This window comes from Neolamprologus multifasciatus, chromosome 13, assembly GCF_963576455.1.
Source record: "Neolamprologus multifasciatus chromosome 13, fNeoMul1.2, whole genome shotgun sequence".
Taxonomy (NCBI): domain Eukaryota; kingdom Metazoa; phylum Chordata; class Actinopteri; order Cichliformes; family Cichlidae; genus Neolamprologus; species Neolamprologus multifasciatus.
In genome coordinates this window covers 27338912-27483090 of record NC_140451.1, presented here as the reverse complement: position 1 = coordinate 27483090, position 144179 = coordinate 27338912, and the positions used below count along the sequence as shown (strand labels likewise).

The following is a 144179-nucleotide window of genomic DNA, read 5'->3' as shown; positions in this document are numbered from 1 at the left end:
TGGACCTCATAATACATGCGAACATGACAAAACATTCAGGCAGACATAACAAGTGTTTGATCCGAGCATGCCCCTGTGTGTTCATCAGAGAATCCATACAGGAGAGAAACTGCACTGTTGCCTCACTTGATGCAAATGTTTCAGCAGCAGAACAGCAGCAATTCAAGATATTACCTGAGATATTGTAGAGATAAAAAAGTAAACAGCTCATTTACGGTCCACTGTGCAAAGGTCAGAGAGAGATCATGTCTTCAGCTCGGTGTGCCAGGGAGCCAAGGGTGCCTGCTTCTTCTGACAACCGACCTTATTGTGCTCAGTTTTTTAAACTAATGCTAATAGAGAATATTTCTTCCTAGCTACTGCATGTTTTTCAGTTATGATAAAACAGCTCAACAGTTCAGATTCTTTCCTTTGCGACTATCTACAGTGACCAGCAGAGGTTTAGCAGTCTTTCAGTCACTAAGTCCCCAGGGCTGAGGGCACAAATTAAAAAAAGGTCTGGACCACCACCATGGTTCAGCACCTCAGTAATGTATGGAGGGGAAAAGAGCTCCAACTAGAAAGAGCCATTTGTGGTTGTGCACTCAGAGTCTATTCCTGAAGCCTGCAGAGCTCAGCATTTTTCTGAATCCTGTTTTCTGCCTCACACGTCCATCGCCTCCCTCCTTTTCTGCACCTTGCACATTTTTTAGCAGTTTTGCTCAGAGCTGAGGGTGAAGTTGCACTGTGATGATAACTGCCCCAAGTTAGAGGAAGAGACAACAGTGTTTCTAGATTGCAGCACCCTTAGCTAGCAGACTTTGTGATATTCATATCACTGATGCACAACTTGTGCATTCTTTCCATTAATGATTAAAAAAATTTCACCCACTTTTCAGTGAAGCACTTTTGATGTTGTTGGATATTTTTAGGCTGCTTTGCAGAAGATGCAGCATTTTTAATATCCACCTGCAGAGTTTTCAAGGCAGGTCACTCCAAAATATCCTGCTTGTGTTCCTTAAAGTAGATCATGGTGCATTTTTTTTAAATTTGCAAAATCACACACAACGTGTGTGATTTTGTGTGACACAACTGATACAGTTTTGTGTTTTGTTTAAATCACAGATGCTACATTAGACACGGTTATTTGTTCTGTCTCTTAACTATTTTAAAAAATTACGGGACATATTTTTCCAACAGAATTGAGAAGATGGCATTGTGAATTTTGATTCCTGTGCATGTAGCAGCTGTCTTTGGAGAAACTGTTAATTCACTTCACTGGATTGTGTTGATATGGTTTTAAGGAAATGCTTGAGACTTGAGATAAAAATGGATGCATATATTTAAGAGATGCTGTTCAAGTTTTTAAGACCTAAAGTGCACTGGTTAAAGTATTTTTTCATGTTTCTTCATGACATAATTATGTCAGAAGGACATCTACTCATCCATTGCTGCTTATCTGGGTTTGGGTTGCAGGGACAGAAGGTCCAAGCAGAAACATAAAGACCTTACTCGCATCTCCTTCTTCCAGCTGTGTGTAAATGAAGTGGAAAATATAATTACCCAGAGGAGATGGAGAGATTCACCCACAGGTTACAGAGAAGCAGGTGGATCATAACATCAGTCCATACATGGGAGCCTGTACTTTAAACATCTCAAATTACATCACTGACAACACGGCTGATGTATTGAAGTGATGCTTCTTTTTCTTCATTATAACACTGAAGCCTTTGTGAAGCTGAAACAGTAACCAAGGTGAGAAAAGTCTCATTTGTGTAAAAATTTAGAAATTAACTCTTTACAAAAGCTCAAACAAGTTATTTCATTACATGTGCCTTAGCATGTCTGACACTCAGCACTGCATAACTGAACTGTATTGAAAGTGAACATTCCCACGGGATTTAACATATTTTGCATAAAATACAAGCTGCATCAGAAAAACAATGCAATTTTAAATGTATCCAGTTTAAAGTTCAATAATTTTCCGCTTCATTGCCAGGACATAAAATATCCCAAATGACCTCACCTAATGACATTACTCACCCACTCCATCCTCCCCTCTTTTTTCTCTCAATTACCTCCTATATGGTCTGTGTGTAAGGAAAATAGGGAATACTGTGGCAGTGAAGTTGTAATATGTACTCATGCCAGTAGCAGTTTATGAAGAAATAAAATGAATACTGATTAGAACTGAGTTCAGCTTATTAGTTTGAGCCTCCACACCAGTCTCAGTTTTTCATGTGACCCACTGGGAAAATGAATAGTCCACCCTGGTATGGTTTGCAGACAGTGAATATTTGTTATTAATCGTGTACACCGTATAAATGCCTCACATTTTAATCAGGCTTCCTGTAGAAACAAGATGCTGCTGCGTCTCTGCTCACATGGAGAGGCAGAAGTTGAGGTTGTGTGTGAGAAATATATTACTATGAATTACTAGGCTAACAATTACACCAAACTGCCAGGCTTGACACCATCTGAAAAGTAAAATGAGCATAAAATGAGCAGCTTACCCAACCAACCCAAGTTAAATGGTACCACACAAGTAGCTCATTTTACTTTTGCTCCCCCACCTTATTTAATCAACCAGCCACAGTGTGGAGCTGACATTCCAATCAAGCTTAATCAAACAATTAAGCTCTCTCTTTCATAGATATAAATAATTGCTACTAGCTATGATGTTTAAGCTAATAGTGGAGAATGAACTTCTTTTAATGGTGTGTTTTATTAATTTTATTTAATAACTTGTGACCTTTGAGTCCCTTCCTTGCAAGAATTATGGCCAATGACGGAAATGTATGTATTACATTTTTAAGATTGGAAAACAATGTCAATGCCACAAACGTGAGTTGTCATATACATCTGTGAGTTAATCTGCACAACCGTGTGCACATGTGCTCTGTGCATGTACACACACAAAGAATTGACCTTCGTTCCTTAAATTTGTAGCATTGCCTCTGTGCTGACTGATGGTGCTCAGTGGCTTTTGCTCCTTGCTTTTAAATCAGATGTCACTCTCAACATAAACACAAGCTACAGCAGCCAAGCAGTCTTAGCTGAGGAAACAAAGATACATTTCCTCATTTAATGTAAAATATTGTGGTGATGTTATGTTATATTAGGCAGGCTGTCACGATCCTGGGTCTTATGACCCAGCATTTTGAGTTTTAGTTCATTTTGATGTTTATAGTTTATGTTTAAGCTCATTAGATTTCTATGTTCATTTGCTTATTATATTCCCCTTGTGTTTTCAACCCTTGTGTTAAGTCTCCTTTATCCTTCATGTGTTTCATGTCTGTTTCTTATGTTGTCAAGTTCATGTAGTCATGTCAGTGTTTCATTGTTTCCTATTTTATTTTGAAAGAGGTCCTGTGTTTCGGTGCTCTGTTTTGCTCTTTCCCTGTGGGCGTCGTTATGTTCATGTTGTGTCTACTTTGCCTTTCTGTCCCATGTTTCAGCTCCCTATGTTCTGTCTCAGTTGCTGTTAAGTTTACATGTTTTGAGTTCAGTCAGTATGTTTCCTGTTTTACTTCGAAGGTCCACGTCTCATGTGAGTGTTTCTAGTTTTGCTTCCCTTGTCTCGTCCAGCCTGATTACTCCCAGCTGTGCTCTCCTTCTGTGTCTCATTCCCTCGTTATCCCTCTGTGTATTTAAGCCCGGTGTTTCTCTTTGTCAGTGTCGTAGTCTCCCTCATGGCTGTGTTTCCTTGTGTGTCAGGTTATCCATGCCCCAGTTTAGTTTTGTTATATTTTTGTGCCCTTCTGCAATAAAGCAGCTTTTTGAGTTTAATTTCGTTGTCGTGAGTTTTGCGTTTGGGTCCTTCTCCTGCCTGTACACAGCCGAAACATGACACAGGCAGCTGCTCAAATTACACTGTGACAATCAAAAGTGTATCTATTTTGAACACCACAGCTGGAAAAAATTAAAAATGGTTCATAAAGTTGGCCACAGGTCTGTATGTAAATTGGAGTTAAAACATTGCTTCATATTTGGATATGTATGATGTTAGTGTTTCTAAAATACTAAAAAATGTCTTTATTAACAAAGTAAACTAAAAATAGACATTATTAAATTTTATACTTTTAACTACTGACTTGAACATAATATAAAATAATGTGTTTCCACTGTGGGACTGATGGATCAATGACAAATAACTTTCAGATTAGTAAAGCTATATTTTTTATTTTTTCTAGTTTTCCGTTTCTATTTAGAAAGGCCAATGCATGGTTTATTTTCTGATGTCTATCCTTTTCTACCTGTACTGATGCTAGAATAACTAAAGCTATCCAAGCATCAGTAACTATGTGAAGCAAGGAAGAAGGAGATACTCGTAAAATGAACAGGATCATAACAAAATAACACCACTGCAAGTGTAACAAAAATATGTTGAAATCAAATGGTATGTTATTTGAAATCAATATGAAACAATGACACATGCATTTTATCCAATTTTTTTTATTTATTTAATTTTTCCCAATTGTCCAAATTAGTCTGTGATTGGACTTATTGTCCAATAAATCATATTTATATACAAATATATGTGACTCTCAAATATGATTTAAATGGATTATTCCTCACATGATGATGAATATTCCATTTAAATATTTGCAGAGTCCTAAACTTGATGCCAGTGAACTTATCAGCGGTTGGTTTTAAAAAAAATCCCCAAAAATCCCCTATGAGCAAGCACTTGGCGACGGTGGGGAGGAAAAACTCCCTTTTAACGGGGAGAAACCTCCGACAGAACCAGGCTCAGGAAGGGGTGGCCATCTGTCGCTGCCGAGTGGGGTTCAACTGTTCACTGTCCATCCTCCTTCTGACAGGAACTTCCTACAGACCAGGTATGAATGATGCCTGAGTGGACATACAAAACTCACAAGTTCCTGGCTCTCACGGCTCCTCTGCAGAGGGTTAGTCGAATTGAAGGAGGGGCATCGCGAGGGGCGTCGAGGGACGGGGGACTGTGCCTCACTGCCCTCCCCTTCTCCAAGAAACCCGTCTTCAACTGAGTCAAGAGAGCCGGGAACTTGTGAGGTGTGCATGTCCTGGTGAGCCTCCACCTTTTATAGGTGGGTGCAGCCTCGACTGTACAGAGACAGACCAGACCAGCTGCACCACACAGACACTTCAAACCTCATCTGAGGACAAAAAATATACATACATACATACATATATATATATCTTACTATTAAAAAAATAATAAAGTTAGGGTTCCTTTACAATGTCAGAAGGAGGGAGGCACTAAGGCACCGCCTTCCGCCCCTCGACGCCCTCGCAGTGCCCCTCTCCTTCTGACAGGAACTTCCTACAGACCAGGTATGAATGATGCCTGAGTGGACATACAAAACTCACAAGTTCCTGGCTCTCACGGCTCCTCTGCAGAGGGTTAGTCGAAGAAGGAGGGGCATCGCGAGGGGCGTCGAGGGACGGGGGACTGTGCCTCACTGCCCTCGCCTTCTCCAAGAAACCCGTCTGCAACCGAGTCGAGAGAGCCGGGAACTTGTGAGGTGTGCATGTCCTGGTGAGCCTCCACCTTTTATAGGTGGGTGCAGCCTCGACTGTACAGAGACAGACCAGACCAGCTGCACCACACAGACACTTCAAACCTCATCTGAGGAACAAAAAACATATACATACATACATACATACATATATATATATCTTACTATTAAAAAAATAATAAAGTTAGGGTTCCTTTACAATGTCAGAAGGAGGGAGGCACTAAGGCACCGCCTTCCGCCCCTCGACGCCCTCGCAGTGCCCCTCTCCTTCTGACAGGAACTTCCTACAGACCAGGTATGAATGATGCCTGAGTGGACATACAAAACTCACAAGTTCCTGGCTCTCACGGCTCCTCTGCACAGGGTTAGTCGAAGGAGGGGCATCGCGAGGGGCGTCGAGGGACGGGGGACTGTGCCTCACTGCCCTCCCCTTCTCCAAGAAACCCGTCTGCAACCGAGTCGAGAGAGCCGGGAACTTGTGAGGTGTGCATGTCCTGGTGAGCCTCCACCTTTTATAGGTGGGTGCAGCCTCGACTGTACAGAGACAGACCAGACCAGCTGCACCACACAGACACTTCAAACCTCATCTGAGGACAAAAAATATATACATACATACATATATATATATATCTTACTATTAAAAAAATAATAAAGTTAGGGTTCCTTTACAATGTCAGAAGGAGGGAGGCACTAAGGCACCGCCTTCCGCCCCTCGACGCCCTCGCAGTGCCCCTCTCCTTCTGACAGGAACTTCCTACAGACCAGGTATGAATGATGCCTGAGTGGACATACAAAACTCACAAGTTCCTGGCTCTCACGGCTCCTCTGCAGAGGGTTAGTCGAAGAAGGAGGGGCATCGCGAGGGGCGTCGAGGGACGGGGGACTGTGCCTCACTGCCCTCGCCTTCTCCAAGAAACCCGTCTGCAACCGAGTCGAGAGAGCCGGGAACTTGTGAGGTGTGCATGTCCTGGTGAGCCTCCACCTTTTATAGGTGGGTGCAGCCTCGACTGTACAGAGACAGACCAGACCAGCTGCACCACACAGACACTTCAAACCTCATCTGAGGAAAAAAAAACATATACATACATACATACATATATATATATATCTTACTATTAAAAAAATAATAAAGTTAGGGTTCCTTTACAATGTCAGAAGGAGGGAGGCACTAAGGCACCGCCTTCCGCCCCTCGACGCCCTCGCAGTGCCCCTCTCCTTCTGACAGGAACTTCCTACAGACCAGGTATGAATGATGCCTGAGTGGACATACAAAACTCACAAGTTCCTGGCTCTCACGGCTCCTCTGCAGAGGGTTAGTCGAAGGAGGGGCATCGCGAGGGGCGTCGAGGGACGGGGGACTGTGCCTCACTGCCCTCGCCTTCTCCAAGAAACCCGTCTGCAACCGAGTCGAGAGAGCCGGGAACTTGTGAGGTGTGCATGTCCTGGTGAGCCTCCACCTTTTATAGGTGGGTGCAGCCTCGACTGTACAGAGACAGACCAGACCAGCTGCACCACACAGACACTTCAAACCTCATCTGAGGAAAAAAATATATACATACATACATATATATATATATCTTACTATTAAAAAAATAATAAAGTTAGGGTTCCTTTACAATGTCAGAAGGAGGGAGGCACTAAGGCACCGCCTTCCGCCCCTCGACGCCCTCGCAGTGCCCCTCTCCTTCTGACAGGAACTTCCTACAGACCAGGTATGAATGATGCCTGAGTGGACATACAAAACTCACAAGTTCCTGGCTCTCACGGCTCCTCTGCACAGGGTTAGTCGAATTGAAGGAGGGGCATCGCGAGGGGCGTCGAGGGACGGGGGACTGTGCCTCACTGCCCTCCCCTTCTCCAAGAAACCCGTCTGCAACCGAGTCGAGAGAGCCGGGAACTTGTGAGGTGTGCATGTCCTGGTGAGCCTCCACCTTTTATAGGTGGGTGCAGCCTCGACTGTACAGAGACAGACCAGACCAGCTGCACCACACAGACACTTCAAACCTCATCTGAGGACAAAAAATATATACATACATATATATATATATATATCTTACTATTAAAAAAATAATAAAGTTAGGGTTCCTTTACAATGTCAGAAGGAGGGAGGCACTAAGGCACCGCCTTCCGCCCCTCGACGCCCTCGCAGTGCCCCTCTCCTTCTGACAGGAACTTCCTACAGACCAGGTATGAATGATGCCTGAGTGGACATACAAAACTCACAAGTTCCTGGCTCTCACGGCTCCTCTGCAGAGGGTTAGTCGAAGGAGGGGCATCGCGAGGGGCGTCGAGGGACGGGGGACTGTGCCTCACTGCCCTCCCCTTCTCCAAGAAACCCGTCTGCAACCGAGTCGAGAGAGCCGGAAAGTCGTGAGGTGTGCATGTCCTGGTGAGCCTCCACCTTTTATAGGTGGGTGCAGCCTCGACTGTACAGAGACAGACCAGACCAGCTGCACCACACAGACACTTCAAACCTCATCTGAGGACAAAAAACATATACATACATACATACATACATATATATATATATATATCTTACTATTAAAAAAATAATAAAGTTAGGGTTCCTTTACAATGTCAGAAGGAGGGAGGCACTAAGGCACCGCCTTCCGCCCCTCGACGCCCTCGCAGTGCCCCTCTCCTTCTGACAGGAACTTCCTACAGACCAGGTATGAATGATGCCTGAGTGGACATACAAAACTCACAAGTTCCTGGCTCTCACGGCTCCTCTGCACAGGGTTAGTCGAATTGAAGGAGGGGCATCGCGAGGGGCGTCGAGGGACGGGGGACTGTGCCTCACTGCCCTCGCCTTCTCCAAGAAACCCGTCTGCAACCGAGTCGAGAGAGCCGGGAACTTGTGAGGTGTGCATGTCCTGGTGAGCCTCCACCTTTTATAGGTGGGTGCAGCCTCGACTGTACAGAGACAGACCAGACCAGCTGCACCACACAGACACTTCAAACCTCATCTGAGGACAAAAAACATATACATACATACATATATATATATCTTACTATTAAAAAAATAATAAAGTTAGGGTTCCTTTACAATGTCAGAAGGAGGGAGGCACTAAGGCACCGCCTTCCGCCCCTCGACGCCCTCGCAGTGCCCCTCTCCTTCTGACAGGAACTTCCTACAGACCAGGTATGAATGATGCCTGAGTGGACATACAAAACTCACAAGTTCCTGGCTCTCACGGCTCCTCTGCAGAGGGTTAGTCGAAGAAGGAGGGGCATCGCGAGGGGCGTCGAGGGACGGGGGACTGTGCCTCACTGCCCTCGCCTTCTCCAAGAAACCCGTCTGCAACCGAGTCGAGAGAGCCGGGAACTTGTGAGGTGTGCATGTCCTGGTGAGCCTCCACCTTTTATAGGTGGGTGCAGCCTCGACTGTACAGAGACAGACCAGACCAGCTGCACCACACAGACACTTCAAACCTCATCTGAGGACAAAAAATATATACATACATACATATATATATATCTTACTATTAAAAAAATAATAAAGTTAGGGTTCCTTTACAATGTCAGAAGGAGGGAGGCACTAAGGCACCGCCTTCCGCCCCTCGACGCCCTCGCAGTGCCCCTCTCCTTCTGACAGGAACTTCCTACAGACCAGGTATGAATGATGCCTGAGTGGACATACAAAACTCACAAGTTCCTGGCTCTCACGGCTCCTCTGCAGAGGGTTAGTCGAAGAAGGAGGGGCATCGCGAGGGGCGTCGAGGGACGGGGGACTGTGCCTCACTGCCCTCGCCTTCTCCAAGAAACCCGTCTGCAACCGAGTCGAGAGAGCCGGGAACTTGTGAGGTGTGCATGTCCTGGTGAGCCTCCACCTTTTATAGGTGGGTGCAGCCTCGACTGTACAGAGACAGACCAGACCAGCTGCACCACACAGACACTTCAAACCTCATCTGAGGACAAAAAACATACATACATACATACATATATATATATATATATCTTACTATTAAAAAAATAATAAAGTTAGGGTTCCTTTACAATGTCAGAAGGAGGGAGGCACTAAGGCACCGCCTTCCGCCCCTCGACGCCCTCGCAGTGCCCCTCTCCTTCTGACAGGAACTTCCTACAGACCAGGTATGAATGATGCCTGAGTGGACATACAAAACTCACAAGTTCCTGGCTCTCACGGCTCCTCTGCAGAGGGTTAGTCGAAGAAGGAGGGGCATCGCGAGGGGCGTCGAGGGACGGGGGACTGTGCCTCACTGCCCTCGCCTTCTCCAAGAAACCCGTCTGCAACCGAGTCGAGAGAGCCGGGAACTTGTGAGGTGTGCATGTCCTGGTGAGCCTCCACCTTTTATAGGTGGGTGCAGCCTCGACTGTACAGAGACAGACCAGACCAGCTGCACCACACAGACACTTCAAACCTCATCTGAGGACAAAAAATATATACATACATACATATATATATATCTTACTATTAAAAAAATAATAAAGTTAGGGTTCCTTTACAATGTCAGAAGGAGGGAGGCACTAAGGCACCGCCTTCCGCCCCTCGACGCCCTCGCAGTGCCCCTCTCCTTCTGACAGGAACTTCCTACAGACCAGGTATGAATGATGCCTGAGTGGACATACAAAACTCACAAGTTCCTGGCTCTCACGGCTCCTCTGCAGAGGGTTAGTCGAATTGAAGGAGGGGCATCGCGAGGGGCGTCGAGGGACGGGGGACTGTGCCTCACTGCCCTCCCCTTCTCCAAGAAACCCGTCTGCAACCGAGTCGAGAGAGCCGGGAACTTGTGAGGTGTGCATGTCCTGGTGAGCCTCCACCTTTTATAGGTGGGTGCAGCCTCGACTGTACAGAGACAGACCAGACCAGCTGCACCACACAGACACTTCAAACCTCATCTGAGGACAAAAAACATATACATACATACATACATACATATATATATATATATCTTACTATTAAAAAAATAATAAAGTTAGGGTTCCTTTACAATGTCAGAAGGAGGGAGGCACTAAGGCACCGCCTTCCGCCCCTCGACGCCCTCGCAGTGCCCCTCTCCTTCTGACAGGAACTTCCTACAGACCAGGTATGAATGATGCCTGAGTGGACATACAAAACTCACAAGTTCCTGGCTCTCACGGCTCCTCTGCACGAGGGTTAGTCGAATTGAAGGAGGGGCATCGCGAGGGGCGTCGAGGGACGGGGGACTGTGCCTCACTGCCCTCGCCTTCTCCAAGAAACCCGTCTGCAACCGAGTCGAGAGAGCCGGGAACTTGTGAGGTGTGCATGTCCTGGTGAGCCTCCACCTTTTATAGGTGGGTGCAGCCTCGAATGTACAGAGACAGACCAGACCAGCTGCACCACACAGACACTTCAAACCTCATCTGAGGACAAAAAACATATACATACATACATATATATATATATCTTACTATTAAAAAAATAATAAAGTTAGGGTTCCTTTACAATGTCAGAAGGAGGGAGGCACTAAGGCACCGCCTTCCGCCCCTCGACGCCCTCGCAGTGCCCCTCTCCTTCTGACAGGAACTTCCTACAGACCAGGTATGAATGATGCCTGAGTGGACATACAAAACTCACAAGTTCCTGGCTCTCACGGCTCCTCTGCAGAGGGTTAGTCGAAGAAGGAGGGGCATCGCAAGGGGCGTCGAGGGACGGGGGACTGTGCCTCACTGCCCTCGCCTTCTCCAAGAAACCCGTCTGCAACCGAGTCGAGAGAGCCGGGAACTTGTGAGGTGTGCATGTCCTGGTGAGCCTCCACCTTTTATAGGTGGGTGCAGCCTCGACTGTACAGAGACAGACCAGACCAGCTGCACCACACAGACACTTCAAACCTCATCTGAGGACAAAAAATATATACACACATACATATATATATATCTTACTATTAAAAAAATAATAAAGTTAGGGTTCCTTTACAATGTCAGAAGGAGGGAGGCACTAAGGCACCGCCTTCCGCCCCTCGACGCCCTCGCAGTGCCCCTCTCCTTCTGACAGGAACTTCCTACAGACCAGGTATGAATGATGCCTGAGTGGACATACAAAACTCACAAGTTCCTGGCTCTCACGGCTCCTCTGCAGAGGGTTAGTCGAAGAAGGAGGGGCATCGCGAGGGGCGTCGAGGGACGGGGGACTGTGCCTCACTGCCCTCGCCTTCTCCAAGAAACCCGTCTGCAACCGAGTCGAGAGAGCCGGGAACTTGTGAGGTGTGCATGTCCTGGTGAGCCTCCACCTTTTATAGGTGGGTGCAGCCTCGACTGTACAGAGACAGACCAGACCAGCTGCACCACACAGACACTTCAAACCTCATCTGAGGACAAAAAACATACATACATATATACATATATATATATATATATATATTACTATTAAAAAAATAATAAAGTTAGGGTTCCTTTACAATGTCAGAAGGAGGGAGGCACTAAGGCACCGCCTTCCGCCCCTCGACGCCCTCGCAGTGCCCCTCTCCTTCTGACAGGAACTTCCTACAGACCAGGTATGAATGATGCCTGAGTGGACATACAAAACTCACAAGTTCCTGGCTCTCACGGCTCCTCTGCAGAGGGTTAGTCGAAGAAGGAGGGGCATCGCGAGGGGCGTCGAGGGACGGGGGACTGTGCCTCACTGCCCTCGCCTTCTCCAAGAAACCCGTCTGCAACCGAGTCGAGAGAGCCGGGAACTTGTGAGGTGTGCATGTCCTGGTGAGCCTCCACCTTTTATAGGTGGGTGCAGCCTCGACTGTACAGAGACAGACCAGACCAGCTGCACCACACAGACACTTCAAACCTCATCTGAGGACAAAAAACATATACATACATATATATATATATATCTTACTATTAAAAAAATAATAAAGTTAGGGTTCCTTTACAATGTCAGAAGGAGGGAGGCACTAAGGCACCGCCTTCCGCCCCTCGACGCCCTCGCAGTGCCCCTCTCCTTCTGACAGGAACTTCCTACAGACCAGGTATGAATGATGCCTGAGTGGACATACAAAACTCACAAGTTCCTGGCTCTCACGGCTCCTCTGCAGAGGGTTAGTCGAAGAAGGAGGGGCATCGCGAGGGGCGTCGAGGGACGGGGGACTGTGCCTCACTGCCCTCCCCTTCTCCAAGAAACCCGTCTGCAACCGAGTCGAGAGAGCCGGGAACTTGTGAGGTGTGCATGTCCTGGTGAGCCTCCACCTTTTATAGGTGGGTGCAGCCTCGACTGTACAGAGACAGACCAGACCAGCTGCACCACACAGACACTTCAAACCTCATCTGAGGACAAAAAACATATACATACATACATATATATATATATATCTTACTATTAAAAAAATAATAAAGTTAGGGTTCCTTTACAATGTCAGAAGGAGGGAGGCACTAAGGCACCGCCTTCCGCCCCTCGACGCCCTCGCAGTGCCCCTCTCCTTCTGACAGGAACTTCCTACAGACCAGGTATGAATGATGCCTGAGTGGACATACAAAACTCACAAGTTCCTGGCTCTCACGGCTCCTCTGCAGAGGGTTAGTCGAAGGAGGGGCATCGCGAGGGGCGTCGAGGGACGGGGGACTGTGCCTCACTGCCCTCCCCTTCTCCAAGAAACCCGTCTGCAACCGAGTCGAGAGAGCCGGGAACTTGTGAGGTGTGCATGTCCTGGTGAGCCTCCACCTTTTATAGGTGGGTGCAGCCTCGACTGTACAGAGACAGACCAGACCAGCTGCACCACACAGACACTTCAAACCTAATCTGAGGACAAAAAATATACATACATACATACATATATATATATATATCTTACTATTAAAAAAATAATAAAGTTAGGGTTCCTTTACAATGTCAGAAGGAGGGAGGCACTAAGGCACCGCCTTCCGCCCCTCGACGCCCTCGCAGTGCCCCTCTCCTTCTGACAGGAACTTCCTACAGACCAGGTATGAATGATGCCTGAGTGGACATACAAAACTCACAAGTTCCTGGCTCTCACGGCTCCTCTGCAGAGGGTTAGTCGAAGAAGGAGGGGCATCGCGAGGGGCGTCGAGGGACGGGGGACTGTGCCTCACTGCCCTCCCCTTCTCCAAGAAACCCGTCTGCAACCGAGTCGAGAGAGCCGGGAACTTGTGAGGTGTGCATGTCCTGGTGAGCCTCCACCTTTTATAGGTGGGTGCAGCCTCGACTGTACAGAGACAGACCAGACCAGCTGCACCACACAGACACTTCAAACCTCATCTGAGGACAAAAAACATATACATACATACATATATATATATATATATATATATCTTACTATTAAAAAAATAATAAAGTTAGGGTTCCTTTACAATGTCAGAAGGAGGGAGGCACTAAGGCACCGCCTTCCGCCCCTCGACGCCCTCGCAGTGCCCCTCTCCTTCTGACAGGAACTTCCTACAGACCAGGTATGAATGATGCCTGAGTGGACATACAAAACTCACAAGTTCCTGGCTCTCACGGCTCCTCTGCAGAGGGTTAGTCGAAGAAGGAGGGGCATCGCGAGGGGCGTCGAGGGACGGGGGACTGTGCCTCACTGCCCTCGCCTTCTCCAAGAAACCCGTCTGCAACCGAGTCGAGAGAGCCGGGAACTTGTGAGGTGTGCATGTCCTGGTGAGCCTCCACCTTTTATAGGTGGGTGCAGCCTCGACTGTACAGAGACAGACCAGACCAGCTGCACCACACAGACACTTCAAACCTCATCTGAGGACAAAAAACATATACATACATATATATATATATATATCTTACTATTAAAAAAATAATAAAGTTAGGGTTCCTTTACAATGTCAGAAGGAGGGAGGCACTAAGGCACCGCCTTCCGCCCCTCGACGCCCTCGCAGTGCCCCTCTCCTTCTGACAGGAACTTCCTACAGACCAGGTATGAATGATGCCTGAGTGGACATACAAAACTCACAAGTTCCTGGCTCTCACGGCTCCTCTGCAGAGGGTTAGTCGAATTGAAGGAGGGGCATCGCGAGGGGCGTCGAGGGACGGGGGACTGTGCCTCACTGCCCTCGCCTTCTCCAAGAAACCCGTCTGCAACCGAGTCGAGAGAGCCGGGAACTTGTGAGGTGTGCATGTCCTGGTGAGCCTCCACCTTTTATAGGTGGGTGCAGCCTCGACTGTACAGAGACAGACCAGACCAGCTGCACCACACAGACACTTCAAACCTCATCTGAGGACAAAAAAATACATACATACATATATATATATATCTTACTATTAAAAAAATAATAAAGTTAGGGTTCCTTTACAATGTCAGAAGGAGGGAGGCACTAAGGCACCGCCTTCCGCCCCTCGACGCCCTCGCAGTGCCCCTCTCCTTCTGACAGGAACTTCCTACAGACCAGGTATGAATGATGCCTGAGTGGACATACAAAACTCACAAGTTCCTGGCTCTCACGGCTCCTCTGCAGAGGGTTAGTCGAATGAAGGAGGGGCATCGCGAGGGGCGTCGAGGGACGGGGGACTGTGCCTCACTGCCCTCCCCTTCTCCAAGAAACCCGTCTGCAACCGAGTCGAGAGAGCCGGGAACTTGTGAGGTGTGCATGTCCTGGTGAGCCTCCACCTTTTATAGGTGGGTGCAGCCTCGACTGTACAGAGACAGACCAGACCAGCTGCACCACACAGACACTTCAAACCTCATCTGAGGACAAAAAAATACATAATACATATATATATATCTTACTATTAAAAAAATAATAAAGTTAGGGTTCCTTTACAATGTCAGAAGGAGGGAGGCACTAAGGCACCGCCTTCCGCCCCTCGACGCCCTCGCAGTGCCCCTCTCCTTCTGACAGGAACTTCCTACAGACCAGGTATGAATGATGCCTGAGTGGACATACAAAACTCACAAGTTCCTGGCTCTCACGGCTCCTCTGCAGAGGGTTAGTCGAAGAAGGAGGGGCATCGCGAGGGGCGTCGAGGGACGGGGGACTGTGCCTCACTGCCCTCCCCTTCTCCAAGAAACCCGTCTTCAACTGAGTCAAGAGAGCCGGGAACTTGTGAGGTGTGCATGTCCTGGTGAGCCTCCACCTTTTATAGGTGGGTGCAGCCTCGACTGTACAGAGACAGACCAGACCAGCTGCACCACACAGACACTTCAAACCTCATCTGAGGACAAAAAAATATACATACATATATATATATATCTTACTATTAAAAAAATAATAAAGTTAGGGTTCCTTTACAATGTCAGAAGGAGGGAGGCACTAAGGCACCGCCTTCCGCCCCTCGACGCCCTCGCAGTGCCCCTCTCCTTCTGACAGGAACTTCCTACAGACCAGGTATGAATGATGCCTGAGTGGACATACAAAACTCACAAGTTCCTGGCTCTCACGGCTCCTCTGCAGAGGGTTAGTCGAAGAAGGAGGGGCATCGCGAGGGGCGTCGAGGGACGGGGGACTGTGCCTCACTGCCCTCGCCTTCTCCAAGAAACCCGTCTGCAACCGAGTCGAGAGAGCCGGGAACTTGTGAGGTGTGCATGTCCTGGTGAGCCTCCACCTTTTATAGGTGGGTGCAGCCTCGACTGTACAGAGACAGACCAGACCAGCTGCACCACACAGACACTTCAAACCTCATCTGAGGACAAAAAACATACATACATACATACATATATATATATATCTTACTATTAAAAAAATAATAAAGTTAGGGTTCCTTTACAATGTCAGAAGGAGGGAGGCACTAAGGCACCGCCTTCCGCCCCTCGACGCCCTCGCAGTGCCCCTCTCCTTCTGACAGAAAATTACAACAGACCAGGTATGAACGATGCCTGAGTGGACATACAAAACTCACAAGTTCCTGGCTCTCACGGCTCCTCTGCAGAGGGTTAGTCGAATTGAAGGAGGGGCATCGCGAGGGGCGTCGAGGGACGGGGGACTGTGCCTCACTGCCCTCCCCTTCTCCAAGAAACCCGTCTGCAACCGAGTCGAGAGAGCCGGGAACTTGTGAGGTGTGCATGTCCTGGTGAGCCTCCACCTTTTATAGGTGGGTGCAGCCTCGACTGTACAGAGACAGACCAGACCAGCTGCACCACACAGACACTTCAAACCTCATCTGAGGACAAAAAATATACATACATACATATATATATATATATCTTACTATTAAAAAAATAATAAAGTTAGGGTTCCTTTACAATGTCAGAAGGAGGGAGGCACTAAGGCACCGCCTTCCGCCCCTCGACGCCCTCGCAGTGCCCCTCTCCTTCTGACAGGAACTTCCTACAGACCAGGTATGAATGATGCCTGAGTGGACATACAAAACTCACAAGTTCCTGGCTCTCACGGCTCCTCTGCAGAGGGTTAGTCGAATGAAGGAGGGGCATCGCGAGGGGCGTCGAGGGACGGGGGACTGTGCCTCACTGCCCTCGCCTTCTCCAAGAAACCCGTCTGCAACCGAGTCGAGAGAGCCGGGAACTTGTGAGGTGTGCATGTCCTGGTGAGCCTCCACCTTTTATAGGTGGGTGCAGCCTCGACTGTACAGAGACAGACCAGACCAGCTGCACCACACAGACACTTCAAACCTCATCTGAGGACAAAAAACATATACATACAGAGGTGTGCATGTCCTGGTGAGCCTCCACCTTTTATAGGTGGGTGCAGCCTCGACTGTACAGAGACAGACCAGACCAGGTGCACCACACAGACACTTCAAACCTCATCTGAGAACAAAAAATATATATATATATATCTTACTATTAAAAAAATAATAAAGTTAGGGTTCCTTTACAATGTCAGAAGGAGGGAGGCACTAAGGCACCGCCTTCCGCCCCTCGACACCCTCGCAGTGCCCCTCTCCTTCTGACAGGAACTTCCTACAGACCAGATATGAATGATGCCTGAGTGGACATACAAAACTCACAAGTTCCTGGCTCTCACGGCTCCTCTGCAGAGGGTTAGTCGAAGAAGGAGGGGCATCGCGAGGGGCGTCGAGGGACTGTGCCTCACTGCCCTCCCCTTCTCCAAGAAACCCGTCTGCAACCGAGTCGAGAGAGCCGGGAACTTGTGAGGTGTGCATGTCCTGGTGAGCCTCCACCTTTTATAGGTGGATGCAGCCTCGACTGTACAGAGACAGACCAGACCAGCTGCACCACACAGACACTTCAAACCTCATCTGAGGACAAAAAACATATACATACATACATACATACATATATATATATCTTACTATTAAAAAAATAATAAAGTTAGGGTTCCTTTACAATGTCAGAAGGAGGGAGGCACTAAGGCACCGCCTTCCGCCCCTCGACGCCCTCGCAGTGCCCCTCTCCTTCTGACAGGAAACTTCCTAACAGACCAGGTATGAATGATGCCTGAGTGGACATACAAAACTCACAAGTTCCTGGCTCTCACGGCTCCTCTGCAGAGGGTTAGTCGAATTGAAGGAGGGGCATCGCGAGGGGCGTCGAGGGACGGGGGACTGTGCCTCACTGCCCTCCCCTTCTCCAAGAAACCCGTCTGCAACCGAGTCGAGAGAGCCGGGAACTCGTGAGGTGTGCATGTCCTGGTGAGCCTCCACCTTTTATAGGTGGGTGCAGCCTCGACTGTACAGAGACAGACCAGACCAGCTGCACCACACAGACACTTCAAACCTAATCTGAGGAAAAAAAACATATACATACATACATACATACATACATATATATATATATATATCTTACTATTAAAAAAATAATAAAGTTAGGGTTCCTTTACAATGTCAGAAGGAGGGAGGCACTAAGGCACCGCCTTCCGCCCCTCGACGCCCTCGCAGTGCCCCTCTCCTTCTGACAGGAACTTCCTACAGACCAGGTATGAATGATGCCTGAGTGGACATACAAAACTCACAAGTTCCTGGCTCTCACGGCTCCTCTGCAGAGGGTTAGTCGAAGAATGAGGGGCATCGCGAGGGGCGTCGAGGGACGGGGGACTGTGCCTCACTGCCCTCGCCTTCTCCAAGAAACCCGTCTGCAACCGAGTCGAGAGAGCCGGGAACTTGTGAGGTGTGCATGTCCTGGTGAGCCTCCACCTTTTATAGGTGGGTGCAGCCTCGACTGTACAGAGACAGACCAGACCAGCTGCACCACACAGACACTTCAAACCTCATCTGAGGACAAAAAATATATGCATACATACATATATATATATATCTTACTATTAAAAAAATAATAAAGTTAGGGTTCCTTTACAATGTCAGAAGGAGGGAGGCACTAAGGCACCGCCTTCCGCCCCTCGACGCCCTCGCAGTGCCCCTCTCCTTCTGACAGGAACTTCCTACAGACCAGGTATGAATGATGCCTGAGTGGACATACAAAACTCACAAGTTCCTGGCTCTCACGGCTCCTCTGCAGAGGGTTAGTCGAATTGAAGGAGGGGCATCGCGAGGGGCGTCGAGGGACGGGGGACTGTGCCTCACTGCCCTCCCCTTCTCCAAGAAACCCGTCTGCAACCGAGTCGAGAGAGCCGGGAACTCGTGAGGTGTGCATGTCCTGGTGAGCCTCCACCTTTTATAGGTGGGTGCAGCCTCGACTGTACAGAGACAGACCAGACCAGCTGCACCACACAGACACTTCAAACCTCACTTGAGGACAAAAAATATATACATATATATCTTACTATTAAAAAAATAATAAAGTTAGGGTTCCTTTACAATGTCAGAAGGAGGGAGGCACTAAGGCACCGCCTTCCGCCCCTCGACGCCCTCGCAGTGCCCCTCTCCTTCTGACAGGAAATTCCAACAGACCAGGTATGAATGATGCCTGAGTGGACATACAAAACTCACAAGTTCCTGGCTCTCACGGCTCCTCTGCAGAGGGTTAGTCGAATTGAAGGAGGGGCATCGCGAGGGGCGTCGAGGGACGGGGGACTGTGCCTCACTGCCCTCCCCTTCTCCAAGAAACCCGTCTGCAACCGAGTCGAGAGAGCCGGGAACTCGTGAGGTGTGCATGTCCTGGTGAGCCTCCACCTTTTATAGGTGGGTGCAGCCTCGACTGTACAGAGACAGACCAGACCAGCTGCACCACACAGACACTTCAAACCTCATCTGAGGACAAAAAACATATACATATATATCTTACTATTAAAAAAATAATAAAGTTAGGGTTCCTTTACAATGTCAGAAGGAGGGAGGCACTAAGGCACCGCCTTCCGCCCCTCGACGCCCTCGCAGTGCCCCTCTCCTTCTGACAGGAACTTCCTACAGACCAGGTATGAATGATGCCTGAGTGGACATACAAAACTCACAAGTTCCTGGCTCTCACGGCTCCTCTGCACAGAGTTAGTCGAAGAAGGAGGGGCATCGCGAGGGGCGTCGAGGGACGGGGGACTGTGCCTCACTGCCCTCGCCTTCTCCAAGAAACCCGTCTGCAACCGAGTCGAGAGAGCCGGGAACTTGTGAGGTGTGCATGTCCTGGTGAGCCTCCACCTTTTATAGGTGGGTGCAGCCTCGAATGTACAGAGACAGACCAGACCAGCTGCACCACACAGACACTTCAAACCTCATCTGAGGACAAAAAATATATACATACATACATATATATATATATCTTACTATTAAAAAAATAATAAAGTTAGGGTTCCTTTACAATGTCAGAAGGAGGGAGGCACTAAGGCACCGCCTTCCGCCCCTCGACGCCCTCGCAGTGCCCCTCTCCTTCTGACAGGAACTTCCTACAGACCAGATATGAATGATGCCTGAGTGGAGATACAAAACTCACAAGTTCCTGGCTCTCACGGCTCCTCTGCACAGGGTTAGTCGAAGAAGGAGGGGCATCGCGAGGGGCGTCGAGGGACGGGGGACTGTGCCTCACTGCCCTCCCCTTCTCCAAGAAACCCGTCTTCAACTGAGTCAAGAGAGCCGGGAACTTGTGAGGTGTGCATGTCCTGGTGAGCCTCCACCTTTTATAGGCAGGTGCAGCCTTGACTGTACAGAGACAGACCAGACCAGCTACACCACACAGACACTTCAAACCTAATCTGAGGACAAAAAACATATACATACATACATACATACATATATATATATCTTACTATTAAAAAAATAATAAAGTTAGGGTTCCTTTACAATGTCAGAAGGAGGGAGGCACTAAGGCACCGCCTTCCGCCCCTCGACGCCCTCGCAGTGCCCCTCTCCTTCTGACAGGAACTTCCTACAGACCAGGTATGAATGATGCCTGAGTGGACATACAAAACTCACAAGTTCCTGGCTCTCACGGCTCCTCTGCAGAGGGTTAGTCGAATTGAAGGAGGGGCATCGCGAGGGGCGTCGAGGGACGGGGGACTGTGCCTCACTGCCCTCCCCTTCTCCAAGAAACCCGTCTGCAACCGAGTCGAGAGAGCAGGGAACTTGTGAGGTGTGCATGTCCTGGTGAGCCTCCACCTTTTATAGGTGGGTGCAGCCTCGACTGTACAGAGACAGACCAGACCAGCTGCACCACACAGACACTTCAAACCTCATCTGAGGACAAAAAATATATACATACATACATACATATATATATATCTTACTATTAAAAAAATAATAAAGTTAGGGTTCCTTTACAATGTCAGAAGGAGGGAGGCACTAAGGCACCGCCTTCCGCCCCTCGACGCCCTCGCAGTGCCCCTCTCCTTCTGACAGGAACTTCCTACAGACCAGGTATGAATGATGCCTGAGTGGACATACAAAACTCACAAGTTCCTGGCTCTCACGGCTCCTGTGCAGAGAGTTAGTCGAAGAAGGAGGGGCATCGCGAGGGGCGTCGAGGGACGGGGGACTGTGCCTCACTGCCCTCCCCTTCTCCAAGAAACCCGTCTTCAACCGAGTCGAGAGAGCCGGGAACTTGTGAGGTGTGCATGTCCTGGTGAGCCTCCACCTTTTATAGGTGGGTGCAGCCTAGACTGTACAGAGACAGACCAGACCAGCTGCACCACACAGACACTTCAAACCTCATCTGAGGACAAAAAATATATACACATATATCTTAATATTAAAAAAATAATAAAGTTAGGGTTCCTTTACAATGTCAGAAGGAGGGAGGCACTAAGGCACCGCCTTCCGCCCCTCGACGCCCTCGCAGTGCCCCTCTCCTTCTGACAGGAACTTCCTACAGACCAGGTATGAATGATGCCTGAGTGGACATACAAAACTCACAAGTTCCTGGCTCTCACGGCTCCTCTGCAGAGGGTTAGTCGAATTGAAGGAGGGGCATCGCGACGGGCGTCGAGGGACGGGGGACTGTGCCTCACTGCCCTCGCCTTCTCCAAGAAACCCGTCTGCAACCGAGTCGAAAGAGCCGGGAACTTGTGAGGTGTGCATGTCCTGGTGAGCCTCCACCTTTTATAGGTGGGTGCAGCCTCGACTGAACAGAGACAGACCAGACCAGCTGCACCACACAGACACTTCAAACCTAATCTGAGGACAAAAAACATATACATACATACATATATATATATATCTTACTATTAAAAAAATAATAAAGTTAGGGTTCCTTTACAATGTCAGAAGGAGGGAGGCACTAAGGCACCGCCTTCCGCCCCTCGACGCCCTCGCAGTGCCCCTCTCCTTCTGACAGGAACTTCCTACAGACCAGGTATGAATGATGCCTGAGTGGACATACAAAACTCACAAGTTCCTGGCTCTCACGGCTCCTCTGCAGAGAGTTAGTCGAAGAAGGAGGGGCATCGCGAGGGGCGTCGAGGGACGGGGGACTGTGCCTCACTGCCCTCCCCTTCTCCAAGAAACCCGTCTGCAACCAAGTCGAGAGAGCCGGGAACTTGTGAGGTGTGCATGTCCTGGTGAGCCTCCACCTTTTATAGGTGGGTGCAGCCTTGACTGTACAGAGACAGACCAGACCAGCTGCACCACACAGACACTTCAAACCTCATCTGAGGACAAAAAACATATACATACATACATACATACATATATATATATCTTACTATTAAAAAAATAATAAAGTTAGGGTTCCTTTACAATGTCAGAAGGAGGGAGGCACTAAGGCACCGCCTTCCGCCCCTCGACGCCCTCGCAGTGCCCCTCTCCTTCTGACAGGAACTTCCTACAGACCAGGTATGAATGATGCCTGAGTGGACATACAAAACTCACAAGTTCCTGGCTCTCACGGCTCCTCTGCAGAGGGTTAGTCGAATTGAAGGAAGGGCATCGCGAGGGGCGTCGAGGGACGGGGGACTGTGCCTCACTGCCTTCCCCTTCTCCAAGAAACCCGTCTGCAACCGAGTCGAGAGAGCCGGGAACTTGTGAGGTGTGCATGTCCTGGTGAGCCTCCACCTTTTATAGGTGGGTGCAGCCTCGACTGTACAGAGACAGACCAGACCAGCTGCACCACACAGACACTTCAAACCTCATCTGAGGACAAAAAATATATACATATATATCTTACTATTAAAAAAAGTAATAAAGTTAGGGTTCCTTTACAATGTCAGAAGGAGGGAGGCACTAAGGCACCGCCTTCCGCCCCTCGACGCCCTCGCAGTGCCCCTCTCCTTCTGACAGGAACTTCCTACAGACCAGGTATGAATGATGCCTGAGTGGACATACAAAACTCACAAGCTCCTGGCTCTCACGGCTCCTCTGCAGAGAGTTAGTCGAAGAAGGAGGGGCATTGCGAGGGGCGTCGAGGGACGGGGGACTGTGCCTCACTGCCCTCACCTTCTCCAAGAAACCCGTCTGCAACCGAGTCGAAAGAGCCGGGAACTTGTGAGGTGTGCATGTCCTGGTGAGCCTCCACCTTTTATAGGTGGGTGCAGCCTCGACTGAACAGAGACAGACCAGACCAGCTGCACCACACAGACACTTCAAACCTAATCTGAGGACAAAAAACATATACATACATACATATATATATATCTTACTATTAAAAAAATAATAAAGTTAGGGTTCCTTTACAATGTCAGAAGGAGGGAGGCACTAAGGCACCGCCTTCCGCCCCTCGACGCCCTCGCAGTGCCCCTCTCCTTCTGACAGGAACTTCCAACAGACCAGGTATGAATGATGCCTGAGTGGACATACAAAACTCACAAGCTCCTGGCTCTCACGGCTCCTCTGCAGAGAGTTAGTCGAAGAAGGAGGGGCATCGCGAGGGGCGTCGAGGGACGGGGGACTGTGCCTCACTGCCCTCCCCTTCTCCAAGAAACCCGTCTTCAACCGAGTCGAGAGAGTCGGGAACTTGTGAGGTGTGCATGTCCTGGTGAGCCTCCACCTTTTATAGGTGGGTGCAGCCTCGACTGTACAGAGACAGACCAGACCAGCTGCACCACACAGACACTTCAAACCTCATCTGAGGACAAAAAATATATACATACATACATACATACATACATATATATATATATATCTTACTATTAAAAAAATAATAAAGTTAGGGTTCCTTTACAATGTCAGAAGGAGGGAGGCACTAAGGCACCGCCTTCCGCCCCTCGACGCCCTCGCAGTGCCCCTCTCCTTCTGACAGGAACTTCCTACAGACCAGGTATGAATGATGCCTGAGTGGACATACAAAACTCACAAGTTCCTGGCTCTCACGGCTCCTCTGCAGAGGGTTAGTCGAATTGAAGGAGGGGCATCGCGAGGGGCGTCGAGGGACGGGGGACTGTGCCTCACTGCCCTCGCCTTCTCCAAGAAACCCGTCTGCAACCGAGTCGAGAGAGCCGGGAACTTGTGAGGTGTGCATGTCCTGGTGAGCCTCCACCTTTTATAGGTGGGTGCAGCCTCGACTGTACAGAGACAGACCAGACCAGCTGCACCAGACAGACACTTCAAACCTCATCTGAGGACAAAAAATATATACATACATACATATATATATATCTTACTATTAAAAAAATAATAAAGTTAGGGTTCCTTTACAATGTCAGAAGGAGGGAGGCACTAAGGCACCGCCTTCCGCCCCTCGACGCCCTCGCAGTGCCCCTCTCCTTCTGACAGGAACTTCCTACAGACCAGGTATGAATGATGCCTGAGTGGACATACAAAACTCACAAGTTCCTGGCTCTCACGGCTCCTCTGCAGAGGGTTAGTCGAAGAAGGAGGGGCATCGCGAGGGGCGTCGAGGGACGGGGGACTGTGCCTCACTGCCCTCGCCTTCTCCAAGAAACCCGTCTGCAACCGAGTCGAGAGAGCCGGGAACTTGTGAGGTGTGCATGTCCTGGTGAGCCTCCACCTTTTATAGGTGGGTGCAGCCTCGACTGTACAGAGACAGACCAGACCAGCTGCACCACACAGACACTTCAAACCTAATCTGAGGACAAAAAACATATACATACATATATATATATATATATATATATATATATCTTACTATTAAAAAAATAATAAAGTTAGGGTTCCTTTACAATGTCAGAAGGAGGGAGGCACTAAGGCACCGCCTTCCGCCCCTCGACGCCCTCGCAGTGCCCCTCTCCTTCTGACAGGAACTTCCTACAGACCAGGGCCCGTATCCCTAAAGAATCTTTGTGCAAAAAGTGGCTCCTAGCAGCCAAATTCTAAGAAAATTCTCAGAGTCATGACGTTTTCTTAGAATTTCCCCTAAAAGTGACACGACAATCCCAGTTAATATAAAAGCTATTCCTCAAGATTCCTAGCGCTTAAAAGGGCTCCTAAGGCGAGATCTGCTAAGAGCAGGGAAGAGGACTTTTAGTGGCTTAGGAGTTCCCCTAAGTAGCTGCACAAAATGGCCAACAGAAGAGGCAGGAGAGAAGTCCTGCAAACACTGGATGACAGGGAATTATTGAGACGCTACAGATTGGATCGTGCAGGAATCATGTTTGTGGTGGATCTCCTTAGAGATGCAATTACTTCACCAACTCGACGCCACAACGCTATTACACCGGAGACGAAAGTAATCACAACCCTGAGGTATTTGGCAACCGGGAAAATGCAACAACGCAGCAGTGACTACTTGGGTCTGTCCCAAGTCATCAATGAATTTCTTGAATGTGAAATATTATTTACAATTACAGTCAGCATAAGATTAGAGTGTATAATTATGTTTATTGATTTGAGGGTACATCCTTTGCTCATTATCACCAAAAGCTCATTTCCATCAAACTTGTAGGATCAACCAATCACGGCTTTTGAAATGATGACTCATACCTAGCAACGGGGTCAACCACACCTCCTCACAAAGATAGGATTTTCCATCCATTCCTTGCTCAGAGTTCACTGAAAATGTTCTGGAATCAATTCTAAGCTAAAACTGGTGGCAAGGAATTTTTAGGTTAAATTAGGAGCTCTCTGAGAGGATTCTCAGAATCTTTAGGGATACGGGCCCAGATATGAACGATGCCTGAGTGGACATACAAAACTCACAAGTTCCTGGCTCTCACGGCTCCTCTGCAGAGAGTTAGTCGAAGAAGGAGGGGCATCGCGAGGGGCGTCGAGGGACGGGGGACTGTGCCTCACTGCCCTCCCCTTCTCCAAGAAACCCGTCTGCAACCGAGTCGAGAGAGCCGGGAGCTTGTGAGGTGTGCATGTATTGGTGAGCCTCCACCTTTTATAGGTGGGTGCAGCCTCGAATGTACAGAGACAGACCAGACCAGCTGCACCACACAGACACTTCAAACCTCATCTGAGAAGAAAAAATATATACATACATAGATATATATATATATATCTCACTATTAAAAAAATAATAAAGTTAGGGTTCCTTTACAATGTCAGAAGGAGGGAGGCACTAAGGCACCGCCTTCCGCCCCTCGACGCCCTTGCAGTGCCCCTCTCCTTCTGACAGGAACTTCCTACAGACCAGGTATGAATGATGCCTGAGTGGACATACAAAACTCACAAGTTCCTGGCTCTCACGGCTCCTCTGCACAGGGTTAGTCGAATTGAAGGAGGGGCATCGCGAGGGGCGTCGAGGGACGGGGGACTGTGCCTCACTGCCCTCGCCTTCTCCAAGAAACCCGTCTGCAACCGAGTCGAGAGAGCCGGGAACTTGTGAGGTGTGCATGTCCTGGTGAGCCTCCACCTTTTATAGGTGGGTGCAGCCTCGACTGTACAGAGACAGACCAGACCAGCTGCACCACACAGACACTTCAAACCTCATCTGAGGACAAAAAACATATACATACATACATACATATATATCTTACTATTAAAAAAATAATAAAGTTAGGGTTCCTTTAGAATGTCAGAAGGAGGGAGGCACTAAGGCACCGCCTTCCGCCCCTCGACGCCCTCGCAGTGCCCCTCTCCTTCTGACAGGAACTTCCTACAGACCAGGTATGAATGATGCCTGAGTGGACATACAAAACTCACAAGTTCCTGGCTCTCACGGCTCCTCTGCACAGGGTTAGTCGAAGAAGGAGGGGCATCGCGAGGGGCGTCGAGGGACGGGGGACTGTGCCTCACTGCCCTCCCCTTCTCCAAGAAACCCGTCTGCAACCGAATCGAGAGAGCCGGGAACTTGTGAGGTGTGCATGTCCTGGTGAGCCTCCACCTTTTATAGGTGGGTGCAGCCTCGACTGAACAGAGACAGACCAGACCAGCTGCACCACACAGACACTTCAAACCTCATCTGAGAACAAAAAACATATACATACATACATACATACATACATATATATATATATCTTACTATTAAAAAAATAATAAAGTTAGGGTTCCTTTACAATGTCAGAAGGAGGGAGGCACTAAGGCACCGCCTTCCGCCCCTCGACGCCCTCGCAGTGCCCCTCTCCTTCTGACAGGAACTTCCTACAGACCAGGTATGAATGATGCCTGAGTGGACATACAAAACTCACAAGTTCCTGGCTCTCACGGCTCCTCTGCAGAGGGTTAGTCGAATTGAAGGAGGGGCATCGCGAGGGGCGTCGAGGGACGGGGGACTGTACCTCACTGCCCTCGCCTTCTCCAAGAAACCCGTCTGCAACCGAGTCGAGAGAGCCGGGAACTTGTGAGGTGTGCATGTCCTGGTGAGCCTCCACCTTTTATAGGTGGGTGCAGCCTCGACTGAACAGAGACAGACCAGACCAGCTGCACCACACAGACACTTCAAACCTAATCTGAGGACAAAAAACATATACATACATACATATATATATATCTTACTATTAAAAAAATAATAAAATTAGGGTTCCTTTACAATGTCGGAAGGAGGGAGGCACTAAGGCACCGCCTTCCGCCCCTCGACGTCCTCGCAGTGCCCCTCTCCTTCTGACAGGAACTTCCTACAGATCAGGTATGAATGATGCCTGAGTTGACATACAAAACTCACAAGTTCCTGGCTCTCACGGCTCCTCTGCAGAGGGTTAGTCGAATTGAAGGAGGGGCATCGCGAGGGGCATCGCGAGGGGCGTCGAGGGACGGGGGACTGTGCCTCACTGCCCTCACCTTCTCCAAGAAACCCGTCTGCAACCGAGTCGAGAGAGCCGGGAACTTGTGAGGTGTGCATGTCCTGGTGAGCCTCCACCTTTTATAGGTGGGTGCAGCCTCGACTGTACAGAGACAGACCAGACCAGCTGCACCACACAGACACTTCAAACCTCATCTGAGAACAAAAAACATATACATACATACATATATACATATATATCTTACTATTAAAAAAATAATAAAGTTAGGGTTCCTTTACAATGTCAGAAGGAGGGAGGCACTAAGGCACCGCCTTCCGCCCCTCGACGCCCTCGCAGTGCCCCTCTCCTTCTGACAGGAACTTCCTACAGACCAGGTATGAATGATGCCTGAGTGGACATACAAAACTCACAAGTTCCTGGCTCTCACGGCTCCTCTGCAGAGGGTTAGTCGAATTGAAGGAGGGGCATCGCAAGGGGCGTCGAGGGACGGGGGACTGTGCCTCACTGCCCTCCCCTTCTCCAAGAAACCCGTCTGCAACCGAGTCGAGAGAGCCGGGAACTTGTGAGGTGTGCATGTCCTGGTGAGCCTCCACCTTTTATAGGTGGGTGCAGCCTCGACTGAACAGAGACAGACCAGACCAGCTGCACCAGACAGACACTTCAAACCTCATCTGAGGACAAAAAATATATACATATATATCTTACTATTAAAAAAATAATAAGGTTAGGGTTCCTTTACAATGTCAGAAGGAGGGAGGCACTAAGGCACCGCCTTCCGCCCCTCGACGTCCTCGCAGTGCCCCTCTCCTTCTGACAGGAACTTCCTACAGATCAGGTATGAATGATGCCTGAGTTGACATACAAAACTCACAAGTTCCTGGCTCTCACGGCTCCTCTGCAGAGGGTTAGTCGAATTGAAGGAGGGGCATCGCGAGGGGCATCGCGAGGGGCGTCGAGGGACGGGGGACTGTGCCTCACTGCCCTCACCTTCTCCAAGAAACCCGTCTGCAACCGAGTCGAGAGAGCCGGGAACTTGTGAGGTGTGCATGTCCTGGTGAGCCTCCACCTTTTATAGGTGGGTGCAGCCTCGACTGTACAGAGACAGACCAGACCAGCTGCACCACACAGACACTTCAAACCTCATCTGAGGACAAAAAACATATACATACATACATACATACATACATACATATATATATATCTTACTATTAAAAAAATAATAAAGTTAAGGTTCCTTCACAATGTCAGAAGGAGGGAGGCACTAAGGCACCGCCTTCCGCCCCTCGACGCCCTCGCAGTGCCCCTCTCCTTCTGACAGGAACTTCCTACAGACCAGGTATGAATGATGCCTGTGTGGACATACAAAACTCACAAGTTCCTGGCTCTCACGGCTCCTCTGCACAGGGTTAGTCGAAGAAGGAGGGGCATCGCGAGGGGCGTCGAGGGACGGGGGACTGTGCCTCACTGCCCTCGCCTTCTCCAAGAAACCCGTCTGCAACCGAGTCGAGAGAGCCGGGAACTTGTGAGGTGTGCATGTATTGGTGAGCCTCCACCTTTTATAGGTGGGTGCAGCCTCGAATGTACAGAGACAGACCAGACCAGCTGCACCACACAGACACTTCAAACCTAATCTGAGGACAAAAAACATATACATACATACATATATATATATATATATCTTACTATTAAAAAAATAATAAAGTTAGGGTTCCTTTACAATGTCAGAAGGAGGGAGGCACTAAGGCACCGCCTTCCGCCCCTCGACGCCCTCGCAGTGCCCCTCTCCTTCTGACAGGAACTTCCTACAGACCAGGTATGAATGATGCCTGAGTGGACATACAAAACTCACAAGTTCCTGGCTCTCACGGCTCCTCTGCACAGGGTTAGTCGAAGAAGGAGGGGCATCGCGAGGGGCGTCGAGGGACGGGGGACTGTGCCTCACTGCCCTCGCCTTCTCCAAGAAACCCGTCTGCAACCGAGTCGAGAGAGCCGGGAACTTGTGAGGTGTGCATGTCCTGGTGAGCCTCCACCTTTTATAGGTGGGTGCAGGCTCGACTGAACAGAGACAGACCAGACCAGCTGCACCACACAGACACTTCAAACCTCATCTGAAGACAAAAAATATATACATATATATCTTACTATTAAAAAAATAATAAAGTTAGGGTTCCTTTACAATGTCAGAAGGAGGAAGGCACTAAGGCACCGCCTTCCGCCCCTCGACGCCCTCGCAGTGCCCCTCTCCTTCTGACAGGAACTTCCTACAGACCAGGTATGAATGATGCCTGAGTGGACATACAAAACTCACAAGTTCCTGGCTCTCACGGCTCCTCTGCAGAGGGTTAGTCGAATTGAAGGAGGGGCATCGCGAGGGGCGTCGAGGGACGGGGGACTGTGCCTCACTGCCCTCGCCTTCTCCAAGAAACCCGTCTTCAACCGAGTCGAGAGAGCCGGGAACTTGTGAGGTGTGCATGTCCTGGTGAGCCTCCACCTTTTATAGGTGGGTGCAGCCTCGACTGTACAGAGACAGACCAGACCAGCTGCACCACACAGACACTTCAAACCTCATCTGAGGACAAAAAACATATACATACATACATACATACATACATACATATATATATATATCTTACTATTAAAAAAATAATAAAGTTAGGGTTCCTTTACAATGTCAGAAGGAGGGAGGCACTAAGGCACCGCCTTCCGCCCCTCGACGCCCTCGCAGTGCCCCTCTCCTTCTGACAGGAACTTCCTACAGACCAAGTATGAATGATGCCTGAGTGGACATACAAAACTCACAAGTTCCTGGCTCTCACGGCTCCTCTGCAGAGAGTTAGTCGAAGAAGGAGGGGCATCGCGAGGGGCGTCGAGGGACGGGGGACTGTGCCTCACTGCCCTCCCCTTCTCCAAGAAACCCGTCTGCAACCGAGTCGAGAGAGCCGGGAACTTGTGAGGTGTGCATGTCCTGGTGAGCCTCCACCTTTTATAGGTGGGTGCAGCCTCGACTGTACAGAGACAGACCAGACCAGCTGCACCACACAGACACTTCAAACCTCATCTGAGAACAAAAAACATATACATACATACATATATACATATATTTCTTACTATTAAAAAAATAATAAAGTTAGGGTTCCTTTACAATGTCAGAAGGAGGGAGGCACTAAGGCACCGCCTTCCGCCCCTCGACGCCCTCGCAGTGCCCCTCTCCTTCTGACAGGAACTTCCTACAGACCAGGTATGAATGATGCCTGAGTGGACATACAAAACTCACAAGTTCCTGGCTCTCACGGCTCCTCTGCACAGGGTTAGTCGAAGAAGGAGGGGCATCGCGAGGGGCGTCGAGGGACGGGGGACTGTGCCTCACTGCCCTCGCCTTCTCCAAGAAACCCGTCTGCAACCGAGTCGAGAGAGCCGGGAACTTGTGAGGTGTGCATGTCCTGGTGAGCCTCCACCTTTTATAGGTGGGTGCAGCCTCGACTGTACAGAGACAGACCAGACCAGCTGCACCACACAGACACTTCAAACCTCATCTGAGGACAAAAAACATATACATACATACATATATACATATATATCTTACTATTAAAAAAATAATAAAGTTAGGGTTCCTTTACAATGTCAGAAGGAGGGAGGCACTAAGGCACCGCCTTCCGCCCCTCGACGCCCTCGCAGTGCCCCAATCCTTCTGACAGGAACTTCCTACAGACCAAGTATGAATGATGCCTGAGTGGACATACAAAACTCACAAGTTCCTGGCTCTCACGGCTCCTCTGCAGAGAGTTAGTCGAAGAAGGAGGGGCATCGCGAGGGGCGTCGAGGGACGGGGGACTGTGCCTCACTGCCCTCCCCTTCTCCAAGAAACCCGTCTGCAACCGAGTCGAGAGAGCCGGGAACTTGTGAGGTGTGCATGTCCTGGTGAGCCTCCACCTTTTATAGGTGGGTGCAGCCTCGACTGAACAGAGACAGACCAGACCAGCTGCACCAGACAGACACTTCAAACCTCATCTGAGGACAAGAAATATATACATATATATCTTACTATTAAAAAAATAATAAGGTTAGGGTTCCTTTACAATGTCAGAAGGAGGAAGGCACTAAGGCACCGCCTTCCGCCCCTTGACGCCCTCGCAGTGCCCCTCTCCTTCTGACAGGAACTTCCTACAGATCAGGTATGAATGATGCCTGAGTGGACATACAAAACTCACAAGTTCCTGGCTCTCACGGCTCCTCTGCAGAGGGTTAGTCGAAGAAGGAGGGGCATCGCGAGGGGCGTCGAGGGACGGGGGACTGTGCCTCACTGCCCTCACCTTCTCCAAGAAACCCGTCTGCAACCGAGTCGAGAGAGCCGGGAACTTGTGAGGTGTGCATGTCCTGGTGAGCCTCCACCTTTTATAGGTGGGTGCAGCCTCGACTGAACAGAGACAGACCAGACCAGCTGCACCACACAGACACTTCAAACCTCATCTGAGGACAAAAAATATATACATACATACATATATATATATATCTTACTATTAAAAAAATAATAAAGTTAGGGTTCCTTTACAATGTCAGAAGGAGGGAGGCACTAAGGCACCGCCTTCCGCCCCTCGACGCCCTCGCAGTGCCCCTCTCCTTCTGAAAGGAACTTCCTACAGACCAGGTATGAATGATGCCTGAGTGGACATACAAAACTCACAAGCTCCTGGCTCTCACGGCTCCTCTGCAGAGGGTTAGTCGAAGAAGGAGGGGCATCGCGAGGGGCGTCGAGGGACGGGGGACTGTGCCTCACTGCCCTCCCCTTCTCCAAGAAACCCGTCTGCAACCGAGTCGAGAGAGCCGGGAACTTGTGAGGTGTGCATGTCCTGGTGAGCCTCCACCTTTTATAGGTGGGTGCAGCCTCGACTGTACAGAGACAGACCAGACCAGGTGCACCACACAGACACTTCAAACCTCATCTGAGAACAAAAAATATATATATATATATCTTACTATTAAAAAAATAATAAAGTTAGGGTTCCTTTACAATGTCAGAAGGAGGAAGGCACTAAGGCACCGCCTTCCGCCCCTCGACGCCCTCGCAGTGCCCCTCTCCTTCTGACAGGAACTTCCTACAGACCAGGTATGAATGATGCCTGAGTAGACATACAAAACTCACAAGTTCCTGGCTCTCACGGCTCCTCTGCAGAGGGTTAGTCGAATTGAAGGAGGGGCATCGCGAGGGGCGTCGAGGGACGGGGGACTGTGCCTCACTGCCCTCCCCTTCTCCAAGAAACCCGTCTTCAACCGAGTCGAGAGAGCCGGGAACTTGTGAGGTGTGCATGTCCTGGTGAGCCTCCACCTTTTATAGGTGGGTGCAGCCTCGACTGAACAGAGACAGACCAGACCAGCTGCACCAGACAGACACTTCAAACCTAATCTGAGGACAAAAAACATATACATACATACATATATATATATCTTACTATTAAAAAAATAATAAAGTTAGGGTTCCTTTACAATGTCAGAAGGAGGGAGGCACTAAGGCACCGCCTTCCGCCCCTCGACGCCCTCGCAGTGCCCCTCTCCTTCTGACAGGAACTTCCTACAGACCAAGTATGAATGATGCCTGAGTGGACATACAAAACTCACAAGTTCCTGGCTCTCACGGCTCCTCTGCAGAGAGTTAGTCGAAGAAGGAGGGGCATCGCGAGGGGCGTCGAGGGACGGGGGACTGTGCCTCACTGCCCTCCCCTTCTCCAAGAAACCCGTCTGCAACCGAGTCGAGAGAGCCGGGAACTTGTGAGGTGTGCATGTCCTGGTGAGCCTCCACCTTTTATAGGTGGGTGCAGCCTCGACTGAACAGAGACAGACCAGACCAGCTGCACCAGACAGACACTTCAAACCTCATCTGAGGACAAGAAATATATACATACATACATACATACATATATATATATCTTACTATTAAAAAAATAATAAGGTTAGGGTTCCTTTACAATGTCAGAAGGAGGAAGGCACTAAGGCACCGCCTTCCGCCCCTCGACGCCCTCGCAGTGCCCCTCTCCTTCTGACAGGAACTTCCTACAGATCAGGTATGAATGATGCCTGAGTGGACATACAAAACTCACAAGTTCCTGGCTCTCACGGCTCCTCTGCAGAGGGTTAGTCGAAGAAGGAGGGGCATCGCGAGGGGCGTCGAGGGACGGGGGACTGTGCCTCACTGCCCTCACCTTCTCCAAGAAACCCGTCTGCAACCGAGTCGAGAGAGCCGGGAACTTGTGAGGTGTGCATGTCCTGGTGAGCCTCCACCTTTTATAGGTGGGTGCAGCCTCGACTGAACAGAGACAGACCAGACCAGCTGCACCACACAGACACTTCAAACCTCATCTGAGGACAAAAAATATATACATACATACATATATATATATATATCTTACTATTAAAAAAATAATAAAGTTAGGGTTCCTTTACAATGTCAGAAGGAGGGAGGCACTAAGGCACCGCCTTCCGCCCCTCTACGCCCTCGCAGTGCCCCTCTCCTTCTGACAGGAACTTCCTACAGACCAGGTATGAATGATGCCTGAGTGGACACACAAAACTCACAAGTTCCTGGCTCTCACGGCTCCTCTGCACAGGGTTAGTCGAAGAAGTAGGGGCATCGCGAGGGGCGTCGAGGGACGGGGGACTGTGCCTCACTGCCCTCGCCTTCTCCAAAAAACCCGTCTGCAACCGAGTCGAGAGAGCCGGGAACTCGTGAGGTGTGCATGTCCTGGTGAGCCTCCACCTTTTATAGGTGGGTGCAGCCTCGACTGTACAGAGACAGACCAGACCAGCTGCACCACACAGACACTTCAAACCTCATCTGAGAACAAAAAATATATACATACATACATATATATATATCTTACTATTAAAAAAATAATAAAGTTAGGGTTCCTTTACAATGTCAGAAGGAGGGAGGCACTAAGGCACCGCCTTCCGCCCCTCGACGCCCTCGCAGTGCCCCTCTCCTTCTGACAGGAACTTCCTACAGACCAGGTATGAATGATGCCTGAGTGGACATACAAAACCCTCAAGTTCCTGGCTCTCACGGCTCCTCTGCAGAGGGTTAGTCGAATTGAAGGAGGGGCATCGCGAGGGGCGTCGAGGGACGGGGGACTGTGCCTCACTGCCCTCCCCTTCTCCAAGAAACCCATCTTCAACCGAGTCGAGAGAGCCGGGAACTTGTGAGGTGTGCATGTCCTGGTGAGCCTCCACCTTTTATAGGTGGGTGCAGCCTTGACTGTACAGAGACAGACCAGACCAGCTGCACCACACAGACACTTCAAACCTCTTCTGAGGACAAAAAACATACATACATATATATATATATCTTACTATAAAAAAAATTATAAAGTTAGGGTTCCTTCACAATGTCAAAAGGAGGGAGGCACTAAGGCACCGCCTTCCGCCCCTCGACGCCCTCGCAGTGCCCCTCTCCTTCTGACAGGAACTTCCTACAGACCAGGTATGAATGATGCCTGAGTGGACATACAAAACTCACAAGTTCCTGGCTCTCACGGCTCCTCTGCAGAGGGTTAGTCGAATTGAAGGAGGGGCATCGCGAGGGGCGTCGAGGGACGGGGGACTGTGCCTCACTGCCCTCCCCTTCTCCAAGAAACCCGTCTGCAACCGAGTCAAGAGAGCCGGGAACTTGTGAGGTGTGCATGTCCTGGTGAGCCTCCACCTTTTATAGGTGGGTGCAGCCTCAACTGAACAGAGACAGACCAGACCAGCTGCACCACACAGACACTTCAAACCTCATCTGAGGACAAAGAAACTAGAGATGGCACAATACCACTTTTTTATGTCCGATACCGATATCATAAATTTGGATATCTGCCGATACCGATATGGTAAATGGTAAATGGACTGGTTCTTATATAGCGCTTTTCTACTCTTTCTGAGCACTCAAAGCGCTGTACACAACTTGTACATTCACCCATTCGCACAAGCACATTTTTCTAAGTGCTATCTCTACGTAACATTCACACACACATTCATACTCCGATGGATGCATCGGAGAGCAATTTGGGGTTAGTATCTTGCCCAAGGATATTTGGCATGCAGACTGGGGAAGCCAGGGATCGAACCACCAACCTTCCGATCAGTAGATGACCTGCTCTACCACCTGAGCTACAGCCACCCCTAAAATGAACCCTATAGCCACCCTATATGAATCCGATATAGTGTGTTTTTTAATCAATAAAAGTTTTTTTAATATCTTGCTGCATTTTGTATAAGTTTATACTCAGGTTTAAATAAATAACAACACTAAAGCTATTCTGTTATACCTGTATGTAAAAAATACACTGCGCCCAAAATATTTCATAGTTCAGCAATACTGATCAATCTAATAAACTTAAACCTACTCAATCCTTCCTATTCTGGTATTTTAAAGAGTACTTAGCAGAAATATTAAGCAACCTAACTAATAGGGTTGCAAACTCCCAGCAAAAATAAATAGGGAACCACCCCCCACCTCATGATGCTTAATTGATGTAATCAAATTTAATTTGATGCAGGGGGAAAATGCACAGAAATAAATTATTTTTCAAGAATAATTAAATAGATTCAACATCTTTCTTCTACAGAATTGCAGACTGCACAGATGGTATCTTCCCAAAGGAAAAAGTAGTATAACTTACTAGGGTATATTAGACTTAAAAGTTACTATATACAGTAATGGACTTCTATATATTTTACATCAGATTAAAACTTTGGGTGTAAGAGTCAGATAATTATTTATTAAAAGCTAGACATTTTAAATAAAAATAAGAAAGAAAAGTATGTCTTTGTGCCCCCTTTTCCTGGTGTAGAAAGTAATATTAAATAAATTCTAACAACAGCTTATCAAGCTTAATAGTGCTGCTGTTGTTCAGCCGCTGGTTTCCTCTTTCTGGTGAGAAGTGGGCCAAAAACAAAGAAGAGAGACGGACTCGCGACAGAAAAGCCGATCAGCTGATCATTAAGCAGTTTCACGATTGAAGTAGCAGGAGAGAGAGAGAGAGAGGCAGTTGCTCCATATATCTGTTGTTAAGCTTAACGTGGGAATGCTTTACATTCAGAGATGAACTTACACATTTGCTTTACTTCTCTCTGGGAAAACTTCCTCGGAGATGAAATGCTGGTTTGGTAGCGAGGTTACAAATACACACAGCTGCTCTATCACGTGATGCATACTGCTGTGACATGCTATGGTTATGAGCCGAGTTACACCATGTCGCAAGTTTTGTGAGGTGCTTTTTTTATATTTAATGGATCGGATTACATTTGTTATTTCTCGCCGATATCCGATCCAGTAATTTGGGTCAGTATCGGACCGATACCGATACGTAATATCGGATCGGTCCATCTCTAAAAGAAACCCGTCTTCAACCGAGTCGAGAGCGCCAGTCCAGGGTGTGTGAGGGTCAATTTCACTCCCATATATGACTTCCTACCACAAAAAGTGATAACATCACAGACTTTGGATACAGTTGGGGATATGCAACTGTGTGAAAGAGAAAAAACAATAAATAACATCACTCACACAGACACATACTCACCACAACAGAAGAGAAACAAAGAGAGAGAAAAAAAAAGTGGTTTTCAAGCACATGAGGAAATTAAATATATATACGTACATATAAATATATATATAATACATGTACACACACACACACACACACATATATATATATATATACATATTCAAACCTCAAGGACAAAAACCTGAGGACAAAAAGTACAAGAACAATATAAAAATAAAGAAAACTAACCTTAGAAACATGTAGGGGTGACGGGTGACAGGAGACAGCAGCACTGCAGACATGAGGACAGGCAGATAGTTCAGGTTGTGTGAGAGTCAAGTTCACTCCTGTCCACACTCTAGGAAATTCCTACAGAGCATGTATAAATGATGCCTGAGTAGACATACAAATTTCACTAGTTCCTGGCTCTCGAGGCTCCTCTGCAAGGATTTTTGAAGAGGGGTAACCTCCCAGTATCCCCAGAGGATGGGCGACTGCTCCTCACTGCCCTCCCCTCTCAGAGAAACCCTTCTACAGAGCAGTCAAGAGAGTCAGAGACTTTTGAGTTGTTTATGTCCTGGTGAGTCTCCACCTTTTACAGGTGGGTGACAGACCAGGCTGCACCACACAGACATTTCACACCTCACCTGAGGACAAAAACTACAAGAACATCGTAAAAAGAAAGAAAAACAAACCTTGGAAACGTGCAGGGTTACAAGAGACGGCAGCACCTCAGACGTGAGCCAGTTCAGGTTGTGCGAATGTCAGTTTCACTCCTATATATGACCTCATTTAGCAGAATGCGTTACTGTGACAACGCAGGCTTTGTGCTTTGAAGTGTGGTGATTGGTGACGTCATTGGAACGGCCCGTGATCTTACGTCCACACTAGCCCGGATAAATTTGAAAAAGGCGTTTTCGTTTGAAAACGCTCCGTGTCCAGACTACCGTTTTCACAGAGTTGTCCGTCCACATTGAAACGTCCGAAAACGCTTACGTTCCTATACTGCGCATGCGTGAAACGCAAGGCGATTCGACCTGCCTCTTTTCAAAATGTCGAGGAAAAGCAACGAGTTTTTTAAATGGACTAACAATGAGGTGGAGTTGTTGCTGCAAGTAATACAAAAGTACAACGTTGGAAAAGGGATTGAGAATTAAAGAATTGGAATAAAAGCTATCTGGAGCATGTACAAACTGATATTAATCTTTAACGGGGCTGTCACAATTTGTCACGATTGCATCACTTGACTAGGCTATGTCCACATGTATGGGTATTTTTGAAAATGTATATTTTTCTATGCGTTTGTACCTTTCGTCCACACGTAAATGGCGTTTTCGGTCACTGAAAACGGAGAGTTTTAAAAATTCCTGGGTGGAGATTTTCAAGAAATCCGTTTTTGCGTTTACTACGGACAAGGAAAACGGAGAAAACGCAGGGTCAAAGGTGTGGCCTTTGTCACACTGTGCGCCAAGTTATTGTTTCGGTGAAATTAATTTATACAATGGCGGACTTAGACAAAATATTGTTAATTTTACTCTCTGTAGTGTTTAAATGCTTACATACACAGACAGTTACTGTCCCTCCACACATAGGACTTAGTTCTGCTTCTTTGCGCCATCTTTGTTTACTCTTTCCCGCCCAGGCATCTAGACATCTGATTGGCCAACATTTCTACACGGTTAGGAATATATCGCCACCTGTTGCTTTGGCATGCTCCTGGCAGCATTTTCCTTCGTTTTTGGTGTTGAGGTGTGGATGGGATTTTTTTTTTTAAACGAAAAACCTCAGTTTTCAGAAATACCCGTGTACGTGTGGACGTAGTCTACAATGTATCATTGTTTTCAAAAAGGCTCCAGTTCGCTTTCCACAATGCTACGCGAAAACGGCGTTTTTCAAATGTATACGCTTTGGAGAGCGTTTTCAAAACGCTGCGCTTTCCTTGACCGAAAACACCGTCTCAGTGTGGACGGAAGGCCAAAACGGAGAGAAAAAGACGCATCTGAGTGATGAGTCATTATAGCATTACAGGCTGTTCATTTTTAAGTGTGGTAATTAGAAATATTGCAAAATAAAATGCCCACAAATATACTGTAAGAAAAGGCTTTTCTTTTTTAGTATATGCTGAATTATCAGTTTCAAAGCTACTCTACCAGAGTTTCACTAAAAAAAATGAAACAAAGGATAAGTTTTAACCCTTTCATGCATGAATTATGACAACCTCAATTGGGATTTTTTTGCTTAAGTATTTTTATTAAGCTTTGGGCATGAAAAAAAACTTTTTTGAACCTTTTAAACATTTACCTTTCAAAGAGTTTTTTTACTTGTCCACTTGCCTCAGAATTTGAAATTGTTATTAAATTTGTAAGGTGTCCTTGAGTGTTTTCAAAGGTGCCTATAAAAATCTGTATTAGTGATGAATGTTTGCATTTTTTCACAATAAGACATCTTTTATGAATGATGTGTACAGATACACCCTTAGTTAGGGAAAAATGATGTGAAAATCATCAGTGGAACCGCTGTGTAATAATATTCAGATCGTACACAGATCAGATGTAACATTACTGCAGTTACATGTGTTAGCACATGCTGGACCCAACAATGGGAGGCAGAGGCAAGTTAAATAAACAAAAGCTACGCCTTTAATGCAAAAGCCTTTAATCCAAAAAGAACTAATGTTACACTAAGTCCAGTAGGCAAAACAAATAGAAACACTCAAAAACAAGCGAGAAGGAACTCAGGGAAGAAGAGGTGGGGAAACAGATGAGCTTACTTGGGGAGAAGCAAAGACACGTCCACACATGACAGATTGAACAGAGTTGGAAGCAAATAGAGGTAATACTCATGATGGCAGACTAACTGCAAAGAGGAAAAGAAATACTGAAACATGAAGGCAAAGGGAGGGGGAAATGGAGAAACGAGATAGACAGGAAGGCACAACAAAACAAACAGGAAGAAAAGACCGTAACAACATCCAACTAAAAATCTCAAACCAATCACTTAAAGAAAATCCTGAAACTATGTGGCCTGTAAAGCCTGACACTTTCTCTTATTCTGCCATACAAACAGCTATGCTGAATCAGAAAAAGTCAGCCCAGTCTTCACACAGTTCGACCCAGTTTTATTTTTTATTTTCTGATATTTTATGTGTTTGCTTTGAATGTTTGCACAGAAAAAAAGAATAATTATAGACAGTGATAAAGCACACATTTCCATAAATTACCTAAGCCTTTGTACTGTAGGATATGAGATAAGGACAGATAACCTTCTGTCCTTATCTGGTTACCTGATACAGGTGAAAAAAACATGATAAACACCAGGAAGAATATATTTCCCACAGTTGCAAACCTGAGGATGCTAACTTAGATCCATGAAACATAGTTTTGTTCATTCGTTTGTTTACAGTGACAGTAACAAAGTGAAGGTTAAAAAAATGGCAATTTAGAGATTAATTTCCTCCAGTAGGAGGCGATATTCTTCCTCAGGCCCTTCAACAAAGATCGTCTATTTTGAAGAGGCATCCCTTTCCCCGTCTGTGACGCTGACCTTGAGTTACTCCCTTCACTGTGGATGGAGCAGAGTGTGACATCTTAGTACTTTTAGCATCCCAGGTGACGCCTACGGAGACCGCGAGAGGATGGAGAAGGGCTGCACCGTTGACAGACAGGCGAAGTGAACGAGAGGTGATAAATAAAGAGCTGGGATTGCTCGTTAAACGGCCTGTCACTGTCTGGCTGATTCTGACGGACAGCTAGCATCAGACAGCGGCTACATGAGCTAGCCGCTGGCCATGTCAGCTAATCAGCTTCTGTGTCGGTAACAGGACAGCGGAATGCCGTTTGGGAACTACCTTATTTTAACCCCATTATTTATTGGTGAGTAAGCTCTCTTTGCATCAGTGCTACCTAATTAGCGAGTTTCGTGAACAGTTTGCGTTTACATGACTCTACATTCAGCTGTTCACGTCATGCCACGATGACACCTGTCTGTCTGTCCAGGATGAAGAGGCTGGGGAAAATGGCAGGACGGCGGTGCTTGTTTTCGCCCACAAAAGGCGTGCGTTAACTTGTTTAATACAGAAACACGCATGATCACATTTGTTAAATAGAATCAACCAGAATAGACTCCAGTTCATTTGTTTTTTGGCGTTAAGAGCTTATCTGTGACCCTGTAGGGCTAAGACTTCGGGTTTGTGCTGTTCATCTAAGTAGCACAAAGGTGCGGATATTGTTTCCCGTATCGGCTTACTGTCCGGGGCAGCGCTGGCCTCTCTTGCGTCTTAGGATCAGAACCAGGAGAGTCATGCAGGTGGTTTTAGAGATCAAATGAAAGAAGAAGGTGATATTTGAAATGAGGAAATCAGATTGCTCATTGTGTACATTATGTGCAAGTTCCTCATTATTTAACTCTGCAGAATGCCAGCAGCCCCATGTACACAAGTGTGGAAATCAATGATCACAGGGCTGTGCCAAATTTATTTCAGTTGGTCTTTTGTTCCACCTGCCTGCTATTTTGATCTCAGGTGAGCCAGGCTAATAAAATAAAATAAAAAACATTTGCTTTTTTTTTTTTAAAAAGGTAAAACAAATATTCATATTTAAAGGGGACGTGGCCTGCTTATTTCCAGCACATTTTATTATTGGACTATTTAATCAGTGAGAGACACTACAGTATTACAAAGAAAAGCCCAACAATCGGAAAACCCCCTATGAGCAAGTACTTGGTGACTGTGGGAATGAAAAAGTCCCTCTTAACAGGAAAAAACCTCTGGTAGAACCAGGCACAGGGAGGAACAGCGATCTGCCGTGACCAGCAAAGGAAGAGAGCAGAGACGGGAGAAAAGAGTCTGGTAGAGGGAGCCAGAGTTTAATAACTACTAGTGATTGAATGCAGTAAAGAGTGAAAAGAAATGATTAAGGAAGAAATGCTCAGTGCATCATGGAAAGCCCCCCCCCCCCCCCCCCCCCCCCAACAAGGGTTCAGGGTCATTTGATCCAGCCGAAAATATTAGCTTTATCCAAAAAGAACCTTTAAGTATAAATTATTAAGCAAATATCTTTAACACTGAAATTATTCCCAGAAGCTGTTGTTTTTTTAATCCTTCTTTTCTGATTGTATGCACTTTCTTCTACCAGGTGCATGAGTCCTTTGGGTCCTGCAAGGAGAACCCATGGAACCCAACATCATACCCTTGCACTCCTCTTCTTTGCCTCTGATGGATGATGATGGTGATGGGGAGGTGGCATCAGAGGAGGATGAGTCTCTTAATTTTGCTGATGCAACTGAGTCACCTTCTAGTTTCAGACCTCCTTCTCCAACCTCAGAACCAGCCACCCATCAACCCAGTTGCAGCTCTAATTGCGCAGGTGAACAATCCCAGCCTACATCCAAAGTGAAGCTGGAGTCTGGTAAGGCTCAGATGGATGTAGGACAGGAGGATTATAATGCTGAACCTTCTTTGCACCTCACAAATGGATTTGCTGAAAGTGAACATAACTCTGGGGCCCATACTTCTTCTGTAGCGGGTGGTCGGTCTCCTGTGGAGGAAACGGGGTTTGCTGATTTCACTGTGTTTACAAAGCAGACGGGACACCCCTGGTGTTGTGGCTTCTCTCCAATGGCTAACGCAGAGCAGGAGGATGCGAGAGTAAGAGGGACAAACAGCACCTTTAGTGAACAAATACATGAATCAGGAGAGGTTTTTATTATGGAATCTGAGCCCAGATATCACTGTGCACACAAAGAAAAACAAAACATCTGCACTGAGATCGGGGACAGGGAGAAAAGAGATGCAGCACTTGTGCAACCATCTCAGGTCCATCATCAGCCTCAGGAAGCTGCAGGAAATTGGAGTTTTCCTTCTGAAGAGAAGGAGCTAGATAAGCCTTGGGATAGTCAGAGGGAAAGGAGGAATAGCTGTAATTCTCCTCAAACCTCTGAGGTACAGGACGATGGAGATGCAGAAGAAATCTTTCAAACATGTAGTATGCATGAGCCTATGTCAGAGGACTTGGCATCCTTCAGTGATGATTTGTCGTTTGAGGTTGCTTCTGCAGATTTGGAACCAAATGTTTCATCCCTCGCTTCTCAAGATGATCAAACTGATTGGGACCAGTTTGATGAAGATGATGAAGACCTGGGAAACTGCAGACATTCTGACTCTTTTGTGACAAACCTCAACCAGACTGAGTCAGACAGGGACGTTCATCACTGCGAATATCCGACTCAGGAAAATTCTGCTACCTCCAAACAGTCACAATCTGGAACAAATTTGCAAGACAGATTTGCTGACTTTACTGACAGCAGTTTTGAGCATCACAGACCTCAAGAAGATCTTCAAACGGCTGATGCAGGCGTGCGGATTCTGGGAAATCTCCCACTGAGTGACAGCTTTGCAGATTTCTGCTCGGCGCCCACGCAGGAGGATGAAGAGGGGTCGTGGGCGGAATTCAATGACCAGAGTGCAGAGGATGGAAGAAGTTGGAGACAGTTCAGAGCACCAGTCAGCAGCCTGCAGACTGATGTAGACGATGAGGAAAAGAATAAGCAGGACAGAGTGGAAGGAACAAGAAGGAACAGCTCTCAGGTAGAAGTTAATTTTATTTAAAAACCTAAACTTCTGCTTACATTATCGGTTGTCTGTTTTTATTATTAAATGTTACCAATTTTTAAAAAGAATGTAAGCTATTTAAAGGCATATTAATGTTTTAAAAAGATAAATACATATTTCTGAACTTCTAGTTTGAAAATGAACCTTCTTATATTCCTATCTGACCAGGATTCACTGCCCTGTCGTGTCCAGGAAATCATTCAGGCCAGTTTCCCAAAGGTAGTGGTTCCAGCTGTGGAAGATGAGAAGGAGCTGGTTGGCCTTAGTGCTTTGCTTCAAGCTGAGCATCTCTCTGAGAGTGGGGAGGAGGTAAAAGTCCCCAGCAGTGCTCAGCGGTGAGGAGAACCTCCTGAACTATGGCTTAACCAATCTGGAAAGCCATCAGCTAGTCTGTCAACTTCCCCTCAGGCTTAGGATTGGTTAATTTTCTGTGATTTCCTGTTGTAGATAGAGTATCTATATGTGAGCTTGTGTTTTTGTTATGTGGACATAAACCACTACATTGGACACTGATGTGTCGCTCCATACCCTGCCAAACACTCCAAAGGTGATGTTGTCCACCTAAGTGGACATGTCAAAAACTATTTGAAAAATAGTTTAAAAATCAAGTTTAAAAATCTTTTTCATGCCTAAAGATGAATAAAAATACTTAAGAAAAAAGTCCTGATTGAGGTTGTCATAATTCATGCATGAATGGGTTAACAGAAATCTGGTCTGAAGATGTACCCTATAGGATTAGTTTGCACTGATCATATTAGTGCATATATTTGCAATTCGTAGTGGTATCCTTAACATTTTAGAATTTCATTCCTTGATATAGCAGATAAAGTAATAACTTCTCAAAATCTTAGCTGCTTTTAAATTTTCTTCTGACCTTCCAGGATTCAGCAGGAGATATTGAGGCCACATCAGGATGTCCACAATGCAGTTGGGCTCCAGTTTCAGTGGGGGGCCTCCCATACTAACAGGACTCTGCTCAGTTGCCTTGGCGTGGACACAAGAAACGTTGTGAGTTAGGCATCAGTAGCATTTTCCATTACATGGCTTAAACTGCTGCTAAAATGGACCAAAGATTCTGTTGGTATCTTCCAATGTTATAGTGTTCCTAACACTTGCTCATTCCCAATTCCAAGGTGTTCACTGGGAGGAATAAGCAGTCTGTGACTGTGCCTGCTTTTGCATCCAGTCTGGTGAGTCTTGCTGCAGTAAATGTGAATAAACGTCACTGGTGTGTGGTAGGAGATCAGACAAACTGTCTTGTCTGATTGTCTCTGAATGGAGGACAGATTCAGTAGTACTAAAGCATACTGGGCTTTGTTGCTTCCCTTTGGGACCGGTTGCTCTTTATGTATCTTTATTCAGTGTTTCCCAGCTGGAATATCAGTTTCTGTCACTTTCAGGGAATGCTTGAGCCAACCAAAGATGCTGTGCCAGCTGCCTGCTCTTCAGGAAGCACAGCTGTTACAGCACAAGCACCTCCAGGGCCCCGGGATATACCGGGCCCCTCAACACATTCAGCGCAGGTAAACTTATCTGTTTGATTTGATTTAAAAAAATCATAAAGCATTACACATGAATGGAATAACTTAAAATGCCATTAAAGAAGGTCAATTTTGTATCATGGCAGGAGGAGCTCCCTTCCAGCCAGCTGGACTGGAGCGGTCGTGGCCTTAGCAGCTCTCAGGACGGTACGTCCCCTCGCCGAGCCCCACATTTCTGGGGTCGGAAGTAGACTACCAGTCATGGCTTCTATTATCAAACCAAACCTTTTGTTAAGATTTAACTCTGGGCTTCTCACTATCTTCACAGCATGTGCTTTTTCTCTTTGAATTTACTGTGTTTCCCCTTAAGGCACTTTGCAGTAATACGGGATCACAACATGTCATCAAAATATAATATTTTCCTTTAATAATAATTTCCTCTCAAGAATAACATCCATCCAGTATTTTGAAATCATGACCAAAAACAGAGGAAACACTGTGCTGATCTCCCTTTTTGCTCTTTTTCTTCACTTGTTGTATTTACCTGTTGTCCTGTTGAGAAAAGATTTATCTCAGTATTTATCAGTCTAATTTATTTATGGACAATTTCTCATGAACTCACACCTGATGTGTAAGAAGCCTATTGAAGACATGATGTGCATACTAACCTGTTTCATTTCTGTTTTGTGGTTGACTCACTGAGCATGAAAATAACATGCACTCTGAATAATTAACAGATTTTCTTTTTTTTTTTTTTTTTTTGTCTTTTAATTTTTGGTTATTGTGAGGGTCAAACTCCCAGGTCCTTAGTACTAATATCGTCAATCTGTTGCCAGAATTACTGTAAGTCAGCCATTAGACATTTCTAGTAAAGACAAATTAAAAAAGAATAATCTATACCAGTATATTTTTTTTTTTTTTTTTTTTTTTTTTTTTTTTGCTCAGGAATGTTTTATCAAGTCAATGAGAATCATAACTTATTGTACTGTTCAGTTTTACGTTTTTGCAGTTTTCAAATGAACGTTTGTATTCATCCTAAATTCCAAAAATCGTGAGTTATAAATTAAAAATTATTAAATATTCTCTTTGATCAGAAAGTATGGTTTAAAAAAAAAAAAAGGTTCCAAGAGTCCACAGAAAAACGCAAATTAGATTAAAATATGGCCATAGTGTAATCTCCCTGTGCACATCTGGATCACTTCAAGCATGACTGCCTAATTTCATAATGAACATCAAACTTTTGGAAAGCAAAGATCAAGCAGATGATCTTGAAGGGGACTTCAGCCAAGTATTTCTTTTTTTTTTTTTTTTTGTTTGTTTTTAGTTCTTTGTTTTTTGTTAATTTGCCTTTTGTCAATTGAATTGCAGAACTTTTTGATGAGACCACAAATAAAAAACAAAAAAGGGCAGGTAGGAAAATCCCATCTGGTTCTTTCATAACTTAATGCAACATGGATTCAAACCAACACACTAAAAAAGATATAGCTCTGTCATTGCTGTAAAACAGCTGTGAACAGTCATACACAAACTTTGCCACGCAAATCATTTTGCTGCTGCATATGTTTAAGAGGGTAAAGGTAAAATAAAGTGTGCTAAATAATTATAACAAAGAGTTTGTTTTCCATGTATGACATGCAGCGTGGCTGAAAGCATAGCTTACTAACTTAAAAATGTGAATTGTGACTACTAACTAAAATATAAAATCTAATTCTAATTTGTAGCATGAAACGTAGCATCTTTTTTTTTGATGGTGTTTATTGATATACACATGTATATAACTAAGGATGGCACTGAGCACCTACTACACCCATTTCCTGGACTTGAGCAGTAATGTTCTTGCTCAAATCTGGATTATTTCAGTCTGCAGGTCCTCAGGCAACTGTACGAAAAGAGGAACCTATTTTACATCTCCCGATCATCTGAGTTCAGTTTTTTGTTTGTTTTTATTTATTTGTAATTTTTTTATTTTATTTTATTTTATTTTTAGATCGGCAACACATAGAAGACAAAACATAGGGCAGAACAAAGACTAAAGTTGTAATAATGAAGCTTGCACAGCAGAGGGCAGTGTGCAAGGGTGTAAGTGGTGCTGAGTGCAGAAAGAAAGTCAAAACACATGACCAGTTTGCAGGAACAAATCTATTAATACAAGAAGATTCAGGATGCAATCTTATTATTGTACATCATTTTATGTAACTGTGTGGTGTGTTCTGTAATTTATTATTTCTTTCTTTCTGTTAGATATGAAGCCAATTTTGGGGTTAATTTAATTTGTGGGATTACTGTCCTAATAGAAGGCAGGCTTTCATAATTAAAATTGCAAAGGAGGAGTCACAGTTAAAGCTTGCAGGTGTGATTTTTATGTTGTCAGTTAATACTTAATTCTGTGTTTTTCTTTTAGTTTTTTTGCACTTGATTCTAGATATGATCGTTCTGTGTGGCAGTGTTTGATTCCAATTTGCTTTATTTTGAGAAAACGGGTTTTGAGTGCTTTTCAGTGTTTCATTATCAATCAAACATGTTTCTGCACTGTTCCTGTAAACACACACTCTTTTTTTTAAAATAATGAGTTGTGCCTTTTGCTAAGCATTTTCTAATGAGTGCTTTTTTTCTCCCAAATAGTGAAATGTTTGGACCTACAGTGACAAAAACCTTTTTTTCCTCTTAATTTATTCAGATTTACTGCTCAAATTGAGAATTAATGCACTGCTATCAGAGTAGAGGGAAATAGTTGTAAATACTGAAATAAATCGGTTGATCCTTTCTGCTTGGTTTGTCTTCTCTTCTCTTCAAATTTTCACTCTTTTATCACAAAGTGATAAAACCACTTTTCTCAGTGGTTGACTAGAGTTACATTACTCAAAGTTTAACCATTTGCATGGCTTTTGTTTATTTATTGATTTTTTTTATTTTTTTTATTTTTGCAAGACCACAAAAAAGTCCAAAAAGCAGAGACTTTTTTAAACACCCATCTAATTTACATTTTGTAATTTTTCTGTTCCAAACTGTCAGATAGTCAAACAAGATTTTACAAGAAAACATTCAGTTAGCACTAAATGATTGTGTTGAGCCTTTTGAGGAATGATTTTGTAATTCTGTAATGTAATTCAGAGACGCGATTACTTTAAGTAATAAGAAATCGCGTCTCTGAATTTAATAGCCAATTGTGCCACCTTTAGAACACGTACAACCAAATGCTTTGTGCTTTGGTGCAGCCACATTTAGGGGGCTGGTTTTGAGGCCTAAGGGTTCTTTTCAGATCTTCCCACAGCATCTCAGTGGGGTTCAAGTCCAACCTCAAACTAGCTCACACTAAAATGGAATTTTATTCAATTTATGAGCCATTTAGAAGTGAACTTCTTGGAAGTGTTTTGTTTATTGTTATGTTTAGATCATTGTCTCACCAGGGTTGCCCTTGCACTCAAAACTGAATTCTGGGATTTTTGGCAAGAGCCCCCAGACATGCTAGCATAATCATCGATGTGGTTTCAAGCCCAAATAAATGGGAGGGGTGCGTTAGGAGAATCCAAGCAGATCCACCTGCTGTGGTGACCCTTCAGGAGCAGCCGCAACTACTTTTTGTTCTACAAGATTTTTGGTCAATAAGTTTCTCTCTGCCAACTGGCTCCAACAGCATTCACAACACTAACACTTCCACGCTTGACTCTTCGTAAAACATCCAATTTGTTGAATTCTGAGTCTGGTTTATACCAGGTGTGACACCTTTTCTCTTACAAAAAGTTCACCCTAATCATTCTTTAAAACATTGACCCAAAATGTCTGAGTCCATTAGAGTATGTTTTAGCACAGTCTGTATAAGCCTTAGTTTTCTTCAAAAGATGCTATAACGTCTACACACCATGGGTCTCATTTTTGCCCACTGTGCACAGTTTCTTACATATTTCTCTTTAGATGTGTGTTTCTGCTGACCTCTATTTTATTTTATGACTTCCCGGATGAGCCGTCCTGGAAAGTCTTTATTTATTGAGAATGTCTCGTTGTGGATCTGGAGGCCATGTGTCTGCAAGGGTTTACATGAACTGGCCTCAAAAATAGCTTTGTAACCCATCCCAGACTGATGTATTTATCACTTTCTTCTTAAGTTCTTCAGAATTTCTTTGGATTTAGCATTATTGTGTTGCTGGAAGGTCATTTAACCGACTCTGCGCTTCTGAAAATCTCTAAGTTATTTTTAGTTAGGACTGGTAGTAATCAGGTGTGGTTGTCAAGTCAGGCTGTGTGTGTGTGTGTGTTTACACAAGGTTAGTTGGTATTTGACCTTTAAGACTACGTCAGTTGCACACAAAAATGGAAAAAAAGCAGAAATTGGGGCCAAACATTTTTTTTTTTAACTACAAATGACAAGATTTTATTTCATGACCTTATAAGGACAAATCCACCAGAGTCTGCAGGAGGAGGCAATCCTCATCAATTAGTACAAAAGACTACTAATTTTATTAGATTATTCTGTTTCATCTTTAAGCTAGAACCTGTTAGCATTACCATTCACTAGTATTACACACAATAATCACATATAAAACTTAAAAGGGAAACGGACTAAAATAAACCCAACTTTAGCGGTGTGTTTCTGCTGACCTCTACTGTTTAACCTTCTTCATTGCAGTGAAGCGGCAGCCTCCTGGTTGTGACTGGTTTTGCCAGTACAGTTTTACTTTAACATTAACAGGCATTACAAATGACAACATGACTGAACAATAATGCCTCAATTTGAGTCTAAATTCAAATTTTCACTGCTGGTTATATTTATTCTTCATCTGGTAACATGGCTCTAACATATAACTTAGTGTGCCCAAAAAAACTCTGCTCTTTATTTACACGAAAAATATAATAAACCATCATGGACACATTAAGTATAAAGTATAAAGCTAGAGGATTTCTTGTGGCACGTGATTTGATGTGACTTACGGTAACTAAGCCCTTGTTACATTCCTGTTGTGACAAGTCACAGTATGTCTTCTGTGAAAAAGGTTTCACTACAGTACACAACACCACTGGGTGTTCTCAGAAGTGAAACACACTTAAAGACTTCCACCACAGCAGGCTCCAAAACACTGATTTAAACTTTGCTATAAGAGTCCTCTTTAAAACTAACATACTAATATACATATACTTGCCTTCCAAGTGTACACTCCAAGTCATGGAGAGTACATGTAGATAACATCTAACAAACAAAACTGCTAACACCACATGCCATTGAGGTTCTTTTATTTACCTTAACGATTGTACCCATTTCCTTTGACTGTCCTGATAAAAAGACAAAGCTTCAGACCTCTTCTCCTTTCTCCCTTATGCTAGCACAGACTGTTCTGCTCTCAGTCTGGATTACTTTGGTCCTGAGGATGAGAGCAGGTCCAGCAGTAGCACCCAAAGCCACAGCCCCCCTCCAGGTAAATAACTACACCTCTCAATTGTGATACTACCTTGGAGCAATACAGAAATGAGCCTAGATCAGGGGTGGACAAATACTTTTCTCAAGAGGCCACTTTAGAAACTGGGACTGTTGTGGAAGGCCAGACCATTAAGCTGAACTCAATTCTGCTCAATATTAATCTTATCTATTTAATTCAATGTTATTTATATAACTCCAAATCACAACAACAGTCTCCTCATGGCACTAAATGTTATAAGGTAAAGATCCTACAATAATACAGAGAAACCCCAACAATTAGACACCCTATCAGCAAGCACTTTACTGACAGTGGGAAGGAAAAAACTTAATTTTAACAGGAAGAAACCTTCAGCAGAACCAGACACAAAGAGGGGCAGCCATCTGCCACGACTGGTTGGGAGTGGGCTCATCTCTTTATAAGCTTTTTAATGCATCCATCCATCCATCCATTCGCTTCCGCTTATCCTTTTCAGGGTCGCGGGGGCGCTGGAGCCTATCCCAGCTGTCATGGGGCGAGAGGCGGGGTACACCCTGGACAGGTCGCCAGTCTGTCGCAGGGCCAACACACAGGGACAGACAACCATTTGCATTCACATTCACACCTAGTGGCAATTTGGATTTTCCAATTAACCTATCCCCACAAGCTGCATGTCTTTGGCCGGTGGGAGGAAGCCGGAGTACCCGGAGGGAACCCACGCAAACACGGGGAGAACATGCAAACTCCACACAGAAAGACCCCGGCCTGATGTTGGAATTGAACTCAGGACCTTCTTGCTGTGCGGCAACAGTGCTAACCACCGTGCCACCGTGCTGCACTTTTTAATGCATCCACCCACAATAATCCCAGTTTCATTTGGGAACGTGGGAAAATTAATTGCCCACCCCTGCCTTCAATGCTGCTTGTGTTGTATGTCTTGTTATAACGAAACGCTTTTGCGTAAAGGAATTGATCCAGAGCTGTATGAGTTGACCATCAGCAAGCTGGAAATCAACACTAACAGCAGCCACCTAGAGGACGCTTTGAATCGCCTGATGTCCTCCGCAGAGAAGACGAGCATTTCAGTGAGGTCAGTGAATCTGATATATGATCTGTTTTTTGTTTTAAATTGAAATAATTCAAAGCCAGTTTAACTGTTACTGTTTGGTTGTGTGTGCTCTCTGACAGAAAATTCCTGCCGAGTGAAGAGCTGAGTGAAGAGGCTTCCAGGGTGATCGCTGTGCTTCCTAACTTGTCTTTCATGCAGGCCAAGGTCCTCATGTTCCCAAGCGTACTCCTACCCAAAGCATGCACTTCTCCAAAATGACAGGACATTATTTATATTTACAACAAACTGGATTGTGAAAATTTGAGATATTTTTGTTAAACACACACAGATGGAAGAGTTCAGAACATTTGATAACACAACTGGTCATTTTAAACACATTGTGATATGATTGCTTGTGTGCAGAGTTCTCTTTCCACTGTTTATTCCAGCTGTCTGCAAAACTCTTTTATACACTGCAGGTGAAACACTTCAGTGTATAAAAGAGGACAAAAGACATACCTGTGCATCCTCGATTGTAGCTTCTGCAGATGACCTGCAGATGCATTTTAGGAACTGAGACAGGAGGAAGAACAGGGGACATGAGAAGGCACAAATTAGAGAAATGAGAAAACCCGTTAATCTTTCACTTGGCCTTGGCCTGCTTTCCCATGTATGTAGCTGATTCAACATGGGCTGTTTGAAGAGGTATAGAATAGGTATACTACTACATGTGAGGTCACATGAAATCATAGAGACTTATTGGGAAACGAGAGGTTGATTTTCCTGCTTTAGTAAAAATACTCCACCTGCTGGCTATCCTCTGCTTTTAGGGTGAAAGTTGTGAGTAAAAAAAAATCCTCACATATAAGGATATTCAAATTTCAAAGCATACCAAACTGCAAACTGCACTGCGGAAGATCAGCAGCAACAGTACAGTGTGTAAAAGTATTATTCTCCTCAATGTGCAGTGTTGTGATTTAGTTTGGTTTAACGTCCCTTTCACCCAGATTAATTTAGTCTGTTACAGGAAACACGTCAGTCGAAATTGATATTTTTATATGTATGTTGTTATTTTTACCTAAAAATGACACACACTGTTATTTTAATGTAAGGCTATAACAGACAAATCATATAAAAGACAGAAAGAATGTGATTATGTAATGTGGCCTTTTTAAAGAAATATATATTTCAAACAATTTTTTTGTTTGTTTAATTTTAGATTTAGCAAGATCACTTTTGTTTTCACTTTTTCATTTTTCTTTCTCTATTACAAAGTTTTGCTTCATGCCAGTTACAGTATTCTGTTATGGTCTGTTTTAGTATCAGGATGCCATACATGTGTTTCCATATTCAAGTCACGAAAGTATTTGAGATTTCTTTGATGATGATTTTTTTTTTCTGTTTCCTGCTCCTGGCTGATTTTTTGTTTTTATGATTTATGATGTCCACAAACTAATAGGCTACACGTTCCTGACTATTTTAGAAAATATTTAGCATTATTGTTGTTCATTTGTTTGCTTCCAGTGGTTTTATGTTACTGAGGTGCTTTGGAGTATAAAAACATTGTCCTGAAATACTGCCGTGACAAGCTTGTTGTCCACTTGCGCACATTCCTGTGAAACAAACAGCTGCTTCCTGTAGTCATTTTACAATAAAACGAAGGGTTTATGTACAGTCATGACAGTCAAAGTCAAAACACCTTCTTTGAATCTGAAATGGGCCTGCCTGATCTCACAAGCAGCCTTCTGTCAAACAGGAAGTCACTAATCCCAGTGTAGGTGGGAACAGGCGCATTCAGCCTGGAGAGACGTAGAGCTGGGATGATGGTGTTGAAAGCATAACTTTAGTGCAAGGGATCCAGGAGGGGGTCAATGATGGGTTTGAAATGCGACAACACAACATCCTCAAACATTTTCATTACTAATGAGGTCAAAGCAACAGGACTGTAGTCATCAAGGCGAATTTTAATTGTTTTTGGGAAACAGAAAAATGGTGGAGGCCTTAAAGCAGGCTGGCACATTTCTCCAGCGAGGTATTGAAGATATCAGCTGAAGTACACAGTACTTCGGAAGTCTGCATAAGCTGTTTTGCAAAGGTTCTGTCTAATGAAGAGTCTATTTACATCTCTTTCACAAGCAGTTTATGAAAAATCAAGTACACCCCATAAATCAATAGTTTATGGAGCCTCCTTTAGCATCAATAACGTAAAGTAATCGTTTTCTGTGTGACTTGCAGTCTGACTTGGAATTTTACCCTACTCTCTGTTACAGTGTTGCTTCAGCCCATTGAGGTTCAGGTTATATTAAGGTCCTGTCATGTTGTATGAACCAGTTTTGACCAAGCTTTATCTATGAGACAGATGGCCTTACATTTGATTCTTGAATAATTTGGTATGCAGAGGAGTTCATGGTCGAGTCAGTAACTGCAAGAAGCCCAGAGCCCGTGGCTGCAAAGCAAATCCAAATCTTAACACCTACGCACACTGCTTCTGCTTTTGGGTTAGTTTTTGCTAAATGACACATTGTAATATGTGTCATTTAGCAAAATGTGTCATATGTGTCATTTAGTTGATTGTCAGAGGTTTAATTTTCATAATTTTGAGGCCTGCTAAGGATCAGATTATTTTTATTATGTCCTGATTTGTAAAACCTGTGAATTGAAAGATGGTGTACTTTCTTTTTGCCATGATTATAATGTGAAAAGAGGGATTGTAAGTGTTATCAGAAACTAATCAAATAAGCTAAAAGGAATTTGTTCTCTCCTTTTTCCTATACTAAATAAAAATATGTCTGGAAGCGTGAGAGGGTAATTCTAAATTAATACGTTTGTATACGATACATGGATTGTGTGCAGACATTTATAAATATAGTTGTGGTCAGAAGTGGAACGCTCATCATGGGCCTGAATTTCTTGGTAATTTTGAACTGTTCGTTTCCCAGGATGGACCGATTGTACAGCATACATCTTTCTTCGTTCAAAAAACACTAATCTGAATTTATTTTGGATTTTCTCTAATCCACACAAGATCACAAGTGCACATGCAGGCTCAAATATATATATATATATATATATATATATATATACATATATATATATATATATATATATATACACTCAAATATTTTAAAAGTTAAGGTTCTGCAGTTTCATTTAACTTGACGAGGCCTACTAACTTCGCATTGGTGATTATGATTGACTATAACTGCAGTTTGTCTTTGCCAGCATAAAAAGAATTTGTTTGACAGCACTCACTGGCCAACACTCAGAACAATGAGAAATTCCAAGGAACTGGAAACTGCTGGAAGACCAGTGTCAGAAACTGAGCTACTTGGTCACAATAACAGAGGGTATGTGTGGAGGGGCAAAGATGATGCTTTCAAATCTAAGAACACTGTACCAGCTCTTAAGCATGGTGGTGCTAGCATCATTCTCTGGCGCTATTTTGCTGTCAGTAATTGTGGTACATTGCAGAAAGTGGATGGAATAATGAAGGAGTAGGACCACCTCCACATTCTTGCAAAGATAGTAGTAGTAGTTAGACAGAAGCTAGATAGTTAAAGCCAGAACACAGCTGGGTGCTCCAGGTTAGGTTCATGACAATGACCTAAAACACACATCAAAACTGGACCGAATAAATAACTGTGCATCTAATTTTTTTTTTAAGTCATTAAAGAAGTATGCTATGCAGTACGTAAACTTCTATCCACAACTTCATGCGTGCACAATATGTAGATGGTTTGTGACACGCAGTAATTATTTGTGTGATTATGTTTTTCCCTTCCTTCTTTAACTGTATGTAGGTTGATGATATGAAATTAAAAAAATAAAATAAAATTTGAAATAAATTAAAAAAACGGGTTTTATGGGACGAATTCAAAGATGAAGAAGAGAATGTATGTCATTTGAACACACCGGATGAGCACCCTTCCCTTCCTCCTTTCGGCCGGGTTGGTGTGTCTTCCTTCCGGCTTTGCCGAAGAAAGTTGAGGGAGGTTCAGCAGCAACTGGGCTTTTACATAATGGACAGCCAGGGAAGGAAAGTGGTGGTCTGCGACAATGGGACGGGGGTAAGCTTACCGTTTTAGCTCGGCGTGTTTCCAGCTCGAGTCTTGCTCTAAAAGGAGCCGTTATGTCGACTGATTTGCTGAAACAGGAAGTGGGTCTGTCACCGTCCAAGCTAGCTAGCGTTAACTGGGTGTGTAGCTAGCCAGTTAGCCTGCTAATTTTCATTCATCCAGTCCTGATGCGGAAACGGCCCGCGGATTGGATGGGAATGCACGGATAAAATTTAATTAAAATCTCTAGTTGTATTGCTCCCTCCTGCATAACTCCCTTAATTAATAGTTAACGTCCTAGGTGCAACCACCGGTTAGTAAGCTAACCGAGCTAGCCTTTCTAGTTAGCTTTTAACAGCTGGCTGTCTGGTTTCTGCTGTCTGGCAGCTGCGTCAGTCATTTCAGCGATTTGTTCGGCAAACCACACGGAATTTGCAGATTCATTCTTTCCATGCTGTAGTCGGGGTTTGCTTTCCAAGGACCGGAGCTACATGTTTTTTCACTCAGTGTCGGCTAGGTGTAACGCTAGCTAGGCCGTGTCAGGTGAATTGAGGAACCACCTTTACGTTTTCTCATTCCGCAGCTTACACTAACTTCGCTCATTAAAAATTTAACCCAAGCATCCATTAGTAAGGAGTCCGGAAAGACCTCAGCAGGTGTATTTCTGCACGTATCTTTGGATCTGCACGTCGGCTGTGTGTTTACATGTACTTATTGATTAAAAGTGGGGGCTAAACACTCGGAAGTTATGGGTGTTTAAAATGAAACATTGCGAAAGAGCCCCCACCACAAAGGAAAGTAACCACCATCCAAAAAGCTGCTCATATTTGCACTACATCAGATACATTTTTGTGGTCTTTTCGTCCCCAATAGTAATTATCAACATGAATGATATACTGCTGTATTTCCTTGTAGCTGTACTCGCTCTTAATAAAATATTCAGCTTGTGCGCCATCAAGCATTTAAGATAAACTTTACTGAGCTTTGTTTATGCTTCTAAATTGCTTCTTGCACACACACAGGTAGCACTGTTTCTTTTGGGGTGTGCAGGCTTCCTTGTCTAAACGTCAGCAGTCAAAGAGGATGTTGGCTCAGCATGTTACTGACTAATAAGGCTCTTTTGAGTTGTGAGTCTTTCAAGAGCTTTCTGTGAAACAGAGGGAAAAAACAGCCCTGTGTCAGAGTTGAACTGAGAAGTCAAGAGGAAGTGAGACGAGTCTGAACCACAGCCGTATATGTCACTAGCAGATTTGTTAAGAGCGCTGTTGCATGCTTTTTCACAGTCCAATGCAAATGCGGTTTCTTTCCTTTTCTTTTTCGCATGCAGAAAAAGTTTAGACTATTTATTGTTTAGTTTACTCTTGATAGTCTTTCAATGAATTTTACCATAACGGTTTCCAAATTGCATGTTTGCAGTCTGCATCCCTTGTTACTTGGTTACATTTTGTGCTGTGTATTGATGCAGAAAATGTTTTAATAGTTGGTTCAAAGCAAATTAAATTGGTGCAAAAAAGTGTGTGTAGAATCAGAAAACAGGCAAATATTTTAATTAGAGCTAAAACAACTTCCTGTAACGGTATTTGCGGCTGATATTTTAGAGGTAATCGTACACCAGCGCACCCCTGATGCTATCTTTTCCTGGTCTTCGGTTACCTGAGCTCATGCAACTATTCTAGCTGAGCGCAAAGAACAGCAAATTGTCTATATCTCCATTTGGTGTAAATGATAGTCTTTGTAGCTCTCACAAAATTGATTTTTACAAATGGTTCTAATAATATTTTATTTGTTGGTAATAACACAGAGGGGTTTTCAATGTATAAATGTGAAAAGCACAGATGTAGAATATTAATCTTAAATATCTTTGTTTGTTTTTTGCATTAAAAAGGAAATTAGGCACAGATATAAAACATCTTGTATACTTGAGTCTACAAATACAGGAACTGAGCACATTTAGACATGCAGTACATGAAATGTGCATCGTCATCAAACATGCTCATTCTGAATGGTAATTGGGGTCTTTGTTATCAATAGGATGATAGTGATGTTTTCAAGCTCTGTTCTAGAATTTATCTTATCAGTATTTTCTAATCACTTCCTCTGTGCTCTGGTTTTCTTGCCTTTTTGTCTCTCTATTGTAGTTTGTCAAGTGCGGCTATGCAGGCTCCAACTTCCCAGAGCACATCTTCCCTGCACTTGTTGGGAGACCCATCATTCGTTCTACAGCCAAAGTGGGAAACATTGAGATCAAGGTACAGACTGTTCCTCCTTATGCATTTTTTTCCCCTCAAGGAAATGGGCCATCGGACAAAAATATAAGTTGAAAACAGGAGAGAAAAAAAATCAAGATGTGAAATATACATTACAGAATAAAGTCAGTCTCTTATATAAGCACAGTGTCAAAGTAATAGACAGCCAAGATAGACTGTTGTAAGAGTTGGCACCCTAATGAATCTCTGAAAAATGCTTTGAACACCAGCCCACATCAAAACTAGCAGGTCCTTTTATTTTAGCAGGCAAGACAGCAGCGGTGTAAATGTCTTGACAGCTTCACATTATTTTGGCATGGTGCCTATCTCTACCTTTCTCCTTGTCCTTTCCACTTTTTTGTTCATTTTTTTATATATCTGCCTCCTCTTCCTCCATGTTTTGTTCCTCTCCTGGTGAAGTAGAATGTCCAGAAAATGGTAAGTTTAGGTTGGTGTGTGCTTCTGATTCTTGCTTGCTATAGAGAGCTGAGTCATGTAATGAAATTAAAAATTAAGCCTCTTGTTTGATTGAGTTTTTCTTTTGTTTTGGCCCAGTGTGTTTCATGAATTAATTTTTTCATCACTCATTCTGATCCCATTTTTGTACATCCTCATTACCTTTTGATTTTGGGTGCTAAGCTGGGTATTGCTGGCTGGTAAGGCCAATCCACAGCAGTTTTTTTTTTTTTCTCCAGGCTGAGAGTGTTAGCAGAAATAGCTGCAGTGAATCATAGGCCAGCTGTTATCGATGGAGTGCTAAAAGAGATTTTGGACCGGTTCCACTGTCAAAGTCTCTGATCTCCTGCTGCATCCTGACAGCTACCCTCCCACCAATCCTGAAGCAGTTTTCAGTTGAAAACAACTTAAAATGTCACCCAGAGCAATGTGTACCAAAGATCAGATTTTTCTGTATCTGTATGTATCATATGTATCTATTTTCCCAGCCATTTTGAAGCAGTCAGCATATTTTAATTGATTAATGTCCATTATGAAAAAGAATTATTCTTTATTCTAAGTGTAGAGGAAGTGCCCATACCTGAGGATGCATGGCAGACAGCTGTGGTGGAGATGGAAACACATCTGTTTTTCTTTCCTTTTTTCCCCCCTTCTTTCTTTCTTTTTTCTTTAATGACACCACATGGAGGCGATGCCTGTGACTGGTACTCATTAATGCCAAAGAGCACAGGATGAACCCATAAAATGGCTGCCTTCAGTAGGCTTTTGATGTCTCCAAGTGGAATGTGAGATGCTTCACTGTGTGGCTAACACTGAGCTCTAACCCAACAGTTGTTTACATTTTGCCGGGGTGCCTTGCATGCAGATAGTTGAATGTGGCTTAAACGAGTGGTGTACTGTAGCTAAAGGAAAGTGTTTCCAGGTGTATATGCATGGAAAATGATGCCTTGTTGTGCATGGCGGGTAATTGCGTTTTAAGTCAAAGTGCTACATGAATGCTTTTGTTGTCAGATGACAGAAGTTTTCAGGTGGCAAGTAGGCAAATGAGATGACTGAGTTTAATTTCCAGACCGAGGCTATATACGCATCCTTTTGCCCAGTGACTCTGATTGTTCCACAGTGGGCTCCACAATCCTGAGGGCTCTGCTGCCCTATTTTTAAATATTTATCTCTGTTAAATTTCCTGCAGGACCTGATGGTGGGGGATGAGGCTAGTGAGCTGCGCTCCATGCTCGAGGTCAATTATCCAATGGAGAACGGCATTGTCAGGAACTGGGATGACATGAAGCACTTGTGGGACTACACCTTTGGCCCAGAGAAGCTCAACATCGACTCCCGCAACTGCAAGATTCTGCTGACCGAGCCCCCCATGAACCCCACTAAGAACCGTGAGAAAATCATCGAGGTAACATTAAAATTGTCATTATCAGAGGCAGCATCTTGCAGCCTTTCGGGGGGAAATTGATTTTAAAAGCATAGCAGAAGTTGCAGTTTGGTTAATCCTCCGTGAAATGACTTCATTGTGTGCTACTTCTGCATTACGCTACAGAAATAATTTTGCACCCACGTTGCCTGCTGTAGTGTGTCAAGTTTCTCAACAGTTGTACTTCCTGTCCTCTACCACAGGTGATGTTTGAGACCTACCAGTTTGCAGGAGTCTACATTGCTATTCAGGCTGTGCTGACACTGTATGCCCAAGGTAGAGGCCTTTACATACATGTTTAGTCAAAACAGACACTAACCCTTTTCTGTTGCATAACACAGCTTTCATGTCACAGACATTTTAGACTTGTTCTTCTGCTTCCTTAAACTGCCTCATCTAGAAATTAATTTTAGCCCTAAAGTGCAATTATAGGCCCTTCAAGCGGACAGTTATAAAACGTATTGTACTATTTGCTTGATTACTATTTACGTCATTAAACTTCGAAACAAGACCGCTGTTAAAGTTAGTTGTGGAAGTTTTTGTGTAGCAGTATTTAGCTACCACACAAACACTTCTTGGTCAAAATGTTTGTTCTTACAGACCAACACAATCATATTTGTGCCAAAACATTTATCAGTACTTCTGACATCAGCTGATATGTTGTGCACACACAGCTTTGCGTGAGGTCTGTCTAGTATTCTACTATTTTTATCAGATTTTCTTTTTTTTAAATAAGCAATCACCTACTTATAACTGCTACTGAGCAGTTATAAGTAGGTAACTGTTACATTAGCTGTGTTATTGCGTGTTTACCCAGCCAGCAGTAATCAGCAGCTGCAAGCACACTCTGGATAAAATTCTCCTTGCTTGATAGAATTGCAGGTTATTAACTGTAGAGTGTGTTTGTGTTTCAGGCCTTCTCACTGGTGTGGTGGTGGACTCGGGTGATGGTGTCACGCACATTTGTCCTGTGTATGAAGGCTTCAGTCTGCCCCACCTGACAAGACGTCTGGACATCGCAGGCAGGGACATCACCCGCTACCTCATCAAGGTATCCAGTTTGAATAATGTCATCAGTGTTTCTACGTGATGTGGAGATTTGGCAAAATATTCTTAGATTAATCTTTAAATAGCAGGTTCTGTGAGAACTCCATTCTAACATCCGACTTCCAAAATGTGCTGCTGAATGCACAAGTTTGAATATGTTTTGCGGCGTATAAAAATATGTCACAGTTTAGTCTTTTTTTGTGTGTGAAGTCTTGCATATGTCATCAGATTCTTTGTTTGCAACTAAATGAGAAGATCTTAATTTAGAAAAGCTCCTCCAGTGCAACTTGATATATTAGGAGATTACATTAAGTAAGCCAAAGCGTCTCATTTTATTCTGCTTTTCCTTCCCTATTCCCTGACCTCTTTCTCATTCTCCATGTGCAGTTGTTACTGTTGAGGGGTTATGCCTTCAACCACTCTGCAGACTTTGAGACGGTGCGCATGATGAAGGAAAAGCTGTGCTATGTAGGCTACAACATCGAACAGGAGCAGAAGTTGGCGCTCGAGACCACCGTGCTGGTGGAATCATACACGGTAGACACTCGCATGTTTATTCTTAACAGTAATAAATCGCTGACAAATGCAGTTACATTTGGTGTGACATTGTGAGAGAACTGATCCACATGTTTGATGTTAATCCCACGCTGGTCGGTACAGTTGCCTTATGAACGCCAATAAAAGATTTTAGGGTGTGCCGTTTTGGAAAGCGTTATCAAAACACTGCAGCTTGCATAAAAAGGGCGTTAAAAATGATGGCTGCCCTCACACGGGCATTGTGTGCATTAGTCACTCAAGAAGCCGAGCTTTATATAACAAAAATGCAGTAAAATAATGATAACAAAAATCTACATACATTAATAGTCATTAACTCAAGTATATGAGTCAGCAGCTCTGTGCATTGAATCTTTTTAAATTTTTATTCCAATTTTGGCTCTCAGTGAGTCATATCACTTTCATTTATCCAGCACATTTAAACAACAAGACTTCGACTCCACTCCCAAAAACACACAACCCGTGAAAACAAACACTAAAATTACAAATTGCAATGATGATAATAAACAAATGAATAAAATGGTTCTGTTTTGTAGTGGTTAACACATTTGTCTAACGCACAAAAGGTCTCCAGTTCAAGACTCAGAAGAGGCAAAAATTGCTGGGAGGGTGTCTGGGGTAAAAGTCTGTGCCAAATCAAATATGCAGATATGTCCTCTGTCATGACACCTTGTGAATAAGGGAGCAGTCAAAAGAAGCTTTAAATAAAAACTAAATATTAAAAGAAAATGAGTAATTATTTTTTTCATCAAAAAACAAGTTTAAATCCATAATTTTTCCAAACCTTGAGTATTATATTTATTAAATAATTGTCATTAATTGTCACGGTAACCAAGCAGCCCTACCCATCACAAATGTGTAAAAACTGATTGAAATTCTGAAATGTATATTTTTGGCATATTAAACATCTATTTTATTTAGGTTGAATGTTTTTACAAGTCAGCAAATTTCCAGCCGTGAGGGGTTGCACGTTTTTTTTGTTTGTTTTGTTTACTTTTTTCCTTTAAATGAGTCCTTTTTACACACGCCATATGTGCACAAGTTTCATATTTCTGCCTAAAATAGCATCGGTGCAGACAGAATCCCTCCCAAAGGATTTGTTATTCAAAAGTGGCAGTATTTTGAAATAATCAAAACTAATGGGGTAACTAAATCTGTTTCAGCACTGAGCTAAGTAGACTACCACATGCCCACTGTTGGTGCAGTTGGCAGCTTTGCTACAGGACAGTGCTACTGACTAACAGTTTTCGCTGAGACTCAGACATATGGGGGTGCAGGGCTCCTCCGTCAGGCTTGCTTTTCTTTCCGAGGTCCATTTCCCTGCAGAGAGAACCACAGAATCCAAACGTTAGTCCTGGTGTCTGTGTTACTGCACGCCTTTCCGAGCACATGTTGTGTCTCAGTGCGCTCTGACCATGTGTGTTTGGGTTAGTGTAGGCGACTGTGTGCGTGTAGGTGAATAGGTGCGTGAACATGTATGTGTAAGTATGGTTTTGTGTGCCGAAACAAGGAGGGCAATGTACCTGTGGCCGAAAGGTCCTGAATTGCGCGTTACATCATTTCCTGTGCAGCCACTTTGCGGCAGTGGCTAGGCTCTGTTTCCTCCCACTGCCCTTGGCTGAATGAAGCCTTTTTATAGTCACATGCATTCACTATAGTCAGTTTGAGGCCAGCACTCTCCGTGCTCTAACTTGCTGTACAGTGTCACCAGTCTGGGAGGATTTTCTTTTTTTTTGAGAAGTTAAACCTTCCTTTCAGTATCAATCATGATTCTCACTGTAGAGTTTCACACCCTTGGGCACTCTTGTACATTAAATCTTACCTCTTCATTAGTGTCATGTTTTTTTTTTTCTCCCCCTCTTTGCTTTTTTTTTCTCCTCATCCCTCCCACACAACTCCAGCTGCCAGATGGCCGTGTGATCAAGGTGGGAGGAGAGCGGTTTGAGGCCCCTGAGGCTCTGTTCCAGCCCCACCTCATCAACGTGGAGGGCGTTGGAGTGGCCGAGCTACTCTTCAACACCATCCAAGCAGCTGACATAGACACCAGGTGAGGCCAACAAAAGGGCACATGTATACTCCACTATCAATAAAAAGCTTTCCTGAGGGTGACTCAGTGTTTCCACAGCATTAGGAAGTTTCAGCAGAGGCAGACGTTTTGGCAAGCAACAGATAGATGGATGTCAAATGGCAATGTCAGCTGATCACAGCTTTCGCTTAAGCAATGGAGGCTTTTAGACTTAAAACTAAATATTTTGTGAAGTCTAGAGTTTAGTATGGAAAGTTTGAAAATTGATCATGAGTCTTTAAAAGAATGGAACAAGGGGGAAAAATGTAAACACTTGCAAGTCAACTAAGTATGACTGATCCCTTGCTGCTTAAGTTCAATAATTTATTTTTACTCTCTTGAAGTCACTGAAGATCTGTTTGGAAAGTACATTTTCCAGCATTTGCTGACTTAAAATGAGAAAATGTGTCTTTTCCTGCTCTCACCCTTTTCTGCTTTCCTGTCATCAGGCCTGAGTTCTACAAACACATCGTTCTCTCAGGCGGATCTACCATGTACCCCGGCCTGCCATCTCGGCTGGAGAGGGAGCTCAAGCAGCTGTACCTGGAGCGTGTGCTCAAGGGAGATGTGGACAAGCTTTCGGTGAGAAACCAGCCCTCTCCTATAAAGTGACATGTACTACTGACTGTGAGCAAAAACTGCTCAAATATGATTCACAGCATGATTGTCACTTTGAAAAACTGGGACATTTATTTTAGCTCATTAGATCTATCCAGTGTGCTTTTTAAAGAGTGCTCTAGTTATAGAAAGGAACATAGAAGTCTGCACCTGGCCTCTGGTTTGAAGTAAAACATTTCCCCTGATTCTCACAATTTGTTAAAGATCTTCAGTACGGCTTTTCCCACATGTTAGAGAGCATTGAAGTGTTTCTCAAATGTTTCTCAAGGATGTAAATGACATCTCGCTGTGTTTTCACACACCTTGAACTTAAACTGCATGCAGCTATCATGTCTAAAACTTGCCCGTTTCAAGCACAAGACTGACTTTATGAATTTTTTAGTGCAGTGTAGACAAACTACCACAAGGTAGTGCCAGAGGGCAGACGCTCATTTAATTTAAACAAGCGTGCAGTTAACTTCATAGTGACAAATATTTGTTTTGGTAAAATATTTCTACCTTTTCATGTCGGTATCCCAAAGACACAGATGATTTTAAACAGAAGTATTTTATAAACAAAGCTCAGCAGATGACTCATAGGTTTAAAGAACACATCATTATGTGCTTTACTTTTCTGCCTGCAACTGCAATCGACCCCAATTTTCCCAGATTGTCTCATTTTTTTTGAATTGAAGTCTGCAAAGTTAGTGTGGGAATCCAATGATAGGTTTTTTTCCCTTTATGAAAACTCTTCAGAACTAAAACGATGCTGCTGAGTTTTTGGTAGAAAGAAACTGCTTTGCTGAATGTCAGTTTCAACTCTAGCGTTAACTAAACCACAGTCAGTCTTGCTAGCACTTGTTTTCCTGCCAGAATATGGCAAATACACCACCTCCTTGTGTAGCTTGCACCTTTACAAGTTTGTTAGTACGTTTAGACAGCCAGTCACGTGAGCAACAAACAGAAGCAGCATCCTTTGCCCTATTTGGTGAAAATATGAGTGTTTAAACATGCACACAGAAGTAGATTGTGCTGAAGGAGATGTTTGTGTTATCATTTTTCTGTGCTGAAAACACAAATTGGACTGCATGTGAATCTGACCACAGCTGTCATGAGGCCGCTTTAAAGCAGCATTGGTCTGTGTTTTTGATTATCAATTGATCAGATGACTCGGTAATTTGCAAGGTCTCAGTTGTCGTGATAAAACCACAGAGTTATCAGCACACTCTGTGATTCCCGCTGGCTCTTAAAACAGCATTTTACTGCCTGTCACCTGATTGTTTTGGTCTTATGATAGAAAGTTTATTGTTTTTGCGTCTGTCTCTGAGCTCTGTCGCATCGATTCCATGCAGGCAGCTTTCTTCCTATATTTCCCTCAGGAGCTGGAAAACTCCTGAGACAAATGCAGATTCTCACACGATCATGATCATAAGAGGATCCGTTTTATTAGACTAAAAGCTTAGCATTTGTTGGTCGGACCAGTCAGCTTCTTGTGGCAGCTGTGTGTTTTAGCTGCAGTAAAAGTCTACGTGTTGTAGTGGTGTACAGTCTCCAGGTTATTCTTTGTTTGTGCTCTCTCTGTAGCCATGTGGCCTTGTTTTGAATTCTTTAATCTATATACCAAATAAGAAATGTAAAAACACGAACGAGGTAGTAAAATGTTTCTATAATTAATAATGGTGTTGTTTAATGCCTTTCTACAGTTTCACACTAACATTTCCATGACAACAGTGACCTCCTTCATTCATAGATGTTGCCGTTTCAGTTATTCACTACTTCTTTATTTTTGTTAAAACAAGGTTGATATGTTGTAGATTTGTGGTTTGTGCAGGAGTAGAAACCATCATTTCAGTGTAGCTCATAGTAAATCTACTTTAGATGATTATAACATTATGGCTCATAATCAAATCTCTATGGAGAATATAAATGGGATTTTCAGTTCCTGAACCTCACTGTCGTGTTCTGTTAATACCCACATTAGCCTGTGATAGACAGAGGCCTCATCCAGTCACCTGTCAAGAGCCTTTAAATGAAGAGCCTCCCAGTTGTGTAACAGGCACTGTAAATTTGACTGGTCACATACTGGCTCCAAATGTTTCCTAATGTCTCATAGGTCATAACAGTTTTTGCTCATTAAAAAAAAAAAAATCTACCTCTGTTATTAATCACATGTATGTATGTGACGGACTACAGAGGTGCCCTGCAAGCTAGCGCTTCAAATTCACATTACTGTTATTTGTTAACAGTAAACTTGCGAGTGAACACGGGTTGATTTTCCAATTTTCAATTTATTCTTGTGGTTTTTTGCAAGCGGAAGCTCCTCTGTAGGTTTAAACACATTTAAATGTGTTTTATATTTTAAATGTCACAAAAAATAACATGTCAGTTACACCTGGCTAAACCAAGCTGTCCAATCCTACTATAGCGCAGTTCACAAGTTTGCTGTTGGTTTAGACTGTAAAAAATTGAATTCAGCATGTTTTCGATAGAAACTCCTTCAAACACTTGGTGTTTGTTTTTGTTTTGTTTTTTAAATTTATTTGAAAAAATCCCGCTAGGTCTTGAGGAAAGTTTTGGCCTATTTAACACTTTTCTGGCCTTGGTGCATGTGAGAGTGCAATTATCCACCACCATGCTGGTCACGTGTTAGCTGGTCTTTATCCTGCCAGTTCTCCAGTACAGAGTCCCTGTCAGATATCAGATCACGCCAATGTGCAAAAAGCTCAACTAATATTTAAGTGCATTTAATGCTAGCAAGAGGACATCATGTGTCCTGTCTCCTGTAGTCTCTAACTCAAGCAGCTCCTGTTGCCTGAACCACATGAAATATTTTCAGTAGTTCAACTCCAGTTGTTCTTTCTCAATGTTAAAAAGCGGACAACTGTGGAAATCAGCAAAAAATGCTTGTCTTTCTTTCTTTCTTTCTTTTTCTTTGCTTGCTTGCCTTGCCGGCTGTCTGGAGGCGGTGTATGTGTATAAACTTAACATGAGGCTGCTTCGACAGCGGACTGTGGTTAAACTATTTTTATTAAGAGAGCTCACGCCATCTGAAGCCAAGGAGCTCATTGTGTCAAGAGTTGGGTAGCCATGAATTCATTTATAGCATAGGAAGAACTGACAGTTAAGTAAAAAGTATTATCATAATTATACCTAATTATCTTCTGGTCTTACGCTTGTATCAAGTTAGTTTCTATCTGATTTAGACCACTCGAATTTTGATATAAATCTCCTTGACATTGATTAGAAAAACATGTAGACTTTTGGGAACTTTGAGCAGTATTGGCAACTCATCATTCTCCTCTGTGTTTCTTTTCCTGTAGAAATTTAAGATCCGGATTGAGGATCCTCCCAGGCGAAAGCACATGGTGTTCCTGGGTGGAGCCGTGCTGGCCGACATCATGAAGGACAAGGACAACTTCTGGCTGACCCGGGAGGAGTACCAGGAGAAAGGAGTCCGTGTGCTGGAAAAACTTGGAGTGACCGTCAGATAAAGCACTGGACGGACAGAACACCCACACGACATAATAATACACACACACACACATGAATATACACACAAACGCACACATACACGACATGCACACACATTTCCACCCCTTGCCCACATCGCAGAGTATATATCTATTTATCCCTGTTCCTCTCTGTTTCGGCCGTTGATTCCCTTCAAACACCGCAGGGAATCCAGCCATCACCTTCCCGCTCTCTCCTCTCTCTCTCCACTCTGCCTCTCTGCCTCTCTGCCTCTCTCTCTTCTCTCCTGGTTTGGGATTGGTTCACACTTTTCCTCGCAAGCCCCAAGAAACCAATTCCATCTTTGCAGATTTCCACTGATTCTTGCTGAGTGCTGGTGGGAGAAGGTTAAGAGCTGTCAATGCAGCATATTTACCTGCAGATTAGGCTTGTTGTGAATTAACACAGCCTCAGCAGAAAGCTTAATTTCCTCCCTTGTTAAACCTGTAGAGGAGATAAAATGATGCAAAGTTTCTAAGCAACTCGTAAGCGTCTGTAACGTCACAATCAGGGTCCACCACAAACAGCCACGGGCCGCTTTGAGCATCTTTTCTGGGTGAGCGAGAACTGATCACATTTTTATGTCGGTTTTTATAAATGATATCATGACTTTTCTTTTCTGGGAGAGGGATTACTTTGTTTTTGCTTTTTTCCCTTTTTTGTTGGATGTATGAGTTTGATTTCCATCTTTAAATTTGACTCTTTTCTTTTTCATTGACTTTTGTTGCTGTGCACTGCTACCATTGTAAATGGAGTGTATTGTAGTAACAGAAGGTCCTCCATGTGTTTTTGTTTTCTTATTTTATGAAGAATTAATGGTTGATTTATAAAGGGACAAATACACAAACTAAAAGCCCCTGAGCTTGACATCGAGTGTGTGACGGTACTTTAGGGGTTCGTTGGTGGTGACACAGTGATGGGGTGTGGGGAGGGTTAGTATTTTTTTTTTTTCCTCGTCAAGACAGCTTGGCCTCTGCCTCCTCTCTGGTTATAAATCAGAAGTTGAATGAATGGGTGTGAGCAGTTATAGCAATATTTCAAACTGGATCGACGCTATAGTACCTCACTCATCGTATTCCTCCAGATCCACCAAAGCACGGAGGCAGTGGCAGGTTTTGGGATGAGATCCGTTTAAATTTGGACACCTGGAGCATCGGAAAGCTGGGAAATTAAAACAGTATATTATACGGCTTATTTAAGTTCTCCAGACTTTCATTCCCAGCGGTCGACTTAATGATTACTGGAGGCACTTCTATTTTGATTACGATAAATGTGTATATTTTTTTTCTCCTCTTTCCATGAACGTCTATCCAGTGCCAAGTGCAGTTAATGTTAACTGGATCTCATGTTTTAATGTCTTTCTTTTTGTCACAGTTTTTTGTTTTTACTTTCCTGTGTTGTTCATAGCATAACTGCCTAACGCTGATTTAAATAAAGAAAAGTGATTTATAAGGATGTTTGTGTGGCAGGTTCCTTCTTTTTTTGGCACATGAAGCTTCTGTTTCACAAATTTATGGCTCGGAATAAGAAATCCTGACCATTGATTTGTAAATATTTATCTTTTGAAATGTATATTTGCGAGTAGGGGGAAGATTAAATGGGTTGATTAAGTACAATGACAGGAGAAGGGTGTAGGTGGCCGAGGCTCATCCACAGAAGAGGACGAGACCTCTGCTCACAGACCCGAAGGAGGAAGAGGAAATGGAACAGCGGCAGAGGACTGGCGCCACCAGAGGAAGAGGCTCTCTTTCCGTGCCTGAAATAAAGATCGCACCCAGACTCTTCCGGCCTTGTTCCATTTTAATCCCTCGACTCTTGCCACTTCCCTCTTAACCCTGAACTATTACCTCAGGAGCGCCGTTTGAAATTTCCTCCCCATCAGAGCACAAAGGGCATCACGTAAGGATGTTTGCAAAAGTAGTTTGGAGCATTTCATTGTTTTGTTTTTTTTTAAATTTATTTTCTGTCACTTCAAAATATGTATTTGGTATGAAATGATGAAAAAGGAGTTAAAAATCCACCACATGAAAACATGAACTTTACACATTTTAAATGGTGCACTCAAGTTCCCCCAAACAGCTTCTGAATAAACTTTGTTTAGCAATTTAAGACTAATAAAAATAATTCTTCTTTAATACTTGTTTTCCTATAGTTTTGCTGCCCAAACATTCTCTCTAAACTCTCTCTAGTCAAAGCATTATCCACAGGGTGGGAGTAGAGAGACATTTCCTCTCAGCAGCCTTTATCTCATGTTCAGGCAATCAAAAAAGTATGCTGAAGCAACTATCTCTTCGAACTTTACATCTGTAACGTCTCTGTTCAGTTTGAGTGAATCAAGTGGTTTTCGACCTGATGCAAAAGCAGAACAGGTTAAAATGCTACAAAGGTAATACTCCCCGAGTTAACTGTTGAACAAAATCTTTGTGGTAAGGAAGGAAAAACGTTAAATCCTGCCTATCTTTGGGCATGGGACCACGGCCACCCATTCCTGTAAACTGCACTGGGAAGTGAGCGCCGGTGCTCATGCACCCAGAGAGGGGCCATGCTGACCCCATTACACGAGCAGATATCTTAAATGCTTGCACATGTGGACCGCGATGCTGTTTGCAGCCGTTGAGCTGCTTAGCAGGCCCCCAAAAGCCCTCAGGGACCTTCTTTCTCTTCTCTTTTCTCTTTCCCTCCCCCTCCCCTCACTTGCTCCATCATTATCGCCCACATGCTTTTCCAGAGACATCCTGAGTGAAACAGCTCGACGTCCTCGATGGCTATCACATGTTCCTCCTGTGGAGGGAGGCAGCTCCTCTGGAAGACATGTTGAGGAGAATAAGACAGGCTGTACTAGCCTCAGTTTTTCTTTGTGCTTTCTTTCATCAAATATGTTGCAAAACTTTTTAGATGTTTCAAAGTCATAGGGAAAAACTTGTGGCTTTGACATTTTTTGAATCCTCTGGGTCTCCTCATGAAATCACCCTTTCTCTTTTCATGAAAAGTGATTTATAACGATGTTTGTGTGTTAGGTTCCTTACATCAAACTTCTTCTGTTAGCTATTACCTCACTAAGTTCTACCACAATTTAAAACTGTTTAGGGACTTCACATAACCCTATATTGATTTTTTCAGTATATTGGATCTACATTTAAGCAACTTCTTTCAGATGCTGGAAGATGGACCTAATAATATAAATCATTGTTCTCTAAATCTTTCTCTATCTTCTTGGACTTGCACTGCAGCAGGAATTGAGGCCAGTTTTTTACACAAACCCCACCCACCTCAAAAAAGAAACAGAAATACGGGTCTTATTTTTGAAGGGTTCACCAGAGGATAAATCCTACTGACTTTGGAGATTTCTTGTATTATTATTGGAATTGGTGGCTGTGGTCCCATGCCCAAAGATAGGCAGGATTTAACTTTTTCCTCCTTACCACAAATATTTTGTTCAACAGTTACCTTTGCAGCATGTTAACACGTCCTGTTTCTGCATCAGGTCTAAAACTGAACAGAGATGTTACGGATTTAAAATTTGAAGATACAGTTGCTTCAGCATACTTTTTTGATTGCCTGAAGTTGAGATAAAACTGCTAAGGGGACACGTCTCTCTACTTAGGGTCATTGTAGTGTCACTGTTGTTTTGGAGCACACTGGGGAGACCACGGCCATTGGGGAGGGCTGTTGCAATGAGGGGCTGTGCTTCATGTGCAATGATTCCTAGGTGGGTGGTACATGTCACAGTAACAACCACATGGATAAACCTTTAAGCATACCACTGAATTCTAAACCTTCAGGTGATTTTAACACTGCTGATTTCTGTATGAACAAATGAAAAAAATATATAACTTAATTTTATTTCAGCTTTACAAACTTACATAACTGATGCGTGCTTACAGTTACAATAACGTATCTCCTACTTTTACTGATGGGTTGAGTATAACAGTTTGTATAGTCAGTATATTGTAATTAGCTAACTGTTTCATGAGTAAAAACAGGACGTCAACCACCTTGCGACTAGGAAAAAATCAATGGCTGCCCAGTGACTGAATTATTTTGCTGTCTGAGACTGTTTTAGAAGTAGTTTCCATGAAGATCTGGTTGCTCAGAGGGTGACTGTGCAACATCCTTATCCTTTGGGCGACCACTTCTGATTGCAAGTTGAGTGCAGTTGCTTGCTTGCCTGTCTCGAAACAACTGCAGTCTGTCCCAGAGTTAGCACTCGCAGACAGATTGGTCAATGATCGATCTTTTTTATAAATGTAGACAGACTGCCAGCATATTGCAATCAGTGAGTTAGTCTGCACTGCAATAGGACACTTGACTCAACTGGTTATGAGCTGGTTACATTCTGGTTACATTCCAACATCAACAGAAGATTGTTGTGGGACCTTCTTGGGCTACCGTGGCTCAGGGGGTTGGGAAGCGTATCTGTAACCGGAAGGTCGCCGGTTCGATCCCTGAGCTCTCTGTTGTGTCCTTGGGCAAGACACTTTACCCTACCGCCTACTGGTGTTGGCCGATGGCGCGATATGGCAGCCTCGCTTCTGTCAGTCTGCCCCAGGGCAGCTGTGGCTACAACCGTAGCTTGCTTCCACCAGTGTGCGAGAGTGAATGAATAGTGGAATTGTAAAGTACCTTGAAAAGCACTATATAAATCCAATTCATTATTATTATTATTCAAGGAAAGACTAAAATAAAGCTGTAGACTTCTTTTTTAAAAATCGTTTTCTCTCATTTTATTGGAGGCGGAAGGTAAGACACACATTTCACTTTTCTCACAAACCTGGCCACCCTTCAGTATCTACAAAGTACTTCCTGTTCCTTCTTGAAAAGCAAGAACTACATCCATTGTACATGTTAGAAAGTTATTTAAAAAAAATAGAAATAAAAATGTACAACATACACTTGATATATATAATATAATTTTTTGCTCTTTTTTACAGAGGTAAAAATACTAAGCATAAAAAAATGGGTCTAATTCAATACAGGGAGTCGTTTCTTAAAATTTTTCAATTTAAATACACAAGGAGATAATGAGGATGCGTTCAGGCACTTGTAAATGGCTCTGCATGTGAGAACACCAAACAAGATGGAGGTAAAAGACGACATGCTGACACACGTACGCACACTCTTTCCAATCTGATTGGCCCCTGTCCCTGATCGATCATCAAAAGCATCTGAATCTACTCAGAAGGTGTCCATATGTCATAGCATATTCAGCTGATCCCAGTAGCTTTGGATCAAGGAGCAGAAAAGGATGAGCAGATCTGGAATATACGCCAACACACACACACACACACCAACAACATACAAACTGGTACACAGGACAGGATGTATGACAAAGATACCACTGGGGAAGGAAAAAGGACATCCTCAGGCATTCTGTAGTTCGACTACAGTAAGTGACATTTCCTTGGCAAAACAATCAGGGATGGATGTTTGTTTCCAGAATTTCACGTTTTTCAGACTCCTGATCTTTTCCGATGGGATCCTGCTGATGTCCTGCGTCTCTTTATTTTTAAAAATCTCATTGTGTTTGCGTTCTGATCCTCAATGCTGCCATCACCCAGGCTTAGATGAATCATCTAGCACCGGAGTGGTTGTACTTTTAGTGTTGCGCTCTTATTGTGAGGGCGTGATGGGCCAGCTGCAGCATCACAAACCACGACAACTGAACTGACTATAACATTTTTTGTTCTTTTTGACACGTAGTCATGCCATATTCAAGCATCTGACTTTACTCTCTTTGTGTTTAGGATGATACAACACATCTGGGATTGAGGGGAACGAGTGCTGTAGGATTGAGAAGAACAGCACATACATGTGTCACATGTGGTTTCGGCAAGTTAGTCTCTGGATTAAAACACCACATTCTGCGCTTAAAGGAATAGTTTGACACTTTGGAAACCAGTTGTAACTAAAGCACAACAGCTTAAATGTATGTTTTAGAACCATCAGAGCCTCCAAGAAAGAGTCTGACACACAACTATCTGTAAAACTTGCTGATTTTACATTCAAACTTTTTGTATGGATTCAACTTAGACCCTCTGACGGATGGTTTCTGGTGCCTTCTAAGACAGACCATTTCTACTGCTTCCAGTGTTTACGCAAAGCTAAGCTAACCACATCCCGCATCTAGGTTACATTTTTATTTATCACACAGACATCGACGCTATTGCGCGTCTTATCTGTGTGCGCTTCCTAAAATGTCAAACTTTTCTTTACAATTTTAGAAATCAGACTCGTCACATTGCTGAACTGGCATACATAGTGGAAAAAACACAAACCCAAAAACCCACAAGTCCCATGTTTTAAAAAGTCAGCATTAATGTTTTACCTTCATTCATTTTTTTGGGGGGAGTGATTTTGGATGTTTTCAATAGAGTTGTACGAGTTTTGGCCTTTGCTTTTGCACATAAATGACAGGCGGGGGAGAGGTGATTGTACTTCGCTGGCAAACTAAAATCCATCGTTTACATGCTCTTTTTTAAAAAGAGTTTCTTTTTTTTTTTTATTACAAAAATAGCTTAAATGGAGTTTCAAAGAGCATGTGGTGAGGCTTGATTGAGCCATAACCAAGCTCACACTTTTCGCTATAGCAGACATCTTAAAAGAGACGAGTGAGACTCCACATTTTAAGGCATATGGGCACCAATTTAAACGGTATCGGATTGATTTTTCAGTCCTCGATGTAACACGGACCGCTGGCTAAGGTTCTGCAAAGAACAAGAAAAAAGAAATCACACTACTCCAAGTGCACTGTAAGTAAAAATGAGCCAAAATCTGACTGGAATAAGACTCAGTGGGTTCCCGGTTCAGGCGATTTTAGGCACTGTTTGAAATAATGTTTGAAAGGAGCAGGGGGCGGATGCTAGCGTGACTCGAGGCACCGTCTCATTCAGTGAATGAATCATAGCCCAGCACCCTTTTGATGGTGGATCAATTTAAGAGAGAAAAATAAATAGGATGAAAGCTTGAATCTTTGGGATATTAGACGAAGATTAAGATGAGTACCACGTTTGCCTCGGTGAACAAAGAAGACGTTGATGGTGGAGAGCTATGTAGACTATATACACGAGCTTTACTATAAGCTGCAGTACAGACAACAAAAGGCCTAGGCGCACGAGCATGCACATATACCATCAACGCACACACACGCGCGCGCGCACACACTAACACACATGCGCAAAGAGATGTAGTGTTTGATGTCTCGTGTTGCTGGAGTTGAGCTGAGCGGGCCTGATATTGGAATAGAGTATAAACAAAATGGCCACGCGTACATCAAAGGAGAGAATGAAAAACAGGACAAAGAAACAATTCAAGTTCTTTGACGCCGAGTCAGTGTACAAATATAACAATATAAAGTACCTGCATATGTGATACATGACATATAGGTCAGCTATAAAAAAAAAAAAAAAAAAAAAAAAGGCCCCCTGAAAAAGAGTGCTCTCTCACTAGAAACAGAGCGAATGGCCACGTGGAGAGCTGAGAGAACTGTCTGCCGTAAGGGGGAGCTTATCTTCCCAGGCCGTTCAGAAAATGCACCAGCAGTTTTTTTTCTTTTTTGGCTTATTTCAGTGTCTGGAATTTGTAGAGAAACCCAGAGAAAACAAGGCAAGAGAGTAAGCAGCCGTGACCACTTGTCCCTTCTGTTCGTTTCCCCATCCTTCCCTTTCCCTGTCCTTGCGTTGGGTTTAGGTTTGAGTCGTGTCCCTCTGAGGTTTCCAAGCACGGCCGCTCAGCTCAGGGCCTTGTGTCGACCTCCGCAGCAGCCGCATGCAAGCCCTACCCGGTGGCAAGCGTGGAGAGGTGGGTAGAGGCAGAGGCAGGGCGCCACCAAAGACAAACCGAACAGGGCTAACCAGCGCGTGCCCAGACAGCCTCCCCCGCCACCCTCGCCCCCGTCACAGGAGCAGGGGTCTGAGTAGTCCCCCTCTGGGTCAGACATGCAGTGGTAGAGCATGGTGTCTGCCAGCCACATGCAGCTGACCCGTCGGATGCACGTGCGCACCGGGTCTGGAGCATCCTGGCACCTACCTCTCCGGTTGCTGGAGAGGTAAAAAGCCTCACCGCAGTGCTCACACTGAGCACGCTCCAATCTGTCATCCTTCCGCCCCTTCCCACCGTTGGTGGATGAAGAGGAGCTCGGGAGTAGGGAGCGAGGCTGACTGGACACCACAGACGGGAACTGCTGGCGATACGAGACGTTTTGGCCCTTACTGTTTAAGGGTCCAAGGGAGGGATCGGAGTCTGAGGGCGACAGGGCCGGTGCCAGCGGGTACGTGTAGTCGTGCTTCTGCGCCTCTGTCTTGTCAAAGTGGACATTGGGCTCAGGGTCGTCCATGTTGATGAATTTGTCACGCACTGTTGTGTGGCGGTAGTCCTCGTAGCCGGTGAGCCAGGAGCGATCTGAGTGGCGTCCACGATGACGCTCGGCGGGCCGCTCCCAGCTGCGCTCCCGAGGGTTGATGCGGACGATTTCCTCGTCCTCGAAGGTGACATGGCGGGGAATCCGAGACAATGGCTAAACAACAGAGAGAGTATAATACATAAGCAACGCTGGCAGCAATTCACTCATAAAATATATATGTATAAAATATGTATGGATACAGCTTAGCTGTGTTTGTCTCACCTGGTCCAAGTAGTAGTGGTCTGAGAGCCGATAGGGATCGTGGCGAAATCCCAGCGGGCACTTGTGTCTCTGGGGAAGGGGCGAGGACTCGAGCGGCTGCAGAGAGGTCTCCAGTTTCTGGGAGGAGTTGGATGAGCTGTCTGTGGTATTCTGAGGTGACAAACAAACACAGGATGCAGGCTGAAAAGCTGATTTCTGATTGCACACGTCAGACAAATAGCCAGAGAGGACACCCTGATTGGACAAACAAAAACAGGAAGCCTCCATGCAGCACTGATTGGAAAAACAGGAAGTGTGAGCTCTGTTTTCCAATCCACTTTTGGACTGCTATATGCGAGTTCAGCTTTTACTAACAACATCTGCCACAAAGAATCACTCATGAAAACATTGCAGTAACCATCACACCTAAAATCACAATTGAATTAACCACTTTGATTTTATTTATTTTTTTAACATATTTTCACAGCAAAAACTCTTATCTGACTCAGTATGAATATATTGTCTTGTATATTCATATGAACTGGGTATTTGACAATAAAAGTAAAAGTGAATCAGTTAAATCAACATTTTTTAAAAAATGGCTAAAAACAAGAAACCTAAGCATTCATGAAGTAAGATCAAGTGACTGATACAAAATATTCCTGAATCCAAAAAAGTGGAAACAGAAGCATCCTTTAAAATGTTTTTTAAAGTCTGCAGAAAAACTGTACACACACCATATCCACATGCTCACCTTTTAAGCCTCTACACATCATCTCCTTCTCCCCAGTCAACCTGTGCTCCTTTCCTCAATCGCACTTTCTCCACATTCCACCTTTCCTTCTCCCTTTTCCACCTCTCCACGCGTGTGTGTGCACATGTGAACAGTATCCCGTCTCCTTTCCGCTAAAGTCTATCAGGGCTCCAGTCCAACTCAAACACTGGCCAGACACAAGACAGTCAGACCGCTGCCGATTTCAGACATGCACAATGGGGGTCAGCCTCTGTTAGCCACCGGCTGATAGGCAAGGACTCCTTTTGTCTAATCATATCAGCATTGTAATATGAGTGCATGTATTGTAGATGTGTTTAGCCGCGGGGCAAAGGGTGCAGGTGTTTCTGTTTGAGAAGTTGTGCTTGAAATGTATCCTCTGCATTTTGTCTTGCTTTGGGGAAGACTGGTCACAAGAAGTCAATGGCAAGAACGATTTTTGCATGTCTTACTTTTTCTTGACCATCTTCTCTTAGCTATCTGCAACAGCTGTGAGATTTCCAACATGTTTTCCCAGAAATGTTATTTCACAAATTAGATTAGATTTTTTTTAAAATTCAAACTATCCAACTTCTTTTCAACTATTACTGGACAGATATACAAAAAGCTAGATCTGCCTTAGAGAGGGGTGGCTGTAGATGCAAGGAATTTTCTATTAATGGCAACTACTTTTGTCATTTTGGAGATATAATAAAGTGTCCTTGAGCAAAGCAATGAACCCAAAATTGCTACCGTTGGAGGCGACATTATGTGTATAGGCAATGGTCATGCTTTTGAGCTTACATGCTTACACTAACATGCTAAGATAATATTTCTAACATGTAAAACTCTATGGTTACCACTCCAGCTGTTAGCATGCTGTCCTTACATAATACAGCTAATTGTGCAATTCAATATATTAAAATCTCTGAATTGCTTACAAACAAATCACAGAAAACAAACACAAAAAGAAACCACACGAACAAACGCCAATCAAGGCATGATTGGCGAATGAACTTCTAGAAGGCAAGATAAAGAGAAGTTCACATCTCATTCAATAACAGAAGTTCTGCATTTCATCATCATTAACACTGAATATCAGAGAAATCTCTAAATGAAAGAAACAAGGTCAAGACCAAAAATAATCGGCTGTGATCTTTGGGTCTGAAGTGAAAAACACTTCACGGGCTCAGGAACACTTCAGGTAACATCAGGGAGGTGATTTAAAACCATCCTGTGCAAAGGCATTTTGCACATACTGGGATTTTGGAGGATGCAGAGTAGGAGTAGCTCATTTGGACGCCATATCCTCCGGGCTAAGAGGGGACAGCCTGATCAGCTTGTTATCAGATCTCAGGACCTGTGATGTTGTGACATTATTATGCTTTCAAAACTACAGCAAGTAATCCGGGAAAGATGTCTCATCCTGTACTTTGGGAAATATGTTAATGGACTTCTGTACCAACACCTGATAGTTTGTTTTCAAATGAAATGCGAGGTTTTAAGGATTTGCAAATTCCACTTTTATTTGGAAGCTACTTACATCATTTAGAATTTCTAAAACTATTCCTAAGCTATTCTCCGCCCACCGCCACCGCCAAAAAAAATATAAATATTTGGCACTCCAATAAGCCTAAATCCAATGCTGCAAACTATTCTGCAGAACTATATGACCCAGATCTGATATTTGTGTGTGTGTGTGTGTGTGTCTGTCTGTCTTGCTGAAGCTATCCCCATTATATCCTACTCCCCACATGGATACTGCCATGCTGAGAATTTCCCCTTAGCTTTCTTACAAAGCCCTCAGAGCAGCCTGCCAAAAATAACATAACATGCTGCCTCAGCTTTGGGCTCCGCCCCCTGGCGAAGCCATTATTGGGGGAGGAGTTGATATGGTTGAAAACCAGTCTGACTCTGGCCTCCATGGCTGCATCTAATTCAAAACACAGACCAGACTTTCAGCTGCAAGCTCAGACTGCACAAGAGGACAGGGAGACAAAGGGAGGAGTTGAGGGGGAGAGTTTGTATTTCTGGACATCCTCTCTCTCTATATATTCTGGTCCAAGGCTGGACAGAGGGCATTTCAAGTTATTTTCTGACACAAAACATGCCCCGACTCAAAGCTCGGGAGGATTCATCCTTCAACGGGCCTGTCTCGCTCTCCTGGGATGAGCCCAGAATTGCTTCTATAGCTTTCACTCCCCCTGTTGTGAATGAGCCAAAATAGAGACAGAGAGGGGAGATGTGCTGAAGGGAGGGACAGAGGAAGGGTTAGGTTAAGTTTAGGTTTGGCGAACGAGGAATCATTTAGGGAAGTATGTCCATCCTATCCCCCAAGCCCATCCAACCATCCTCCCCCATCCCTCCAAAGGCTGTAAATTTGCTCCAGCATTTCCCTCTGTCTACGACCGCCTGCCTCACTAACTGCCACCGCCGCCGCTGCTAACTTTAGGAAAGGTCATTAGCACAGAAGAAGAACACAAGCAGCACTAAACCCCTCATGTTCCACCTGTGATTTTACAGTCATGACACTTTGCAACGTTTAATTAGAAGAGGAGCAACTTTTTAACTAACCCTAAACCCTAATAATGGGCAGGAAGGACACAAATCGAGGCAGTAATTATTTCCCCCTGGTTTCATTCATGAGTCCAGTTGGATCCTGACAACACTCGACTGACTTTCTGAATGTCTGTGGGGAAATATTCCCCTTAACTTTTATTTTTTTAATATCTGGCACAAGCATAAGATTCAGAATCAGACCCGACACGTAGCCTATTTTTGTTTTTAATTCCACTACGTTTTTTTAGATCACAAATACAGACAGTGTCCTAGTATTTCCTCTTATGCAGTCGCATGCTATGTGTAGGTCTGCTGGCTGTTTGCTGTAATCTTGTGGCATTTTTCAGCACAAGTTTTAAAAGCAGACATGAGGCAATGCATAATATTTCCTCAGGCAGGCTTTGTTGGTTGCTAGCACGACTCATGCACCAAACAGGGTGAGCCTTGTGCTAAAAAATAGTTTATATTAGGCCGCAAGGGAAATGGAAAAATCGAGGCTATCATACTGTTTTGTTTTATAAGTCAGTGGGGATTTAACTGAAATGGATGTGGGCTTTCTGGGTCTTCATTTGTGGAGAAAAAAAAGGTCAATTTTATGGAACAATACCCATGAATTGCCGTGGATTTGTTGCACTTTTAGCCTCTCTGTTAGCGAAAACCCGCTGCTCCATTTCAGGGGATTGCTCCGCCCTCCGACAGTGCTGTAGTCCCCCCCACTCTTCAAGTGTTTGTATGCATCTCTGTGGTGGCTGTGTGCTCCCAGCACAGCACCTATTAGTCTTGGCCCGTACAGACAGCTCGAGTCAAAGATGAACCACGAGGCACTTCCTCTCGTAAATCACCGGCCCTGCGCTAAGCTGGGAAACAGCTGCTAACTGCTAGTTTGGTAGTGTTTCTCTGTTTCAAATGGGAGAGGGATGGCGCGGGTGGGGGAGGGGGGTGGGGTCACCAGGAGAGTGGGAGTTTTTGGGACACAGGAAGTGACCTTGTGACCCTGCCTGCTGGCCCTTGTGTCAGATTACAGGAGGGTGTGTGTGTGTGTGTGTGCCTACATTTCCTGTACTGTGGCAGGTATAGATGACCCGCAGCGAATACTCGGTGAACCCCTGAGCAGACCTAATTTTTGAATGATGGATGAAATAAATTTGATCAGTGTGCGCTCCACACCAGATCCTAATTCTGCGGCCTCCTTCTCCAGTTATGAAGAGTGGAACTTCTAAGATAGGACTAGTGCAGTCAAGGTAACACACATGGAGGTCTACACCTAAAAAGCCATTCAGACTAACATCCGACCTGCATTAAAACAAGGCTTGTAGCTGTGCTGGCGTGTTGTTTAAAGTACTGGATAGACATGAAATGTGATCCAGGAAGTCCAGTTTCAGCGTTTTAACCCCTGATGAACGGCACAGCACTGTGCAACAGCTTCTAATGTTCACAACAGCGTTTTATAGCTCTAGAAAGTTATCACAGCAGCAATTATTTTCTGTTTTGTTGCACTGATAGTTAGGTAAACACAGTGTGTACAAAGTAATCCAGGAATGTGTTCCTTTCCAGATGACATTGTGAGAAATGATGCTGTGTTGACAAAAACCTGGCTCAGCTTTTGCCTTTGAGTAATACCACACAGACCACTGAGGCACACTACTTCTGTTTACCTCATGATGGTAGTGAGAGATTAATTTTCAGAGCAGTGAAGTTCTCACACACAACATTAAAAAAGGTTTTGCAGTGGTTTGATGTCTGAAAAGCTCCAACTCTGTCTAATCTGTAGTACAGAGCAGCTGGCTGAGTCTACGGCCAGTTGTTTTTATTTAGAGCCTTTTACTGCGTGATTTTTATCACTGCCAGGGTGTCGGTTTAGTTTGTTTGTGTTAGCAGGATGACTCAAACGGATACGAGATTTGCATGAACATTTTACCAGAGATCAGGCCTTAAGCATTTGATTTGGATCTTTCCATTCAGAGTTGATGTGTACTTTGCCAGCAGAGAGCCTACAGAGCACAATGCTCGACATGGATGACGCTGTGAACTGGGATGAATAATTTTGATGATCTTTTGGATCTAGCGGTTCAATTGTAGCGGTGACTAGAGCCACTAGGTGTTGGCTTCTTCTTTTCTGTGGTGGAGACTAAAGCTGAGAGTTGTATACAGACATCACAGAGACTTTTATTATGTATGACCAGCGATTATGGTGCTGTGAAGACCTGACATTGTGTAGATGATATTATCCGTGTGATCCTGAAGCCCATGTTAGGTAAGCTAGCCGCATTTTGTTGCAAAATCTTTACGCATACAACCACACATTCAGTCCACTGTGTCCACAACAAACTGAAACTTAGTAATGCCGCCTGCTGTGAGTCAAACGTTGTGACCATCATAGTTATTAATGCAAAATAAAGTGCTTACAGTAAAGACGTCATCGTCACCCAGCTCCCCCTCATTCTGGAGTGCCGTAGAGGAGGTCGTGGAGCCTACAGACAGGAGAAGGGAATAAACTTTATTTCAGGTTGTTTAATTTTTACATACAACAAAGAATCTTTTGACGTCCTTTGATAACGTCATGGCAATCAAATAGCTCCTGACTTTCTCATCCTGTCCCTTACCAAAAATTTTTTAACTTGACAAAAAACAAACTTTACTTTCAGGTACACGTTCCTCCACATACTCAACCTTCATTCATGTCCTTGCCAAGACTAACTGGTTATACCGGTGGATTGTGTTATGCTTTAAAACTTCAAACCTTGAACCAGCTAGTGAGTGTCTTATTCATTAAGTAGTGTGGTTTCCTTTTCTTTATGTAGTCGGAAAGACGCAAACAATGGTTTAGTCATAACTAGAACGTGGAATTCCTGCAGAAATAGAAGCAAGCTGCTGCAGCTTTTAAAGTTCAGGAGGAGCATGGGATTGAAACAAGAAGTCTGCCTTTAGTGGACTATGGTGGGCACACGTACAGCTGTGGTCAGATGGTTACATACACCAATTATGTACATGAATGTGACGGTAATTTTCGGCTTTGATGATTTCTTTGAACTGTCCTTTTTCCAATGATTAGCATACATACAGCATACATCTTTAATGACTTTAAAAGCCGACATGATAAGTGTATCTAAACTTCTGACCACAGCTGTAGACTGTATATAAAAGATGGACTTAGCCACCCATCACCCATGACCTAGTAAGGTTTGTTATAAAGACTTGAGACGAGCATTTGCTGTCTTCTGTTTCTGAAACCAGACCTCGAGAAAACAAAGCAGTGAAGTCTACAAAGACCGTATGCCCACTAAGCATATCTTGCTTTATCTTTCCCAGATAGGTACCATCATCTATAAAACAAATGTCATGTTTTATACAGTAAGACTTGAAACTAGCAAATGAGCCCCTTAACCCAACAGGAGACTGTTTACTGACGTTGATTTCTTGACAATAAAGCTTTTCAGCTTCGGTTTGGGTGTGTTTAATTAGAGACTGAGCATATTTTAGCTCTGGAAGCTTTATAGGTGCTAGGACAGGTCTCTCTCTGTCTTGTCAAAACATTTGAATAGTTATCCTGCAGCACAGTTTACCTTCAGCCAGGTCGTCGATTGCCTTTCGAACTCCCCTGTCGAAAGCTCTGGCATCAGCTGGACTCTGGAAGGATAGGCCGCACCTTCTGTCTTCCACCTTCCAATGGTGAAACGTGGGCGTCGCTATGGTGTACACTAGATCCTTCCTCAGCGGGCAATCCAGGATCACCTGTTGATACGACACGCACCAACCATTTACAACATGGATCCATTTCTGATCTTTAACAGACACGTTGTTGCTCACATTCATGTATGTATGTGTTTGTGTATTTTACCTGTTTGTCCCGCATTCGTTCGCCACGGATGAAGAACTGGGAGCTGGCGGAGCCCAACACGGGTGCCAACTCTGTCGGCAGCAGGCGGCACACCCCTACCCTGCTCAGAGCTCCCCCGTCCTGATTCAGCCACCCACCGCTCGAGTCGTCCCGCGTCATCACCACCGCTTTTACACGTACGATGTAGCTGTCACTGCACAGAAAGGAAGAGAGAAGATATTAGCACAAAGATAACGGCAACGTAAATGTGTTTATATTATACCAGACAGTAGAGTGATGATTCCAATAGATGATAAGCTCAGGATCTAATCATTTTTAACCCTTGTATTATGCTCATTAAACTTAAAACATGCTTTAAAATAAAAGCATCATCCATTATGTGAGTAGTGTGATTTTGGAGAATTTTGTGGCAGAAAAAAATTCTCCGCAGCTATAAAGTTACACAACTTAATGCTTTAGGTTACTGGGAAACCCCCTCAAAACCTTCACTGCTGTTTAAAGACTTTTTGTAGCTGCAGTCATAGAGGAACCTTAATCATATCAAAGCCGAAGCCAGCAAACTATTCTGTATTTAACAATACAAGCCTAAAATTAGTTTGTCCACAGTCAAACTGAGCTAAGCAAATTAGCGTGTACGCTAATATATTGTGAAGCGTAACTGTTTCTAAAATAGCATCAGTAAAATTTATAGGCGTTTTATGTCATTTCCATGCAGGTGGACAGCGCATACTGAAAGCAAAAAACCCGTTGGAAAGAAAATTCGCCCCTTCTGAAGGAGGCAGACTTTGCGAATAATCAGATAACTACACAAACGACTAAATTTAACACTGAAACATTTAAAACAAATCTATCTAATCTCTTCATCAGATTCTGGTTTTGCTGCAGTGCAGTCCGGTTTGCTTGAAATGTGGCAACATGTCGAATGACAACCATTTCCTTCCACAGGAAAACCAAAGAAATGTATGAATACAAGATAACGCAAGGTCAAAGCAAAATTCACATGATTGCAAACCGAAAAATAACAGTAATATTTTCCACGCGACACAATAACTCTTTGGATAAGAAAATAACATCTTATCCCATCTTGTGAAACTTAAGAAAAGCATTGTCAATTTTCACAATGTGCATTAAGAGTTTATTCTAGAGCAGGAATCACACCCTGGCAGACTGTTTGAGGGCGTTGCAAGTCACGACTTTGCCTGGTCCTCGCTGTGCTCGAGTAGGAGGTGTTGTCAGTCGAATGCACACACACAAACAACTCCAAAGTTTAATGTAAATTTAATATGGTGCTATGTTGTTTTAAAACTTGTTTAAAAGTTAAACTGCTGCCATTTTAACATAAAACATTCCACGTATTTAATAAAATGCTGTTTCAGCCCATCATCTCCTCACTAACCTCATCACTTCTGCTCCATATTTCCTGGAGTAACCCTGTGATTATTAGTGAAAACATCCCTTATCTTGTCGCTTTAGTGGTTGTAAACAATAAGAACTTCCCTATTTTCATATTACATGTCATATCACTTTATTTCTCTACCATCACTATAAATTAAAATAAAATTACAACAGTGGGGAGATTTGAGTGCATGTGAAGTTTTTGCAAGTCATCAAACAACAGAAAATTTAGGTTCATTATTTGATGTTCATTCACAAATTGCCTTTCCTCTTCCGTGAAGGTTAGAGCCACTCATAAAATGTAGATATTCCTCTTTTGTTTTTGAGAAATACTTCTGGACACATGTGAATACTAAGAAAATGATGCCAAGTGCTGTGAAAAGCATGCTAAAGCAACAGGTGGTAATAGAACCCTAACCCTGTAGAAATGTTGTGTATTTAGAAGCCTACAAACAGTAATGCAGCCCACAGTCTGACCTGAAAAATGGGAATGAACGTGCACATTTCTGACGTTGGAGACATCTGGAAAGTCTTAACTGTGGAAGGAATTTTTCAAACGTTCAGTTTTCAGTGACTTAAAATGCATAGAAGAAAAAAAACAGCATGTTTTCTAAAATACCCATGTACATGTGGCAGGGCGTTAGTATGACTGTAAACTGAATTCCTTTTTTAACAAAGGGAAATTTTAGAAATAGTGTATACTGAAAAATTGCTCTCAACTGCCTGAGTGATAAATCCACTAGGCACATATATTGTGTGCTCACTTAAAATACAGGATTTTTTTTTTTTACTGTACTGTTGGCGAGTTTTTGCAGACACGTCAGCATCTTGCATGCAAACTGCAGCAATTAGTGGTAATAAAATAAGTCTTGAAATTGCATTTTCTGCAATTTTTTTTTAATTCTTGTTAATAAAAGGGAATTAAAAAAAAAACAATTGACTAATTACTTGTACAAAATGGCTGCAGCCTAGTTAGAAGTCCCACGTTATCCATGTTCTGTCTTTTTTTGTGCCTAAATCGGAAATGGAGTCGTCTGCACCATTTAGATGAGACAACATTGGATTGGAGCCACAAGTTATACAAGCTGACAGATAATACAGTTTATTCTATAAGAAGTACAAAGCAGATGACAAAAACTGAAACCGGAGACAATACACCGGAGGCTGATAGTAAAATACACGGTATTCTTATGTGCATGACAGTCACCACTGTACGTGTACACAATGGACATGGTTGCAATCCACATGCATGTACCCATGTATGAACTATTGATGCTGTGCTGCGTGTGCGTACATGTGTGTTTGTGTACGCGTGTGGGGGAGAAGCATGAAGAGATAACGACAAACATAAAAAGAGAGTGATGAAGTGAGGGAGGGAGGATGAGTGGGAGTGAATGAGAGAAGCGTTGTTATATAATTAGCTAACAGTACTAAGGACTCAATGCACACACACACACACACACCTACACACACAGGTGGCAAAACTGGTTCACCGGCTCCCACCCACATTCATAAAATTGAGTGAATGACAGACTGACTGGGTGACAGCAGTCAAACTGCACAAACAGAAAAGCAACCAGAGATTCACCCACAACTCCTGAGCTTTTGTTTCCATTCAGAAATTTAAAGTTACTCAAAGACACTACCCAAAATCTACTTAGCAAGAAATATTACTCAGTGTGAAGCATTAAAAGATTTAGTGTTGTTATTGGCCCTGTGATGGACTGGCGATCTGTCCAGTATGTATGGCCTCTTTCTGTCAGCTGGGATATGATCCAGCCCCACTGCAATACTAATTAGGTATGTGGTTAGAAAGTAGACAGATGCACATGTGTTGTTTCTGGCTATAGCAATAGCCAGCTATAGCACTCTGTAGGCAGATATTATTCATCTGCTATGTCAAGCCACAACAGGCGTAGGTAAAAATGATTATTTGAGCTCTACTTTACTGTGTGGAAAAATTAAGTAGCAACAAAGGAAATAAAAATGAAATCTAAAAATAGAAATGGTGGTGTACTAATTTAAGAAAAGAAGCTTACTATTAATCAAGACAAGATTAATTTCAAAGGTCAGACAGGCGGTAATATAGTTTTACATCTATATGGTTGACGATACAATACAGTTAACAAGCAGATTATGGTATGTTTGTAGTGTCAAATGTGTCTGCAAAAGGAAAACAACTAAGGATGCAGAGCAGAACCACCTGACAACCACTGCTCATGAGACAAAAATATATATGTATTTTTTTCCAATTAAATTGCTTTTCAATTGCTTATCTGTTTTAAACATTTATCTATAATTATCTGAGTACAAGGTATCTACTGCTTACCCATTATTTTTAGTTAATATTTCTAACCTATTCAGGTGCACTCAATTTTATAATTACATCATAATATCTGTTTTTTTTCACCACCGGTACTTGAGGTCATTTTTACCCATTTAACCACTGGCTACTAGAGAAGTAACCCTGGAGCATTTGCACCCCTGTTTAGGAGCGACTAAGCTATTTCGGTTCATTGACGTAATTTCTGCTCTTAAACTGAAAAATGTTTTTAAAAAAAATCCCCGCTCTGCTTTTATATGAAAGTACCACAGTGGTTCAACATGACTCAAACACATGTATGACATATTTCCATACAGAACCACACATCCAGGCCACCCACATACAGAAATAACACTAAATTCTGTGCTATATAAGCACGTGTGCTTTAAGACACACGATACCAGCTATCAGCTCTCTGAGATGAACTTGTCACATTTTGGGCTGTCTTGTGACCCATGTTTAGAGCCCCGTCTGCCGACAGGCCCTATAATCTGTGGCGGGGACACACAGACAACCACAACTGGTAGCTACACACTAATTTAATACACTCGGAATGGTCACACATTCTTACACACACATGCATTTGGGAACTGTGAATCTAATTCTGTTCATACAAATGTTGTAAGAGGTACTGATGCTGAAAAAGGATTGCAACACCCATTTTGAGAAAAGGTACAGTACCGTGCAAAAGTCTTGTGCCAGCCTTCATTTCTTTAGGAGCCTGAGTTCCATGAAATTTTTTAAAGTGGTCTTAAGCAATAGTTCCCCAGGCTTCCTGAAAGTCAAAGGCTTTCTTTGGACATTCACAGCTTTTTCTCTTATTTTCACGGCAGTACTCATACCTGACCATTTTCAAAGGAATATTCTTTTGTTAATCATTCAAGCACCTAACTCTAGGAATGAATGTTGAATAATTTAGTTTCTACACATATAGAAAGCTTAGCAAGGCACCAAGTTTTAAAATGTACATTTAAGCTTTTTGTTACTAGCAGCCTGCACAAAAATACATTATTTGCTCCTGTTTTTTTTTTTTTTAGCTGAATCTATGAAAATTGCCCAATATAACACAGTTTGACAGGCATGAAGTTACTTTTGCACCAACAATGTGGTGCAGAAAAACCTTTTGGATGACATATCTGGACATGGTGCGTTGTGTGTCCTTAAAAAACAAATGTGAACTTTTTTTGTTCAAATTACCAGGAGAGCGGAATAACAGTGAGTGTCTACAGACATCTGTAAAATACGGCTGAGGCTGTGACTCTTGAGAACTTACGGTACTATAGTTTGTAGACTATTTACAATCACCAATTAAAGAGGAATTCACATACGGTACACAGCATCTCTAACTGGAGATGGACCATTCTAACATATGATTGTCTAATATTTGGTGGGTTTGTGATCTCAAGCTTTAAGTTGAGACTGCAAACACTTTTCAAAGTCTCTTTGGGCGGGATAAGGGTACAGTTTGTTGCATCAGAAAATGACTTGGTTTAGAATTAAGACTTGGTGAGCTTACCTACCTGCTGATAAGGAAATCATGCATCACATCCATTTCTAATTTAATATGAGACGTCAGGTCAAAGGTTCAAGGTGTGTCTGGCTTCCATTTCTTAAGAAAAACAGCACTGCAGTTGCCAGCCAATTGCTTTTGTTTGCTTTGCAGTGCAGCCTGACAATACCTCACAGCGCCAGATTCAGCAGCTTGGCATGCAATCATACCAACAAGTTCATTGAGCTCATGGTAGCCATTACCTTAATAGAAATAAAGAATCCAGGCTGGAGCACAGTTCTGTTTCAAAAAAGCTGGGATGTTGTGTAAAATAGAAATAAAACATTTAATGTAATATAATTAAATTGATAAAAGTGAAGATTTTTAGATCGTTTTTAGTAAAATGTGAGAGATTTATATAATCTGAAGAGAAACAAGATTGTGTTTCCCAATTCTTTACCAAAATGTTACATCACTTCTTCATTTATGAACACTTAACTAACATTCTCGCCTGTTAAAAGCTCAGGAGTTTTGGGTCTTTGTCATTTTTTAAGTGTATAATAAAATCCACTAAATGTTTTAAATAGCTTATAAATTTGGAGTCCAGACAGGCCAGTACTTTGCACTGTAACTATGGAGCCATGCTGTTGAATGTAGTTTGGCATTAATGGACTTCCTGGGCAAAGTCGACTTTCAGCATGAATGGTGCTCTCACAGATGTGCTCATTACCAACGCAGTGCACCCTAATGCAAGCTCCACACCAATATCTTGGAATTTGTAATCTGTGCTGATAACATGCAGCATGGTCTCTCATCTCTTTACCCTGGAGGTAAAGATTTTACGCCTAATATTTTCATAAAGAAATTAACACTTAACATTTTGACTGTACCAGACCACAGGACAGTTTTGGCCTCACCCAAGCTGCTATCAGAAGGCACAACTACTTGCATATTTTTCTGCTTCAAAAGGGACTCCCTACTGGTGTTAGTAGAATTTATTATTGTACATTATTAACTGCAAATTCGGTACTTGTTAAATTTGCATCAGCTCATCTTTTTCCACTTGAAGGCAAGTGAAGCAAGCTGTAAACACAAAACTGACTCGTTCAGATTCACTTTCAGTTTAGCTAAGTTTTTGGTCTCCCCCTTCTGTGATGACAACTAAAACAGGTGTCAAGTTGCTACTGGAAACCAAAGCAATCAGCTGGCATAAAGCTCCGTAACAGTTAGTAGTGTAAATATAAAGATATGAAAATGCAAATGTCTCCCAATCCAATGACGCTGTGTACACGTGGTTCAGATATTACTGCCAAATCTTTCGAAACGATGTAAACAAACAAACAGAAAACCAGAATCCTTACAGAAACATCTTCTTTTCATTTAAATTAACACGCATTTGTTGCATTAGCCAGAACTTCATGTCCACTCTAAAAGTCTAAACAATTCAGTGTAACATGAACTTGTAAGAACAGTCTCTCCGGTTCAAGTGGTTCATTGCAGTAATCATTCTGTTCTTTTTATTTTTATGCCTGCTCCACACCTTATAAGCGACTCATCATAATAAGGAAATGTGATGTGGGTGGAGTACACACCTGTTGAGTGAAAACTATTTATTGCACTGTCATTGTTATTTGCCTTTATGTCTCAACTGCTTTTAATTCCCCATTTTGCTTACACTTGCTGTTGAACCACAAAAACACTGAATACACTCGTTTAGATTATACACTGTTAAAGCTCCACAGATAGCCACACCCCGACAATACTTGACGTCGTCTGTGTGTAACAATATTGCAATAAAACTGTGAAAGGGGGTCGGAAGTGCACTGGTTATCAGGCCTGGAATCCAACTCATCTTTGACAGATAAAAAAGGCCAGTGAGGGCAGCCCAACCATGTGTGATAACAGTGGCTATACTTCCTCTGATAAGGAATAGCCGGCTGCGCCTCTGCCTGATCAACAGAACACATACACGCGCCCACGTCTCTATGTACATCTGAACACAACACACATGCTCCCTGTGTCAGGAAGTGACAAAAAGGTCCGTCAGAATAAGGGTTGCTTTATTGTACTGAATGCTTACAGTGTTTCACACTTCCGCCTCAGTAACTGCTGTGAGTAAGGCCACATGTAGAGCAGAGCTGATTAAATATTTCTTAAATGTTTGGACTTGATGTTTTCTGTTTCACATCACTGTAACTTTGAAACTTGTGAGTTCCTTCACTCATGTTCAGACCAAACACGTGTGAATATGTGTTAGTTTACGTCAGAGTGACCAGAAATGAAGTTGCAAGAGTGGTTAGAGATCAGTAAAATGTTATTAAGTCATAACATATGCACTACATATGAGTTGTTCCTATATGTGCAAAAATGACTGAACTGAACAAAGGTGAACATTGTGTCATTTAGATGCATTATTTAAGCTAACTGTTCTGGTTCACAAGAACGTAGAGCTTAGGGCACAAGGGTTGTGGTGGCAACCCTGAACTCCCCTATCTTCAACTCACAAGCCTCACTTCCACTGTGCACTCTTTCACCAACAAAAATTCACACAATGAAACAAAAAGACAAAAGTAGACTCTCTAAGTTCTAAGCAGAAAAAAAAAATCTAACCAGAAAACATCAATGCCCCTCTGTCTGCTTTCTCTCATTTTGTGATAAGGTTGCAGGCTATCAGTGTAGCTAGTCTTCATATGCATGATAATTTCTGTGCAAAGGTGCAAGCATGGACGTCATGTGTGTGGCAGTTAGACCTGAAAATGCTGACATGAAGCTATAGCAACAAAAAGTAATATGTGGAGCATGAGGTGGACTGTTAGATTGGCAGGGCGTCAGCGGTAATGTGAGCTTTGTACCAGACTGTTGTAGTGAGGACAGAACACACCCACAGTCTTGAGATTTGAGTAATGACTGAAAGAGAAGGTTGGAAATACAAGTAGTCAACATGCTGGGCCTTACAGACGGGGTAAGGAGCTCAGAGCTTACGCTTACTGGAACTACCCACCTGGGAGCAGACTCGAACTACAAGCAGATCTCAAGATCTCAAGATCCTCCAGGAGGAACTAAACAATGTTTTTGGGCAGGGGGACATCTAGAATATCCTGCTTGACCTGCTGCTGATGCAACCTGGTTTTAGATAAGCACAACATAACAGTTGGATGAACTCATTACCTCGAAAATTGCTAAAGATGACATAATATTAATTGAATGGAATAACTGGAGGAAAATAAATGTGAATATTCCCTTCATCGTACAACTAGTAAGTTCATTGCTTATCGGCTATATGCTAGGTTGAGCATATAGAGCCTCGTTATGTTTAACATATTCATTATTTCATGTTTTAATAATCTAACCAGGATGTGTGACAAACAGCTTCTGTGGAGTGGTGTGTATTTTGATAGAGAGAAGAAACTGATCAAATGTGTGGGCAAAAATGTGTGCTGCTATCAAAATCATTGGTAAGACAACTTGAGTCTAAGGCATGTGTGGTTTAAGGCAGCTTGCTACAATTGGCGAGTAGCGTGTACATTAATTAGAGGCACGCTATAAAGCACACTGCGTAAAAAAAATATGAAAATAGATTTATGGAGCTCAACAGTATGGGGAATTATCTTACAATGTTGTTCTTTCCTGTTCTGGCTTTCATTCAGAGGGCAATAGAGTGGGGGTTGGGGGGTTGGGTGAAGAGAGTTCATTCACAATTATTGACACCGGAGGCTCCTCGGGGGAAGTTTGATCAGCTTTCTGTCAATCAGCTGTTGTTATATGGAACGGTCACATGTTTGGGCAGCACAAGACTTGAGCTTCCAGTGTGAATGAGTGCAAATGGGTCAACTGACATCAGAGAGGTCAACAATATTCAGAGAAGTGTTAAAGGAAAACATCCCATTTCCAAATGATCAGTTAGAACATGAGCGCTGAGCTATTCAGTGTTTCCAGCATTGTGTTTGCACACTAAGAGAAAGCCATTGGTGCAAAGGTGACTCTGCAGCAGCACCTCCATCTAAACATGAACTTTACTGAAATAAAGCTGATTCTAAACCTCTAAACCTCTTAAAGGCGACTAAACCAACTTAAGACTCTTTACCAGATATCCGCTTAGGTTCCGTTAAAACCTGACACTTTGGCCACCCGTTAAGTGATCGGTGAAAGGAGGGGGAAACTATTTTAATCGTCTTTACATCTGTAATCTACATCTGTGCCAACCTTGGTCTTTTAATCAGGTAGATGCTCACATCTAAACTGTCAGATGTCAATGGTTTATCTTGTGATTGGTCTCCCCGTGTTGCTACTCCAGGGCATTAAAGAAACGGAAAGTTATTTGCATAATAAACAGCAGGACATCTGTTCTCTTTAGGCTTCGTTTAAATATACTTATTTTTACAGGTACACATGAGCGACTGAAATGTTTCAAGATGCTGTTTGGGATTAACCAACCTTAGCATTTCTGTTTTTCATGGGTGTAGGAATACTTTTCATTTTATCCTGAAACATCTGGTTTGAAACTATGTGAAATATCTCACAAAGTGTGGTGGAACTTATTTCACAATTAAAAACCAGTTTGCTCAGCTAAGGTCAGCAAAGGTGAATAAACAAGAGATTGTTTTGTACATGACGTGAATAATAGGATCTATTGTTCTGATTTTGAATTAAATCTTTTTATTTGATTGTAACTCTACTACTAGAGTAACACTTCAATACAATCCTCAATCAGTCAGAAAACTCGTGTTTGAAATGGTTTAATGCAGCAGAATAAGAAAGCCTGAACTTGGGCTCCAGGCTTCTCATTCCCTGCAGATATGACACACACGGAAATTAGTGAGCGATGAGTAAACATCCCCCTGGATCCCACAGGTGGATGCTGGGGTGGTGGAGGGGTTGAAAAAGCAGGCAGAAATGCACCGACATGTCTGCAGGAGAAGTGGGAAATACTTCCACTCAAATAGACCACCACATTGGGGTAGTTGTGTTTGGTGCATGATGTAAGCAGAGAGAGGTGGGTTGCACTGCTTCATGCACACTCAAGCTGCGTGCATGAGGCAGTGCAGCTCAAGTTTCCAGTCTGAACTAGCTCCCGGGCTTCGCTTCATTTATCGTATACCGGACTTTGGCACAGCCCCTCAGTCCATCTATTGAAACTACCCGTTTTAGCCAACTTGATTTTAACTGGGTGCCGCTCGCAAACAAAAGATTTCAAGAGTGAGTGGGTGGCGCTCTTGTGCTCACAGCCTCATATGACTAACTTGACATAATACGTAGCCAAGGGCAGAAAAAAATGTCTGAAACCTAGAGTTTCACAATTGCTTGCACATACGATGATCTCATTATTTGAAAAACTGAGCATGATTAATTTGCATGGGCAACATTAAGGAAAAGTAGAGTAGATTCCCTTTAAACTTGCAAAATAAAGTCTTAGGTCGTGTTCTCAGTAAGTGTAAAAAAGTAATCAAAGTACACTCTCATTTTATCTAACACACTTGTATTATTTTAGCCATCATACAAGAAGAAGATATAGCACTGGTAGACGGAAAGCTAAATTATAAATGCCAACAGGTTTGAGATTAATAATCAGCCAGGATATCAGAAAACCCACAGTACAGTTTTATTTATCTACAAAATAACAGACTGCATGCATGCAAACTGCACTGTTTGTGTTGATTTAAGTAAATTATTAGGGTAATGAAATAGCAAACCAAACTAAGCACGAACGTAAAGTGGTTATTGACGAAATGGAAGTTCACAGGGTTCACACACTGAGAAGGAGTGTTTTCAGTAACCAGCCCAAAGGATTGTTCTACATGTGGTGTGACAAGCGAAAAACACAGAGTGGAGTGAATGAAAACTTGAGCTATTATAATCTTGGTCATCTAGTCAGCTGATGAGCAGAGATTAGTAAAAAAACAGACAAACAATCCGGCTCCATTGTTTAGTCTCTCGATATAAACAGCTCGGGCCATTATATAAAGGCTCCGGATAGCAACCAGTGATGAGCTGCTCTGTAAAACACAGGAAACACTGTGAAAAGGGATCTGTTCCACATGATGTGTGCATATGTGTGTGTGCAGAGGGAGTACAGACTGAAAGAAGAAATGCAAAAGGTCTGTAAAGGAAGTTATTATGTTAATTATGTGTATCCACATATGTGGACTTGATATTTACCCAGATATGAACCTAAATAAACTGCCGCTGTACTAACAACGATACTCAAAGTACTGCATCTGTCTTGCAGGTTGGTTAATACAAAGAGTATTTCTTATTTCAGGATATTATCGTGTTTCTGCTGTTCTAACATAGCATAAAAGAGAAGCTGCTAATCAAGCCCATCTGAGTTTCTTTCCCACCACTGAGTTGGTCGGTCTATGCATGCTTCCCAGACTGTTTTGTTATATTTATGTACTCTTGTTACAGTATATGAAAACACTGTATACATGGAAGACCAGTTAGCCATCTACAATGCATGTTTGACAGTAGAATGCGTCCAAGCATGCTAAAATACCAACAGAAAAATTTCCAAATGAAAGAAACAAACAAACAGAGCCTTGCAAGGCAATGCAAAGTGATTCCCAACACATGGAGGCAAAGTCTCCTGTTTGAGTTTTGCCCTCGCTGCAATAAATCCTGCAACACATTCGGAGAACTTTTTGATGTTTTGTGATCTTACTGGTAAATGACGGATACAGTGTGAAACAACCCTTGCAAGCATTCCTGAAGTGACATACGGGAGCTTTTCCACTTAAAAGAGCAGAAAAAGTTCATATTAGGTGGCAGGTAGGGTGAATGGCACAAACACATTAAAGTTAAGTCTGAACTAGGAGCATTTTATGGTTGAAGTTACAAAAAGATCCTACTTTGTGTAAAATATACCCTTTCACTATGTTCATCATGTTAGAATTCATTGGCAACCTCTGAGGGTAAAAATATGAAAGTCTGTTTCCAACACTAAAAAAAGGAAATAAAAAGTCAAAATTTTCAGTTATGCGTCTCAAAATGTCAACTTACAGGCAGAAATCACTTGAAATTTGGAAAATACTCAACTCAAAATTTCAACTTATTTTTTTTTACTTTTAACAACTTTCCATGAATAATAACAATCATAGTTTTTAGAGAAACCCAAGGTCAATTTACACACAGAAGACAAAGGCCTCAATAAATACATTACATTTCAACTTCCATAAAAAAAACAAACAAACAGCCCAAATAAACATGCCAAAACAGCCCTGTAGTTCCCTGAAAGGCCACGGGGCAAACTAACTAGAAATGCGAGTCAATCGAGGTGTTAAAATGTTGAACTTTACAGCAGGACTTTAAAGCTAGAGCTTTCTTAAAAGGCTTGCACTAACTACCTAGCTGAGAGTGTTCTCGTTTATTGAATTACAAAACAAGAGACAAGGCCAGCTGAGGTAACATGTACAGCCAACAAAATGGGTTTTGTAACAGTGTAACAGTGTAAGCAGTATTTCTTTAACATAACGTGCACTTGTTACAAAAGTGCAGCTCCAACATGACTAATTACGGTTCATGCACTAATGAAACGTGCTAGTGGGGACACCTCTTATGGTTTATCTTAACCTTAGCTCTACTCTGTTTTTTGGCGATGAGCTTTGCCCTAAAACTCCTGTCAGGTTAATTATACTCTGTTATGTCGAATGCTGCTAATGGAGAAAAGCATTATGTGCGAGGAACAGAACAATCCTGCTGGGGGAACGTGCAGGCCTGCTAACGCCTGGGTTGGTCAATTGATGAGTGCTTTTATTCAGGGATTATATTTCGATGCTACGTTGACCTTCTCTGAATGTCACTGGACATCTCCTGTCTAATACTGACTGTGCACATGCTGACCCTGCAGCATCTCACATTAGATCAATACGTCCTCGGCTCGTGTTGTGACTCTCGGTGCAGGGGAGAGCTTCTACTTCTATAAAAGGTAATAAATGTCCCCAGAAGGACGGTGCAAAAGAGGGACATCCTCCAAAGAGGATAGTGGCATTATAGTTTAAGGTATGCAGTCAACAAAAGATCCTCTCAAAAACTATGTGTGTGCGCTACTAAACACAATGCCTGCTGATAGTAGGCTGACACATGGGCATGTGACCATGTCCATAGCATGGATCAACAAAGACAAGCTAAAGACCCACAATAAAACTGAAGCTGTAAAAGAAGCAGTGACACTGCTGCACAACATGACATAAAAAGGTGTGTCTTACTTCCTGACACACCTGTAATCCCACAAAAGGTGTAATTTCTGATAAGAAAGCCACAACACGCAAAGTTGCAGATAACAACAGCCGATCACTTCCTTCCAGTAACTGGACAATAAAAACCTTTATGAGGCCACATGGCCGAGTGGTTCACATTAAAAAACAATACAAAAAAGGAGATTTTGTACCATGCAGAATAAAGTTATTACTGCAACAAAAAAACAATCAGAGAAAGATGTGGATTAAAAAAAAACCTTGGCCTGTTACTGGTGATTTTATTTGACTATATTCCTTTTTAGATACAAACATATGGACTGCCATGGCAAATCTGCAGCTGTCAGACGTTTCCAGACAGTCTAATTCTAATTCAGTCCAAAAGAAAAAATAAAATAAAACCAAAAAGATAAATTAAAATCTGGCAGCCAAAGGTTCATACATTAAAACCACCTGATGTTTATTGTGCAATACTGTGGCTCTTTGAGTGTTCCCCTAACCGATCCTGAGCAGTTTTTTCGCCATGCAGTGAAGTCTATTTTCACTTTTGTAAAGTCTTTGCCACTAAAAAAATGTACTGTTGTTGCATTTAGAAGCTTATATAGGCCGGTTTTAATGGCTGCAAGAACTTTAACTGATCTTTTTGCCCATTTTAGTGTAAAATAATGAATCATAAAAACATAAAAAGGCCTCTTTTGCCAATTGATAGTCAATCAGCCACGGTTCTTTTGAGTGCTTTTTCCCATCACACCATGAGAACGCTGTTTATCAGAAACACATGACTCAGAACAAGGCCATAAAGATACAGTTAGCAGAGATGTTAATACAGGAAATGCAGAGTTTCAGAAGACAGGCAAGACAGCAAAGCGTGCTTTGATTTCTTGGTTGCATCTAACACCCCACCACCACCCCAAATGTATGTCTGGCAACATATGACAAGCAGAGACAAAGGCTTGGTCGCAGTCCCTGCTTCTTTCAAACCCTGGGACCGGGAACAGACACACAGACGCTGGCTTCGCAGAGCAGAGTACGGCCGGCAGGCATGAATGGGGACGCGCTGAAGGTTAGAAGGCTTTTATGAATGAGCCGGCGTCACGCCACCGCAGCGCAAACATCCCCTCCGGTGCCCTTCGCCCTTCCACCCCCCTCAACAGATTTGCAAGGCAGGCATTCCCATCGAGCACAGCCCCGTGTAGACTGACAGAGACAGACGCTGACGATACTGCTAGGCTAACAGAGCTGTAAAAATGCAAACAGGAGCCAGTAAATTAAATGGTTTGGCAGGCCTGCTCGTATGTCTGTACATATGGGTTTTTTTTCCTGACAAGGCTGCAGGATTGAAAAAAAGGAACAGGCTATATAATCTATATTTGTTTTGGCGCTCTGCAGCCTACACAGTCTAAAGGTAGTACAATGCATATTAATCTGCTGTTAAGCAAATTCTACGCGTTAACCGCTTGAGTACAGGCCCATCGGTTCGCACACGAACGTATCTGTGGGCCTAGGCAGTGAACAGCTTTGTAGAAGCTATAGTTCGCAGAAGAAAAAGCACGATCCTAGCGTGTGCACGTCAAACACAACTTCGCCAGTTTTCGGTTTAGGAAAAACGGACCAGTCTCTCTTCTTTCTTTTTCTTTTTTTAAGGCTGAGTCGACGTTTACGATCGCTATTTTTTATGAATGGAGCGTGGTAGGCTATGCAAATGAGGGCGATTGAGAAAGAGATGGCGGATGAGGCATATCGGATATCTCACATCCTGTGAGACTTCCCCTTCGGTTAGAGACAAACACACAGATGGGACTAAAAAACAAAGCGAAAATGCCCCTGCAATCGCCGCTCAGTGGGTTTTTTTGCTTGTTTGTTTCTTCCGAGCTACGCACAAACAAAAGATTCGCGAGCTCGCCGCCGCGCGTGTATTTATAAAAGGTGTAACTTCTGGGCGTGCTGGAGTTTCTAAGTTACGCTGCAACAGGGGCCTGCTCTCTCGCTTCAGATCCTTTCAGAAAATGTTTCCGACCCACCCACGCTTATTCCCCTCCTCCTCCTCCCACTCCCCTCTCCTTTCTCTCTTGCCTTCCCAAGCCTGGAGTCTACACCGAGGTGGGGGCCCTAAAAACCCTCTTCGACAGCACTGTCAATGCATTACTTCACAGCAGCATCAAACAGCAAATCCAACCAATTGAGCGTAATAATAATAATAATAATAATAATAATAAAAATAATATTAATAAAAAGCATACACCATGAACTGATCTGCACAGAATGCACATTCCATCAAGTTGCTCCAATCACCTCTAACTTGTAGTCACGGAGGGAAGCAAGGGGGAAAAGACAGAAAAGAGAGAGCGGTAAACATATAGAGAAATCTTTTGAGTCCCAGTACTTACTCGTTTGGGTGTGTTTCTTCTATCATTTTCTCGTTTCACCTCAGGTAATGTACCACGGCGGTTGCATACTTTTCGCTTGTCATTCTTTCACCGTGGCTCCTCCGATTCTGTCTCCAATTCCGCATAAATCCCCCCTGCGCCTTTGTGCGAGTGTCGGCTCTTTGCTTGCCTTCGACTGGCTGCGCCTCCGTCTTCTTTACCCCTAAAATTTTCCTCTTTTACCCCCGGAGCCACCCTCTTTCTTCTGGATCGCGAATGCCCGCTTTACTATAACTTTAACACACCATCACCTAGCATGAACGGACAATTTTGTAGCTTAATCCAGCTCCGGTCTTCTATTACACCCCCCTCCCTGCCCAAACACACACACTCACTCACTCACACTCGCACGCACTCTCTCTCTCACACACACACGGGCGCACAGGGCACACACTCCGTTTTTAAGTCCTAAGGCGCATGTTTTCACCGACGACTCCGGTTCCAGTTGTGCGTAAAAAGCGCGTCGTCGCTGCTGTTACCGAGGGGTGGCCCCGCTAGAGCCCCATCTCTCTCTACTCCATGTTGGATTGCAGGCGGCCGAGAAGCTCCAACGACGCCGGGGCAGGGAGGCGGGAGAGGAGAGGGGGAGGGATAGCAGGAGGAGGGGGCGGAAGCGGTGACGTAGTTTACATTTTAACGGAGGGCCCACGACGGCTGCAAGCCAAAGGGTCTCTTGACAAACGCACTCTCTCGTCTTTATTTCTCGAGAATCCTTCATTTTAAACCTCAATTGTCACCTTTGTGCGCATATGAAATCCTTCACTGGGCACAGTGCAGATAGTTCACAGAAAGAAACCCCCCCAACTACATTCCAGTGTTAACACCCTTCAACGCAGTAAATCAGCCTTTATTATCATCATATTACTTATTTAATATTTATTCATAAGAGCTAAACGTATAGATCTCGTTATTAAGCAATATAATAGCACCGAGTTGCTCACAAAAACCACCACATATTGAATTTTCGGGGGGAAAAAGAGGCAAAGTTCAGACTTCAGAAACTAACATAATGCCTGATGAATCAAAAAAGATTAAAACCGATTGCTGACTAATCTTGTTAACTTTTTAGCACCATATCAGCGAGAGACTGTCTGGTAATCTCTTATTGCCTTTGTGCCGTGAACTACTCTGGGGATTGAGGTCTTTAATACCTATTGATTTGCTAAGGTGTGTGTAAGTTAGATGATTAGCCTGTTTTGTTTGCTCTGAGTGCTGCCAGATTTGTGTTCCTGCCCCCAAACAGTTGCCAGTATTGTTTCAGGTTCATGCCTAGGCAAAAAAAGAAAAGGAAAAAAAAAAGACAGAAAAGGAAAAAAAAGTCTTGTTTATTACTGTGGTCGAGTAGCGCCCTCAACTGGTATTTCCTACAGCTTACACATTTGGACTTACTGGTTTTGACCAGTAATAATAATAATGTCATTCTGAGAGTTCACAGGGGACAATGTCAGACCTTGAAGTAAAGCCAAGACACTCCCTCTAAGTTTTCACAGTCTGTGTTCATGCAGTTGATGAAAATATATGTTTCCAAGGATACTTCAAGACAAATTTTTCATAATATTTATTTATTAATTTATTTGTTTATGTTTACAGAGGGTAACTCAGTGAGCATTTGCCCTCATATCAGTAATCACTACATACTTTTACAGTAGGTTGCACATGTACTTGTCTTTAGAAACATACTTCTTGATGATGCATTCACGAGGGGTTGTGGGGATATGTGGACTTTTCTCTTAAAAAAATAAAAGAAGCACAGAAATACTATAATAGCTATACCAGTATTCTACAACACAGTGACGTCTCTGCCAGGGCCAGTTTAGCAGAAGCAAGTTTTATTGTATGTAGTAAAACTATGACATGTGCAGCAAACTTACTGACATTTGTACAAAACAAAGAATGTATGAATGGTTGCATGCGCCAAATATAAACAGTCCACGTGTTCAACACTGACACGGTGTGGTTTGAACGTGTAACTTCAGAATGTAGTCATCCTCCACAGCAGGGGCGTCAAACATAAGCCCCGGGGTGCTGAATCAGCCCAGTGAAGACTCCAATCTGGCCCACTGGATGGCTTTGGAAAATGTGAAGGATATACATTTTCAACTTTTTTTTTCAAAGATTTATTTATTGCTTTTCCAACAACATTTTAACCAACAGGAAGAGAGAGTTCAAATAAAATAGAGGAGGAAATTAATAAAAATTTTGAGTGTATAATAGTAATGTATGTACATCGTATATGAACAGTGTTAGGGAAACACATAGATATAGTTATACATACTCTCCCATGTAGATCATTCAGATATTATTACAGGAAAAAAAATATATAGATAAATAAAACAAAGCAAAACAATCCCCCCCCCTCCCCCATTTTCAACTTTTAACTGTATTTTCACAACTTTTACAACATTTCCTGTTGACAAAGACCTCCCCATTAGCATTCACACAACACCAAAGTAATTAAATGGTAGATTTCTGTCATTTCAAACATTTACTTCTTGCAATTTAAGCCCATAGAGTCACGCTCTATAGTCACGACAGATATTTTTAATTTATTACAGCAGCATTTTATTATCATGTAGAAAAACTGAGACATACTTTTGAAATTGGGCTTCTTTTTCTAATATTAGATGTTTAATTGATTATAAGTGTAGTTACATTTCTGTACACTGTGGCCTGCAATGTAAAATAAGTTTGACATCCCTAGCTATACAGCTAATAACATTTAACAAGACGCAAAAAGATTAATATGCATATTTGTCAAATTGTCAGTTGCTGTAATGAAATATTATTTACTTAAAAAAAGTCAAGATTTTCCTATAATAGAATGTAAAATATTATTGAATTATCCAAGACTATGTCCCCATGTTGCAGTTGTAATTAAGAATTGTCTTTGATCCCCTTAAAAGTACAGCCAGTGGGTATAGTGTTTTATACTATGTCTGGTTTCTGTCAGAAGTTATGTTGTTTTTGTGTGCTTGTGCTGTCCTAATATTTGCTTTATATTCCGTATGTACTTCATGCAACAGAAATTTCCCCTTAGGGTGTTAAGGGGTCATTCATCAACAGCTCTCCAGTGTATATAAACAGTAAATGAGTTCTCTCTCTCTCTCTCTCTCTCTCTCTCTCACGCACACACACACACACAGTCAGCATACCATTTATTTCAGTGGTGTAAACACTATGATTTTAGTCTCAGCTTTCCGTTTCTCAGCTCTGGGAAATGTATTATAGTATCATTTTACAATAATTAACATACGTTTGAATGGCTGCATTCAACAGTTACTCCATTTAATAAAACTAGTCACATTTAATGAATCAGGTTGTATAGTCTTGTAGTTTGTAAGGTGCTATTTGATCAACTGGGACCTCCTAATGTGTAATTTCACTCATTGTATTAATCCCAGTAGTGATACAATGTAGCCACACATTTTTGTTTTTTTATTTTTTTTGTGCACTAAAAGTCTCTTTTTTTCACAGATGATCTGTGCCTGAGTTTGGCACTTGTCCGTCTGGTCACGATTTGTGTGACATGTGATTGAGTCATGAGTTATTTGGAAACCACTTGTGGTCTCAAATCAAACTTACACAAGTATGTTGTGAAAACTTGAAAACTTTCCAGTTCAATAAAATACTTTTTCACACCTAATTTTACTTCTTATTTCAGTTTAATTAACTATTATGACTTTACCTCAAAGTATCCAGGTATACAGTAAAAGATGTAAAAGCAAGGATTAGAAAAAATCTACTGTATCAGCATCAGAAAACTTGTACTTGTAGTACTCATTATTCATATTAGTGGTTAATGTAAATGAGAAAGGGTGATTTTGATTGAGTCACAAGTTGTCTGGAAACCATTTGTGGTTCCATTTCCAGCTTTCACAAGTATTGTGTAAAAACTCCAAAAAAAGGTCCATATACACAAAAACAGTCACTTTAGAAAAGGAGGAGACATACTGTGTATTACACTTAAATCAGTTTCTTTCATTTGAACAGTATTATACTGTGACACCTACAGTAAGAGAATGTAATAAGTCTATACAGTCTATTACTCTTAATTGCAGATGAAGATGGAAAAAATATCAGGTAATTATGATAATTCTTTACCACTGTTCACAACAGACAACCTACTGAGGAAAAACTGACCAACCTAATGGACTTTACAATCGTGGAGGTGTCTTGTATCCTTTTGGGGTGGTTGACATTTTAAAATTTAAGCAAAATGAACTGGTGAGCCGAAATGCAGGAGTTACATTGGTTTTATTTATAAATATCTAAAGTCCAGTCTAGTTTACTGTGCCTGTGTGGTGAATGGTAAATGGACTGGGTCTTATATAGCACTTTTCTACTCTAGCTGAGCATTGAAATGTGCTTAGATAGAGCACTACTGTGATAGAGATCTACTGCATGCTGCTGTTTGATGCTCCAGGTGTGTAATAAATTCAGAAGACAAGCTTGTAGAAAGAGCAGGAAGCGGCAAACCAATAGCAGCTGTGTGAAACTATAGTGAGAGGTGTAAAATTTGTCATACATGAGAGGAATGCAGATCTCTATCGAAGTTGGCATCAGTCCAGGTGATGGGGTTTCTGTATTGTAAAACAAAAAATTGTCTATAATTGATATTAATAATCGTTTGAGTTATGATTATTGACCAATTTTTCTAATTTTAATTCTTTATTGTTGCGTGTTATCCTGTGAAGTACTTTGTAACTGTGATGGCATGCCACACATGGTAAGCTCCACACCTCACCACCCGTTGAGTCACTTTAGTTTAATTTACAGTGACTACTTTAATATATTCTACTTATTGTTCAATATTGTTTCTTTATTAAATGTATTTATTTTTCGATCACACCTTCCAGTGTTTATATGGCGTGCACACATATTAACCTTGCAAGGTCAAAGTTCTGTTTTATGTTATATTAATAAATCTTTCTTTGTTTGACTTACCTGGGGTTTGGCTTCTCCTCCTGTCTTGCAAAAGGTGTGGCAAAGGGCTGGGAGAGCTGAAGTATCACTGACAGCCTAATTGGATAGAACCACATGCTTCATTGCCTGGGGGGGTGTTTCATGTTTGTTTAATTGTTTTGTATTAGTTGGTTATATGGCAACCATTTTGTTTCCCCCCTGTGTCATTTGGTTTAGCTAAACCAGCAGGTCAGTTTATCTTATGTTTGTTTGAGGTTTTGTTAATTATTATCTTGAGTTTAGTCTATTGAGTTGACCTCTTTTATTGGTCTGCCTGTTTAAGTTTTGGCTTTGTTAAATATATCTTCATGTTTTAGGGTCAATAAAACCCCCTTTTTGAATTAAAACACCTGTGTCCTTTATGCTTTACTGCTTGGTCCCTGACAGTAACATTGTTTTGAAAGGTGCTATATATATATAAAATTATTATAGTACTTAAACTCTAATATAAATGGGAACACATACCAAAATATATTAGTTTAGTAGGAACAAGGGGAACTTGCAAACTCTATAAACTGTTATAAAAATGTTACTTTGCCACAAAAAAAAAAAAAAAAAAAAACACCAAGCAAAACCACTTGTGATCATAATTACATGCAACTGTTTTGGTTATTCCCTGGGTTCATATGGATGCGTCCTCTTGTGTCTGCGGTGCAGAAAGGATGGCAAAGGGATACTGAACTCATAATGTGGTTTCCTCTTTATTTTGGTACAAAAATCATCATCATCATCATCTACAGTGTTTAATGCAACTGCAACATTCAGGACTCCAGCTTAGGATTAGTTAATGAAAGACTAATGTAACATAGGTTCTTCCATCACAATGTTTTCAAACTCTTCCTTTATAAATTCTACTTCAAACCAATTGTGTGATCATATAGTGGCAGTAATATTTCATACAATACCTGACAAATAAGAGACACTGCTTTTACTTTTTTTGTTAAATGTAATGCAAACATTATTGCTGTTCTACAAAAACCTCATATCAGCATTTCGAGAACTAAGACCATTATTTTCACTTTATACTTGTGACCATACACTTCAAAATGGTTATCAGGCTGTAAATAGCGGTCCATAAGAACCAACATAAGCCTTCTTTCCATGCAAATCCTTTTGTAAGAGCTAGAGCAAGTTTTTGTACAACATCAAGTACAACTTTTATTTAACAATGCCCACTTAGTATACAAATCACATTACACAGCTGTCATCAGTAATGTGTTATGCAACGGCAACTTTCAGGTCTGTAAACAAGCATACAAGAAACCTTTAGTTTCTCCAGCTCCAGAATCCAAAATGAACCCTGTCAGGGCAATGGCTGCCCTCCATGGGGTTTTTGTTTTCACAATTCATTGTATAAATTAAAACATATGGAAAGATAGCTGTAAATAACTCCATCCATTTTCTGCAACTCATCACGATTCGGGTTGTGTTTGCAGCAGTCTGAGCTGAGAAGCCCAGCCACCTCCTCCAGCTCCTCCAGCTGACTTAGCTGACTCAGCAGCATCCTGTAAATAACAAATATGTGAAATCTTTACAGCGCATCCAGTACAACACTGTGTATTGAGACTTTTTTAAATTGACTTTTTAATTTTTTTTATTTGTTTACAGTGCAGAAAATTATCAGAACATTTGTGGCAAAAATTCTTGGTTAATAAAATCAGCACTGATAGGCAGAAGGAGAACATGCAAATGCCATAAATTAATCTAAAGATGTTGTGCAACAAAAAGCAAGCAAAACTATTTGTGATTTAAGCAGCTATTGCAGAATCATATGCAACTGTTACAGTCCTTCTGAGGGTTTATGGTACATTATGGTGCCGAAAGGATGGTACAGTGACACTGGACTTTCTCTTACTCTAGTTCCTTTTTATTCTTCTTCCTTCTTTATTATTCTAGCTATTTCTTCCTTTGTAGAAAGCAGAAATGAAATCCACACAGGGACAAGGATAATATGCAAACGGATAGAAAAATGTTGTTGTTTTATAAAACGCAAGCAAAAGCAATTGTGTGAATAGTCATAAGTATCTGTTTTTATTAGATCAGTGTATTACAGCGTATAATGGAAAAAATGTATCCCCTTGTTTTTAAATGTTGTTGGGGACTAGGGATCACAGTGTTGAAGCCTTGGTTACGGCCCTGCTGAAGTAGGCTACTTAGTTGGAAGTGGCTACAAGAAACGCGTTTACGTTTCTTCAATTATTGTTGCCATGGAATCAAAGATAGAGTTCTCTGACATCAGAGCTTTTGGTTGTCATATGATCTGATTCAGTTCCACTTTCTGTTTTGATGTCTCACCAGAAGGGTTAGTTGTCTCACAGCCTCATACAAATTTACAAAAAAACTTTTAGCAGCCTAACTTGAAAGAAACGTTTTAGAACCTAACATTAACATTAAGAGAGAATATAATAATATGAGACACAGCGTTGGAAAACAGAGGAGTTTAACATCCTGAAAAAGCTCAAGGACCAGCACCCACAGGAAAATAAATTGTTGGGAGTTACCTCGTTGGAAGATGCAACAGAGTTGATCATCACGGAGAGGCACAAGGACTCTGCTGTTATGGAGCCACTGCAGGCACTTGATGCTGACGAGCCAAAGCCCAACTGTGAAGCTGCAGCCGGGGCAGGCGGGGACCAGCAGCTGTCAGAGACCATAACACGTCCCGAAGGTTTGGTACAAGAAAAAGTAGGTCCAAAAAACAGAGCAGAGTCTGAAGTTCATGAATCGGTTACAGACGCACCTGCTGTGGAAGTGGCATCATCATCAGCTGCGGCTGATAAATGTGCCTCCACCACATCAGACCAGAGCAAACAGCAGCTGGCGTTTGTCTGCGATGTGACCTTCATGGTGCTCAAAGACTGTGGAGCTATAGGTCCCCACACCGATACCAAGCAGGAGTGGGAAGCTCCCGTTGGACGCCTGGCGGCCCAGACGATGAATGGACTCCGCATCTCGTCAAAATTCTGTCCGGACAAGAAACTCATTAAAAAAGTCTCCAAAGCAGTTTTAAAAGACCTACAGAAGACATTCAGTCGTGAACAGCTTGAGTCTGTGCTAGTAATGCAGGATCCAGCCATGGAAATCGCAATCGTCAAGTCAATAAAATCCCGCATGATAGAGATAGCTCCTCGCCATCAGAAAAGGAAAGAGTACCTGGGGATGCTTAAAAGCACACTGAAAGTCTTCATCTTCTTGTCATCCTTCTCGGTGGCTCTTGTCGTAATCGCGATCGTTTTTTTCTGATGTCCATCTGCAGGAGAAGAAGGCCAACAGCAAGAGTCTATAAAAGGTCCCCATACTTATGGGCTACCTTTCAAGAGTCTGGTTTGGAGTCTCACCCTCCTCATGGCAATCATTAAATATAAAAACTATTCCAGATGAGTTTTTAAGTTTGCCAGTTATATATTTTTCATAAATCATGCCTGTTTATTATTTTATATTTTTATACTTCTGTTGAATATTGTAATATTGTATTAACATGGTATCCATCTATTATATTCATTATAGTTGTATCAATAGAAGAAGTCCCTGCTTGATCAGTTAAAAAAACAAAACAGAGAATTTTAAAAAGCTTGAAAGTTTGGTATGACCACCTTTATTCTTCAACACAGCCTGGAGAGCGTTCTGGAATTATCTTAAGAAGTCATCAGGAATAATCCTTCAGTTTCCCAAAAGACATTTAAAGATCTTCTTTGGATGTGGGCTGCCTTTAGTAAGATTCTTTGTCTACATGATCTCACACTGCTTCAGTATTGCGGGGTCTGGGCCCTGGGGAGGCCAGTCCATAACTAATGGTGCTCTGTTGTGTGTTTTTGCATCCAGGTATGTTTTTACTGCACTCGTGCTGTGTTTGGGATCATTGTCATCCAGAAAAATGAAGCTGTCGTATATTATATGACTTCCAGATGGTATTGCTTGGTGGATAAAATTTTGATGATATTTTTCAGTGTTCATAATTTCATGAAATGCAGTCAAATTCACACATACACATACATAAATATAGAGTTATATAATCAGGTTGATAGCTATTTATTTAGTTTATTTATATAATTAGTATTATATTTGCTGTAATTTTGAAGTGCATTTCTCTGCACCTCTTCTTTATGAATTTATTTTGAAGCCTACTGAAATTGGGTTGAAACTGTTTTTAGTAAGAAAATGAAAACAAGACTACGCTAACCACAAACACCTGTGATTGCCTAACAGTAAATAACCATGTTTATAACCAAAATCTTAGACCATGCAAGCCAGAGGCAGGTGCTGTCTGAAGGCAGCTAAAACCACCGTGGAGCTAAAAACATTGTTCAGCATATCGATGGTCACAGCATGACTCAGATGCTCAAAGATCTTGATATATTTTGTCCTAGTTTTTGATATCTCTGATGATGGTGAAAAGAATAAAGCCTTCAGGCTAGTGCCTGAAGAGCCCTTTTATTTTCAACAGAGAGCAACAAGGCTGCCTTAATCTACCAAGACCATGGAAGGCCTGCATAGAATGGCAGATGATTTCCTTTGCAAGTCATTGCCCTGTACTCCAGTTTGTACCAGGGAAACCAAACCACACAACCTCAGAGCCCTAGCAGTGTATTTTGGATGTTGTTGATTTGCCTCAACTAAGTCTCCTCAAAACCAGAGCTTTCATCTTCCTGAAAGTCTGTCTGGTTGTCCTCCACCTCATCTCCTAACAACACTAAGGATGACCCCACCCTTCCACAATTCTGAATAAATCCCTTCTGCCTGACTCATCTCTCTATCATATCATGAGTGATGTGACCTAACAACCCAGCTTGAGTTAACTCTAAGGTGTGCAGCATGCAGTTTAATCAGAGAGCTTGAGTATGTTTGATGGGATGAGTATGTTTTAATATTTATAAAATTAATTTTACCAGAAACCCACACCAAAGTCATTAGAATATCATTACACTACATTGCTTCATGATCCACAATGATCCACATTGCTACAGATCTGATGGCCACTACAAGGCACAGACAATAAAAGATACTCTTCTTCTTGAATTTATTACAAAATGTAACTTCTTACAAGTGTCTGATTTAAAAGAAATGACCACTTCCCTGCTAAAAGGAAAATGAAATTCCAGCCATTGACAATTTCCTTCTTTTGGATTTTAGAATTTGATGCATTTCCCTTAAAAAATTAATCATTAAATCAAAAGGTAAATGAGATAAAAAAAAAAATGCATATAATTTCAAGACAATTTGATCTCAGGTTAAAATAACATTTTTAGTTTCCTATAGCTTGCTAGTGTTTGGGTTCATATTATTAGACATGTTTTCTTTTCTGGCTTGGCGCTACTATTGAATGTAGCTGTCATTAATGTGGAAAGTAGTCTTTTAACAGGCCTGCATAGTGTGAGGAATATATGCCATGTGTCATAACATTCAGTACTGTCACAAGCGATGGCGGGACTCAAGCGCAGAGCAGGATTCAGTTCCAAACACAAAGTTTATTTACATAATCACCAGGTGCAGAATATATACAGTGGGGGACATTCGGGGTTCCTAGGGTCCAGGGGGAAATCCGGGAAGGGGAAGCTCTCTCACACTCGCTCTCTTCTTGACACTCCAACTTACACACGTCCACAAAGCGGTTAGGTTACGGGACTGGGAAAACTATACACAAGAGAGATGGGTTACGCAGAATCACAGACTAACACAAGAAAACTTCACTGAGGCTAGAGTGGCTCACTAACGTGTCTCACACAATCATCCAGCGATGAGACTGTGCGTCCCGGCCTTAAATGGCAAACACATAATGGCAGCGTGATGGCCAACAGGGAGAGAGTAAACAAAAACACATGTAACCTTGCGGGGCCGGCCGGGCAGACATGACAAGTATGGTGATGACATATCTTTCTGTTTTACTTTAAAAAGCTACTGTTGTTGTGATTTAGTGCTATATGATTAAAATTGAATTTAAATCAGTGTCCTAACCCTAAAATAGGCCTCACAGATTTTTTTTTTTTTTTAAATAATATTCCAAAACAAAAAATAAATTGCACTCACTTAACACTTTGAACTGCCTTTTCCTTTCAGAACTTCCTTAATTTGTGGCATAGATTCAACAAGGTGCTGAAAGTTCCTTAGAGATTTTGGTCCATATTGACATGATGGCATCATACAAATGCTACACGTGTGAAATTTTGGTGGTCACAGCAGAAAGTGCAAGTTAAGAGCAGTAAAAATTGAGGGAAAAAACCCCCCAATAGAATAAGATAAGATAGAATAACATGCTATACAAAACAGAATAAAATAAAATACTATGTACAATACAATAAGTACTATACAAATAGAATAAAATTCTGTACACAATAGAATAAAATACTTTGTTATATTGCATGATGTGTATCTTCCGTTCCACCACTTCTAATTTTATTGGATTGAGAGCTGGTAACTGTGGAGGCCAATTGAGTATGTTGTCCTTATTGTCATGTTCATGAAACTGTAAGATTTGATTGGGACTTCGTAATAGGGTGAGGTACCCTGCTGGAAGCGGCCAACAGAAGCATAGCCTCATTGGTATGCTGTAGTCATAAAGGGATGTACATGGATATTCAGGTGGGCTGCGACGTGTAAATGATGCTCAGCTGGTACTAAGGTGCCCAAAGTGTACAAAGACAATATCATTCACCCTATTACACCAGCACCAGCCTGAACTATTGATTCATGGTAGGATGGATCCATGCTTCATATTGTTATGGTCAAATAAAAAAAAAAAAACCCCAGTGTTGCGGCAGAAATTGAGACTTATCCGACCAAGCAAGATTTTTCCAATCTTCTGTTGAAGAATTTTGGTTAGCCTGTGCAATTGGCAGCCTCAGTTTCCTGTTCTTAGCTGACAGGAGTGCTGCTGGAAAGTCCGATTACATCAGCAGTTACTGAAATACTCAGATTAGTCCGTCTGTAAACAACAGCCATTCTTCCCCATTCTGATGCTCAGCTTGAACTTCAGCAGGTTGTCTTGATCATGTCTACTTTCCTAAATGCATCGAGTTGTTGCAGTGTGGCCGGCTGATGAAATATTTGCATTAACAAACGGTTGAACAGATGCACCTAACAAAGTGGCCAGTCAGTGTATTTCATGATTTTATTGGACATGTTGAAATATTGACATGAGTCACTTACATTTGTCATTCATTACCTTTCACACAGTGGTTTGAAATGCTTTAGTTCTATCACAGTGATAATGATTATTTATTGGTCAGCACTAATCTTTGTTCTTCAATAGTTCTGTGATAGCGACACATGTGTTCATGTTGTTATCCTCTTGTGTTATTCGATTGTAAACAATACTCCAGTTTCTCTGTCCTCTATCCATGAACTTAGTGTTGGCATGCTACAGATAAGATTGGTCAGTTTCCTTTATTTATTTATTTATTTATTTTTATTAGTGAACCTATAGGGAACTGGTTGTCATGCATGTTTAGTTTGGAAAGATACCCTCAAATAAGTATTTCACTGGCATTTGCTTTGTGACCTGGCTTGGCTTGAGTTGGAGTGTGTTCAGGCTATTTTCAGAGCAGGCGTTTTGACCTGTCACACCTTTCCTAACTTGCCATGACTATGAAAAACTCATCCAGGCATTTATGCATTCTTCTCTTGAAAACTGAATTACTGCAGTGCTCTTTTTGCTAGACTCCTTAAAATAACTTTCAGTAGGCTGCAGCTTATTCAGAATTCTTTTGCAAGGTTATTAATGAAAACCAATAATACAGAATACATCAGTCTAGTCTTAGTAGAGCTACACTGGCTCCCACTATCCTATTCCTATTATTCAGTATTCTAGTGATCTTGAGCAATAATTCTCCAGTAGTAATTCTGAAGGTCTTTTGCATTTTTTATTGAACATTGACATTTTCAGAGGAATGCTTCTTCATGTTTGTCAACCTACTTAACACTTTGCCACTTACGACTTGCTTGTTACTACCATCCTGTTGCAAAAGCACATTAGTTGTTCTCATTTCTTTAGTTGAATCTACAAACATTGCCAAAGTGATTCCAATTAGCTTTTTGCTTAAATCCTGGCATAGTATATTTAAAATCTTGAAAAAATTGAACAAGTGGAGGACACAAGAAATGACAGGCCTAAAAAAGATACCTACAGCAGTTGAACAGTGTCTGAAACTTAAGAAATAGGGGGAAAAAATCCAGCAAAGACCTGACATGAGAGCTGAAAAATGCATTTGGCATTTCAGTTCATCCATTTCAGTTCACTGAAGCTTCATCAGAAATGGTCTCAGTAGATGGGTGGCTGTAGAGAATGGGAAATAGGGAGAAAAGGCTGAGGTATACCAAATTACACAAGAAGTGGACAAAAGTGGCAACAGGTTTTATCGAGTGATGAATCCAATTTTTTTTTTGGTTGAAATCGTCATCAGTATGTCAGGAGAAAGATACAATAGTGTGTATCTACAGCTATCTGTAAACATGGTGGGAGGTTCTGTCATGGTTTGGGCTTGTGTTTCAGTCAGTGCTGTTGGGAATCTTATCAAAAATGAAGGCAGAAAAAATGTTAAAGCTTGATCTTTTGATTATTTACAAAGTGTCTGTCAACAGCTTCATTGTTCACCACGACTATGATCCCAAAACAGATTGCCAGTGTCCCTGAACAGAAAAAAATAGATGAAATCGTTTTTGCCTTATATATTGTATTTCAGTTTATATGCTGATATTTCAATGACTGACTGAGTCTATTTCTCTTTTTCCAACAAAAGGAGTGAGAGGTGATCCAAGACAAAGTACTGTATTAGGGATACAAACTGTACTGATAAGTGGAAAAAACTCTGAGGAACAACTTTTTAATCTGAAATTTAATTCACTTTTTCACTTAATCAGAATCAGAAAGGGTTTTATTGCCAAATGTTGAGCAGGTTTACAACATTAGGAAATTGCTGCGGTACTTGGTGCAAGTAATACCATTGTACAGACATACCGACAAGGAAATTCAACCACATTGAATCTGGCAGATAGAGAGCATAGTTTTCTTCTTCAGTATCCTATTGGCCTACTGCTTTCAAATTTAATTAATTTAAAAACATATCTCTGGTTGTTTTACAGAATTTTATGTTCTTTATTTTCATCTATGGATTACTTACTGGATTATAATTTGTATGATTATGCGTTTTTAATGTGTTAAGAACTCAAGTAGTTTCATGCAGAGGTGCCAGGTTAAAACAACCTTTACCTCCCACAGGCACCCATGTTTCCCAAACATCAACATCTGTCATAAACTAGAAAGCCATTATTTATTTTTGATGAGTCAACAAGTCATTATTTAAATTAATTTCCTTCGATAACACGTGTTACCTTTCATTAACTAGATGTCAAAGTGAGCCTTGATTGACATGACAGGTCAGGTAAGACTTCCATAGTGTTTGAACTTGAAAGGCATGCTTGTTGTTTTGGCAGTAGGAAAATATTTCTAACAGACACTTGCTGTTTGTTGGCTTTTTTCCACTTTGACAGTTGACTGGCTTTGTTTTTCCAGTTAACTGTAATAATGGCCGCTCAAGGATATTTGTCTGTGTTGTTTCTTTTTTTAATGTTTTTTTTAATGATTAAATATTTGTAAGTAACCACCAGTAAGGTAAAATACTTTTCTGGCACTGGAAACTTTAGTTTTTATACATTTTTATAGCTACTCAGGATCAGAGTAAAGATAAAGATGAAGAACCTGAAGGGTTATGCATCCTTACGCCACCTGGTTAAAACTCTCTTTACCAATATTAGGAAAACGTTCTCTCTGAAGACCTCTTTGTGCTTGTTGTTAATGAAACAATCCTGTGCAGGATCAACTACAAGCCCCTTACTGTTAAAATGTTGATATGTTGATAATGCGATTGCTCTTTCATGGTGGGAGGCCATCAAAAGATGCATCAGTAGCTAGAGATCAACACATGAGAGATACAGCTGACATTGACGAGCTAAAACAACTTGCAGCGTATGTGGTTGAACATTTAAGAGCAGGAACCCAATTACCCTTAGGGTGTAGTCTTTGGCACAGCAGACACAAGTTGATCAGTACACTGCCCGAGCATGTTGAACCGCCCAAACTCCAGTTCATTTGACTAGTGTGATATGCATGCCATGCTCAGGCACAAGTAGACAAACCATGGTCCAGTTGGACTTGAGTATGGGATGCACACAGTTTGATCGCTATCTGCACTCAAACATGAAATGTCAACACTTCCTCAGTGACAGCTGCCTGTGCGAAACTGTGCGAGAGCGCTTTTCAGGAGAGTGTATGCATGTGAAATAAAGAGAACATATACAAGAGAAACGGAGGCGGTGAGACAAATGGATGCATACTCGGACCCGGCTCATTACGTGTGTGCAGTGTGAGTGCAGGTCAGAGGGTGAGTGGGGAGGGAGGATAATCATGCTCAGGCACAGTATGAGGCAACTGTGTCTAGTTTAAGTATGCGCTATTCTGCCTCCAGGTAATTCAAATAACTGCAAAGATTACACATCATCATTACAACCTATAACTTCATTTCAATGGGACTATATGTGCTGTGTTCAAAATGTAATAATGTTCCCCATTACAACCCCAATTCATCTTTTAAAATGATTTCAGTGCCTTTCTTTTGATTTCAGTACAGTTGAGGTAAAAAATTTGAAAATTTGTTTGTATATTTCCTTTTCTTATACAAAATTTGTTTGTATAAGAAAAGGAAAAAGCAGATAGATCAAATGGTAAATGGCCTGTATTTGTATAGCGCTTTTACTAGTCCCCCTAGGGACCCCAAAGTGCTTTACAGTCCAGTCATCCACACACTGGTGGAGGCAGCTACAGTTGTAGCCACAGCTGCCCTGGGGCAGACTGACAGAAGCGAGGCTATGAGGCCATCGGCCCTTCTGGCCAGTAGGCGGTAGGTGAAGTGTCTTGCCCAAGGACACAACGACCGAGACTGTCCAAGCCGGGGCTCGAACCGGCAACCTTCCGATCACAAGGCGAACTCTCAACTCTTGAGCCACGATCGCCCTAATCAAATTAAAATTTATTTATATAGCACATATTAAAACAACAGTGTTGACCATAGTGCTTCACAGTCAGTAAAAGCATGAGACAGTTAAAACAAACAATAAAAGACGACAACAAACAATAGGTAACAACACAACAAGCTAGACCAGCCAACTAGACAGAATCAAAAGCCAAAGTAAAAAATAAGTTTTAAGACGTGATTTAAAAGACTGGATAGACTCGGCAGTACGAATATGAACAGGGAGGTTATTCCAGAGTCTAGGTGCCACGGATGCAAAGGCCCGGTCACCTCTCGACTTCATTCGAGTCCTAGGTTGTACTAGGAGCCTGTGGTTGGACGATCGAAGTGCTCTGTTGGGATTGTATGAGTGGAGTAGTTCAGAAAGATAGCTGGGCGCTAAATTATTCAGAATATTAAAAGTGAACAAATGAATTTTAAAATCTATACGATATTTAACAGGGAGCCAATGTAGTTTGGCTAAAATTGGAGTTATGTGTTCATGGATTCTCGTACCTGTTAAAAGACGCGCAGCTGCATTCTGAACTAACTGAAGATCAAATATCCTTTTATTTTTCAGTGTTGGGAAATGTCCACATTTAATCTATTCTAGGAGCAGTGGGCAGTCAACCCTGGGGATCAACTTCAGGTGTAATCTAGTTCTTTGGTCAAAGGTGTAATTTTTATACTTAAGTAGTAGCCTAATCACATTTTTTTTTCTAAAAAAGCAACACTTTATTTTACATTTTGCTATAGAGTTGTGCCTTAAAATTCCTCACATACAGACAATTGCCAATATGCCAAGTCTTTTAAGCACAGCTTCACTTCAGCTAGTGCATGGTTGTCAGTGTCAAAAATATCAAAGATTTTAAAGCATAGGGAACTAGCTATACTATTTTGAAAAAGTTAACAGCTGTCAAAAATAAATGGGAATAAAAATGAAAACTTTTCCGGTTCTTATCTCCAAAAGTTTTTTTTATGAACCTTCTCTACTGATTTAAGTTATACTAGTAATTACAGAGTATGTTTAAAGGGGTTCAGCTTGTCACTAATTCAAACCACACTACGCTCCCCCTCTCATACAGACCCCCCCTGAGTATCACAAAACATTCATCAGGCCTGACTCCATGACCCCTCTGCATCCCCGGCCTCCCCGGCCAATCAGAATCAAACCAGACAGCGTCTCCCTGTCTGTAACTTTTGTACACACACATAAAAGCTTTCTTTCCCTTCAAGACTGTTTATACCCCCAAAGCCATGTTCCCCTTAAAAAAGAAAAAGAAAAAAAAAGAATCAACATTGGCACTGCCCTGCACATTAATGACCCCCAAACACCCATACACCCCTCCAACCACCCCACTCTTCCCTCCACCCCCTTATCACAACACTCCATATCCAGGTGACAAATGAGGTTGCTCCAGTGTGTGGTATAAGGTCAAAGGTCGACCTAACAGTTTTTGAGGTTTAGGGGCAAATAGGAGTCATTGGGACTGGGGTTCCTATTGTGGTCACAGTGCTGCAATGCTTCCCACCATAGCACTACATCTCTCTTCCAGCAGAGGGAGACAGGCCTTCACATTCTGGCTCAGTGCTCTCAAATTCCGTAACTGGTTGTCATAGACTGTACGGAAGATGGTTTAAAGTGGGTCACTATAATTTTCTAAAATGTATTAATTAAAAATTATATGTTTAATATTATATGTGCTCTCACTGTATTTAATTTAAAAACAGTAACACCATTTGCACTTTTAAATGGTGTAAATGGCGGAGCTATTCTTTAGGAAAAAAGGCTGCTAAATGCAAATGTCTAACGAAAAAAGTGCCATTGCATTAATCCCAAAAATATTGACTAACCCATTCAAATTACTGAATTCAGGTGTTCCAACACTTCCATGACCACAGGTTTATAACATCAAACACCTAGCCATCAGACTGCTTCAACAAAAATTTGTGTGGTACTGTGACAGGATGCCACCTTTGCAAGAAGTCCAATTGTGAAATTTCCTCACTACTAAATATTCCACTGTCAACCGTTGGTGGTATTAAAAACAAAGTGAAAGTGGTTGGGAACAACAGAAACTCATCCATGAAGTGGTAGGCCATTTAAAATCCCAGAGTGGGGTCAGTGGATGGTGAGGCACATAGTGCGCACAGGTCTCCAGCTTTGCAGAGTTCATCACTACAGGCCTCCAAACTTCCTGTGGTCTTCAGATTAGCTCAAGAACAGTTCATAGAGCTTCATTGAATTGGTTTCCATGGCCGAGCAGCTACTTCCAAGCTACATTCTAAAGCATGCCAACAGTGCATTTGGAGGAACAATGGAGTGACAAATCACATTTCTCTACCTGGCAGGCCAATGTTTGTCTGTCTCTGTGTGTTAGCCCTGCAACAAACTGGTGACCTGAAGGCAGATGAGTGAATCAATAATGTATATAATAATGATGATGATGATGATGATAATAATATAATACGCTCAACATAATAATAATATGTTGAGCAGTAGTTTTTCTGTCTTATGGCATTAGTCTAAATTTGAAACTTGTGCTTTAGATTGTCATTAGCAGGTCAGGACAGTGGTACAATAGTGACACAACTCTGTCATGATTAGGTGCTGCATTTCAGCCAGCAGTGTTGGGGATCTTTTTAAATCTTTAGATCTTTTAGATCTTTTTTAAATTATGAAAGCTTAATAGTACCATCAGATTTTGATCCACCATGTAAGGCTGTTTGGAAAGCATCTAATTGGCAGCGGCTTAATTTTTTTTAGCTTGGTCCCAAACACACTGCCAATACAGTAAAAGCAAACCTGCATAGATGAACAATCCACAGTCATGGATTGATGTCCTCAGAATCCAGACCTTGACATTACTGAAGCAGTGGAATCATCTTAAAGGAACACAAAACAAAAGGCAGCCAGCGTACAAAGAAGGGTGCTGGAAGGTCCTTCAAGAAGCCTGGAAAATTCCTAAAGGCAACTTAAAAAAGGCACTCAGCAACCTTGCTTTTATATAGGAATATAATCAGAATACAACCAGTTGAAACGACTCCCCTATTGCAAAGAGGCACATTTTAGGTGTGCTGGACTCGTCAGTGCAGACTGAATTGAAAATCTGCCAGTGTATAGATAGATGACGGTTTGCAATTTGCTTTGTCAGCCTGTCTGAGAATGATTGCAGTCGCGATTGTCTGGAGACATGTTGCTTCCCAGCAGGCAACCTATGCAATCGCCTTGCAATCAACAATGGTGACCCAGTGGTTGACCATGCAGCACACTCAACCTATGGGTGACCTGCTGCAACTTCTTGCAGTCGGTCGCTAAATACAAAAAAAGAAATAAATGCAATCACCTGGAAACCAACGATTTTTAACTAGTCACAATGACATTGGCATCAAGGGTTTTGGACAAGTGTTACTAAGATCTCATTGACTAAAACTGTTCATTGTTCATTTCAACAAATGTTGCGAAAATCTGTAGGCTGTACATCTGCTGAGATGTACAGATTTTATGCTTTTACTTGCTTTGCAAAATGTAAATTTTGAACTGTACAGCAAACTTCCAACAATTTTGAGGACAGTCGTGGGTTTCAGGGACAATGAGAACTTTTTATTCCTATGAGCAAGTAACAGATGTCTGTTCTCATGAACTAGATATCCGAAGAGAGAATATTTTTCAATTTAGGCACAAACTGTTGCCTGAACTCATAAATGAACAGATTAGCATTGTCAAAGTTCAAGGTCACTTTGACCTCACAACATATGCTTTTGGCTCTAACTCAGAATTCAGATGTTTTTTTATTAAAATACATTTCTAATAGGACTTTTCACAGCAGAAATACTTTCCTGACCATTTTTACATTTGGTCAGCTTTTTGATGAAGCTAATCCTTTGTACCCACTGATTTATTCAAAGTTGTAGCTTGATTTTTATGCGAGTCTTTCCTTGTTTCTGTTTATTTGTACAGGAACAAGTATGTAACATGAACTATGCCAAAATCCACAGCATTCGTAGCCTAAGGTAATTTGGCATACCCATCCTTTGGTAGGTTCTTAAAACATGAGCCAGTAAGAAACACAATCTGCTGTATTCAACAAATGCAAACATTAAGCCTGGAGAAACATGACTACTTGGCTCATTTGAGGTCATAATTTGAGGTTCTGGAGGTAAAAAATGGATTCAAAAGGATTTCAAAAATAATTGGCAGATTTATTGTTTATAAAAACTTTATTTTTTCTTAATTTTATTTTAGTTTTTTTCCCCAATACTGACCAAATTGTTCAGTTTTTGCTCTTGGACCAGGAGGTTAGAAAATGCTATATATCATTTTGGTGTGTGTGTGTGTGTGTACTTCTAAGGTCACCATTGGGGTCATCGTTGTTTAGTCTGTGGGTTCTCTGGAGTGGCGACTACAAATTTCTGTTTGGACTGCTAATTTATTGGTAACTTCTCAACTTTGGACCTTTTGTAGTGATATCTAAACATACTCATACAATATAATATCATAATATAGACACAGACACTCCATAAGGTATATGAAAAGGTCACCAATATAGTTGTGAGATTGTTTTGCCTCAGTGTAATTATAACTTTAAAGAACTAAGATTTTGTTGGAATAAACTGGCATTATCACTCAACAACAGCTTTAAGAAAAGCAACAATTTTGATTAGACTTAACAAAGGAAGCTGAATTAGGTACAGACATCATTGTAGACATACACATATTTTGTCAAGCTTGGGCTCAAAAAACCTTGCGGCACTATCAAAACACACATTGACTCACACAGCTTGGCCTCCGTGGCTCCAGCAGGCGCAGTAATGGTTCTGGGAGCCAGACTCTGTCTCTGTCGCCAGGCCTCGGCTCCAGCCCCTGCGTGTGCGACAGCAATTTCCTAAAGAATCCACAGCAAGCACAACACTTCTCCCTTTTATTTTAACAAAAACACCACTGAACCCCCACCACACAAACATGCACAGGCACACACACACAGAACACAGCCACTTCTGAGAAAAACAGAGCAGTCACTTGCAATTATAGCTCATCTAATAGTATGATCTACAGTCCTGTCAAATAGCCAGCAGGCCTACAGGGGAAGCAAAGGGTCATTTTTTTGTTTTTGTTTGTTTGACCACACTCGACCAGCCTGTCTATCTCTGCCTGTGTAGCCATATGGGCTCTTAGAAAGAAATGCACCATTACTAAATGCTCCTCTAAATTAAGACTTTTGCAGATTCGTTAATAGACACATTCATAATATCAAAGTTGTCTGCAGTAATGTTAAACCATTTAACTGTTACTGATTGTTCATTTTAAAGGTCTAAATAATAGTTTTGAAAAATTATATACAGTTGTTGATTGCTTATCTACACCAATGCTATCGCAAAGGATATCATGCTACACACATCAGAAGGCCCAGACATTTCCAATTATTCATGACAGATCTGACATAAACAGCTTATCATCTCTGTCTAAAGCCAGCTGTAAACAAATCCACTGGTGATCAACCAACCTGACTTAATCTCCCACTTAGATTTCCAAACAGGCCTTGTGCGACACACGGCGCTGCAGATGAAGACACACACGTAAATGCTTCACAGATCCTAAATCTGAGTCCGTCACCAGAGAACAAGCAGACGTTTATGAGATCAGACATTTGGCATCAGCTATCAAAGCGAGCAACAGCAGAAACTGTTCCTTAAAAGGGATCTGTATGTTTTTCCGCACGTGTGTGTATGTTGTGTGTTTAAGGCTGGGGCGTGTGTGTGTGTGTGTGTGTGTGTGTGTGTGTGTGGCCCCCATCTAAACAAGCCCCAACAGCCCCTTTGTTGGCGAGTTGCTCCAGGAGAGCGTGTTGATGGAACTGCATTGATGTTCGGATTAGGGCACGCCTCCGTGATCAAGTGCTCAAACACTAGATAAGAGCGTCAGAAACACCCTTTAATCCTGGCTAACCCTTTTCTAAATAGGATGGGATCCTACCATGCTCACTGGAGGGGAGGAGGGGGTGAAGGAACAGCTCAAAGTTGAGCTTTAATCTGGTATGGACACTATGTTTCATTCTAAATCCAGAAGTCATCTTGTGTACATAATTGGAGATAACAGTCCACTAAAACCAATTCACAATATCCTTAAAAGAAAGACCAGGAATGGAAATTAGGTTGGAAAAATTCATCTAGAAGATTATAGAATTATTGGTTGTTTGGAGTCGTCTTGTTGCCAGGCTAGTGAGTGTTTTCAAGCCCTTTTTAGATTTAGTCGGCCCTAGAAGTATTTTGTTACCTCAGGAGTCTCTGGTGACTTATGTAATGTGTTTTGATGCCATGGAAGGAATAAATTCACAGCAGCCGAAAACGACTTAATGCGTCACCCAATATCATTAATACAGAAATGAACCTGGGAGAAAATTTGTCAAAACAGACAGGAATTACAGCTGCCACAGATGATGAGCTCTCTAAAAAATGCCAGCTGTCAGAGAAAATGGTTTTGACCGCTTCAGGAGTCTGGCAGGAGAAAGTGTAAACATGTGACTGATGGACAAGATGCACAAATGCGGGTTTTATGGATGTCCATATTTCATGTTTCACTTATGCGATAGTAAGGGTTTCAGTGGTTAAGACTCTGTTCTCCTTGTATTAATGGTATCTCAGCAACGCTTTCCAAACAAGTTCAGGGCAAAAATGTTAAAAATCTGTAGGAAACTGCGAAATCCAATATATTTATTTTAATAATTTGTGAAAGATGCTTAGTAGTTTTCTTGCCAAGAGTTGAATTTGAAGATTGATATGTTTACCACTGTTATGTTTGGTTCCTCTGCCAACCGGTTTGTGAGGAGTTTCTGTTTTTGGTTGTTAATCGATAGATGTCTATCCATCCATGTCCTGGAGCTTGTCTCACTTGATGGACTTGTTCTTGGAATATCAGCTGTAAAAGTGAGGATATAATGCCAACTACAGAGAATACTGAAGTTCTAATGTATAAAGAGCTATAGTGAAACTTGTTGTTAAAAACAACCTGCGCAAACTGTCCATTGCACCTACTTTCCATGCTTTTGATGCTGCTTTTAAAAAACCCCATTTTATTTATTTATTTTTCATCCTGCTTCTTCCTCTTTGTAGTAAACTACTGTCACACCCTTTCTTGCATAGTGTCATCCATGTTAGATGTTATTGGCATAATCTTTATCTAATGTAGCCAGTGCTGTTGTGACATGTAAATTGAGATACTTTATTATTTAAAAAAAACAAAAACAAACTATGTATCTGTGACCTTGGAGTAGCCCGAGAGGCTGACCTTCTAGCCTGTAGCTGGGTCCTTGCTGGTAAATAGTTGTGGATTTCCAGTGTAAATGATATTGTAATTACAGAATTGCTGAGTAGACTCTAGATTAGTGTTCAGACCAAAATCAGTCCTGCTTTATAACGATGCAAAAAGCTGTGATTGCAGGGAATAACATCAGGAACCATTGAGATAAATGCAGGGTCTACTTGGAGCAACATTAACACTTTAATGCCTTAAACTGGCATTGTTACTAATGCCCAGTGTGATGGTGGGCGGGGGCAACTCCTGGTTATAAAAAGTACTCCAACTGCATAGAAGTCAATGAATACCTCATTCAATACATGTTTGCTTTTTGTTTTTGATGGTTTTTTTTGGCAATTATTGCCCCATGTAGGGTAAATAGACGATATCATGCTTCAAGGGTTCATAGTGGGACTGCACAAACCAATGGATAAAGTCAATACTTCTCTAATTCATTTACAGCCTGATGTATTATTACATTATTATTATTTTTAAATTATTAATTTTTGCTGACCTTCTGCTCCACAAATGTACTGGCTCCTTTTAATTGTTATTTTGAAATAACAAGGTTCAGTTTTCAAGGTGCTTTAGATAAATGCGTCAGCAAAACACTCTGTGTGTGAGATATCAATACATCTATATATGTATAGATATCTACAAATGTAGGCATATATGAGAGAGATAGGTGGAGATTTATTTTTTTTGTGATAGTGAGAAATGGTGGTAGTGACAGACTCTGTTAAAGTGTTTTTATTTTCTTTAGGGGACAAAAAAAAAAGACAGTTGACAAAGAAAAGAAACCTATATCCATTCCCAAGTTAAGATCCCTCTTTGTCTCTCCTCGATTTTCATTTTCACCCTAGTTTGTCAGGATTGTGCCACAAAACTGTTGAAATTGGATGTTAAAATACCTTTGCTTTAGCAACCTGTCAGCTTCAAGCTGACGTGTGAAAAGGTAATACAAGCTAGGCTTTTACTCTCACTGAGGAGCCTTCACCCGCTTTCCCCATGCCTGGTTGCTACACTACAATAACTGCACCAAATTCACACCATCCCTGTCCAAACCATCCTAATCCAAAGTCGAGCAGAACCCAAGTCAAGTGATTTTGCACTTCATTAAAGAAGAAAAAATGCTAGCAATTTTCATTGATAACACTTAAATGAGGTGACTTGACATATGTGTTGAGTTCTCACGATGACAGAAAATCCACAGAACAGGGAATTAAAAATAATAAATGTGATAAATTTATTTCCCGCTGGCATCACATCTGTTGATCTGCAGGGGTTTAGGAAGAATAATAGTTTACCGCGTTACTTGGTACAGCAATCCTACAGTAGACATTTATAACATTAAATATTTTAAAGGTTGAATTATTGGTGGGCAGTTTTATTAACTGGCACCTATTCTGATAAAGGGTTAATTCTTAAGGTATCAATTGCTAAACCCTTTCTTGGTTCAGCATCTTTGGTGTTTCAGCTTCTTTTAGATGGATCTTCTGCTTAGATCTGCCAGGATACTAACTGAACATTTAGTCTAGTCACACAGGTCTATACACTAGTTGGCAACCATCTAGCAACCAGTAGTTTGGGAATAACATGTATTCGCCCACAACTTTGAAAGTGGTTGCTCGTGAAACTGGTTGCAAAGAGGCTGCTGTACTCCATGTGATTGCTTTGGTTGCTAGTAGATTGCCAAAGTTGGCCATAGTTTGCACGGAAGATGCTGACTTGTCCGTAAACTCTCACTAATTACTTTGAGCTGTAGTAAAACTGTGAAATGTGCGACACAAACTGGAATCCGAGGATGTTTGCCTTCAGAGTAAGAGTTTGTACTTTTTGAAATTTGTGTTGTAGTTACCGAGTGTTTGCAGACAAGTCAACGTGTTGTATGGTCACTACTGGTGACCACGGCAGTCTGATTGCAACCAAAGCAATCACAGGAAGGGTTTTGGTGCAGCACGCTTTGCAACAGATTTCACCTAGAAACTGCCAGCAACCACTTGCTAACCATTTGGAGAATAAAGTTCTTGCCAGATGGTTACTGACCAGATATAGACCTGTGTACTAGACTTTAAATGAGTGGGTCAGTTGATAGTTACTAGTTGAGCTCCTATTTTCTTTCTGACTCTTTAAATTTTTCATTAGCAGTTTTGTATAATGGATATCATCATTTGGTCTTCAAGAACACTTGAGGAGTTAAATATGCATGACCACTACCACAAAATAATCTGAGTTACATTTAGTTGGGTGAGGGGTTTGTTGTTGTTTTTTTTGGTGGGGGTCAGCAGTGACTTTATGCTTACACAACTAGGGTTGTCACTGTTGCCTCTTTTAAAAACGGACCAAAGAAACACAGATGGGGAATTTGAGACATCTCATCCTTGTTACCAAAAGAGATTGGCTGCAGTAGCCGTCATATGAGATCCTTCACTTGTGTCTGGGTGATACAATATTTTTTTTTTCCGCTGAGGAAATGGGGCATAAAGCATAATGGTTTTTGTAATCCTGTTTCCTAACATTTATCAACATAATTTGATCAAAGGATGTTCAGTGGATGGGTTTCCACTAGAAAACCAACTGACAGAGCGTTTTTAAATAAAAATCTTTCGCTTTCTAAACTTGACTTGACTTGAAATGCTCAATTAGATTGACACGAGCTGCTGATAAGTAAACGACGAGCCATTACGTCTTAAACATGGCAACCCCTGAGCGCCCTTACAAACAAGGACTGTTAATTCCTGTGTCTAGATTAAAAACACCTGTTGGTAAACAAGACAATTATTCTGTTCAGTCCGATGGGGGAGCAGTGCGTTAATCATACATGCATCCTCCTGTGTTAAAAGGCAACCCGATATCCCCCCAATGAATTCTCACTGATTAACTTGATACTCCTGACTGTTTAAAATTCATCCCACCGATGAACAAGAAACCGATCTCCTCTGTGTGTGCGTGTCTGCACGTTTGTGTTATTTCCCCAAGATCTTGGAAAGTGTTTGCATAAAATATCCCAGTCCCTGGCGTCAGCACAATTAGCCGTTAAATAAAATGCCTTCTCCTCGATGCTTTAGCAACATTTTAATTAGACGAACCAGCTGAATTGAGGGCCCCTTTTTGGTAAAATAAACAGCTCTGTTTGCCAAGAAAAAGCTCCCTGGGGGGAAAGGCACTAAGTGAGGTTGCTTGGGGCAGGAAATTGAGAGATAGCAGCATTTATCCAAGAAACTAAAAGATATTTGTTTCTTTGAAAAAGTGGAAAGATCTGCACACTTCCTCAAGGCATTAGCACTTTTAAGTACATGTGCCATATTTGTACTTCTGTGTATCTGTAGCTTCTTTAGATATCTGCCTCAGTGCAAATAATGCAAATGTGTTTTAAGGTTCCTCTGTACTTATAGACACAAAGATTACATCGCAGGTTTGTGAGGAATAATGAAGTGTCAACATTAACCAAAAAAAGAATCTAACAAATTTGATATATTTAACATCAACAGCAGTATTAAAGTTTTACGGAAAGCTCTGAAAAAGTGATTTGTTTTTCTTTGATGTGATGTTCTAAGTTACTATTTTTTTATCTTTACTTTTTTTTTTTAACCATTTGAGTACAAAGACACTCTTGACTTTGATGCTTAATCAGAAGTAAGGCTTTAATTGCCAAAGTTACTTATAGGAGCTATTTGTAATCGTCACCTTAACAGAATAACTTTTGTGTATTATTGAATTTACTTGAACAATTTAGAGATTGAGAGACCATACTATTCTGGAGTTAAGTATACAATAAAAATGTTCTCACTCAGCCACTCACAGGTATGATGCTAAACAGTTCCTCTTCTTAGTGGCCCATCAGTAAATAACAATGTGAGGACATCCATCCATCCATCCATCCATTTTTTTTTGCTTTTACAAAAGAGGAATACATCCAGTCTTGAACCTGTATAAGTCAAAAAGTTTTTTATTTCAAAAGGTGTGATATACCAGAAACTGTCCACCTATTCTGGTTACACTTTAAAAAAAAATTTGTACATAAGGAACCAAGGAAAATGATACAAAAAGATGATCTTTGATTGTGCATTCTGGTAGAAAGAGAAGGTTGAAAGGTAGCCCATATTCCTCTTTGTCTTCCTTGTCCCTTAATCTCATTGCCAAACTTTCCTCCCGGCCTGTATTTTAGCCAGAATATTATCAAAAGGTTTTCCTTTTGTCCTCTGTCCACATCAGTACTCTTTCTTCGACATAAACATTTCACATCACTGTTCTCCATCTCCTTTCAACTCTTCTCCCTCCTCTGCTCCACAGAGACCATCGTAATCCACATATTCGCCTGATGACTTGCAGTCTCCCTCTCTTGCATTCCCATGTCTCCCTTTTCCTTGAAGTGACGACCGGCATGCTGTCATACACGTTTTCACGTTGTCAGGCCATTTTCAAACACTGTCAATCGTTTTGTTCCACAGAGGATGTAAAGTTGGAAATACTCTATATTCGAGCTCAACAATCAAACAGTGCATAAATGGAATGACTGACAGTGTTACAGGCTTTTCCTGGGCGATATATCATCATCTGTGGGTGCTGAAAAGTTGCAGTAATTGTTTTTTGCCATTTATTGATCAGATGTCATGAGAGTGTGACTGTTTGCACACGTATGTTTGCATCCAGTTAAAATGAATAGCGAAATAGGCAATTCGGGCATTTTCATCTACAGCCTGAACTAATAAATGTTCTACTACACACGCAGATCAAATTTGTTTTGGAAAATACTCTACCACAGCATATTGTGTAAATGAGAGCTAATTTGGGCTCAGCTGGCATTTAAAATGTACACTGTGAACCTAATCTTAGTTTCTACATATTTGCCAACACCCGTCTGGTTATGTGTCTTTAGATCAGCACACCAACTAGCTCTGAGGACCTAACTTTCAGCTTCATTCTGAACGTTTTATAAAATTTGATTGCCTTCTGCTCGTCAATGCAGAAATGTAAGCTTTTACTTTGTGCCACTGGGGGGCAGTGTAATCCTAGCAGTCAGCCACTGTTGAACCAATAAGAACTCCCCCTGGTTGTCCTCAATTTTAATTTTGCCTTCTGAGGAATAAAGTGCAGTGGGGTAAAGTCATTCCTAATCACCTTTGTTATTTGTGAAATAAATGTTTGTCACCTTTTGTGGAGGATGTATTCAATGCAAATCAGTTAGCGGAGAATCGTAAGTGACATTAATTCTGCAAAATAAGAGTTATCGCAGTTGTTGAAGCTCTGTTGAGTTCATGGAACTGATAAAATCACTTTCACTGTGTAATAGCTAAAGTTTATTTTCTCTTTTTTTTTGTTCCATAAGATGCTTCTTGCGATGTTTTGATTCTTAAGTGTCAGGAAAGTAGAAAATTTGAAAAAAGACTAATGTTGCTACAAAATGCAAAAAACCTAAACTGAATAATTAAAATGAGTTGCAAAGTTAATATTTGTATCTCTGCGTATAATAAATAAATAAAATCTATATATATTTCTGTTGTTTGTATTTTGTATTCACTGTTTAGAGGCTCCTGATTAAGCCAGTGTGATAACTTTTCCCTTTACTTTGCCTTCTTTTCTCCCTCTTGTTCCACTTCTGCTTTCTTACTTCTCACTGCTCACTGTGTGTCGTGTTGCTGCAGCTATTTACAGTCACATAATACTAGCTAGATAAACTCTTTTGATGTGCCGCAATCTCAGATCTCCCTGTCTTTGATGGGAGTAGGTTTAGACATGGCAATCAAGACGTATTCACGTGGTGGGCATTGATTGATTCTTAGATTATCTTTCAATGCAAAGTCTAAATTTCTTTCCTTAAAAAGGTTAGCCCGGAACATGGTTCCAATCAGCCAAAATACTTTCCGTGATGGGGATTAGCTACACAGATGGAGACGAAGGAAAGTGAGATAAGTTAAGGGCTGCCCAGAGAAATAATTTTGGCCATTTAGGGGCTTTTAAAGTGTCAGAGGATATTCTATCATCTTTTTTTTTTCTTTTTATTCCAGTTAATTCAACTTAATATTCTTTGAGCGATTTACTGACCACAGACAATAATGGTGCAGTCTGCTTTGGTGGCAGCCATGCTACACTCATGCTTACCATATTGATGATTCTGGAATACAAACAGAGGCCAAGACAATACCAAAGACATATCGCGCCGCAAGTGAAGGTTCAGCATCCAGTGACAGATATTGTTTTTCAATACTGTGTTCTTGTGAGAGAGTGAGCAAGAGATAGCGGCGGTGTGTGATAGTTCGTCAGTCCAAACAGAGTCATAAAGCGCTGCATGGTTAAGCCTGATGAATTAATAACAGGGAGGCAGATGGGTCCCAGGGGCACTGTGGGAGCAGAGCAGCATGGAGAGCAGAGAGAACACACGTTGATATCACACTGGTGCACACGTACACACATGCACTTTTCTATGCCTGCGTGCATCCAGATAAACAGCCTGAAAATCATTTGCATCCATATAAAGACACGTGCATGTGCTGAATGCCGACAGATATATGGACATATGAGAAGGTTAAAGTAAATCTAACGTTTAACTGAAAACTTGATTGGCTGCTTGAGTGAATTTGTGCACAAGTAGAACAACGGCCCTTCTTCAGGAAGTGTTGATAATTAGTTGTTGTACATTAATGGCTAGCACTTCTGCAGACCTAATGAAGGCCAGCTGAGGTCACAACTTTGATGAATGAACCCACCAATGAGCACTAGTGTAATAGGCAGGTGTGTATTTCACCTTAATTGTTTTGTGTTTTGCATCAAGCTCAGTTTTAGGTACTTATGAGCTTCTGTTACTGCGCTTGCGAGCCCTGTTTGTTTGGGAATGAATGAATGAAGCTGGTAAACTGAGGTAATGATTAGCATCTGAATATTTTATCCCAGTTCTATTAAAGCTGGGTGGGAGTATGATATATTGTTTAAGATGCACATGTCTTATTAGACTTAATTAAGAAATTGGAGCTCTTGTTTTCCTTTTGCTGGTTATCTGAGCACTGAACCTGGTATGGTGAAGCATTTTAACCCCTAATCACTAGCAATGAGTCAAAAACATGCTTAAATTACTAAGTTAAAGAAAAATATACCGAGTGCTGCACAGTGATAGTGGGACGGGCATCTCGAATGCAAAAACAGAGACAAGCAACAAGTTGAAGACAAAGACCTGGCAATCTCTGAGGAGACAGACATAGATCAAGTGCACACAAGAGGACAAAAAGGTACAGGTGAACGTAATCGGACACTAACAAGGGTGGGGAAGAGAACAAAGAGGGAAGTAAGAGCACAAAAAAAACACGAGGAGCTAACCTTCATAATAAAACAGGAAGTAAACTGAAAGCACGACTAAGACCAAACTCATACAGACAAAAGTGAAGTTTATATTCATTTTAACACAACAAAGTTTCACTGTGCTAGAACAACGTTCTCTGTGTGCGTCTTATGACTTCTTTGTTGTCTTTGGCAAGGATGTCAAGCACAGATACAAACACGTGGAAGCTTGTTTCAGCCACTGAAAACCAAACCAAACAAAAAAAAAAATAATTTCCCCATCTGTAAGTCAAACTTTCAAGTTATTATATCACAATTTTGACTTTAAATTTTCTGAGAAAATAACTCGAACTTTTAGGATAATACCCTGAAATTTTTGTTTTTGTGGTGGAAACAAGCTTCCACCCAAACAAGAGTACCTCAAGGACTGGTTGTTCCACATATTTTTGAGAGCACCCATTGGTGACAATTCACTCACAGCATGTAGATGATGTAGATCGATGTATGATTGATGTACAGCCATGTTGATGTCTTCAAAAGCAGATTGGAGGACATTAAAAAATTTTTAAAAAAAACAACCCAAACCCTCCACCATATATGGCTGTACATAAAAGAAATAAACCCATATAAAAATGTCTTAAACTGTGCATGCTAAATATTTATAAAACCCCTTGAATGAAAGCTAAAAGTCTGTATTTCAAAGCACTTTGATTCTAATTTTAACAGTCTGCTGTGGTAGAGTACAGAGGCATAACTACAAAAATTTTCATTGTTCCTAACAGCGGCATTTGGAGATGATCACATCATCTTTTCTTTTCGCCTGTCCCATTTGGTTCTTTAGCCATCAGAATTGTTGTCTGAAGACCAACAAGGATACCCAATGGATGATCACATCATCAAGTACCGCCATAGAACTCAACAGCAACTCACTTGGAACATTCCAAAATATGGTGTAACGTGTACAATAGACTCCTTTTGTTTTAAGTCATCAGTGCACTGATGTGACGCAATGGTGGTTGTAGAGCACAAGCTGATGACGCACCAGAATGAGGTGTCAGTGGAGACTGTGTTGAAATGTACGATCAGCAGACGGGTCAAGGTTGCCATGTAATCTTCTGTCTGATGGAGAGCAATAAGTGCGTCAGATGTGCTGTAAGAGGGGAGTATTTTTTTAATATTATATACGTGCATGTGAACGTACTGGAGAAAGAAATTAACTTTTTTTTTTTTTTTTTTTTTTTTAATTTTCAGGCGAATTGCAATAAAATCGAAGCTATTTTTATGTTAGTGGTTTGTGTTAGCCTGTGCTCTTCTATACTAAAAAAACTGGAAAAAGTACCTATTGCTTCAGGCTGTGCAATCTCTCAGATTCTGATTAAACTTTACATTCTTAAAACACAATACTTGGGTTTTGACTGCAGTATTTGTTTGTATAATTCGTGGAACAGTATGGTTGAAATCTTCAAGACTACGACATTGACTCTTTAATCATGATACTGTCACTATATTCACAGGAGTAAGGTTTAAACATGATTATACTCCATGCTTGTTTAGCAACGACCCTGCTTTCGTTGTGATACATACTGCAGTACCGTAAATCCTGCCAGTGCAGATGTTCAAGCTGAGGAGCAAAACTAGCAAGGTTCTCACTGAGTTTAAGATCTGTCTTACAATTTATAAGCAAGATCTGAGAAAAAGAAAAATTCACAAGAACACAACCAGCGGAAAGAATTATAATGCAATAAAATATAATCATTAAAAACCAATGCAAGACTTATTAATTGTATAGTTGTATAGAACCTGAAATCATATCTATAAAGATGAGTTTCTAATGAATTGTAGTTAGAAGATTTAATGAGAGGAGAAATGTCAGTGCATGACATGCTTGTTGGGATCATCTGATTATTTCTGCTGATCTACTGGGATTTTCCCCATACAATCATCTCTAGGGTTTATAGAGAATGGTCCAAAACAGTGATCTGTTGTGCCAGTATGGCATTCTGAGGAAAGTTTCCAGGACCTTGTTGAATCTATTCCACGTAGAATTGAGGCAGTTCTGAAGGTAAAAGTGCAGCCTGGCCCTAGTGAGGTATGTCCAGTGAGTGTGAAGTCAACAATGTATTCTTAACTAAATGTGCAATTCTTGTGCAATTCTTCTTCTGACAAAGTTGTATTTTTGTATTTTCCTACTCAGTTGTATATAGTATTTGTATTTGTATTTTATTCTATTGTATATATTATTCTATTCTATTTTATTCTATTGTATATAGTATTTTATTTTATTTTATTTTATTTTATTGCATTCCAGTGTTTTCTAATTTCTGCTATATAACTTTGCACTTTTGCTGTAACAAAACAAATTTCCCACCTGTGGGACTAATAAAGGTCATCTTATCTTATCTTATCTTAACAGTTATTAAACACCTTGTTTACCACTGATTAGTAGTCGTTGGGGATGATTTTGATTGCGTCTGTATTGTTGTTTATGCTTTATAAGAGGATAATATTTTACTTAAGTCCTGTCACTTTATAGTTTGTAATGCCTACTATGAAAACTTGCTTTTTTAACTCAAGTTTAACACCAAAAAACTTTAATTTAACCTCTTTCTTCCAACGACCTTTTCATGTCCCATTATAATAGCCATAGAATTTTTGAGGCTTCATAAAAATCCAGACATACTGTTATAGACATTAAAAACCCATATCAGTCAATACCCTGAGTAATATGTGCCCTTTCTTCCATAGTTCCTGGTAGATCAGATCATATCGAAATTTGTCCTTCACTTTTAAGTGCTTTTCACTGTACTTGATCTCAGTTTTCACTCGCTGTTTAAGAAAAGCAGATCTCAGCTCTGGCAAAAGCAACAAAGTAGTAATGACAAATTAATACCCTTCAAAACAAAACAAATTATCTACATTTCATTGAGCAGCAGTGAGTCACAACATTCTCACAAGTTACAAGTTAAAAGGCCGGTTGCTCTGTCTTTGGCTTCTTGGTCCGCCAAGTTGAATAATTGAAGTTATTTTCACTGTCAGGCCAGGAGATGTGGAGCCGAGGTTCCATCACTGATTCTCTCAGCTTCATGTCTCTTGTTTTCTTAAGCTCTGACATGACATTGCTGCATGTGTCTGAATTTGTGTGTGTGTGTGTGTGTGTGTGTGAGTGATTTCTCAGATGAGTTATGAGTGTGGGAATGTCTCCACATATTCTTGGATAAATATAGGTAGGCAGTGAAACGCATAGAGATGAACAGTAGGCAAAGCAGCGAATAAGCTCTGGCAAACAGACAGTTGGATGTACAGAGCAACCTGCCAGATGCATACACATCTGCAGGCACTCACACAAGCAGTGAAACTCTGCTGCACAAAGCCTGCATGTTTATGAGTATGTATTTGGGCAGTCAGGCCAATGGCAATCATGCATGTAGGCATTTGTGTGTATTGTTTACGTGCATGTGCCAGTTTCTATGTGTGTGTGTGTGTGTGTGTGTGTGTTGGCTGCAAAACAAGGAGACCAGGAAGAGGAAGAGGCTAGATGGTTGGAGGGGGTGTTTATTTATTCATCACCCAGCGGCCTTGGCGGTTTCAAGGGGACATGGCAACACTTGTCCTGGGCCCTTTAGCGCTGCTCTGTTTGTGGCCTGCTTTGGCCCTGCCAAAGCCTTCAGCTCTCACCTCCTCTGCTCTCTGCTCAACTCTGTTTGTACCACTTTTTTATTCTTTAGATCCTTAGGCTTCCACTTTTGTTTATCTTATAATGTTCTGTGTTCTTGCTTTTGTGCTGCAACCTCTCTTTCTTTGGGCATTTGGATACTTTTCTGTTGTGCAGCTTTCAATGTGCTGATGATGAGTTTTACAGGTCCTGATTGGCAGGTTTTAAATCTTAGAGCTAGGCAGCTAAGTTAAGGGGGCTGCTGGCTATTGTCTAAGATTAAACAAATGGATATAGAATGAATAGATTTTTAAATTCTCAGTAGCATAAAAGTAGTGGGATAAATGTCCTCTAAAATCCATACTTGGTGTGGCTGAAATGTTCATGATGGACTACAACTGGTTTGAAACTGCTGAAAGAGGCAAATAAATGGTGTGAGGTACAACTAGATATTCAAACAGCAACCAGTAAGCTTTTGTCCCACAGGACATTGAACTCACCAGTTTTTAATTCTCTATGGTTCTGTAAATTTACAGCAGTTTCAGCCAGTTAGTTTCTTTTTTCCCCCTTATCATTACCCTGCTCCGATTTAGAGAAGTCAACATGTAATTTTTGTAATTCAACTTAAAAGTGACGTTAACAGGAGAAAAAGACACCTCAGATAAGAAACTGATTCAAAGCATTAAGGAACAAACGCATGCTTGTTCTTTGCACAGACTAAAAGTGTTTTTGCAGGGACGCGTGCTCATTAGATGTCATGCTCGATCACGCTTATGCACTCAGACTTGTTTCTCTGTAAACAGTGTCATTGTGTGAACTTCTAGTTTGAGGTAAATTTCACAGACATATTTTTATTTTGCCGTAAGACAAATGTGTGTTTGTGTCTCCTGATAGTGTCATCTTCCAGCAAAGCCAATGACTTACTGCCTGAGATGCACACTTTTTTCAGATCTGGTCACTTGGCAAAGCAAGAACACGTAAGTTAGATTGCAATAAATGATAAAGTAAAAGAGATCCTCGTGAACACTGAATGAGGCAGAAATATTGCCATCAGACACAGTGTACAAACTCATAACAAAACGTGACTCAAGCTGTGCTCCTTACGCGACCTGAGTGGGCTAATCTCCTCCATTGTGGGGGACCATTGATTCTCGTAACAAAACAACTGAGCCGAGCGCACATTTTTGCATCTGACCCTTCCCTCTGTGCTTGGCCTGAGCGCGTGTTCAAACCCCAACCCAATCAATGGCTATACTGAGGGATCAATTTCCTAAGCTTTTGGGGTGTCAAATGTGATATGGTGTCACTTTAGCCGGGTGGCGTAAAGGAGTCCAGCCCAATTGATGTTGTAGAGCTTTTATGTCTCTTTATTAGCTGAACTGTTCAAATCAAGATTTAGATTAGTGTAAGGTCGTAGGAAAGAAAGGGATGGCAAGGGATTTGATCTCTAATCGTTGTGTATTTGGAATTTGTTTGTTAGCTTTTCCTGTTTGCATCGAAATATCAGCCACATATCTGATATTCATATTCCTTACTGCAGTCAGACTATTGACAAATAAAATGGCATTGTTCGATGTCGGTGTTGGATGTTATGCTGTTGTGCTGCCTTCGTTTTGTACTGGCTGAATGTATTGTTAGTTGGTAAGATGTCAGTTTATTTTATCATTATATGCAAAATGGCAAAAATTTTGATAATTTATCAAGCATATTTACCATGAAATTACTCATTTAAAAAAAAAAAAAAAAAAAAAGTGTTGTGATAGGATTGTGCCATTGTAAAAACACCCCTGAAGAGTTGTACATTCAGCATTATATGGTGAATTACAGTACAGTCTTTATACAACTCCTAGTGTGCTGGGCCATCACGTCCATCATGATGTACATTGTTTCATGCTGTCCATTATTTATTTACTGGGGCTAATGTCTTATATAGATTATATAAATGTCCCTTTATACAAGGTAATGTTTGTCAACCAGTTTTTTACTTTTTCTTTTAGACGTGGAGTGATTTACTCTATGAACAGTGTGGAGTAATCATGTAAATCCTGCTGAATTTTTGCAATCACATTCCTGCCTTAGGAATGTGTATCATTATGTTGTTAAAGTGTGTACAGAACACAGAAAACAAGTGGAATCTAACTGCACACCAAGTCGTGAAACTGTGAAAACTACAACACATTCTGAAAGTGGAGATCGTTTTCTTTAGTAAGAGTTGCACCTGAAATGTGTTGGTTGCAGTGGTAAGACACAACCTTTACTTTGGCCAGTGTTCTCTGTTTGTTTGTTTTTTTTAAACTTTTTTTTTATAGGTTAGAGAGTAAATGACAAGTGACTGTAGACAGGTTGGCAGTGGCACATCTTCCACTGAAGCAAAATTAGCTTAGTTAGTTTTTTGTAAAAGGACAGATACAAAAACTCGTATTTCCCCAAAACGTTGAAAAATATATCGCAGATCATTTCTTCAAGACAAAGGAGACGGAGAGAAGAAAAACAGCACAGGATGGAAAAATAGCCACTCTTAAAAGAAGAAATGGGGGAAAACACAAAGGTATAAAAATTTAATTGAAAAATAAAAACCATGTTATATCATAAAAACATTCTAAATGGGCTTAGTAGGGCTGTGTATGGTGGGAAGCCGCACAATGTACCTAAGGCACTGCAAAGTGTTAACATGAAAAACACATCAGAATGGGGGGAGGGGGGATGCCAGGCGGCCTGAAGTGTGTGTGTGTGTGTGCATGCATAGAAATGCAGACATGTGGCTGATATGTCCCACTTTGCAATTAGTCTGCATACTATCGCTGCACGCTCATGAGGTTGGTCACAAGTTTGCATTTAAAGTATTAGGAATTGATTTCGAGATGAAGTGAGATCATTTCAAAGAGCTTACACATGTGGTAACACCATAAAAAGAATAAAATGAGCATCTTCTGAACATTTTTAAGTTATAGCTATACTGTTCTCACCTCTAGTTATGGTGGAGGTGCGATCCAAGCTATGTGTGGAGCATTAAAGGTTTGAAGTGAGGTGTTGTTGTTTAACAGGAAAGATATATTATGTGTAAATAATCCTGCAGGCCTTGTTTAAAAATCAGATTAGGATCATTTCAAGCTGGTCTGCATTACTTTTATTTCATGTGGTCTTGAAAAGAAAATCAGACTTGGGTGCAGGCATAATTGCAAATAATTTATTGTATTAAGTTGATTATAGGATCAGTATCATACAAATGGAACTGATATTAATAATTAAAAGGGTGAAGCAGTGGTTTGGTGATTGTCTCAAAACAAGAATTTCCTGGGTTTGAACCCACTGGCCAGCTGAGGCCTTACTGTATGGAGAATGGGTGCTTGCTCTTCACGGGTTCTCTTCAGGCTTCCTTCAAAGACAGTCCAAAGACATCCATGGTAGGTTAACTGGTGATTCTAAATTGGCCATAGGCTTGAATGGTTGTGTGCTTCCCTGCATTAGCCCTTCAGTAGACTGATGATTTGTCTAAGGTTTACTCCGCTTCCTGCCCTATGACAGCTGGGATGGGCTCCAGCCTCACTGCGACCCTGAATTGGAAACCTGGAAAAAAATGGATAGATGGATGATGATTAATGTTCGAAAGACTGAAGGTTAGATTACTATACTGCAGAAAAATCAATTTTTTCTTCTTTTTTTTTTAATGCACGACTGAATTTTCCACTATACTTTCTGATTCTGAATCTGATTAAATGCAATATTTCTGTGCCAAACAACAGTTGTGCTGATGTGCTTCCCTTTTTGGTTAAGTTGGAAGAAAACTGTTTCAGATGCAATTTTTAATTTCCTGCCTGGTAGAGCGAACAAAGTTGAGACTTGTCAGGCCCATGACAAGTTTAATTGGAGAAAAAAAAATGCCTCAAGCAAAGTTTTAACATAAAGGTTTGTTTGTGAGGTGTGTGTGTGTATGTGTGTGTCTTTTATTTTTTTTAATAATGAAGGAACAGGGCGTGTTTGTTTTTTTGCATATCCCGGATTCCCAGATTCTTCCGCCACAGTGGAATGACTGAAGCAAAGTAAAGACGGAGCAAAACACAGCAAAGAGAAAGGGAAAAACAGTGGAGGAATTAGTGAGTTAAATATCTCAGGGACTTTCCCATCTTTGTCTCCTTAGAGTGTTTACATCAAAACCAGCTAAGCATTAAAGAGTGCAGGAAGCCACAGAGGACTTGCAATCATACAGCAACACTGACAGGAATGCCCTAAAACTATTAGCTCTTCTCTCTCACACCATCACACTTGCGTGCACACAGACACACACACACATCCTTACACACTCTCTAACTCTGTTTGTTTCCCTCTTCTGTGTCTGCCTCACACATACATTTAGACTGCATAATAGAATGCTGGTAACCACAGGCAGATGTGTGCAGGACACATACTGTACTGCAAGTATGCAGATGCACTCTCTAAAAGTCCTGAAAGGAAACAGTCTGTGGCCTTCTGAGAGTAACTAATGGGCTGTTCAACATTCACTACTGTCAATGCATTTAAGTAAAATATGTCAAACCAATATGAACTCCCGTGACCTCTCATTAAAAGCTTTGACCACAGCTGTTTGGTCACCACTGAGGTCAAATGAAACCTCAACCTTGCATCTAAGCTCACATTACACTGCATCTCATTCAACCCATCACTGTTACAAGACCAAATAGTATCGGAGGATCTGATCCACAACCTGTAGCTAATAGCCACCTCAGCCCGCTCGGCTCCAAGACTCCTAATGGAATGAATAGAGCTGTGGGCTTACTGCCTTTTTGGCCTGAGGCTGTAATCAATTTCCCCCTGTGAGAGGCTAGGCCATGGAGATCTCTGTTTGCAGGGTTAGATAAGAGGAAGCTGAGCAGAGACCTTTAGTTTGGCCTAATGTCAGGTTCACCATCAGATAAACACACTGATTTGATCTTGGTGCTGCAGGGAGGAGATGACTGCTGCTGCACTCAGTGGAATTCTTACTGTGAGAGTGTGTTTTGTCTCTCTGGGGTTTGTGTGTGAGAGTGCACAAATGTGCCGGTGTGATAAAGTGAGCTAGTGTAAAAATGTGTGTGCGATATTTATGAACCAACGTCACTAAAAGCAGTGCTGACACAATTATCTAATTCAGTGTTTAGCCAATTAGTATCAACATGAATCACTGATCCTTTGATAATGATCGGAAATCAAGTGTTAATGCTGCACATTTATGGGTCAGTGCTTCTCCACTATCAGTTTGGTGACTTTCTTGACTTTTTAACTATTGATTGTCCAAACATGCAGTTTAACTAAAATTAAGAAAACTGCTACAAGAGCTTGCTAGTGGGACTTTGATGTCAGGTTTCAAAGCAACAAGAGTTAAAGGGGCTTTTTTGCATCCAAAGTGGGGTAGTCTAAGTCAAAATTATGCCAACATATAAACTGAAAATTTTCCGTCCATCCTTTCTCTTCCATTTATCTTTATCAGGGTTTTTTTGTGATAATTATGCAGATTAGTCAAGTTTATCTAGACTTTTTTTTACATGTTCAATCATAATTTATACACAGAAAGTGAGTGCTTTGGTTAATTCTGAATCCTTTCACATATATTATATCAGTTTTATTACGTACACAGGAATTCTGTTTAAGCATAGACTGTATGTAAACATGAACATAGCTATGTAGCTGTGACCTATTGAACTGCAGAAGTTCACTCAAAGTGAACCTTTTGATTTCTATTTTACCCATTGCCATCTTGTCTTTTGAGATAGACCTTATGGTATGAAAATTATCAGCTAATGCTAACAAGCACTGTACTTCCGTTTTTGCTGGCTTTCTCCCAGCTGCTTCTTGTTTTGCCATTTCTCCTGGAAAACTTCTGTAATTTGCAAGACCCTTAAATGTTATTTTAAATAACAAAATTAATATGTTTTTTTTCCAACTCAGTGAAGTTGCCAGACTCTTTATGTGACACAGTCTTGTATTTAATATGTGGATTCTTGACAAGAGATTTGTGCGGCTGATCTTTGCTCTTACACATGAGTAATTACCCTCTCTCTCTGCTGCTCATTTCAGCTGTCCTTAATGCAAAGAACGAGACTTTAAATAGACACAAGATTAAAAAACAGCAACTTGAGTCATGCTAAACAGGGACTATCAAAACTAGCCGTTTGGCTAATTCTGGCATATGTAGATATTTAAATTTAAACGTGTGTTTTCAAAACTATCAATTCAGGATTCTGCAATCAATAACTCATAATTAAAAAGTCGACACACAATGACACGATGGATTCATCCAACTGTACACAGTGAGTTGCATTGTAAAGTTAATTAGTGATTCTAAATTGGACATAGATGTGAGGAAAGTGTTTTGATCTGGACCAAATCATCTTAAAGAGCTTTGTAGGTCAGTAAGAGTAGAAAAGTGAAATTAAATTATACTGTCCAATTGAAATGACATCACACATCAATGATATGATGAATAATAATGAATGAAAACCTCCTGAAATTTTATAATTTCACTGACTTAAATTAGCTGAAGCGAAGAATAATAAGGAGCTTCTAGTAATCCGTTAATACAAAATAATTTATGACCAGAAAAATCCGCTTTTAATAGATTTTTTTTTTCTTGGTCAGGCTATAAAGATGTTGTGCGGACTTTTTTTTCTTTTCCTGTGAATGGACATTTTAACATGATAATCTAAGGACTGACTCACCAACCTAAAGTGGCTATGGAAACAATAGCACTTTTTGGCACTTTTTCTCTGTAGGTTGCCACAACTAGCAACTCTCACTCATTTATTTATAATTTATGACTTGATAACTTTGATAGTGCAAATAAAGTATGTTTTCAGGTGTTTTTACAGTGCAGCTTTTCATAAGTGCTACTAATTGTAAATCTTTTACTGAAGTTTCACGAGTGTCTTAAAGTGTAAACCATGGGTCATGCAAACTGGTAGTCTTTTCTTTAATACCCTTATCCATCTATCCCAGCATCACCTTCCTGTTTAATTGCCAAAAACACTACAACCACTAAACCCTCAACCTGTTCACATTAGGTGATCTCTGTTTGTACTCGGATAACTCCTCTCTGGTGGCTTCTCAAAAGGAAGGCTGATGAGAGGGTATATTACGGCTGTTAAACAGTTGAGGAGGGCTGGGGGCTTCTGGGAGCCCAAAGAGACAAGAACCTTTATTGGAAATGTAATTTTTGTTTGTCTCCAATTACCTCCCTGCTCATTTGTTTTACAGACACTGTTGTTATAGTGAGGAGAGAGCTCACAGGATTCTCCCTAGGATTGCTCTTTTGAGAGGCTGCAGTTTATTACAAATGGGAAAGCTTTCATTGCAGATTGCACCCGCGCTGCGTATAGATACGTGACCCATCTCAGGCGCACTGGGCTTGGCTTTATAGGGTTGAATTTACTCTCAAAGTGCTCAGACATAAAGTTTGTTATGTGTGTGTGTGGTTTGTGTAGGTTTGTGAGTGTACACACTTGAATTATATGAGTATTGTGTTTATAAATGAGTAACCATAGCAAGAGAGGAAATGTGGGTTTGCTGGCATGAAATTAAAGCAAGAAATGTCTGTCTTTATAGAACACCATGAAATATGTGTGTATATGCATCCATATGATGTAACAGTCAACTATTATGTTCACTGCATTGGCTTAAATGAAGTTTGCTTGAATTTCCATTCAAAGTGAATATAATATTTTCATGTTAGCCACGATATTTACAACTCCACATCAGTGACTCATGCACCATTTCCAAAAAGGTATCAGCAGAACTGATGGTCTTGATTTCAAAATGTTAGATGTCCTATGTGTATATGCACTTGATGTCCACTGCAACATGTTAAAAGAATAGTTTATGATAACAATCACGTGTTTGATAAAGGAAAGTGTACTGTACAGTTAAGCACACTAAGCCAAATTTATGGCAAATACTTGCGATACTGTCCTAGATAAATATAACTGACCCTAGTTAGTTAAAGTGATAATTTTCACTTGTGGTATCCTTCTTTATTATTCCTTTAATAAAGGATTTGTGTTAATATCAGAGAGTGGAGAGTGTCTTTTTTTTCTATTTTAAACCGGACAACAAACAAGCCATATTGTGAGACATGGCTTGTTGTTAGTATTCAGTTCAAAGGTCTGCATCACTGATATAGGCCTGTGTGTGTCCGTGGAACTAGCAGCTAGAAAGGTACTGTCAATGCTGAAAGGGTTTTACAGGTTTTTAGATCAGCATATGCTCCCATGCAGACATCTTTTTCAGGGAAGGTCTTGCATATTTCAGCAAGACAATGCTAACCTGCATATATCTATTACAACCGCATTACTCTGTAGTAGAAGACTGAAGTGGCCCGCATGCAGTGCAGAGCTTACTTCAATTGAAATAATCTGGCACATCCTGAAATTAAAAATATGACAAATAAGATCTAGGACTGTTGAGCAGCTAGAATCCTATATCAGATGAGAATAGGACAAAATTCCTATCTCAAAAGATTAGCAACTGGTTGCCTCATTTCCCAGATGTTTACAGACTGTTGTTAAAAGAAGAGGCGATGCTACACAGTGGTAAACATTGCCCTGTTTTAAATAAACTGTCTGCCATCAATATACCAGTGACTTAAAACATTTTTTACTTTAAAAAAAGCGGACATAAGCACCAGTTAAAATGAGCAGAATAAATCAAATACAGCATGTTAATATAAATCATTGAATTATTTGTAACTTAAATATTCCAAAGAACACATTTTTAAAGATTTAAGAATGTAAAGACAAAGGGGCAAAAAGCTTCAAAACCTGTTAAAGAAATCTGATGTAGGAGGTAAAGTAAAAACTAAAATCACCTCTTGTCTCTTCTTTCTTTTCAATAGTAGAAAGCAATTTCTGTTGTCACACTTTGCATCCGTAACTACATGTTGTTCAGCTAGTAATTACTAACCACTTTGTTATTAGTCGACATCCTTTAATAAGGTTACTGCCCCCTGACCTCCGCCCTTATGAAAGAACTGAGTAGTTGTAGCTACTTGTCTGCGCCGCACTGGGAGATGCCGTTATTGCTCATAGGATGACGATGGGCTGAGGGGGCTGGAGGGGGGCGGGTGGGGCCTGGGGAATAGGTAATTTGATTGGTGCAAAATTAGGGACTTCTCTGTGAAGGCATTATGGGAGAGTTCCTTGTGGGTCATTTTAGCTTCACTTCCTCCATATTTCTCAGCTTGATTAAAAATTGATCGGCAACGGCAATGTGAATATATTATTGGGGCCATTATTCACCCCTGACAGATAATTGGATGGTACACACAACTCTATTTTCTTTGGGGGCAATGCCATCGTTTGTGTGGCTCTGGTCTGTGTGTGTGTGTGTGTGTGTGTTAATATGCGTGTGTGTGTGTGAGCCGGGAAAAGAAGATGGAAGGAAAGAGTGAAGACTGGGTGGCTAGATGGTTTAACTGAAGCCTTTTTTCTTCTTTATTATAAGTCAATATATCACTCTCTCTCTCTCCTCTCTTCTTTCAAGCCATCACTCCATCCCATTCCAGCTCTCCTGTCACCGTCTATGGCCATATGTGATGGATATGTTATTGAAACATCATGCAAAGCATATAATCGTTTTTCTGGTAATGATTCACAGCCTATTCTCATAAAAGTTTGGAATGTGGCCATGAAATACGTTGTTCGATAAAACTAACATGGATTTGGATTTGCTTTTTAGTTTGTGCTTATGCTCCATCTCCAATTCACTTATTACCAAAGATTGAATTTTGCTTTAAAAAGCACTAGAGCTGTGGAAAATATCTGTGAATAAGCCAGTCTGATAGCAGTTAGCTAGCATAGCCGTAGGCACAGATGGATATTGGAATGAGTAAAATGCAGTGTCTGCTCGCTGGCTAATGCTATTTGCTATTCGCCCAAGGCTTAGCTTGCTGCCATTTTCACGCCTTCTTAATGTCTTAAGCTGCATGAAGAAGAGATGGCATGCACAACATAGTATGGACCCGTGCACAGTCTTCTGCCGGGGTATGCTGTCAGCAGAGTGTTGTCCTTTTTTTTTATTTTGCAAGCTAAGGTTAGATTTGGAAAAAAGTTCCGTGGACACGTAGGTGATATATTTTCTCTTTGCTTTTCTATCACCAAGTTTTTTAATTGTCTGCTCTGTCTTCATAGCTGTCAGTTTCTAATTACCTATCACTCTCCACCTACTATCTTCTTCTGTGTGGAAGCACATGTCCAAGGAATATTTTTCCTCAATACTGAGAACTACAAGAACTACTTGTGAGCTCAGAAACTTGTAGCACGTCTTAGCGACATGGGAAAAAAGCCACATTGGCAGATATTATATTTAATGTGACCTTTTCCTTGTGTTGAATGTTAAAGATGTTTTAGTGATGCTGAACGCTATTCTCCAGGGAAAAAAATGTATTAGACTAGATCTTAGTGTCTCGCTTTAGGAGCAAGGAAATTTTTATGTCATGCTATTTAGGAATTGCAGTCTGGCTTATCTCTAAAAGAAAATTAGCAGCAGAGCAATTTGGAGTGAGATTGAAAGAAAGACTCTTGTCGCTACATTGACACTTTTGCTTGTTCGATGTATCCGATGTCGCAGTCGTTACTGGCAGCTATTGCCATTTAACCTAAGTAAATCTTTTTCTACAGCGGCAGTTGAACAACCCCTTTCTCATGTACAAATCAAATTAGCCGCTATGATCTCACTGATGGAAAA

At 42.0% G+C, this 144179-nt stretch overlaps 3 protein-coding genes and 2 long non-coding RNA genes across 8 annotated transcripts; 2 read left to right on the top strand and 3 right to left on the bottom strand.

Moving 5' to 3' along the window:
- Window positions 1-35577: 35577 nt before the first annotated feature.
- On the bottom strand, window positions 35578-39456 carry LOC146505707 (uncharacterized). The gene is made up of 2 exons (XR_014877631.1): window positions 37493-39456; window positions 35578-37224 (listed from the first exon to the last, which is right to left on the bottom strand). It is a non-coding gene; the product is annotated as an uncharacterized LOC146505707 (long non-coding RNA).
- Window positions 39457-40765: 1309 nt separating this feature from the next.
- aftphb (aftiphilin b) lies at window positions 40766-54802 on the top strand. 4 transcript variants are annotated; one of them, XM_085183041.1, is made up of 11 exons: window positions 40770-41115; window positions 41239-41296; window positions 42376-43826; window positions 44019-44185; window positions 44732-44858; window positions 44984-45040; window positions 45251-45373; window positions 45478-45538; window positions 50653-50739; window positions 51685-51808; window positions 51907-54800. In XM_085183041.1, the coding sequence occupies exons 3-11, from the start codon at window positions 42411-42413 to the stop codon at window positions 52043-52045; spliced, it is 2301 nt and encodes a 766-aa protein (XP_085039167.1). In that variant the 5' UTR covers window positions 40770-41115; window positions 41239-41296; window positions 42376-42410; the 3' UTR covers window positions 52046-54800. The 4 variants fall into 4 exon arrangements, with proteins under 4 accessions (XP_085039169.1, XP_085039167.1, XP_085039168.1 ...); XM_085183043.1 differs by lacking the exon at window positions 41239-41296 and having other exon boundaries at window positions 40766-41115; window positions 44043-44185; window positions 51907-54802; XM_085183042.1 differs by lacking the exon at window positions 41239-41296 and having other exon boundaries at window positions 44732-44855.
- An 883-nt stretch (window positions 54803-55685) lies between these two features.
- actr2b (actin related protein 2b) lies at window positions 55686-69172 on the top strand. The gene is made up of 9 exons (XM_085182596.1): window positions 55686-55833; window positions 57960-58070; window positions 59713-59928; window positions 60150-60222; window positions 60861-60997; window positions 61381-61530; window positions 63450-63595; window positions 64063-64195; window positions 67531-69172. The coding sequence occupies exons 1-9, from the start codon at window positions 55786-55788 to the stop codon at window positions 67699-67701; spliced, it is 1185 nt and encodes a 394-aa protein (XP_085038722.1). The 5' UTR covers window positions 55686-55785; the 3' UTR covers window positions 67702-69172.
- A 4892-nt stretch (window positions 69173-74064) lies between these two features.
- On the bottom strand, window positions 74065-99873 carry LOC146505704 (sprouty-related, EVH1 domain-containing protein 2-like). Its single transcript, XM_085182595.1, has 6 exons — window positions 99251-99873; window positions 83468-83660; window positions 83193-83361; window positions 82036-82100; window positions 76341-76490; window positions 74065-76232 (listed from the first exon to the last, which is right to left on the bottom strand). The coding sequence occupies exons 1-6, from the start codon at window positions 99274-99276 to the stop codon at window positions 75447-75449; spliced, it is 1389 nt and encodes a 462-aa protein (XP_085038721.1). The 5' UTR covers window positions 99277-99873; the 3' UTR covers window positions 74065-75446.
- A 5510-nt stretch (window positions 99874-105383) lies between these two features.
- LOC146505703 (uncharacterized) lies at window positions 105384-108206 on the bottom strand. Its single transcript, XR_014877566.1, has 2 exons — window positions 106753-108206; window positions 105384-105756 (listed from the first exon to the last, which is right to left on the bottom strand). It is a non-coding gene; the product is annotated as an uncharacterized LOC146505703 (long non-coding RNA).
- Between the last annotated feature and the right edge of the window lie 35973 nt (window positions 108207-144179).

What these genes read in the sequence shown, in the direction of transcription:
- aftphb (XM_085183041.1), top strand. Translation starts at nt 42,411, where the DNA reads ATGGAACCCAACATCATACCCTTGCACTCCTCTTCTTTGCCTCTGATG. An exon ending in CTGCTTTTGCATCCAGTCTG is followed by an intron (nt 45,041 to 45,250) that starts GTGAGTCTTGCT and finishes TGTCACTTTCAG; the next exon opens with GGAATGCTTGAGCCAACCAA. An exon ending in CCTTAGCAGCTCTCAGGACG is followed by an intron (nt 45,539 to 50,652) that starts GTACGTCCCCTC and finishes ATGCTAGCACAG; the next exon opens with ACTGTTCTGCTCTCAGTCTG.
- actr2b (XM_085182596.1), top strand. Translation starts at nt 55,786, where the DNA reads ATGGACAGCCAGGGAAGGAAAGTGGTGGTCTGCGACAATGGGACGGGG. An exon ending in TCACCCGCTACCTCATCAAG is followed by an intron (nt 60,998 to 61,380) that starts GTATCCAGTTTG and finishes CTCCATGTGCAG; the next exon opens with TTGTTACTGTTGAGGGGTTA. An exon ending in GAGATGTGGACAAGCTTTCG is followed by an intron (nt 64,196 to 67,530) that starts GTGAGAAACCAG and finishes CTTTTCCTGTAG; the next exon opens with AAATTTAAGATCCGGATTGA.
- LOC146505704 (XM_085182595.1), bottom strand. Translation starts at nt 99,276, where the DNA reads ATGATAGAAGAAACACACCCAAACGA. An exon ending in AATCGACGACCTGGCTGAAG is followed by an intron (nt 82,101 to 83,192) that starts GTAAACTGTGCT and finishes TCCTGTCTGTAG; the next exon opens with GCTCCACGACCTCCTCTACG. An exon ending in GTGACGATGACGTCTTTACT is followed by an intron (nt 76,491 to 82,035) that starts GTAAGCACTTTA and finishes TTGTCACCTCAG; the next exon opens with AATACCACAGACAGCTCATC.